Source organism: Notolepis coatsorum, assembly GCF_963971535.1.
Source record: "Notolepis coatsorum genome assembly, chromosome: 12".
NCBI lineage: Eukaryota > Metazoa > Chordata > Actinopteri > Aulopiformes > Paralepididae > Notolepis > Notolepis coatsorum.
Window position 1 is genome coordinate 129,103,672 of NC_140176.1, and position 142,664 is coordinate 129,246,335.

Consider the following 142,664-nt stretch of genomic DNA (forward strand, 5'->3'; position numbering starts at 1 on the left):
GGATGGTGTGGATGATGTTTCAGATTGTGTTTTAGTTGAGCCAATTAGCTGGGTGGTGGTGACTGATTGTGGGGATATTGTTTGAGTAGAGGTCTGTCTGGCTACTGATGTTGAATGAGCATCCCTTGTGCTAGTTGCCATGCTTGTTTTGAGTATAGTCTTTGTTGAAGTAGAAGGTTCGGTGGAAGATGTTGGTGTAGACGTGAGCACTGTAGTAGATGAAACGTTCAACTTTGACTTTGAAGCGGTTGTTGGTACAGTGTCTTCAGTGGTTGTAGTTTCTGAAGTGACAGATGGAGCCACAGTATTTGTGGTTGTTGTAGGAAGAGCTGTACTAGCGATAGTTTCCGAACCCGACACACTACTTGTTGGTGTGATCGAAGGGGCACTCGTGGTAGTAGAATGTGTCTTCACAATGATGCTTTCAGTTGTACTTCTGCTAGACGTGGAATCCTGGGGGAGTGGTATGGATGGTGTGGATGATGTTTCAGATTGTGTTTTAGTTGAGCCAATTAGCTGGGTGGTGGTGACTGATTGTGGGGATATAGTTTGACTAGAGGTCTGTCTGGCTACTGATGTTGAATGAGCATCCCTTGTGCTAGTTGTCATGCTTGTTTTGAGTATAGTCTTTGTTGAAGTAGGAGGTTCGGTGGAAGATGTTGGTGTAGACGTGAGCACTGTAGTAGATGAAACTTTCAACTTTGACTTTGAAGCGGTTGTTGGTAGAGTGTCTTCAGTGGTTGACGTTTCTGAAGTGACAGATGGAGCCACAGTATTTGTGGTTGTTGTAGGAAGAGCTGTACTCGCGATAGTTTCCGAACCCGATGCAATACTTGTTGGTGTGCTCGAAGGGGCACTCGTGGTAGTAGAATGTGTCTTCACAATGATGCTTTCAGTTGTACTTCTGCTAGACGTAGAATCCTGGGGGAGTGGTATGGATGGTGTGGATGATGTTTCAGATTGTGTTTTAGTTGAGCCAATTAGCTGGGTGGTGGTGACTGATTGTGGGGATATTGTTTGAGTAGAGGTCTGTCTGGCTACTGATGTTGAATGAGCATCCCTTGTGCTAGTTGTCATGCTTGTTTTGAGTATAGTCTTTGTTGAAGTAGAAGGTTCAGTGGAAGATGTTGGTGTAGACGTGAGCACTGTAGTAGATGAAACTTTCAACTTTGACTTTGAAGCGGTTGTTGGTACAGTGTCTTCAGTGGTTGAAGTTTCTGAAGTGACAGATGGAGCCACAGTATTTGTGGTTGTTGTAGGAAGAGCTGTACTCGCGATAGTTTCCGAACCCGATGCACTACTTGTTGGTGTGCTCGAAGGGGCACTCGTGGTAGTAGAATGTGTCTTCACAATGATGCTTTCATTTGTACTTCTGCTAGACGTAGAATCCTGTGGGAGTGGTATGGATGGTGTGGATGATGTTTCAGATTGTGTTTTAGTTGAGCCAATTAGCTGGGTGGTGGTGACTGATTGTGGGGATATTGTTTGAGTAGAGGTCTGTCTGGCTACTGATGTTGAATGAGCATCCCTTGTGCTAGTTGTCATGCTTGTTTTGAGTATAGTCTTTGTTGAAGTAGAAGGTTCGGTGGAAGATGTTGGTGTAGACGTGAGCACTGTAGTAGATGAAACGTTCAACTTTGACTTTGAAGCGGTTGTTGGTACAGTGTCTTCAGTGGTTGTAGTTTCTGAAGTGACAGATGGAGCCACAGTATTTGTGGTTGTTGTAGGAAGAGCTGTACTCGCGATAGTTTCCGAACCCGATGCAATACTTGTTGGTGTGCTCGAAGGGGCACTCGTGGTAGTAGAATGTGTCTTCACAATGATGCTTTCAGTTGTACTTCTGCTAGACGTAGAATCCTGGGGGAGTGGTATGGATGGTGTGGATGATGTTTCAGATTGTGTTTTAGTTGAGCCAATTAGCTGGGTGGTGGTGACTGATTGTGGGGATATAGTTTGACTAGAGGTCTGTCTGGCTACTGATGTTGAATGAGCATCCCTTGTGCTAGTTGTCATGCTTGTTTTGAGTATAGTCTTTGTTGAAGTAGAAGGTTCGGTGGAAGATGTTGGTGTAGACGTGAGCACTGTAGTAGATGAAACTTTCAACTTTGACTTTGAAGCGGTTGTTGGTACAGTGTCTTCAGTGGTTGAAGTTTCTGAAGTGACAGATGGAGCCACAGTATTTGTGGTTGTTGTAGGAAGAGCTGTACTCGCGATAGTTTCCGAACCCGATGCACTACTTGTTGGTGTGCTCGAAGGGGCACTCGTGGTAGTAGAATGTGTCTTCACAATGATGCTTTCATTTGTACTTCTGCTAGACGTAGAATCCTGGGGGAGTGGTATGGATGGTGTGGATGATGTTTCAGATTGTGTTTTAGTTGAGCTAATTAGCTGGGTGGTGTTGACTGATTGTGGGGATATTGTTTGAGAGGTCTGTCTGGCTACTGATGTTGAATGAGCATCCCTTGTGCTAGTTGTCATGCTTGTTTTGAGTATAGTCTTTGTTGAAGTAGAAGGTTCAGTGGAAGATGTTGGTGTAGACGTGAGCACTGTAGTAAATGAAACTTTCAACTTTGACTTTGAAGCGGTTGTTGGTACAGTGTCTTCAGTGGTTGAAGTTTCTGAAGTGACAGATGGAGCCACAGTATTTGTGGTTGTTGTAGGAAGAGCTGTACTCATGATAGTTTCTGAACCCGATGCACTACTTGTTGGTGCGATCGAAGGGGCACTCGTGGTAGTAGAATGTGTCTTCACAATGATGCTTTCAGTTGTACTTCTGCTAGACGTAGAATCCTGGGGGAGTGGTATGGATGGTGTGGATGATGTTTCAGATTGTGTTTTAGTTGAGCCAATTAGCTGGGTGGTGGTGACTGATTGTGGGGATATTGTTTGAGTAGAGGTTTGTCTGGCTACTGATGTTGAATGAGCATCCCCTGTGTTAGTTGTCATGCTTGTTTTGAGTATAGTCTTTGTTGAAGTAGAAGGTTCAGTGGAAGATGTTGGTGTAGACGTGAGCACTGTAGTAGATGAAACTTTCAACTTTGACTTTGAAGCGGTTGTTGGTACAGTGTCTTCAGTGGTTGAAGTTTCTGAAGTGACAGATGGAGCCACAGTATTTGTGGTTGTTGTAGGAAGAGCTGTACTCGCGATAGTTTCCGAACCCGATGCACTACTTGTTGGTGTGCTCGAAGGGGCACTCGTGGTAGTAGAATGTGTCTTCACAATGATGCTTTCATTTGTACTTCTGCTAGACGTAGAATCCTGTGGGAGTGGTATGGATGGTGTGGATGATGTTTCAGATTGTGTTTTAGTTGAGCCAATTAGCTGGGTGGTGGTGACTGATTGTGGGGATATTGTTTGAGTAGAGGTCTGTCTGGCTACTGATGTTGAATGAGCATCCCTTGTGCTAGTTGTCATGCTTGTTTTGAGTATAGTCTTTGTTGAAGTAGAAGGTTCGGTGGAAGATGTTGGTGTAGACGTGAGCACTGTAGTAGATGAAACGTTCAACTTTGACTTTGAAGCGGTTGTTGGTACAGTGTCTTCAGTGGTTGTAGTTTCTGAAGTGACAGATGGAGCCACAGTATTTGTGGTTGTTGTAGGAAGAGCTGTACTAGCGATAGTTTCCGAACCCGACACACTACTTGTTGGTGTGATCGAAGGGGCACTCGTGGTAGTAGAATGTGTCTTCACAATGATGCTTTCAGTTGTACTTCTGCTAGACGTGGAATCCTGGGGGAGTGGTATGGATGGTGTGGATGATGTTTCAGATTGTGTTTTAGTTGAGCCAATTAGCTGGGTGGTGGTGACTGATTGTGGGGATATAGTTTGACTAGAGGTCTGTCTGGCTACTGATGTTGAATGAGCATCCCTTGTGCTAGTTGTCATGCTTGTTTTGAGTATAGTCTTTGTTGAAGTAGAAGGTTCGGTGGAAGATGTTGGTGTAGACGTGAGCACTGTAGTAGATGAAACTTTCAACTTTGACTTTGAAGCGGTTGTTGGTAGAGTGTCTTCAGTGGTTGACGTTTCTGAAGTGACAGATGGAGCCACAGTATTTGTGGTTGTTGTAGGAAGAGCTGTACTCGCGATAGTTTCCGAACCCGATGCAATACTTGTTGGTGTGCTCGAAGGGGCACTCGTGGTAGTAGAATGTGTCTTCACAATGATGCTTTCAGTTGTACTTCTGCTAGACGTAGAATCCTGGGGGAGTGGTATGGATGGTGTGGATGATGTTTCAGATTGTGTTTTAGTTGAGCCAATTAGCTGGGTGGTGGTGACTGATTGTGGGGATATTGTTTGAGTAGAGGTCTGTCTGGCTACTGATGTTGAATGAGCATCCCCTGTGTTAGTTGTCATGCTTGTTTTGAGTATAGTCTTTGTTGAAGTAGAAGGTTCGGTGGAAGATGTTGGTGTAGACGTGAGCACTGTAGTAGATGAAACTTTCAACTTTGACTTTGAAGCGGTTGTTGGTACAGTGTCTTCAGTGGTTGAAGTTTCTGAAGTGACAGATGGAGCCACAGTATTTGTGGTTGTTGTAGGAAGAGCTGTACTCGCGATAGTTTCCGAACCCGATGCACTACTTGTTGGTGTGCTCGAAGGGGCACTCGTGGTAGTAGAATGTGTCTTCACAATGATGCTTTCAGTTGTACTTCTGCTAGACGTAGAATCCTGGGGGAGTGGTATGGATGGTGTGGATGATGTTTCAGATTGTGTTTTAGTTGAGCTAATTAGCTGGGTGGTGTTGACTGATTGTGGGGATATTGTTTGAGAGGTCTGTCTGGCTACTGATGTTGAATGAGCATCCCTTGTGCTAGTTGTCATGCTTGTTTTGAGTATAGTCTTTGTTGAAGTAGAAGGTTCAGTGGAAGATGTTGGTGTAGACGTGAGCACTGTAGTAAATGAAACTTTCAACTTTGACTTTGAAGCGGTTGTTGGTACAGTGTCTTCAGTGGTTGAAGTTTCTGAAGTGACAGATGGAGCCACAGTATTTGTGGTTGTTGTAGGAAGAGCTGTACTCGCGATAGTTTCCGAACCCGATGCACTACTTGTTGGTGTGCTCGAAGGGGCACTCGTGGTAGTAGAATGTGTCTTCACAATGATGCTTTCATTTGTACTTCTGCTAGACGTAGAATCCTGTGGGAGTGGTATGGATGGTGTGGATGATGTTTCAGATTGTGTTTTAGTTGAGCCAATTAGCTGGGTGGTGGTGACTGATTGTGGGGATATTGTTTGAGTAGAGGTCTGTCTGGCTACTGATGTTGAATGAGCATCCCTTGTGCTAGTTGTCATGCTTGTTTTGAGTATAGTCTTTGTTGAAGTAGAAGGTTCGGTGGAATATGTTGGTGTAGACGTGAGCACTGTAGTAGATGAAACGTTCAACTTTGACTTTGAAGCGGTTGTTGGTACAGTGTCTTCAGTGGTTGTAGTTTCTGAAGTGACAGATGGAGCCACAGTATTTGTGGTTGTTGTAGGAAGAGCTGTACTAGCGATAGTTTCCGAACCCGACACACTACTTGTTGGTGTGATCGAAGGGGCACTCGTGGTAGTAGAATGTGTCTTCACAATGATGCTTTCAGTTGTACTTCTGCTAGACGTGGAATCCTGGGGGAGTGGTATGGATGGTGTGGATGATGTTTCAGATTGTGTTTTAGTTGAGCCAATTAGCTGGGTGGTGGTGACTGATTGTGGGGATATAGTTTGACTAGAGGTCTGTCTGGCTACTGATGTTGAATGAGCATCCCTTGTGCTAGTTGTCATGTTTGTTTTGAGTATAGTCTTTGTTGAAGTAGAAGGTTCGGTGGAAGATGTTGGTGTAGACGTGAGCACTGTAGTAGATGAAACTTTCAACTTTGACTTTGAAGCGGTTGTTGGTACAGTGTCTTCAGTGGTTGAAGTTTCTGAAGTGACAGATGGAGCCACAGTATTTGTGGTTGTTGTAGGAAGAGCTGTACTCGCGATAGTTTCCGAACCCGATGCACTACTTGTTGGTGTGCTCGAAGGGGCACTCGTGGTAGTAGAATGTGTCTTCACAATGATGCTTTCATTTGTACTTCTGCTAGACGTAGAATCCTGTGGGACTGGTATGGATGGTGTGGATGATGTTTCAGATTGTGTTTTAGTTGAGCCAATTAGCTGGGTGGTGGTGACTGATTGTGGGGATATTGTTTGAGTAGAGGTCTGTCTGGCTACTGATGTTGAATGAGCATCCCTTGTGCTAGTTGTCATGCTTGTTTTGAGTATAGTCTTTGTTGAAGTAGAAGGTTCGGTGGAAGATGTTGGTGTAGACGTGAGCACTGTAGTAGATGAAACGTTCAACTTTGACTTTGAAGCGGTTGTTGGTACAGTGTCTTCAGTGGTTGTAGTTTCTGAAGTGACAGATGGAGCCACAGTATTTGTGGTTGTTGTAGGAAGAGCTGTACTAGCGATAGTTTCCGAACCCGACACACTACTTGTTGGTGTGATCGAAGTTGCACTCGTGGTAGTAGAATGTGTCTTCACAATGATGCTTTCAGTTGTACTTCTGCTAGACGTGGAATCCTGGGGGAGTGGTATGGATGGTGTGGATGATGTTTCAGATTGTGTTTTAGTTGAGCCAATTAGCTGGGTGGTGGTGACTGATTGTGGGGATATAGTTTGACTAGAGGTCTGTCTGGCTACTGATGTTGAATGAGCATCCCTTGTGCTAGTTGTCATGCTTGTTTTGAGTATAGTCTTTGTTGAAGTAGAAGGTTCGGTGGAAGATGTTGGTGTAGACGTGAGCACTGTAGTAGATGAAACTTTCAACTTTGACATTGAAGCGGTTGTTGGTACAGTGTCTTCAGTGGTTGACGTTTCTGAAGTGACAGATGGAGCCACAGTATTTGTGGTTGTTGTAGGAAGAGCTGTACTCGCAATAGTTTCCGAACCCGATGCACTACTTGTTGGTGTGATCGAAGGGGCACACGTGGTAGTAGAATGTGTCTTCACAATGATGCTTTCAGTTGTACTTCTGCTAGACGTAGCATCCTGGGGGACTGGTATGGATGGTGTGGATGATGTTTCAGATTGTGTTTTAGTCGAGCCAATTAGCTGGGTGGTGGTGACTGATTGTGGGGATATTGTTTGAGTAGAGGTCTGTCTGGCTACTGATGTTGAATGAGCATCCCTTGTGCTAGTTGTCATGCTTGTTTTCAGTATAGTCTTTGTTGAAGTAGAAGGTTCGGTGGAAGATGTTGGTGTAGACGTGAGCACTGTAGTAGATGAAACTTTCAACTTTGACTTTGAAGCGGTTGTTGGTACAGTGTCTTCAGTGGTTGAAGTTTCTGAAGTGACAGATGGAGCCACAGTATTTGTGGTTGTTGTAGGAAGAGCTGTACTCGCGATAGTTTCCGAACCCGATGCACTACTTGTTGGTGTGATCGAAGGGGCACTCGTGGTAGTAGAATGTGTCTTCACAATGATGCTTTCAGTTGTACTTCTGCTAGACGTAGAATCCTGGGGGAGTGGTATGGATGGTGTGGATGATGTTGCAGATTGTGTTTTAGTTGAGCCAATTAGCTGGGTGGTGGTGACTGATTGTGGGGATATTGTTTGAGTAGAGGTCTGTCTGGCTACTGATGTTGAATGAGCATCCCTTGTACTAGTTGTCATGCTTGTTTTGAGTATAGTCTTTGTTGAAGTAGAAGGTTCAGTGGAAGATGTTGGTGTAGACGTGAGCACTGTAGTAGATGAAACTTTCAACTTTGACTTTGAAGCGGTTGTTGGTACAGTGTCTTCAGTGGTTGAAGTTTCTGAAGTGACAGATGGAGCCACAGTATTTGTGGTTGTTGTAGGAAGAGCTGTACTCGCGATAGTTTCTGAACCCGATGCACTACTTGTTGGTGTGATCGAAGGGGCACTCGTGGTAGTAGAATGTGTCTTCACAATGATGCTTTCAGTTGTACTTCTGCTAGACGTAGCATCCTGGGGGACTGGTATGTATGGTGTGGATGATGTTTCAGATTGTGTTTTAGTCGAGCCAATTAGCTGGGTGGTGGTGACTGATTGTGGGGATATTGTTTGAGTAGAGGTCTGTCTGGCTACTGATGTTGAATGAGCATCCCTTGTGCTAGTTGTCATGCTTGTTTTGAGTATAGTCTTTGTTGAAGTAGAAGGTTCGGTGGAAGATGTTGGTGTAGACGTGAGCACTGTAGTAGATGAAACTTTCAACTTTGACTTTGAAGCGGTTGTTGGTACAGTGTCTTCAGTGGTTGTAGTTTCTGAAGTGACAGATGGAGCCACAGTATTTGTGGTTGTTGTAGGAAGAGCTGTACTCGCGATAGTTTCCGAACCCGATGCACTACTTGTTGGTGTGATCGAAGGGGCACTCGTGGTAGTAGAATGTGTCTTCACAATGATGCTTTCAGTTGTACTTCTGCTAGACGTAGAATCCTGGGGGAGTGGTATGGATGGTGTGGATGATGTTTCAGATTGTGTTTTAGTTGAGCCAATTAGCTGGGTGGTGGTGACTGATTGTGGGGATATTGTTTGAGTAGAGGTCTGTCTGGCTACTGATGTTGAATGAGCCTCCCCTGTGTTAGTTGTCATGCTTGTTTTGAGTATAGTCTTTGTTGAAGTAGAAGGTTCGGTGGAAGATGTTGGTGTAGACGTGAGCACTGTAGTAGATGAAACGTTCAACTTTGACTTTGAAGCGGTTGTTGGTACAGTGTCTTCAGTGGTTGTAGTTTCTGAAGTGACAGATGGAGCCACAGTATTTGTGGTTGTTGTAGGAAGAGCTGTACTAGCGATAGTTTCCGAACCCGACACACTACTTGTTGGTGTGATCGAAGGGGCACTCGTGGTAGTAGAATGTGTCTTCACAATGATGCTTTCAGTTGTACTTCTGCTAGACGTGGAATCCTGGGGGAGTGGTATGGATGGTGTGGATGATGTTTCAGATTGTGTTTTAGTTGAGCCAATTAGCTGGGTGGTGGTGACTGATTGTGGGGATATAGTTTGACTAGAGGTCTGTCTGGCTACTGATGTTGAATGAGCATCCCTTGTGCTAGTTGTCATGCTTGTTTTGAGTATAGTCTTTGTTGAAGTAGAAGGTTCGGTGGAAGATGTTGGTGTAGACGTGAGCACTGTAGTAGATGAAACTTTCAACTTTGACTTTGAAGCGGTTGTTGGTAGAGTGTCTTCAGTGGTTGACGTTTCTGAAGTGACAGATGGAGCCACAGTATTTGTGGTTGTTGTAGGAAGAGCTGTACTCGCGATAGTTTCCGAACCCGATGCACTACTTGTTGGTGTGCTCGAAGGGGCACTCGTGGTAGAAGAATGTGTCTTCACAATGATGCTTTCAGTTGTACTTCTGCTAGACGTAGAATCCTGGGGGAGTGGTATGGATGGTGTGGATGATGTTTCAGATTGTGTTTTAGTTGAGCCAATTAGCTGGGTGGTGGTGACTGATTGTGGGGATATTGTTTGAGTAGAGGTCTGTCTGGCTACTGATGTTGAATGAGCATCCCCTGTGTTAGTTGTCATGCTTGTTTTGAGTATAGTCTTTGTTGAAGTAGAAGGTTCGGTGGAAGATGTTGGTGTAGACGTGAGCACTGTAGTAGATGAAACTTTCAACTTTGACTTTGAAGCGGTTGTTGGTACAGTGTCTTCAGTGGTTGAAGTTTCTGAAGTGACAGATGGAGCCACATTATTTGTGGTTGTTGTAGGAAGAGCTGTACTCGCGATAGTTTCCGAACCCGATGCACTACTTGTTGGTGTGCTCGAAGGGGCACTCATGGTAGTAGAATGGGTCTTCACAATGATGCTTTCAGTTGTACTTCTGCTAGACGTAGAATCCTGGGGGAGTGGTATGGATGGTGTGGATGATGTTTCAGATTGTGTTTTAGTTAAGCTAATTAGCTGGGTGGTGTTGACTGATTGTGGGGATATTGTTTGAGAGGTCTGTCTGGCTACTGATGTTGAATGAGCATCCCTTGTGCTAGTTGTCATGCTTGTTTTGAGTATAGTCTTTGTTGAAGTAGAAGGTTCAGTGGAAGATGTTGGTGTAGACGTGAGCACTGTAGTAGATGAAACTTTCAACTTTGACTTTGAAGCGGTTGTTGGTACAGTGTCTTCAGTGGTTGTAGTTTCTGAAGTGACAGATGGAGCCACAGTATTTGTGGTTGTTGTAGGAAGAGCTGTACTAGCGATAGTTTCCGAACCCGACACACTACTTGTTGGTGTGATCGAAGGCGCACTCGTGGTAGTAGAATGTGTCTTCACAATGATGCTTTCAGTTGTACTTCTGCTAGACGTGGAATCCTGGGGGAGTGGTATGGATGGTGTGGATGATGTTTCAGATTGTGTTTTAGTTGAGCCAATTAGCTGGGTGGTGGTGACTGATTGTGGGGATATTGTTTGAGTAGAGGTCTGTCTGGCTACTGATGTTGAATGAGCATCCCTTGTACTAGTTGTCATGCTTGTTTTGAGTATAGTCTTTGTTGAAGTAGAAGGTTCAGTGGAAGATGTTGGTGTAGACGTGAGCACTGTAGTAGATGAAACTTTCAACTTTGACTTTGAAGCGGTTGTTGGTACAGTGTCTTCAGTGGTTGAAGTTTCTGAAGTGACAGATGGAGCCACAGTATTTGTGGTTGTTGTAGGAAGAGCTGTACTCGCGATAGTTTCTGAACCCGATGCACTACTTGTTGGTGTGATCGAAGGGGCACTCGTGGTAGTAGAATGTGTCTGCACAATGATGCTTTCAGTTGTACTTCTGCTAGACGTAGAATCCTGGGGGAGTGTTATGGATGGTGTGGATGATGTTTCAGATTGTGTTTTAGTTGAGCCAATTAGCTGGGTGGTGGTGACTGATTGTGGGGATATTGTTTGAGTAGAGGTCTGTCTGGCTACTGATGTTGAATGAGCATCCCCTGTGTTAGTTGTCATGCTTGTTTTGAGTATAGTCTTTGTTGAAGTAGAAGGTTCGGTGGAAGATGTTGGTGTAGACGTGAGCACTGTAGTAGATGAAACTTTCAACTTTGACTTTGAAGCGGTTGTTGGTACAGTGTCTTCAGTGGTTGAAGTTTCTGAAGTGACAGATGGAGCCACAGTATTTGTGGTTGTTGTAGGAAGAGCTGTACTCGCGATAGTTTCCGAACCCGATGCACTACTTGTTGGTGTGCTCGAAGGGGCACTCATGGTAGTAGAATGGGTCTTCACAATGATGCTTTCAGTTGTACTTCTGCTAGACGTAGAATCCTGTGGGAGTGGTATGGATGGTGTGGATGATGTTTCAGATTGTGTTTTAGTTGAGCCAATTAGCTGGGTGGTGGTGACTGATTGTGGGGATATTGTTTGAGTAGAGTTCTGTCTGGCTACTGATGTTGAATGAGCATCCCTTGTGCTAGTTGTCATGCTTGTTTTGAGTATAGTCTTTGTTGAAGTAGAAGGTTCGGTGGAAGATGTTGGTGTAGACGTGAGCACTGTAGTAGATGAAACTTTCAACTTTGACTTTGAAGCGGTTGATGGTACAGTGTCTTCAGTGGTTGTAGTTTCTGAAGTGACAGATGGAGCCACAGTATTTGTGGTTGTTGTAGGAAGAGCTGTACTAGCGATAGTTTCCGAACCCGACACACTACTTCTTGGTGTGATCGAAGGGGCACTCGTGGTAGTAGAATGTGTCTTCACAATGATGCTTTCAGTTGTACTTCTGCTAGACGTGGAATCCTGGGGGAGTGGTATGGATGGTGTGGATGATGTTTCAGATTGTGTTTTAGTTGAGCCAATTAGCTGGGTGGTGGTGACTGATTGTGGGGATATAGTTTGACTAGAGGTCTGTCTGGCTACTGATGTTGAATGAGCATCCCTTGTGCTAGTTGTCATGCTTGTTTTGAGTATAGTCTTTGTTGAAGTAGAAGGTTCTGTGGAAGATGTTGGTGTAGACGTGAGCACTGTAGTAGATGAAACTTTCAACTTTGACTTTGAAGCGGTTGTTGGTACAGTGTCTTCAGTGGTTGACGTTTCTGAAGTGACAGATGGAGCCACAGTATTTGTGGTTGTTGTAGGAAGAGCTGTACTCGCGATAGTTTCCGAAACCGATGCACTACTTGTTGGTGTGCTCGAAGGGGCACTCGTGGTAGTAGAATGTGTCTTCACAATGATGCTTTCAGCTGTACTTCTGCTAGACGTAGAATCCTGGGGGAGTGGTATGGATGGTGTGGATGATGTTTCAGATTGTGTTTTAGTTGAGCCAATTAGCTGGGTGGTGGTGACTGATTGTGGGGATATTGTTTGAGTAGAGGTCTGTCTGGCTACTGATGTTGAAAGAGCATCCCTTGTGCTAGTTGTCATGCTTGTTTTGAGTATAGTCTTTGTTGAAGTAGAAGGTTCGGTGGAAGATGTTGGTGTAGACGTGAGCACTGTAGTAGATGAAACTTTCAACTTTGACATTGAAGCGGTTGTTGGTACAGTGTCTTCAGTAGTTGACGTTTCTGAAGTGACAGATGGAGCCACAGTATTTGTGGTTGTTGTAGGAAGAGCTGTACTCGCGATAGTTTCCGAACCCGATGCACTACTTGTTGGTGTGATCGAAGGGGCACTCGTGGTAGTAGAATGTGTCTTCACAATGATGCTTTCAGTTGTACTTCTGCTAGACGTAGAATCCTGGGGGAGTGGTATGGATGGTGTGGATGATGTTTCAGATTGTGTTTTAGTTGAGCCAATTAGCTGGGTGGTGGTGACTGATTGTGGGGATATTGTTTGAGTAGAGGTCTGTCTGGCTACTGATGTTGTATGAGCATCCCTTGTGCTAGTTGTCATGCTTGTTTTGAGTATAGTCTTTGTTGAAGTAGAAGGTTCGGTGGAAGATGTTGGTGTAGACGTGAGCACTGTAATAGATGAAACTTTCAACTTTGACTTTGAAGCGGTTGTTGGTACAGTGTCTTCAGTGGTTGTAGTTTCTGAAGTGACAGATGGAGCCACAGTATTTGTGGTTGTTGTAGGAAGAGCTGTACTAGCGATAGTTTCCGAACCCGACACACTACTTGTTGGTGTGATCGAAGGGGCACTCGTGGTAGTAGAATGTGTCTTCACAATGATGCTTTCAGTTGTACTTCTGCTAGACGTGGAATCCTGGGGGAGTGGTATGGATGGTGTGGATGATGTTTCAGATTGTGTTTTAGTTGAGCCAATTAGCTGGGTGGTGGTGACTGATTGTGGGGATATAGTTTGACTAGAGGTCTGTCTGGCTACTGATGTTGAATGAGCATCCCTTGTGCTAGTTGTCATGCTTGTTTTGAGTATAGTCTTTGTTGAAGTAGAAGGTTCGGTGGAAGATGTTGGTGTAGACGTGAGCACTGTAGTAGATGAAACTTTCAACTTTGACTTTGAAGCGGTTGTTGGTACAGTGTCTTCAGTGGTTGAAGTTTCTGAAGTGACAGATGGAGCCACAGTATTTGTGGTTGTTGTAGGAAGAGCTGTACTCGCGATAGTTTCCGAATCCAATGCACTACTTGTTGGTGTGATCGAAGGGGCACTCGTGGTAGTAGAATGTGTCTTCACAATGATGCTTTCAGTTGTACTTCTGCTAGACGTAGAATCCTGGGGGAGTGGTATGGATGGTGTGGATGATGTTTCAGATTGTGTTTTAGTTGAGCCAATTAGCTGGGTGGTGGTGACTGATTGTGGGGATATTGTTTGAGTAGAGGTCTGTCTGGCTACTGATGTTGAATGAGCATCCCTTGTGCTAGTTGTCATGCTTCTTTTGAGTATAGTCTTTGTTGAAGTAGAAGGTTCGGTGGAAGATGTTGGTGTAGACGTGAGCACTGTAGTAGATGAAACTTTCAACTTTGACTTTGAAGCAGTTGTTGGTACAGTGTCTTCAGTGGTTGAAGTTTCTGAAGTGACAGATGGAGCCACAGTATTTGTGGTTGTTGTAGGAAGAGCTGTACTCGCAATAGTTTCCGAACCCGATGCACTACTTGTTGGTGTGATCGAAGGGGCACTTGTGGTAGTAGAATGTGTCTTCACAATGATGATTTCAGTTGTACTTCTGCTAGACGTAGAATCCTGGGGGGATGGTATGGATGGTGTGGATGATGTTTCAGATTGTGTTTTAGTTGAGCCAATTAGCTGGGTGGTGGTGACTGATTGTGGGGATATTGTTTGAGTAGAGGTCTGTCTGGCTACTGATGTTGAATGAGCATCCCTTGTGCTAGTTGTCATGCTTGTTTTGAGTATAGTCTTTGTTGAAGTAGAAGGTTCAGTGGAAGATGTTGGTGTAGATGTGAGCACTGTAGTAGATGAAACTTTCAACTTTGACTTTGAAGCGGTTGTTGGTACAGTGTCTTCAGTGGTTGAAGTTTCTGAAGTGACAGATGGAGCCACAATATTTGTGGTTGTTGTAGGAAGAGCTGTACTCGCAATAGTTTCCGAACCCGATGCACTACTTGTTGGTGTGATCGAAGGGGCACTCGTGGTAGTAGAATGTGTCTTCACAATGATGATTTCAGTTGTACTTCTGCTAGACGTAGAATCCTGGGGGGATGGTATGGATGGTGTGGATGATGTTTCAGATTGTGTTTTAGTTGAGCCAATTAGCTGGGTGGTGGTGACTGATTGTGGGGATATTGTTTGAGTAGAGGTCTGTCTGGCTACTGATGTTGAATGAGCATCCCTTGTGCTAGTTGTCATGCTTGTTTTGAGTATAGTCTTTGTTGAAGTAGAAGGTTCAGTGGAAGATGTTGGTGTAGATGTGAGCACTGTAGTAGATGAAACTTTCAACTTTGACTTTGAAGCGGTTGTTGGTACAGTGTCTTCAGTGGTTGAAGTTTCTGAAGTGACAGATGGAGCCACAATATTTGTGGTTGTTGTAGGAAGAGCTGTACTCGCAATAGTTTCCGAACCCGATGCACTACTTGTTGGTGTGATCGAAGGGGCACTCGTGGTAGTAGAATGTGTCTTCCCAATGATTCTTTCAGTTGTACTTCTGCTAGACGTAGAATCCTGGGGGAGTGGTATGGATGGTGTGGATGATGTTTCAGATTGTGTTTTAGTTGAGCCAATTAGCTGGGTGGTGGTGACTGATTGTGGGGATATTGTTTGAGTAGAGGTCTGTCTGGCTACTGATGTTGAATGAGCATCCCTTGTGCTAGTTGTCATGCTTGTTTTGAGTATAGTCTTTGTTGAAGTAGAAGGTTCGTTGGAAGATGTTGGTGTAGACGTGAGCACTGTAGTAGATGAAACTTTCAACTTTGACTTTGAAGCGGTTGTTGGTACAGTGTCTTCAGTGGTTGAAGTTTCTGAAGTGACAGATGGAGCCACAGTGTTTGTGGTTGTTGTAGGAAGAGCTGTACTCGCGATAGTTTCCGAACCCGATGCACTACTTGTTGGTGTGATCGAAGGGGCACTCGTGGTAGTAGAATGTGTCTTCACAATGATGCTTTCAGTTGTACTTCTGCTAGACGTAGAATCCTGGGGGAGTGGTATGGATGGTGTGGATGATGTTTCAGATTGTGTTTTAGTTGTGCCAATTACCTGGGTGGTGGTGACTGATTGTGGGGATATTGCTTGAGTAGAGGTCTGTCTGGCTACTGATGTTGAATGAGCATCCCTTGTGCTAGTTGTCATGCTTGTTTTGAGTACAGTCTTTGTTGAAGTAGAAGGTTCGGTGGAAGATGTTGGTCTAGACGTGAGCACTGTAGTAGATGAAACTTTCAACTTTGACTTTGAAGCGGTTGTTGGTACAGTGTCTTCAGTGGTTGAAGTTTCTGAAGTGACAGATGGAGCCACAGTATTTGTGGTTGTTGTAGGAAGAGCTGTACTCGCGATAGTTTCCGAACCCGATGCACTACTTGTTGGTGTGATCGAAGGGGCACTCGTGGTAGTAGAATGTGTCTTCACAATAATGCTTTCAGTTGTACTTCTGCTAGACGTAGAATCCTGGGGGAGTGGTATGGATGGTGTGGATGATGTTTCAGATTGTGTTTTAGTTGAGCCAATTAGCTGGGTGGTGGTGACTGATTGTGGGGATATTGTTTGAGTAGAGGTCTGTCTGGCTACTGATGTTGAATGAACATCCCTTGTGCTAGTTGTCATGCTTGTTTTGAGTATAGTCTTTGTTGAAGTAGAAGGTTCAGAGGAAGATGTTGGTGTAGACGTGAGCACTGTAGTAGATGAAACTTTCAACTTTGACTTTGAAGCGGTTGTTGGTACAGTGTCTTCAGTGGTTGAAGTTTCTGAAATGACAGATGGAGCCACAGTATTTGTGGTTGTTGTAGGAAGAGCTGTACTTGTGATAGTTTCCGAACCTGATGCACTACTTGTTGGTGTGATCGAAGGGGCACTCGTGGTAGTAGAATGTGTCTTCACAATGATGATTTCAGTTGTACTTCTGCTAGACGTAGAATCCTGGGGGGATGGTATGGATGGTGTGGATGATGTTTCAGATTGTGTTTTAGTTGAGCCAATTAGCTGGGTGGTGGTGACTGATTGTGGGGATATTGTTTGAGTAGAGGTCTGTCTGGCTACTGATGTTGAATGAGCATCCCTTGTGCTAGTTGTCATGCTTGTTTTGAGTATAGTCTTTGTTGAAGTAGAAGGTTCAGTGGAAGATGTTGGTGTAGATGTGAGCACTGTAGTCGATGAAACTTTCAACTTTGACTTTGAAGCGGTTGTTGGTACAGTGTCTTCAGTGGTTGAAGTTTCTGAAGTGACAGATGGAGCCACAATATTTGTGGTTGTTGTAGGAAGAGCTGTACTAGCAATAGTTTCCGAACCCGATGCACTACTTGTTGGTGTGATCGAAGGGGCACTCGTGGTAGTAGAATGTGTCTTCCCAATGATTCTTTCAGTTGTACTTCTGCTAGACGTAGAATCCTGGGGGAGTGGTATGGATGGTGTGGATGATGTTTCAGATTGTGTTTTAGTTGAGCCAATTAGCTGGGTGGTGGTGACTGATTGTGGGGATATTGTTTGAGTAGAGGTCTGTCTGGCTACTGATGTTGAATGAGCATCCCTTGTGCTAGTTGTCATGCTTGTTTTGAGTATAGTCTTTGTTGAAGTAGAAGGTTCGTTGGAAGATGTTGGTGTAGACGTGAGCACTGTAGTAGATGAAACTTTCAACTTTGACTTTGAAGCGGTTGTTGGTACAGTGTCTTCAGTGGTTGAAGTTTCTGAAGTGACAGATGGAGCCACAGTGTTTGTGGTTGTTGTAGGAAGAGCTGTACTCGCGATAGTTTCCGAACCCGATGCACTACTTGTTGGTGTGATCGAAGGGGCACTCGTGGTAGTAGAATGTGTCTTCACAATGATGCTTTCAGTTGTACTTCTGCTAGACGTAGAATCCTGGGGGAGTGGTATGGATGGTGTGGATGATGTTTCAGATTGTGTTTTAGTTGTGCCAATTACCTGGGTGGTGGTGACTGATTGTGGGGATATTGCTTGAGTAGAGGTCTGTCTGGCTACTGATGTTGAATGAGCATCCCTTGTGCTAGTTGTCATGCTTGTTTTGAGTACAGTCTTTGTTGAAGTAGAAGGTTCGGTGGAAGATGTTGGTCTAGACGTGAGCACTGTAGTAGATGAAACTTTCAACTTTGACTTTGAAGCGGTTGTTGGTACAGTGTCTTCAGTGGTTGAAGTTTCTGAAGTGACAGATGGAGCCACAGTATTTGTGGTTGTTGTAGGAAGAGCTGTACTCGCGATAGTTTCCGAACCCGATGCACTACTTGTTGGTGTGATCGAAGGGGCACTCGTGGTAGTAGAATGTGTCTTCACAATGATGCTTTCAGTTGTACTTCTGCTAGACGTAGAATCCTGGGGGAGTGGTATGGATGGTGTGGATGATGTTTCAGATTGTGTTTTAGTTGAGCCAATTAGCTGGGTGGTGGTGACTGATTGTGGGGATATTGTTTGAGTAGAGGTCTGTCTGGCTACTGATGTTGAATGAACATCCCTTGTGCTAGTTGTCATGCTTGTTTTGAGTATAGTCTTTGTTGAAGTAGAAGGTTCAGAGGAAGATGTTGGTGTAGACGTGAGCACTGTAGTAGATGAAACTTTCAACTTTGACTTTGAAGCGGTTGTTGGTACAGTGTCTTCAGTGGTTGAAGTTTCTGAAATGACAGATGGAGCCACAGTATTTGTGGTTGTTGTAGGAAGAGCTGTACTTGTGATAGTTTCCGAACCTGATGCACTACTTGTTGGTGTGATCGAAGGGGCACTCGTGGTAGTAGAATGTGTCTTCACAATGATGCTTTCAGTTGTACTTCTGCTAGACGTAGAATCTTGGGGGAGTGGTATGGATGGTGTGGATGATGTTTCAGATTGTGTTTTAGTTGAGCCAATTAGCTGGGTGGTGGTGACTGATAGTGGGGATATTGTTTGAGTAGAGGTCTGTCTGGCTACTGATGTTGAATGAGCATCCCTTGTGCTAGTTGTCATGCTTGTTTTGAGTATAGTCTTTGTTGAAGTAGAAGGTTCGGTGGAAGATGTTGGTGTAGACGTGAGCACTGTAGTAGATGAAACTTTCAACTTTGACTTTGAAGCGGTTGTTGGTACAGTGTCTTCAGTGGTTGAAGTTTCTGAAGTGACAGATGGAGCCACAGTATTTGTGGTTGTTGTAGGAAGAGCTGTACTCGCGATAGTTTCCGAAGCCGATGCACTACTTGTTGGTGTGATCGAAGGGGCACTCGTGGTAGTAGAATGGGTCTTCACAATGATGCTTTCAGTTGTACTTCTGCTAGACGTAGAATCCTGGGGGAGTGGTATGGATGGTGTGGATGATGTTTCAGATTGTGTTTTAGTTGAGCCAATTAGCTGGGTGGTGGTGACTGATTGTGGGGATATTGTTTGAGTAGAGGTCTGTCTGGCTACTGATGTTGAATGAGCATCCCTTGTGCTAGTTGTCATGCTTGTTTTGAGTATAGTCTTTGTTGAAGTAGAAGGTTCGGTGGAAGATGTTGGTGTAGACGTGAGCACTGTAGAAGATGAAACTTTCAACTTTGACTTTGAAGCGGTTGTTGGTACAGTGTCTTCAGTGGTTGAAGTTTCTGAAGTGACAGATGGAGCCACAGTATTTGTGGTTGTTGTAGGAAGAGCTGTACTCGCGATAGTTTCCGAACCCGATGCACTACTTGTTGGTGTGATCGAACGGGCACTCGTGGTAGTAGAATGTGTATTCACAATGATGCTTTCAGTTGTACTTCTGCTAGACGTAGAATGCTGGGGGAGTGGTATGGATGGTGTGGATGATGTTTCAGATTGTGTTTTAGTTGAGCCAATTAGCTGGGTGGTGGTGACTGATTGTGGGGATATTGTTTGAGAGGTCTGTCTGGCTACTGATGTTGAATGAGCATCCCTTGTGCTAGTTGTCATGCTTGTTTTGAGTATAGTCTTTGTTGAAGTAGAAGGTTCGGTGGAAGATGTTGGTGTAGACGTGAGCACTGTAGTAGATGAAACTTTCAACTTTGACTTTGAAGCGGTTGATGGTACAGTGTCTTCAGTGGTAGACGTTTCTGAAGTGACAGATGGAGCCACAGTATTTGTGGTTGTTGCAGGAAGAGCTGTACTCGCGATAGTTTCCGAACCCGATGCACTACTTGTTGGTGTGATCGAAGGGGCACTCGTGGTAGTAGAATGTGTCTTCACAATGATGCTTTCAGTTGTACTTCTGCTTGACATAGAATCCTGGGGGAGTGGTATGGATGGTGTGGATGATGTTTCAGATTGTGTTTTAGTTGAGCCAATTAGCTGGGTGGTGATGACTGATTGTGGGGATATTGTTTGAGTAGAGGTCTGTCTGGCTACTGATATTGAATGAGCATCCCTTGTGCTAGTTGTCATGCTTGTTTTGAGTATAGTCTTTGTTGAAGTAGAAGGTTCGTTGGAAGATGTTGGTGTAGACGTGAGCACTGTAGTAGATGAAACTTTCAACTTTGACTTTGAAGTGGTTGTTGGTACAGTGTCTTCAGTGGTTGACGTTTCTGAAGTGACAGATGGAGCCACAGTATTTGTGGTTGTTGTAGGAAGAGCTGTACTCACGATAGTTTCAGAACCCGATGCACTACTTGTTGGTGTGATCGAAGGGGCACTCGTGGTAGTAGAATGTGTCTTCACAATGATGCTTTCAGTTGTACTTCTGCTAGACGTAGAATCCTGGGGGAGTGGTATGGATGGTGTTGATGATGTTTCAGATTGTGTTTTAGTTGAGCCAATTAGCTGGGTGGTGGTGACTGATTGTGGGGATATTGTTTGAGTAGAGGTCTGTCTGGCTACTGATGTTGAATGAGCATCCCTTGTGCTAGTTGTCATGCTTGTTTTGAGTATAGTCTTTGTTGAAGTAGAAGGTTCGGTGGAAGATGTTGGTGTAGACGTGAGCACTGTAGTAGATGAAACTTTCAACTTTGACTTTGAAGCGGTTGTTGGTACAGTGTCTTCAGTGGTTGACGTTTCTGAAGTGACAGATGGAGCCACAGTATTTGTGGTTGTTCTAGGAAGAGCTGTACTCGCAATAGTTTCCGAACCCGATGCACTACTTGTTGGTGTGATCGAAGGGGCACTCGTGGTAGTAGAATGTGTCTTCACAATGATGCTTTCAGTTGTACTTCTGCTAGACGTAGAATCCTGGGAGAGTGGTATGGATGGTGTGGATGATGTTTCAGATTGTGTTTTAGTTGAGCCAATTAGCTGGATGGTGGTGACTGATTGTGGGGATATTGTTTGAGTAGAGGTCTGTCTGGCTACTGATGTTGAATGAGCATCCCTTGTGCTAGTTGTCATGCTTGTTTTGAGTATAGTCTTTGTTGAAGTAGAAGGTTCGGTGGAAGATGTTGGTGTAGACGTGAGCACTGTAGTAGATGAAACTTTAAACTTTGACTTTGAAGCGGTTGTTTGTACAGTGTCTTCAGTGGTTGACGTTTCTGAAGTGACAGATGGAGCCACAGTATTTGTGGTTGTTGTAGGAAGAGCTGTACTCGCGATAGTTTCCGAACCCGATGCACTACTTGTTGGTGTGATCGAAGGGGCACTCGTGGTAGTAGAATGTGTCTTCACAATGATGCTTTCAGTTGTACTTCTGCTAGACGTAGAATCCTGGGGGAGTGGTATGGATGGTGTGGATGATGTTTCAGATTGTGTTTTAGTTGAGCCAATTAGCTGGGTGGTGGTGACTGATTGTGGGGATATTGTTTGAGTAGAGGTCTGTCTGGCTACTGATGTTGAATGAGCATCCCTTGTGCTAGTTGTCATGCTTGTTTTGAGTATAGTCTTTGTTGAAGTAGAAGGTTCAGTGGAAGATGTTGGTGTAGACGTGAGCACTGTAGTAGATGAAACTTTCAACTTTGACTTTGAAGCGGTTGTTGGTACAGTGTCTTCAGTGGTTGAAGTTTCTGAAGTGACAGATGGAGCCACAGTATTTGTGGTTGTTGTAGGAAGAGCTGTACTCACGATAGTTTCCGAACCCGATGCACTACTTGTTGGTGTGCTCGAAGGGGCACTCGTGGTAGTAGAATGTGTCTTCACAATGATACTTTCAGTTGTACTTCTGCTAGACGTAGAATGCTGGGGGAGTGGTATGAATGGTGTGGATGATGTTTCAGATTGTGTTTTAGTTGAGCCAATTAGCTGGGTGGTGGTGACTGATTGTGGGGATATTGTTTGAGAGGTCTGTCTGGCTACTGATGTTGAATAAGCATCCCTTGTGCTAGTTGTCATGCTTGTTTTGAGTATAGTCTTTGTTGAAGTAGAAGGTTCGGTGGAAGATGTTGGTGTAGACGTGAGCACTGTAGTAGATGAAACTTTCAACTTTGACTTTGAAGCGGTTGTTGGTACAGTGTCTTCAGTGGTTGAAGTTTCTGAAGTGACAGATGGAGCCACAGTATTTGTGGTTGTTGTAGGAAGAGCTGTACTCGCGATAGTTTCCGAACCCGATGCACTACTTGTTGGTGTGCTCGAAGGGGCACTCGTGGTAGTAGAATGTGTCTTCACAATGATGCTTTCAGTTGTACTTCTGCTAGACGTAGAATGCTGGGGGAGTGGTATGGATGGTGTGGATGATGTTTCAGATTGTGTTTTAGTTGAGCCAATTAGCTGGGTAGTGGTGACTGATTGTGGGGATATTGTTTGAGAGGTCTGTCTGGCTACTGATGTTGAATGAGCATCCCTTGTGCTAGTTGTCATGCTTGTTTTGAGTATAGTCTTTGTTGAAGTAGAAGGTTCGGTGGAAGATGTTGGTGTAGACGTGAGCACTGTAGTAGATGAAACTTTCAACTTTGACTTTGAAGCGGTTGTTGGTACAGTGTCTTCAGTGGTTGAAGTTTCTGAAGTGACAGATGGAGCCACAGTATTTGTGGTTGTTGTAGGAAGAGCTGTACTCGCGATAGTTTCCGAACCCGATGCACTACTTGTTGGTGTGATCGAAGGGGCACTCGTGGTAGTAGAATGTGTCTTCACAATGATGCTTTCAGTTGTACTTCTGCTAGACGTAGAATCCTGGAGGAATGGTATGGGTGGTGTGGATGACGTTTCAGATTGTGTTTTAGTTGAGCCAATTAGCTGGGTGGTGGTGACTGATTGTGGGGATATTGTTTGAGTAGAGGTCTGTCTGGCTACTGATGTTGAATGAGCATCCCTTGTGCTAGTTGTCATGCTTGTTTTGAGTATAGTCTTTGTTGAAGTAGAAGGTTCAGTGGAAGATGTTGGTGTAGATGTGAGCACTGTAGTAGATGAAACTTTCAACTTTGACTTTGAAGCGGTTGTTGGTACAGTGTCTTCAGTGGTTGAAGTTTCTGAAGTGACAGATGGAGCCACAGTATTTGTGGTTGTTGTAGGAAGAGCTGTACTCGCGATAGTTTCCGAACCCGATGCACTACTTGTTGGTGTGCTCGAAGGGGCACTCGTGGTAGTAGAATGTGTCTTCACAATGATGCTTTCATTTGTACTTCTGCTAGACGTAGAATCCTGTGGGAGTGGTATGGATGGTGTGGATGATGTTTCAGATTGTGTTTTAGTTGAGCCAATTAGCTGGGTGGTGGTGACTGATTGTGGGGATATTGTTTGAGTAGAGGTCTGTCTGGCTACTGATGTTGAATGAGCATCCCTTGTGCTAGTTGTCATGCTTGTTTTGAGTATAGTCTTTGTTGAAGTAGAAGGTTCGGTGGAAGATGTTGGTGTAGACGTGAGCACTGTAGTAGATGAAACTTTAAACTTTGACTTTGAAGCGGTTGTTTGTACAGTGTCTTCAGTGGTTGAAGTTTCTGAAGTGACAGATGGAGCCACAGTATTTGTGGTTGTTGTAGGAAGAGCTGTACTCACGATAGTTTCCGAACCCGATGCACTACTTGTTGGTGTGCTCGAAGGGGCACTCGTGGTAGTAGAATGTGTCTTCACAATGATACTTTCAGTTGTACTTCTGCTAGACGTAGAATGCTGGGGGAGTGGTATGGATGGTGTGGATGATGTTTCAGATTGTGTTTTAGTTGAGCCAATTAGCGTGGTGACTGATTGTGGGGATATTGTTTGAGAGGTCTGTCTGGCTACTGATGTTGAATAAGCATCCCTTGTGCTAGTTGTCATGCTTGTTTTGAGTATAGTCTTTGTTGAAGTAGAAGGTTCGGTGGAAGATGTTGGTGTAGACGTGAGCACTGTAGTAGATGAAACTTTCAACTTTGACTTTGAAGCGGTTGTTGGTACAGTGTCTTCAGTGGTTGAAGTTTCTGAAGTGACAGATGGAGCCACAGTATTTGTGGTTGTTGTAGGAAGAGCTGTACTCACGATAGTTTCCGAACCCGATGCACTACTTGTTGGTGTGCTCGAAGGGGCACTCGTGGTAGTAGAATGTGTCTTCACAATGATGCTTTCAGTTGTACTTCTGCTAGACGTAGAATGCTGGGGGAGTGGTATGGATGGTGTGGATGATGTTTCAGATTGTGTTTTAGTTGAGCCAATTAGCTGGGTGGTGGTGACTGATTGTGGGGATATTGTTTGAGAGGTCTGTCTGGCTACTGATGTTGAATGAGCATCCCTTGTGCTAGTTGTCATGCTTGTTTTGAGTATAGTCTTTGTTGAAGTAGAAGGTTCGGTGGAAGATGTTGGTGTAGACGTGAGCACTGTAGTAGATGAAACTTTCAACTTTGACTTTGAAGCGGTTGTTGGTACAGTGTCTTCAGTGGTTGAAGTTTCTGAAGTGACAGATGGAGCCACACTATTTGTGGTTGTTGTAGGAAGAGCTGTACTCGCGATAGTTTCCGAACCCGATGCACTACTTGTTGGTGTGCTCGAAGGGGCACTCGTGGTAGTAGAATGTGTCTTCACAATGATGCTTTCAGTTGTACTTCTGCTAGACGTAGAATCCTGGGGGAGTGGTATGGATGGTGTGGATGATGTTTCAGATTGTGTTTTAGTTGAGCCAATTAGCTGGGTGGTGGTGACTGATTGTGGGGATATTGTTTGAGTAGAGGTCTGTCTGGCTACTGATGTTGAATGAGCATCCCTTGTGCTAGTTGTCATGCTTGTTTTGAGTATAGTCTTTGTTGAAGTAGAAGGTTCGGTGGAAGATGTTGGTGTAGACGTGAGCACTGTAGTAGATGAAACTTTCAACTTTGACTTTGAAGCGGTTGTTGGTACAGTGTCTTCAGTGGTTGAAGTTTCTGAAGTGACAGATGGAGCCACAGTATTTGTGGTTGTTGTAGGAAGAGCTGTACTCGCGATAGTTTCCGAACCCGATGCACTACTTGTTGGTGTGATCGAAGGGGCACTCGTGGTAGTAGAATGTGTCTTCACAATGATGCTTTCAGTTGTACTTCTGCTAGACGTAGAATCCTGGGGGAGTGGTATGGATGGTGTGGATGATGTTTCAGATTGTGTTTTAGTTGAGCCAATTAGCTGGGTGGTGGTGACTGATTGTGGGGATATTGTTTGAGTAGAGGTCTGTCTGGCTACTGATGTTGAATGAGCATCCCTTGTGCTAGTTGTCATGCTTCTTTTGAGTATAGTCTTTGTTGAAGTAGAAGGTTCGGTGGAAGATGTTGGTGTAGACGTGAGCACTGTAGTAGATGAAACTTTCAACTTTGACTTTGAAGCGGTTGTTGGTACAGTGTCTTCAGTGGTTGAAGTTTCTGAAGTGACAGATGGAGCCACAGTATTTGTGGTTGTTGTAGGAAGAGCTGTACTCGCAATAGTTTCCGAACCCGATGCACTACTTGTTGGTGTGATCGAAGGGGCACTCGTGGTAGTAGAATGTGTCTTCACAATGATGCTTTCAGTTGTACTTCTGCTAGACGTAGAATCCTGGAGGAATGGTATGGGTGGTGTGGATGACGTTTCAGATTGTGTTTTAGTTGAGCCAATTAGCTGGGTGGTGGTGACTGATTGTGGGGATATTGTTTGAGTAGAGGTCTGTCTGGCTACTGATGTTGAATGAGCATCCCTTGTGCTAGTTGTCATGCTTGTTTTGAGTATAGTCTTTGTTGAAGTAGAAGGTTCAGTGGAAGATGTTGGTGTAGATGTGAGCACTGTAGTAGATGAAACTTTCAACTTTGACTTTGAAGCGGTTGTTGGTACAGTGTCTTCAGTGGTTGAAGTTTCTGAAGTGACAGATGGAGCCACAGTATTTGTGGTTGTTGTAGGAAGAGCTGTACTCGCGATAGTTTCCGAACCCGATGCACTACTTGTTGGTGTGATCGAAGGGGCACTCATTGTAGTAGAATGTGTCTTCCCAATGATGCTTTCAGTTGTACCTCTGCTAGACGTAGAATCCTGGGGGAGTGGTATGGATGGTGTGGATGATGTTTCAGATTGTGTTTTAGTTGAGCCAATTAGCTGGGTGGTGGTGACTGATTGTGGGGATATTGTTTGAGTAGAGGTCTGTCTGGCTACTGATGTTGAATGAGCATCCCTTGTGCTAGTTGTCATGCTTGTTTTGAGTATTGTCTTTGTTGAAGTAGAAGGTTCGTTGGAAGATGTTGGTGTAGACGTGAGCACTGTAGTAGATGAAACTTTCAACTTTGACTTTGAAGCGGTTGTTGGTACAGTGTCTTCAGTGGTTGAAGTTTCTGAAGTGACAGATGGAGCCACAGTGTTTGTGGTTGTTGTAGGAAGAGCTGTACTCGCGATAGTTTCCGAACCCGATGCACTACTTGTTGGTGTGATCGAAGGGGCACTCGTGGTAGTAGAATGTGTCTTCACAATGATGCTTTCAGTTGTACTTCTGCTAGACGTAGAATCCTGGGGGACTGGTATGGATGGTGTGGATGATGTTTCAGATTGTGTTTTAGTTGTGCCAATTACCTGGGTGGTGGTGACTGATTGTGGGAATATTGTTTGAGTAGAGGTCTGTCTGGCTACTGATGTTGAATGAGCATCCCTTGTGCTAGTTGTCATGCTTGTTTTGAGTACAGTCTTTGTTGAAGTAGAAGGTTCGGTGGAAGATGTTGGTCTAGACGTGAGCACTGTAGTAGATGAAACTTTCAACTTTGACTTTGAAGTGGTTGTTGGTACAGTGTCTTCAGTGGTTGAAGTTTCTGAAGTGACAGATGGAGCCACAGTATTTGTGGTTGTTGTAGGAAGAGCTGCACTCGCGATAGTTTCCGAACCCGATGCACTACTTGTTGGTGTGATCGAAGGGGCACTCGTGGTAGTAGAATGTGTCTTCACAATGATGCTTTCAGTTGTACTTCTGCTAGACGTAGAATCTTGGGGGAGTGGTATGGATGGTGTGGATGATGTTTCAGATTGTGTTTTAGTTGAGCCAATTAGCTGGGTGGTGGTGACTGATTGTGGGGATATTGTTTGAGTAGAGGTCTGTCTGGCTACTGATGTTGAATGAGCATCCCTTGTGCTAGTTGTCATGCTTGTTTTGAGTATAGTCTTTGTTGAAGTAGAAGGTTCGGTGGAAGATGTAGGTGTAGACGTGAGCACTGTAGTAGATGAAACGTTCAACTTTGACTTTGAAGCGGTTGTTGGTACAGTGTCTTCAGTGGTTGAAGTTTTTGAAGTGACAGATGGAGCCACAGTATTTGTGGTTGTTGTAGGAAGAGCTGTACTCGCGATAGTTTCCGAACCCGATGCACTACTTGTTGGTGTGATCGAAGGGGCACTCGTGGTAGTAGAATGTGTCTTCACAATGATGCTTTCAGTTGTACTTCTGTTAGACGTAGAATCCTGGGGGAGTGGTATGGATGGTGTGGATGATGTTTCAGATTGTGTTTTAGTTGAGCCAATTAGCTGGGTGGTGGTGACTGATTGTGGGGATATTGTTTGAGTAGAGGTCTGTCTGGCTACTGATGTTGAATGAGCATCCCTTGTGCTAGTTGTCATGCTTGTTTTGAGTATAGTCTTTGTTGAAGTAGAAGGTTCGTTGGAAGATGTTGGTGTAGACGTGAACAACGTAGTAGATGAAACTTTCAACTTTGACTTTGAAGCGGTTGTTGGTACAGTGTCTTCAGTGGTTGAAGTTTCTGAAGTGACAGATGGAGCCACAGTATTTGTGGTTGTTGTAGGAAGAGCTGTACTCGCGATAGTTTCCGAACCCGATGCACTAATTGTTGGTGTGATCGAAGGGGCACTCGTGGTAGTAGAATGTGTCTTCACAATGATGCTTTCAGTTGTACTTCTGCTAGATGTAGAATCCTGGGGGAGTGGTATGGATGGTGTGGATGATGTTTCAGATTGTGTTTTAGTTGAGCCAATTAGCTGGGTGGTGGTGACTGATTGTGGGGATATTGTTTGAGTAGAGGTCTGTCTGGCTACTGATGTTGAATGAGCATCCCTTGTGCTAGTTGTCATGCTTGTTTTGAGTATAGTCTTTGTTGAAGTAGAAGGTTCGGTGGAAAATGTTGGTGTATACGTGAGCACTGTAGTAGATGAAACTTTCAACTTTGACTTTGAAGCGGTTGTTGGTACAGTGTCTTCAGTGGTTGATGTTTTTGAAGTGACAGATGGAGCCACAGTATTTGTGGTTGTTGTAGGAAGAGCTGTACTCGCGATAGTTTCCGAACCCGATGCACTACTTGTTGGTGTGATCGAAGGGGCACTCGTGGTAGTAGAATGTGTCTTCACAATGATGCTTTCAGTTGTACTTCTGCTAGACGTAGAATCCTGGGGGACTGGTATGGATGGTGTGGATGATGTTTCAGATTGTGTTTTAGTTGAGCCAATTAGCTGGGTGGTGGTGGCTGATTGGTGGTGGCTGGTGACTGTAAATGAGGGAAACCTCAGTGCTTTCACGAGTATAAATAATGGTTTGAAATTAAATGAAAATGATTGTGGGGATATTGTTTGAGAGGTCTGTCTGGCTACTGATGTTGAATGAGCATCCCTTGTGCTAGTTGTCATGCTTGTTTTGAGTATAGTCTTTTTTGAAGTAGAAGGTTCGGTGGAAGATATTGGTGTAGACGTGAGCACTGTAGTAGATGAAACTTTCAACTTTGACTTTGAAGCGGTTGTTGGTACAGTGTCTTCAGTGGTAGACGTTTCTGAAGTGACAGATGGAGCCACAGTATTTGTGGTTGTTGTAGGAAGAGCTGTACTCGCGATAGTTTCCGAACCCGATGCACTACTTGTTGGTGTGATCGAAGGGGCACTCGTGGTAGTAGAATGGGTCTTCACAATGATGCTTTCAGTTGTACTTCTGCTAGACGTAGAATCCTGGGGGAGTGGTATGGATGGTGTGGATGATGTTTCAGATTGTGTTTTAGTTGAGCCAATTAGCTGGGTGGTGGTGACTGATTGTGGGGATATTGTTTGAGTAAAAGTCTGTCTGGCTACTGATGTTGAATGCGTATCCCTTGTGCTAGTTGTCATGCTTGTTTTGAGTATAGTCTTTGTTGAAGTAGAAGGTTCAGTGGAAGATGTTGGTGTAGACGTGAGCACTGTAGTAGATGACACTTTCAACTTTGACTTTGAAGCGGTTGTTGGTACAGTGTCTTCAGTGGTTGAAGTTTCTGAAGTGACAGATGTAGCCACAGTATTTGTGGTTGTTGTAGGAAGAGCTGTACTCGCGATAGTTTCCGAACCCGATGCACTACTTGTTGGTGTGCTCGAAGGGGCACTCGTGGTAGTAGAATGTGTCTTCACAATGATGCTTTCAGTTGTACTTCTGCTAGACGTAGAATCCTGGGGGAGTGGTATGGATGGTGTGGATGATGTTTCAGATTGTGTTTTAGTTGAGCCAATTAGCTGGGTGGTGGTGACTGATTGTGGGGATATTGTTTGAGTAGAGGTCTGTCTGGCTACTGATGTTGAATGAGCATCCCTTGTGCTAGTTGTCATGCTTGTTTTGAGTATAGTCTTTGTTGAAGTAGAAGGTTCGGTGGAAGATGTTGGTGTAGACGTGAGCACTGTAGAAGATGAAACTTTCAACTTTGACTTTGAAGCGGTTGTTGGTACAGTGTCTTCAGTGGTTGAAGTTTCTGAAGTGACAGATGGAGCCACAGTATTTGTGGTTGTTGTAGGAAGAGCTGTACTCGCGATAGTTTCCGAACCCGATGCACTACTTGTTGGTGTGATCGAACGGGCACTCGTGGTAGTAGAATGTGTATTCACAATGATGCTTTCAGTTGTACTTCTGCTAGACGTAGAATGCTGGGGGAGTGGTATGGATGGTGTGGATGATGTTTCAGATTGTGTTTTAGTTGAGCCAATTAGCTGGGTGGTGGTGACTGATTGTGGGGATATTGTTTGAGAGGTCTGTCTGGCTACTGATGTTGAATGAGCATCCCTTGTGCTAGTCGTCATGCTTGTTTTGAGTATAGTCTTTGTTGAAGTAGAAGGTTCGGTGGAAGATGTTGGTGTAGACGTGAGCACTGTAGTAGATGAAACTTTCAACTTTGACTTTGAAGCGGTTGATGGTACAGTGTCTTCAGTGGTAGACGTTTCTGAAGTGACAGATGGAGCCACAGTATTTGTGGTTGTTGCAGGAAGAGCTGTACTCGCGATAGTTTCCGAACCCGATGCACTACTTGTTGGTGTGATCGAAGGGGCACTCGTGGTAGTAGAATGTGTCTTCACAATGATGCTTTCAGTTGTACTTCTGCTTGACGTAGAATCCTGGGGGAGTGGTATGGATGGTGTGGATGATGTTTCAGATTGTGTTTTAGTTGAGCCAATTAGCTGGGTGGTGATGACTGATTGTGGGGATATTGTTTGAGTAGAGGTCTGTCTGGCTACTGATATTGAATGAGCATCCCTTGTGCTAGTTGTCATGCTTGTTTTGAGTATAGTCTTTGTTGAAGTAGAAGGTTCGTTGGAAGATGTTGGTGTAGACGTGAGCACTGTAGTAGATGAAACTTTCAACTTTGACTTTGAAGCGGTTGTTGGTACAGTGTCTTCAGTGGTTGACGTTTCTGAAGTGACAGATGGAGCCACAGTATTTGTGGTTGTTGTAGGAAGAGCTGTACTCACAATAGTTTCCGAACCCGATGCACTACTTGTTGGTGTGATCGAAGGGGCACTCGTGGTAGTAGAATGTGTCTTCACAATGATGCTTTCAGTTGTACTTCTGCTAGACGTAGAATCCTGGGAGAGTGGTATGGATGGTGTGGATGATGTTTCAGATTGTGTTTTAGTTGAGCCAATTAGCTGGATGGTGGTGACTGATTGTGGGGATATTGTTTGAGTAGAGGTCTGTCTGGCTACTGATGTTGAATGAGCATCCCTTGTGCTAGTTGTCATGCTTGTTTTGAGTATAGTCTTTGTTGAAGTAGAAGGTTCGGTGGAAGATGTTGGTGTAGACGTGAGCACTGTAGTAGATGAAACTTTAAACTTTGACTTTGAAGCGGTTGTTTGTACAGTGTCTTCAGTGGTTGACGTTTCTGAAGTGACAGATGGAGCCACAGTATTTGTGGTTGTTGTAGGAAGAGCTGTACTCGCGATAGTTTCCGAACCCGATGCACTACTTGTTGGTGTGATCGAAGGGGCACTCGTGGTAGTAGAATGTGTCTTCACAATGATGCTTTCAGTTGTACTTCTGCTAGACGTAGAATCCTGGGGGAGTGGTATGGATGGTGTGGATGATGTTTCAGATTGTGTTTTAGTTGAGCCAATTAGCTGGGTGGTGGTGACTGATTGTGGGGATATTGTTTGAGTAGAGGTCTGTCTGGCTACTGATGTTGAATGAGCATCCCTTGTGCTAGTTGTCATGCTTGTTTTGAGTATAGTCTTTGTTGAAGTAGAAGGTTCGGTGGAAGATGTTGGTGTAGACGTGAGCACTGTAGTAGATGAAACTTTCAACTTTGACTTTGAAGCGGTTGTTGGTACAGTGTCTTCAGTGGTTGAAGTTTCTGAAGTGACAGATGGAGCCACAGTATTTGTGGTTGTTGTAGGAAGAGCTGTACTCGCGATAGTTTCCGAACCCGATGCACTACTTGTTGGTGTGCTCGAAGGGGCACTCGTGGTAGTAGAATGTGTCTTCACAATGATGCTTTCAGTTGTACTTCTGCTAGACGTAGAATCCTGGGGGAGTGGTATGGATGTTGTGGATGATGTTTCAGATTGTGTTTTAGTTGAGCCAATTAGCTGGGTGGTGGTGACTGATTGTGGGGATATTGTTTGAGTAGAGGTCTGTCTGGCTACTGATGTTGAATGAGCATCCCTTGTGCTAGTTGTCATGCTTGTTTTGAGTATAGTCTTTGTTGAAGTAGAAGGTTCGGTGGAAGATGTTGGTGTAGACGTGAGCACTGTAGTAGATGAAACTTTAAACTTTGACTTTGAAGCGGTTGTTTGTACAGTGTCTTCAGTGGTTGACGTTTCTGAAGTGACAGATGGAGCCACAGTATTTGTGGTTGTTGTAGGAAGAGCTGTACTCGCGATAGTTTCCGAACCCGATGCACTACTTGTTGGTGTGATCGAAGGGGCACTCGTGGTAGTAGAATGTGTCTTCACAATGATGCTTTCAGTTGTACTTCTGCTAGACGTAGAATCCTGGGGGAGTGGTATGGATGGTGTGGATGATGTTTCAGATTGTGTTTTAGTTGAGCCAATTAGCTGGGTGGTGGTGACTGATTGTGGGGATATTGTTTGAGTAGAGGTCTGTCTGGCTACTGATGTTGAATGAGCATCCCTTGTGCTAGTTGTCATGCTTGTTTTGAGTATAGTCTTTGTTGAAGTAGAAGGTTCAGTGGAAGATGTTGGTGTAGACGTGAGCACTGTAGTAGATGAAACTTTCAACTTTGACTTTGAAGCGGTTGTTGGTACAGTGTCTTCAGTGGTTGAAGTTTCTGAAGTGACAGATGGAGCCACAGTATTTGTGGTTGTTGTAGGAAGAGCTGTACTCACGATAGTTTCCGAACCCGATGCACTACTTGTTGGTGTGCTCGAAGGGGCACTCGTGGTAGTAGAATGTGTCTTCACAATGATGCTTTCAGTTGTACTTCTGCTAGACGTAGAATCCGGGGGGAGTGGTATGGATGGTGTGGATGATGTTTCAGATTGTGTTTTAGTTGAGCCAATTAGCTGGGTGGTGGTGACTGATTGTGGGGATATTGTTTGAGAGGTCTGTCTGGCTACTGATGTTGAATAAGCATCCCTTGTGCTAGTTGTCATGCTTGTTTTGAGTATAGTCTTTGTTGAAGTAGAAGGTTCGGTGGAAGATGTTGGTGTAGACGTGAGCACTGTAGTAGATGAAACTTTCAACTTTGACTTTGAAGCGGTTGTTGGTACAGTGTCTTCAGTGGTTGAAGTTTCTGAAGTGACAGATGGAGCCACAGTATTTGTGGTTGTTGTAGGAAGAGCTGTACTCGCGATAGTTTCCGAACCCGATGCACTACTTGTTGGTGTGTTCGAAGGGGCACTCGTGGTAGTAGAATGTGTCTTCACAATGATGCTTTCAGTTGTACTTCTGCTAGACGTAGAATCCTGGGGGAGTGGTATGGATGTTGTGGATGATGTTTCAGATTGTGTTTTAGTTGAGCCAATTAGCTGGGTGGTGGTGACTGATTGTGGGGATATTGTTTGAGTAGAGGTCTGTCTGGCTACTGATGTTGAATGAGCATCCCTTGTGCTAGTTGTCATGCTTGTTTTGAGTATAGTCTTTGTTGAAGTAGAAGGTTCGGTGGAAGATGTTGGTGTAGAAGTGAGCACTGTAGTAGATGAAACTTTCAACTTTGACTTTGAAGCGGTTGTTGGTACAGTGTCTTCAGTGGTTGAAGTTTCTGAAGTGACAGATGGAGCCACAGTATTTGTGGTTGTTGTAGGAAGAGCTGTACTCGCGATAGTTTCCGAACCCGATGCACTACTTGTTGGTGTGATCAAAGGGGCACTTGTGGTAGTAGAATGTGTCTTCACAATGATGCTTTCAGTTGTACTTCTGCTAGACGTAGAATCCTGGGGGAGTGGTATGGATGGTGTGGATGATGTTTCAGATTGTGTTTTAGTTGAGCCAATTAGCTGGGTGGTGGTGACTGATTGTGGGGATATTGTTTGAGTAGAGGTCTGTCTGGCTACTGATGTTGAATGAGCATCCCTTGTGCTAGTTGTCATGCTTGTTTTGAGTACAGTCTTTGTTGAAGTAGAAGGATCGGTGAAAGATGTTGGTGTAGACGTGAGCACTGTAGTAGATGAAACTTTCAACTTTGACTTTGAAGCGGTTGTTGGTACAGTGTCTTCAGTGGTTGAAGTTTCTGAAGTGACAGATGGAGCCACAGTATTTGTGGTTGTTGTATGAAGAGCTGTACTCGCGATAGTTTCCGAACCCGATGCACTACTTGTTGGTGTGATCGAAGGGGCACTTGTGGTAGTAGAATGTGTCTTCACAATGATGCTTTCAGTTGTACTTCTGCTAGATGTAGAATCCTGGGGGAGTGGTATGGATGGTGTGGATGATGTTTCAGATTGTGTTTTAGTTGAGCCAATTAGCTGGGTGGTGGTGACTGATTGTGGGGATATTGTTTGAGTAGAGGTCTGTCTGGCTACTGATGTTGAATGAGCATCCCTTGTGCTAGTTGTCATGCTTGTTTTGAGTATAGTCTTTGTTGAAGTAGAAGGTTCAGTGGAAGATGTTGGTGTAGACGTGAGCACTGTAGTAGATGAAACTTTCAACTTTGACTTTGAAGCGGTTGTTGGTACAGTGTCTTCAGTGGTTGAAGTTTCTGAAGTGACAGATGGAGCCACAGTATTTGTGGTTGTTGTAGGAAGAGCTGTACTCACGATAGTTTCCGAACCCGATGCACTACTTGTTGGTGTGCTCGAAGGGGCACTCGTGGTAGTAGAATGTGTCTTCACAATGATACTTTCAGTTGTACTTCTGATAGACGTAGAATGCTGGGGGAGTGGTATGGATGGTGTGGATGATGTTTCAGATTGTGTTTTAGTTGAGCCAATTAGCTGGGTGGTGGTGACTGATTGTGGGGATATTGTTTGAGAGGTCTGTCTGGCTACTGATGTTGAATGAGCATCCCTTGTGCTAGTTGTCATGCTTGTTTTGAGTATAGTCTTTGTTGAAGTAGAAGGTTCGGTGGAAGATGTTGGTGTAGACGTGAGCACTGTAGTAGATGAAACTTTCAACTTTGACTTTGAAGCGGTTGTTGGTACAGTGTCTTCAGTGGTTGAAGTTTCTGAAGTGACAGATGGAGCCACAGTATTTGTGGTTGTTGTAGGAAGAGCTGTACTCGCGATAGTTTCCGAACCCGATGCACTACTTGTTGGTGTGCTCGAAGGGGCACTCGTGGTAGTAGAATGTGTCTTCACAATGATGCTTTCAGTTGTACTTCTGCTAGACGTAGAATCCTGGGGGAGTGGTATGGATGGTGTGGATGATGTTTCAGATTGTGTTTTAGTTGAGCCAATTAGCTGGGTGGTGGTGACTGATTGTGGGGATATTGTTTGAGTAGAGGTCTGTCTGGCTACTGATGTTGAATGAGCATCCCTTGTGCTAGTTGTCATGCTTGTTTTGAGTATAGTCTTTGTTGAAGTAGAAGGTTCGGTGGAAGATGTTGGTTTAGAAGTGAGCACTGTAGTAGATGAAACTTTCAACTTTGACTTTGAAGCGGTTGTTGGTACAGTGTCTTCAGTGGTTGAAGTTTCTGAAGTGACAGATGGAGCCACAGTATTTGTGGTTGTTGTAGGAAGAGCTGTACTCGCGATAGTTTCCGAACCCGATGCACTACTTGTTGGTGTGCTCGAAGGGGCACTCGTGGTAGTAGAATGTGTCTTCACAATGATGCTTTCAGTTGTACTTCTGCTAGACGTAGAATCCTGGGGGAGTGGTATGGATGGTGTGGATGATGTTTCAGATTGTGTTTTAGTTGAGCCAATTAGCTGGGTGGTGGTGACTGATTGTGGGGATATTGTTTGAGTAAAGGTCTGTCTGGCTACTGATGTTGAATGAGCATCCCTTGTGCTAGTTGTCATGCTTGTTTTGAGTATAGTCTTTGTTGAAGTAGAAGGTTCGGTGGAAGATGTTGGTGTAGAAGTGAGCACTGTAGTAGATGAAACTTTCAACTTTGACTTTGAAGCGGTTGTTGGTACAGTGTCTTCAGTGGTTGAAGTTTCTGAAGTGACAGATGGAGCCACAGTATTTGTGGTTGTTGTAGGAAGAGCTGTACTCGCGATAGTTTCCGAACCCGATGCACTACTTGTTGGTGTGATCGAAGGGGCACTCGTGGTAGTAGAATGTGTCTTCACAATGATGCTTTCAGTTGTACTTCTGATAGACGTAGAATGCTGGGGGAGTGGTATGGATGGTGTGGATGATGTTTCAGATTGTGTTTTAGTTGAGCCAATTAGCTGGGTGGTGGTGACTGATTGTGGGGATATTGTTTGAGAGGTCTGTCTGGCTACTGATGTTGAATGAGCATCCCTTGTGCTAGTTGTCATGCTTGTTTTGAGTATAGTCTTTGTTGAAGTAGAAGGTTCGGTGGAAGATGTTGGTGTAGACGTGAGCACTGTAGTAGATGAAACTTTCAACTTTGACTTTGAAGCGGTTGTTGGTACAGTGTCTTCAGTGGTTGAAGTTTCTGAAGTGACAGATGGAGCCACAGTATTTGTGGTTGTTGTAGGAAGAGCTGTACTCGCGATAGTTTCCGAACCCGATGCACTACTTGTTGGTGTAATCGAAGGGGCACTCGTGGTAGTAGAATGTGTCTTCACAATGATGCTTTCAGTTGTACTTCTGCTAGACGTAGAATCCTGGGGGAGTGGTATGGATGGTGTGGATGATGTTTCAGATTGTGTTTTAGTTGAGCCAATTAGCTGGGTGGTGGTGACTGATTGTGGGGATATTGTTTGAGTAGAGGTCTGTCTGGCTACTGATGTTGAATGAGCATCCCTTGTGCTAGTTGTCATGCTTGTTTTGAGTATAGTCTTTGTTGAAGTAGAAGGTTCGGTGGAAGATGTTGGTGTAGACGTGAGCACTGTAGTAGATGAAACTTTCAACTTTGACTTTGAAGCGGTTGTTGGTACAGTGTCTTCAGTGGTTGAAGTTTCTGAAGTGACAGATGGAGCCACAGTATTTGTGGTTGTTGTATGAAGAGCTGTACTCGCGATAGTTTCCGAACCCGATGCACTACTTGTTGGTGTGATCGAAGGGGCACTCGTGGTAGTAGAATGTGTCTTCCCAATGATGCTTTCAGTTGTACTTCTGCTAGACGTAGAATCCTGGGGGAGTGGTATGGATGGTGTGGATGATGTTTCAGATTGTGTTTTAGTTGAGCCAATTAGCTGGGTGGTGGTGACTGATTGTGGGTATATTGTTTGAGTAGAGGTCTGTCTGGCTACTGATGTTGAATGAGCATCCCTTGTGCTAGTTGTCATGCTTGTTTTGAGTATAGTCTTTGTTGAAGTAGAAGGTTCGGTGGAAGATGTTGGTGTAGACGTGAGCACTGTAGTAGATGAAACTTTCAACTTTGACTTTGAAGCGGTTGTTGGTACAGTGTCTTCAGTGGTTGAAGTTTCTGAAGTGACAGATGGAGCCACAGTATTTGTGGTTGTTGTAGGAAGAGCTGTACTTGCGATAGTTTCCGAACTGGATGCACTACTTGTTGGTGTGATCGAAGGGGAACTCGTGGTAGTAGAATGTGTCTTCACAATGATGCTTTCAGTTGTACTTCTGCTAGACGTAGAATCCGGGGGGAGTGGTATGGATGGTGTGGATGATGTTTCAAATTGTGTTTTAGTTGAGCCAATTAGCTGGGTGGTGGTGACTGATTGTGGGGATATTGCTTGAGTAGAGGTCTGTCTGGCTACTGATGTTGAATGAGCATCCCTTGTGCTAGTTGTCATGCTTGTTTTGAGTATAGTCTTTGTTGAAGTAGAAGGTTCGGTGGAAGATGTTGGTGTAGACGTGAGCACTGTAGTAGATGAAACTTTCAACTTTGACTTTGATGCAGTTGTTGGTACAGTGTCCTCAGTGGTTGAAGTTTCTGAAGTGACAGATGGAGCCACAGTATTTGTGGTTGTTATAGGAAGAGCTGTACTCGCGATAGTTTCCGAACCCGATGCACTACTTGTTGGTGTGATCGAAGGGGCACTTGTGGTAGTAGAATGTGTCTTCACAATGATGCTTTCAGTTGTACTTCTGCTAGATGTAGAATCTTGGGGGAGTGGTATGGATGGTGTGGATGATGTTTCAGATTGTGTTTTAGTTGAGCCAATTAGCTGGGTGGTGGTGACTGATTGTGGGGATATTGTTTGAGTAGAGGTCTGTCTGGCTACTGATGTTGAATGAGCATCCCTTGTGCTAGTTGTCATGCTTGTTTTGAGTATACTCTTTGTTGAAGTAGAAGGTTCGGTGGAAGATGTTGGTCTAGACGTGATCACTGTAGTAGATGAAACTTTCAACTTTGACTTTGAAGCGGTTGTTGGTACAGTGTCTTCAGTGGTTGAAGTTTCTGAAGTGACAGATGGAGCCACAGTATTTGTGGTTGTTGTAGGAAGAGCTGTACTCACGATAGTTTTCGAACCCGATGCACTACTTGTTGGTGTGATCGAAGGGGCACTCGTGGTAGTAGAATGTGTCTTCACAATGATGCTTTCAGTTGTACTTCTGCTAGACGTAGAATCCTGGGGGAGTGGTATGGATGGTGTGGATGATGTTTCAGATTGTGTTTTAGTTGAGCCAATTAGCTGGGTGGTGGTGACTGATTGTGGGGATATTGTTTGAGTAGAGGTCTGTCTGGCTACTGATGTTGAATGAGCATCCCTTGTGCTAGTTGTCATGCTTGTTTTGAGTATAGTCTTTGTTGAAGTAGAAGGTTCAGTGGAAGATGTTGGTGTAGACGTGAGCACTGTAGTAGATGAAACTTTCAACTTTGACTTTGAAGCGGTTGTCGGTACAGTGTCTTCAGTGGTTGAAGTTTCTGAAGTGACAGATGGAGCCACAGTATTTGTGGTTGTTGTAGGAAGAGCTGTACTCGCGATAGTTTCCGAACCCGATGCACTACTTGTTGGTGTGATCGAAGGGGCACTCGTGGTAGTAGAATGTGTCTTCACAATGATGCTTTCAGTTGTACTTCTGCTAGACGTAGAATCCTGGGGGAGTGGTATGGATGGTGTGGATGATGTTTCAGATTGTGTTTTAGTTGAGCCAATTAGCTGGGTGGTGGTGACTGATTGTGGGGATATTGTTTGAGTAGAGGTCTGTCTGGCTACTGATGTTGAATGAGCATCCCTTGTGCTAGTTGTCATGCTTGTTTTGAGTATAGTCTTTGTTGAAGTAGAAGGTTCGGTGGAAGATGTTGGTGTAGACGTGAGCACTGTAGTAGATGAAACTTTCAACTTTGACTTTGAAGCGGTTGTTGGTACAGTGTCTTCAGTGGTTGAAGTTTCTGAAGTGACAGATGGAGCCACAGTATTTGTGGTTGTTGTAGGAAGAGCTGTACTTGCGATAGTTTCCGAACTGGATGCACTACTTGTTGGTGTGATCGAAGGGGCACTCGTGGTAGTAGAATGTGTCTTCACAATGATGCTTTCAGTTGTACTTCTGCTAGACGTAGAATCCGGGGGGAGTGGTATGGATGGTGTGGATGATGTTTCAAATTGTGTTTTAGTTGAGCCAATTAGCTGGGTGGTGGTGACTGATTGTGGGGATATTGCTTGAGTAGAGGTCTGTCTGGCTACTGATGTTGAATGAGCATCCGTTGTGCTAGTTGTCATGCTTGTTTTGAGTATAGTCTTTGTTGAAGTAGAAGGTTCGGTGGAAGATGTTGGTGTAGACGTGAGCACTGTAGTAGATGAAACTTTCAACTTTGACTTTGATGCGGTTGTTGGTACAGTGTCTTCAGTGGTTGAAGTTTCTGAAGTGACAGATGGAGCCACAGTATTTGTGGTTGTTATAGGAAGAGCTGTACTCGCGATAGTTTCCGAACCCGATGCACTACTTGTTGGTGTGATCGAAGGGGCACTCGTGGTAGTAGAATGTGTCTTCACAATGATGCTTTCAGTTGTACTTCTGCTAGATGTAGAATCTTGGGGGAGTGGTATGGATGGTGTGGATGATGTTTCAGATTGTGTTTTAGTTGAGCCAATTAGCTGGGTGGTGGTGACTGATTGTGGGGATATTGTTTGAGTAGAGGTCTGTCTGGCTACTGATGTTGAATGAGCATCCCTTGTGCTAGTTGTCATGCTTGTTTTGAGTATAGTCTTTGTTGAAGTAGAAGGTTCGGTGGAAGATGTTGGTCTAGACGTGAGCACTGTAGTAGATGAAACTTTCAACTTTGAATTTGAAGCGGTTGTTGGTACAGTGTCTTCAGTGGTTGAAGTTTCTGAAGTGACAGATGGAGCCACAGTATTTGTGGTTGTTGTAGGAAGAGCTGTACTCACGATAGTTTTCGAACCCGATGCACTACTTGTTGGTGTGATCGAAGGGGCACTCGTGGTAGTAGAATGTGTCTTCACAATGATGCTTTCAGTTGTACTTCTGCTAGATGTAGAATCCTGGGGGAGTGGTATGGATGGTGTGGATGATGTTTCAGATTGTGTTTTAGTTGAGCCAATTAGCTGGGTGGTGGTGACTGATTGTGGGGATATTGTTTGAGTAGAGGTCTGTCTGGCTACTGATGTTGAATGAGCATCCCTTGTGCTAGTTGTCATGCTTGTTTTGAGTATAGTCTTTGTTGAAGTAGAAGGTTCAGTGGAAGATGTTGGTGTAGACGTGAGCACTGTAGTAGATGAAACTTTCAACTTTGACTTTGAAGCGGTTGTTGGTACAGTGTCTTCAGTGGTTGAAGTTTCTGAAGTGACAGATGGAGCCACAGTATTTGTGGTTGTTGTAGGAAGAGCTGTACTCGCAATAGTTTCCGAACCCGATGCACTACTTGTTGGTGTGATCGAAGGCGCACTCGTGGTAGTAGAATGTGTCTTCACAATGATGCTTTCAGTTGTACTTCTGCTAGATGTAGAATCTTGGGGGAGTGGTATGGATGGTGTGGATGATGTTTCAGATTGTGTTTTAGTTGAGCCAATTAGCTGGGTGGTGGTGACTGATTGTGGGGATATTGTTTGAGTAGAGGTCTGTCTGGCTACTGATGTTGAATGAGCATCACTTGTGCTAGTTGTCATGCTTGTTTTGAGTATAGTCTTTGTTGAAGTAGAAGGTTCGGTGGAAGATGTTGGTGTAGACGTGAGCACTGTAGTAGATGAAACTTTCAACTTTGACTTTGAAGCGGTTGTTGGTACAGTGTCTTCAGTGGTTGAAGTTTCTGAAGTGACAGATGGAGCCACAGTATTTGTGGTTGTTGTAGGAACAGCTGTACTCGCGATAGTTTCCGAACCTGATGCACTACTTTTTGGTGTGATCGAAGGGGCACTCGTGGTAGTAGAATGTGTCTTCACAATGATGCTTTCAGTTGTACTTCTGCTAGACGTAGAATCCTGGCGGAGTGGTATGGATGGTGTGGATGATGTTTCAGATTGTGTTTTAGTTGAGCCAATTAGCTGGGTGGTGGTGACTGATAGTGGGGATATTGTTTGAGTAGAGGTCTGTCTGGCTACTGATGTTGAATGAGCATCCCTTTTGCTAGTTGTCATGCTTGTTTTGAGTATAGTCTTTGTTGAAGTAGAAGGTTCGGTGGAAGATGTTGGTGTAGACGTGAGCACTGTAGTAGATGAAACTTTCAACTTTGACTTTGAAGCGGTTGTTGGTACAGTGTCTTCAGTGGTTGAAGTTTCTGAAGTGACAGATGGAGCCACAGTATTTGTGGTTGTTGTAGGAACAGCTGTACTCGCGATAGTTTCCGAACCTGATGCACTACTTTTTGGTGTGATCGAAGGGGCACTCGTGGTAGTAGAATGTGTCTTCACAATGATGCTTTCAGTTGTACTTCTGCTAGACGTAGAATCCTGGCGGAGTGGTATGGATGGTGTGGATGATGTTTCAGATTGTGTTTTAGTTGAGCCAATTAGCTGGGTGGTGGTGACTGATAGTGGGGATATTGTTTGAGTAGAGGTCTGTCTGGCTACTGATGTTGAATGAGCATCCCTTTTGCTAGTTGTCATGCTTGTTTTGAGTATAGTCTTTGTTGAAGTAGAAGGTTCAGTGGAAGATGTTGGTGTAGACGTGAGCACTGTAGTAGATGAAACTTTCAACTTTGACTTTGATGCGGTTGTTGGTACAGTGTCTTCAGTGGTTGAAGTTTCTGAAGTGACAGATGGAGCCACAGTATTTGTGGTTGTTGTAGGAAGAGCTGTAGTCGCGATAGTTTCCGAACCCGATGCACTACTTGTTGCTGTGATCGAAGGGGCACTCGTGGTAGTAGAATGTGTCTTCACAATGATGCTTTCAGTTGTACTTCTGCTAGACGTAGAATCCTGGGGGAGTGGTATGGATGGTGTGGATGATGTTTCAGATTGTGTTTTAGTTGAGCCAATTAGCTGGGTGGTGGTGACTGATTGTGGGGATATTGTTTGAGTATAGGTCTGTCTGGCTACTGATGTTGAATGAGCATCCCTTGTGCTAGTTGTCATGCTTGTTTTGAGTATAGTCTTTGTTGAAGTAGAAGGTTCGGTGGAAGATGTTGGTGTAGACGTGAGCACTGTAGTAGATGAAACTTTCAACTTTGACTTTGAAGCGGTTGTTGGTACAGTGTCTTCAGTGGTTGAAGTTTCTGAAGTGACAGATGGAGCCACAGTATTTGTGGTTGTTGTAGGAAGAGCTGTACTCGCGTTAGTTTCCGAACCCGATGCACTACTTGTTGGTGTGCTCGAAGGGGCACTCGTGGTAGTAGAATGTGTCTTCACAATGATGCTTTCAGTTGTACTTCTGCTAGACGTAGAATCCTGGGGGAGTGGTATGGATGGTGTGGATGATGTTTCAGATTGTGTTTTAGTTGAGCCAATTAGCTGGGTGGTGGTGACTGATTGTGGGGATATTGTTTGAGTAGAGGTCTGTCTGGCTACTGATGTTGAATGAGCATCCCTTGTGCTAGTTGTCATGCTTGTTTTGAGTATAGTCTTTGTTGAAGTAGAAGGTTCGGTGGAAGATGTTGGTGTAGACGTGAACACTGTAGTAGATGAAACTTTCAACTTTGACTTTGAAGCGGTTGTTGGTATAGTGTCTTCAGTGGTTGAAGTTTCTGAAGTGACAGATGGAGCCACAGTATTTGTGGTTGTTGTAGGAACAGCTGTACTTGCGATAGTTTCCGAACCCGATGCACTACTTGTTGGTGTGATAGAAGGGTCACTCGTGGTAGTAGAATGTGTCTTCACAATGATGCTTTCAGTTGTACTTCTGCTAGATGTAGAATCCTGGGGGAGTGGTGTGGATGGTGTGGATGATGTTTCAGATTGTGTTTTAGTTGAGCCAATTAGCTGGATGGTGGTGACTGATTGTGGGGATATTGTTTGAGTAGAGGTCTGTCTGGCTACTGATGTTGAATGAGCATCCCTTGTGCTAGTTGTCATGCTTGTTTTGAGTATAGTCTTTGTTGAAGTAGAAGGTTCGGTGGAAGATGTTGGTGTAGACGTGAGCACTGTAGTAGATGAAACTTTCAACTTTGACTTTGAAGCGGTTGTTGGTACAGTGTCTTCAGTGGTTGAAGTTTCTGAAGTGACAGATGGAGCCACAGTATTTGTGGTTGTTGTAGGAAGAGCTGTACTAGCGATAGTTTCCGAACCCGATGCACTACTTGTTGCTGTGATCGAAGGGGCACTCGTGGTAGTAGAATGTGTCTTCACAATGATGCTTTCAGTTGTACTTCTGCTAGACGTAGAATCCTGGGGGAGTGGTATGGATGGTGTGGATGATGTTTCAGATTGTGTTTTAGTTGAGCCAATTAGCTGGGTGGTGGTGACTGATTGTGGAGATATTGTTTGAGTAGAGGTCTGTCTGGCTACTGATGTTGAATGAGCATCCCTTGTGCTAGTTGTCATGCTTGTTTTGAGTATAGTCTTTGTTGAAGTAGAAGGTTCGGTGGAAGATGTTGGTGTAGACATGAGCACTGTAGTAGATGAAACTTTCAACTTTGACTTTGAAGCGGTTGTTGGTACAGTGTCTTCAGTGGTTGAAGTTTCTGAAGTGACAGATGGAGCCACAGTATTTGTGGTTGTTGTAGGAACAGCTGTACTTGCGATAGTTTCCGAACCCGATGCACTACTTGTTGGTGTGATAGAAGGGGCACTCGTGGTAGTAGAATGTGTCTTCACAATGATGCTTTCAGTTGTACTTCTGCTAGATGTAGAATCCTGGGGGAGTGGTGTGGATGGTGTGGATGATGTTTCAGATTGTGTTTTAGTTGAGCCAATTAGCTGGATGGTGGTGACTGATTGTGGGGATATTGTTTGAGTAGAGGTCTGTCTGGCTACTGATGTTGAATGAGCATCCCTTGTGCTAGTTGTCATGCTTGTTTTGAGTATAGTCTTTGTTGAAGTAGAAGGTTCGGTGGAAGATGTTGGTGTAGACGTGAGCACTGTAGTAGATGAAACTTTCAACTTTGACTTTGAAGCGGTTGTTGGTACAGTGTCTTCAGTGGTTGAAGTTTCTGAAGTGACAGATGGAGCCACAGTATTTGTGGTTGTTGTAGGAAGAGCTGTACTCGCGATAGTTTCCGAACCCGATGCACTACTTGTTGCTGTGATCGAAGGGGCACTCGTGGTAGTAGAATGTGTCTTCACAATGATGCTTTCAGTTGTACTTCTGCTAGATGTAGAATCCTGGGGGAGTGGTATGGATGGTGTGGATGATGTTTCAGATTGTGTTTTAGTTGAGCCAATTAGCTGGGTGGTGGTGACTGATTGTGGGGATATTGTTTGAGTAGAGGTCTGTCTGGCTACTGATGTTGAATGAGCATCCCTTGTGCTAGTTGTCATGCTTGTTTTGAGTACAGTCTTTGTTGAAGTAGAAGGATCGGTGGAAGATGTTGGTGTAGACGTGAGCACTGTAGTAGATGAAACTTTCAACTTTGACTTTGAAGCGGTTGTTGGTACAGTGTCTTCAGTGGTTGAAGTTTCTGAAGTGACAGATGGAGCCACAGTATTTGTGGTTGTTGTATGAAGAGCTGTACTCGCGATAGTTTCCGAACCCGATGCACTACTTGTTGGTGTGATCGAAGGGGCACTTGTGGTAGTAGAATGTGTCTTCACAATGATGCTTTCAGTTGTACTTCTGCTAGACGTAGAATCCTGGGGGAGTGGTATGGATGGTGTGGATGATGTTTCAGATTGTGTTTTAGTTGAGCCAATTAGCTGGGTGGTGGTGACTGATTGTGGGGATATTGTTTGAGTAGAGGTCTGTCTGGCTACTGATGTTGAATGAGCATCCCTTGTGCTAGTTGTCATGCTTGTTTTGAGTATAGTCTTTGTTGAAGTAGAAGGTTCAGTGGAAGATGTTGGTGTAGACGTGAGCACTGTAGTAGATGAAACTTTCAACTTTGACTTTGAAGCGGTTGTTGGTACAGTGTCTTCGGTGGTTGCAGTTTCTGAAGTGACAGATGGAGCCACAGTATTTGTGGTTGTTGTAGGAAGAGCTGTACTCACGATAGTTTCCGAACCCGATGCACTACTTGTTGGTGTGCTCGAAGGGGCACTCGTGGTAGTAGAATGTGTCTTCACAATGATGCTTTCAGTTGTACTTCTGCTAGACGTAGAATCCTGGGGGAGTGGTATGGATGGTGTGGATGATGTTTCAGATTGTGTTTTAGTTGAGCCAATTAGCTGGGTGGTGGTGACTGATTGTGGGGATATTGTTTGAGTAGAGGTCTGTCTGGCTACTGATGTTGAATGAGCATCCCTTGTGCTAGTTGCCATGCTTGTTTTGAGTACAGTCTTTGTTGAAGTAGAAGGATCGGTGGAAGATGTTGGTCTAGACGTGAGCACTGTAGTAGATGAAACTTTCAACTTTGACTTTGAAGCGGTTGTTGGTACAGTGTCTTCAGTGGTTGAAGTTTCTGAAGTGACAGATGGAGCCACAGTATTTGTGGTTGTTGTAGGAAGAGCTGTACTCGCGATAGTTTCCGAACCCGATGCACTACTTGTTGGTGTGATCGAAGGGGCACTCGTGGTAGTAGAATGTGTCTTCACAATGATGCTTTCAGTTGTACTTCTGCTAGATGTAGAATCCTGGGGGAGTGGTATGGATGGTGTGGATGATGTTTCAGATTGTGTTTTAGTTGAGCCAATTAGCTGGGTGGTGGTGACTGATTGTGGGGATATTGTTTGAGTAGAGGTCTGTCTGGCTACTGATGTTGAATGAGCATCCCTTGTGCTAGTTGCCATGCTTGTTTTGAGTACAGTCTTTGTTGAAGTAGAAGGATCGGTGGAAGATGTTGGTCTAGACGTGAGCACTGTAGTAGATGAAACTTTCAACTTTGACTTTGAAGCGGTTGTTGGTACAGTGTCTTCAGTGGTTGAAGTTTCTGAAGTGACAGATGGAGCCACAGTATTTGTGGTTGTTGTAGGAAGAGCTGTACTCGCGATAGTTTCCGAACCCGATGCACTACTTGTTGGTGTGATCGAAGGGGCACTCGTGGTAGTAGAATGTGTCTTCACAATGATGCTCTCAGTTGTACTTCTGCTAGACGTAGAATCCTGGGGGAGTGGTATGGATGGTGTGGATGATGTTTCAGATTGTGTTTTAGTTGAGCCAATTAGCTGGGTGGTGGTGACTGATTGTGGGGATATTGTTTGAGTAGAGGTCTGTCTGGCTACTGATGTTGAATGAGCATCCCTTGTGCTAGTTGTCATGCTTGTTTTGAGTATAGTCTTTGTTGAAGTAGAAGGTTCGGTGTAAGATGTTGGTGTAGACGTGAGCACTGTAGTAGATGAAACTTTCAACTTTGACTTTGAAGCGGTTGTTGGTACAGTGTCTTCAGTGGTTGAAGTTTCTGAAGTGACAGATGGAGCCACAGTATTTGTGGTTGTTGTATGAAGAGCTGTACTCGCGATAGTTTCCGAACCCGATGCATTACTTGTTGGTGTGATCGAAGGGGCACTCGTGGTAGTAGAATGTGTCTTCCCAATGATGCTTTCAATTGTACTTCTGCTAGACGTAGAATCCTGGGGGAGTGGTATGGATGGTGTGGATGATGTTTCAGATTGTGTTTTAGTTGAGCCAATTAGCTGGGTGGTGGTGACTGATTGTGGGGATATTGTTTGAGTAGAGGTCTGTCTGGCTACTGATGTTGAATGAGCATCCCTTGTGCTAGTTGTCATGCTTGTTTTGAGTATAGTCTTTGTTGAGGTAGAAGGTTCGGTGGAAGATGTTGGTGTAGACGTGAGCACTGTAGTAGATGAAACTTTCAACTTTGACTTTGAAGCGGTTGTTGGTACAGTGTCTTCAGTGGTTGAAGTTTCTGAAGTGACAGATGGAGCCACAGTATTTGTGGTTGTTGTAGGAAGAGCTGTACTTGTGATAGTTTCCGAACTGGATGCACTACTTGTTGGTGTGATCGAAGGGGCACTCGTGGTAGTAGAATGTGTCTTCACAATGATGCTTTCAGTTGTACTTCTGCTAGACGTAGAATCCGGGGGGAGTGGTATGGATGGTGTGGATGATGTTTCAAATTGTGTTTTAGTTGAGCCAATTAGCTGGGTGGTGGTGACTGATTGTGGGGATATTGCTTGAGTAGAGGTCTGTCTGGCTACTGATGTTGAATGAGCATCCCTTGTGCTAGTTGTCATGCTTGTTTTGAGTATAGTCTTTGTTGAAGTAGAAGGTTCGGTGGAAGATGTTGGTGTAGACGTGAGCACTGTAGTAGATGAAACTTTCAACTTTGACTTTGATGCAGTTGTTGGTACAGTGTCTTCAGTGGTTGAAGTTTCTGAAGTGACAGATGGAGCCACAGTATTTGTGGTTGTTATAGGAAGAGCTGTACTCGCGATAGTTTCCGAACCCGATGCACTACTTGTTGGTGTGATCGAAGGGGCACTCGTGGTAGTAGAATGTGTCTTCACAATGATGCTTTCAGTTGTACTTCTGCTAGACGTAGAATCCTGGGGGAGTGGTATGGATGGTGTGGATGATGTTTCAGATTGTGTTTTAGTTGAGCCAATTAGCTGGGTGGTGGTGACTGATTGTGGGGATATTGTTTGAGTAGAGGTCTGTCTGGCTACTGATGTTGAATGAGCATCCCTTGTGCTAGTTGTCATGCTTGTTTTGAGTATAGTCTTTGTTGAAGTAGAAGGTTCGGTGTAAGATGTTGGTGTAGACGTGAGCACTGTAGTAGATGAAACTTTCAACTTTGACTTTGAAGCGGTTGTTGGTACAGTGTCTTCAGTGGTTGAAGTTTCTGAAGTGACAGATGGAGCCACAGTATTTGTGGTTGTTGTATGAAGAGCTGTACTCGCGATAGTTTCCGAACCCGATGCATTACTTGTTGGTGTGATCGAAGGGGCACTCGTGGTAGTAGAATGTGTCTTCCCAATGATGCTTTCAATTGTACTTCTGCTAGACGTAGAATCCTGGGGGAGTGGTATGGATGGTGTGGATGATGTTTCAGATTGTGTTTTAGTTGAGCCAATTAGCTGGGTGGTGGTGACTGATTGTGGGGATATTGTTTGAGTAGAGGTCTGTCTGGCTACTGATGTTGAATGAGCATCCCTTGTGCTAGTTGTCATGCTTGTTTTGAGTATAGTCTTTGTTGAAGTAGAAGGTTCGGTGGAAGATGTTGGTGTAGACGTGAGCACTGTAGTAGATGAAACTTTCAACTTTGACTTTGAAGCGGTTGTTGGTACAGTGTCTTCAGTGGTTGAAGTTTCTGAAGTGACAGATGGAGCCACAGTATTTGTGGTTGTTGTAGGAAGAGCTGTACTTGCGATAGTTTCCGAACTGGATGCACTACTTGTTGGTGTGATCGAAGGGGCACTCGTGGTAGTAGAATGTGTCTTCACAATGATGCTTTCAGTTGTACTTCTGCTAGACGTAGAATCCGGGGGGAGTGGTATGGATGGTGTGGATGATGTTTCAAATTGTGTTTTAGTTGAGCCAATTAGCTGGGTGGTGGTGACTGATTGTGGGGATATTGCTTGAGTAGAGGTCTGTCTGGCTACTGATGTTGAATGAGCATCCCTTGTGCTAGTTGTCATGCTTGTTTTGAGTATAGTCTTTGTTGAAGTAGAAGGTTCGGTGGAAGATGTTGGTGTAGACGTGAGCACTGTAGTAGATGAAACTTTCAACTTTGACTTTGATGCAGTTGTTGGTACAGTGTCTTCAGTGGTTGAAGTTTCTGAAGTGACAGATGGAGCCACAGTATTTGTGGTTGTTATAGGAAGAGCTGTACTCGCGATAGTTTCCGAACCCGATGCACTACTTGTTGGTGTGATCGAAGGGGCACTCGTGGTAGTAGAATGTGTCTTCACAATGATGCTTTCAGTTGTACTTCTGCTAGATGTAGAATCTTGGGGGAGTGGTATGGATGGTGTGGATGATGTTTCAGATTGTGTTTTAGTTGAGCCAATTAGCTGGGTGGTGGTGACTGATTGTGGGGATATTGTTTGAGTAGAGGTCTGTCTGGCTACTGATGTTGAATGAGCATCCCTTGTGCTAGTTGTCATGCTTGTTTTGAGTATACTCTTTGTTGAAGTAGAAGGTTCGGTGGAAGATGTTGGTCTAGACGTGAGCACTGTAGTAGATGAAACTTTCAACTTTGACTTTGAAGCGGTTGTTGGTACAGTGTCTTCAGTGGTTGAAGTTTCTGAAGTGACAGATGGAGCCACAGTATTTGTGGTTGTTGTAGGAAGAGCTGTACTCACGATAGTTTTCGAACCCGATGCACTACTTGTTGGTGTGATTGAAGGGGCACTCGTGGTAGTAGAATGTGTCTTCACAATGATGCTTTCAGTTGTACTTCTGCTAGACGTAGAATCCTGGGGGAGTGGTATGGATGGTGTGGATGATGTTTCAGATTGTGTTTTAGTTGAGCCAATTAGCTGGGTGGTGGTGACTGATTGTGGGGATATTGTTTGAGTAGAGGTCTGTCTGGCTACTGATGTTGAATGAGCATCCCTTGTGCTAGTAGTCATGCTTGTTTTGAGTATAGTCTTTGTTGAAGTAGAAGGTTCAGTGGAAGATGTTGGTGTAGACGTGAGCACTGTAGTAGATGAAACTTTCAACTTTGACTTTGAAGCGGTTGTTGGTACAGTGTCTTCAGTGGTTGAAGTTTCTGAAGTGACAGATGGAGCCACAGTATTTGTGGTTGTTGTAGGAAGAGCTGTACTCGCGATAGTTTCCGAACCCGATGCACTACTTGTTGGTGTGATCGAAGGGGCACTCGTGGTAGTAGAATGTGTCTTCACAATGATGCTTTCAGTTGTACTTCTGCTAGACCTAGAATCCTGGGGGAGTGGTATGGATGATGTGGATGATGTTTCAGATTGTGTTTTAGTTGAGCCAATTAGCTGGGTGGTGGTGACTGATTGTGGGGATATTGTTTGAGTAGAGGTCTGTCTGGCTACTAATGTTGAATGAGCATCCCTTGTGCTAGTTGTCATGCTTGTTTTGAGTATAGTCTTTGTTGAAGTAGAAGGTTCGGTGGAAGATGTTGGTGTAGACGTGAGCACTGTAGTAGATGAAACTTTCAACTTTGACTTTGAAGTGGTTGTTGGTACAGTGTCTTCAGTGGTTGAAGTTTCTGAAGTGACAGATGGAGCCACAGTATTTGTGGTTGTTGTATGAAGAGCTGTACTCGCGATAGTTTCCGAACCCGATGCACTACTTGTTGGTGTGATCGAAGGGGCACTCGTGGTAGTAGAATGTGTCTTCCCAATGATGCTTTCAGTTGTACTTCTGCTAGACGTAGAATCCTGGGGGAGTGGTATGGATGGTGTGGATGATGTTTCAGATTGTGTTTTAGTTGAGCCAATTAGCTGGGTGGTGGTGACTGATTGTGGGGATATTGTTTGAGTAGAGGTCTGTCTGGCTACTGATGTTGAATGAGCATCCCTTGTGCTAGTTGTCATGCTTGTTTTGAGTATAGTCTTTGTTGAAGTAGAAGGTTCGGTGGAAGATGTTGGTGTAGACGTGAGCACTGTAGTAGATGAAACTTTCAACTTTGACTTTGAAGCGGTTGTTGGTACAGTGTCTTCAGTGGTTGAAGTTTCTGAAGTGACAGATGGAGCCACAGTATTTGTGGTTGTTGTAGGAAGAGCTGTACTTGCGATAGTTTCCGAACTGGATGCACTACTTGTTGGTGTGATCGAAGGGGCACTCGTGGTAGTAGAATGTGTCTTCACAATGATGCTTTCAGTTGTACTTCTGCTAGACGTAGAATCCGGGGGGAGTGGTATGGATGGTGTGGATGATGTTTCAAATTGTGTTTTAGTTGAGCCAATTAGCTGGGTGGTGGTGACTGATTGTGGGGATATTGCTTGAGTAGAGGTCTGTCTGGCTACTGATGTTGAATGAGCATCCCTTGTGCTAGTTGTCATGCTTGTTTTGAGTATAGTCTTTGTTGAAGTAGAAGGTTCGGTGGAAGATGTTGGTGTAGACGTGAGCACTGTAGTAGATGAAACGTTCAACTTTGACTTTGATGCGGTTGTTGGTACAGTGTCTTCAGTGGTTGAAGTTTCTGAAGTGACAGATGGAGCCACAGTATTTGTGGTTGTTGTAGGAAGAGCTGTACTTGCGATAGTTTCCGAACTGGATGCACTACTTGTTGGTGTGATCGAAGGGGCACTTGTGGTAGTAGAATGTGTCTTCACAATGATGCTTTCAGTTGTACTTCTGCTAGACGTAGAATCCGGGGGGAGTGGTATGGATGGTGTGGATGATGTTTCAAATTGTGTTTTAGTTGAGCCAATTAGCTGGATGGTGGTGACTGATTGTGGGGATATTGCTTGAGTAGAGGTCTGTCTGGCTACTGATGTTGAATGAGCATCCCTTGTGCTAGTTGTCATGCTTGTTTTGAGTATAGTCTTTGTTGAAGTAGAAGGTTCGGTGGAAGATGTTGGTGTAGACGTGAGCACTGTAGTAGATGAAACTTTCAACTTTGACTTTGATGCAGTTGTTGGTACAGTGTCTTCAGTGGTTGAAGTTTCTGAAGTGACAGATGGAGCCACAGTATTTGTGGTTGTTATAGGAAGAGCTGTACTCGCGATAGTTTCCGAACCCGATGCACTACTTGTTGGTGTGATCGAAGGGGCACTCGTGGTAGTAGAATGTGTCTTCACAATGATGCTTTCAGTTGTACTTCTGCTAGATGTAGAATCTTGGGGGAGTGGTATGGATGGTGTGGATGATGTTTCAGATTGTGTTTTAGTTGAGCCAATTAGCTGGGTGGTGGTGACTGATTGTGGGGATATTGTTTGAGTAGAGGTCTGTCTGGCTACTGATGTTGAATGAGCATCCCTTGTGCTAGTTGTCATGCTTGTTTTGAGTATACTCTTTGTTGAAGTAGAAGGTTCGGTGGAAGATGTTGGTCTAGACGTGAGCACTGTAGTAGATGAAACTTTCAACTTTGACTTTGAAGCGGTTGTTGGTACAGTGTCTTCAGTGGTTGAAGTTTCTGAAGTGACAGATGGAGCCACAGTATTTGTGGTTGTTGTAGGAAGAGCTGTACTCGCGATAGTTTCCGAACCCGATGCACTACTTGTTGGTGTGATCGAAGGGGCACTCGTGGTAGTAGAATGTGTCTTCACAATGATGCTTTCAGTTGTACTTCTGCTAGACCTAGAATCCTGGGGGAGTGGTATGGATGGTGTGGATGATGTTTCAGATTGTGTTTTAGTTGAGCCAATTAGCTGGGTGGTGGTGACTGATTGTGGGGATATTGTTTGAGTAGAGGTCTGTCTGGCTACTGATGTTGAATGAGCATCCCTTGTGCTAGTTGTCATGCTTGTTTTGAGTATAGTCTTTGTTGAAGTAGAAGGTTCGGTGGAAGATGTTGGTGTAGACGTGAGCACTGTAGTAGATGAAACTTTCAACTTTGACTTTGAAGCGGTTGTTGGTACAGTGTCTTCAGTGGTTGACGTTTCTGAAGTGACAGATGGAGCCACAGTATTTGTGGTTGTTGTAGGAAGAGCTGTACTCGCAATAGTTTCCGAACCCGATGCACTACTTGTTGGTGTGATCGAAGGGGCACTCGTGGTAGTAGAATGTGTCTTCACAATGATGCTTTCAGTTGTACTTCTGCTAGACGTAGAATCCTGGGGGAGTGGTATGGATGGTGTGGATGATGTTTCAGATTGTGTTTTAGTTGAGCCAATTAGCTGGGTGGTGGTAACTGATTGTGGGGATATTGTTTGAGTAGAGGTCTCTCTGGCTACTGATGTTGAATGAGCATCCCTTGTGCTAGATGTCATGCTTGTTTTGAGTATAGTCTTTGTTGAAGTAGAAGGTTCAGTGGAAGATGTTGGTGTAGACGTGAGCACTGTAGTAGATGAAACTTTCAACTTTGACTTTGAAGCGGTTGTTGGTACAGTGACTTCGGTGGTTGCAGTTTCTGAAGTGACAGATGGAGCCACAGTATTTGTGGTTGTTGTAGGAAGAGCTGTACTCGCGATAGTTTCCGAACCCGATGCACTACTTGTTGGTGTGATCGAAGGGGCACTTGTGGTAGTAGAATGTGTCTTCACAATGATGCTTTCAGTTGTACTTCTGCTAGATGTAGAATCCTGGGGGAGTGGTATGGATGGTGTGGATGATGTTTCAGATTGTGTTTTAGTTGAGCCAATTAGCTGGGTGGTGGTGACTGATTGTGGGGATATTGTTTGAGTAGAGGTCTGTCTGGCTACTGATGTTGAATGAGCATCCCTTGTGCTAGTTGCCATGCTTGTTTTGAGTACAGTCTTTGTTGAAGTAGAAGGATCGGTGGAAGATGTTGGTCTAGACGTGAGCACTGTAGTAGATGAAACTTTCAACTTTGACTTTGAAGCGGTTGTTGGTACAGTGTCTTCAGTGGTTGAAGTTTCTGAAGTGACAGATGGAGCCACAGTATTTGTGGTTGTTGTAGGAAGAGCTGTACTCGCGATAGTTTCCGAACCCGATGCACTACTTGTTGGTGTGATCGAAGGGGCACTCGTGGTAGTAGAATGTGTCTTCACAATGATGCTCTCAGTTGTACTTCTGCTAGACGTAGAATCCTGGGGGAGTGGTATGGATGGTGTGGATGATGTTTCAGATTGTGTTTTAGTTGAGCCAATTAGCTGGGTGGTGGTGACTGATTGTGGGGATATTGTTTGAGTAGAGGTCTGTCTGGCTACTGATGTTGAATGAGCATCCCTTGTGCTAGTTGTCATGCTTGTTTTGAGTATAGTCTTTGTTGAAGTAGAAGGTTCGGTGTAAGATGTTGGTGTAGACGTGAGCACTGTAGTAGATGAAACTTTCAACTTTGACTTTGAAGCGGTTGTTGGTACAGTGTCTTCAGTGGTTGAAGTTTCTGAAGTGACAGATGGAGCCACAGTATTTGTGGTTGTTGTATGAAGAGCTGTACTCGCGATAGTTTCCGAACCCGATGCATTACTTGTTGGTGTGATCGAAGGGGCACTCGTGGTAGTAGAATGTGTCTTCCCAATGATGCTTTCAGTTGTACTTCTGCTAGACGTAGAATCCTGGGGGAGTGGTATGGATGGTGTGGATGATGTTTCAGATTGTGTTTTAGTTGAGCCAATTAGCTGGGTGGTGGTGACTGATTGTGGGGATATTGTTTGAGTAGAGGTCTGTCTGGCTACTGATGTTGAATGAGCATCCCTTGTGCTAGTTGTCATGCTTGTTTTGAGTATAGTCTTTGTTGAAGTAGAAGGTTCGGTGGAAGATGTTGGTGTAGACGTGAGCACTGTAGTAGATGAAACTTTCAACTTTGACTTTGAAGCGGTTGTTGGTACAGTGTCTTCAGTGGTTGAAGTTTCTGAAGTGACAGATGGAGCCACAGTATTTGTGGTTGTTGTAGGAAGAGCTGTACTTGCGATAGTTTCCGAACTGGATGCACTACTTGTTGGTGTGATCGAAGGGGCACTCGTGGTAGTAGAATGTGTCTTCACAATGATGCTTTCAGTTGTACTTCTGCTAGACGTAGAATCCGGGGGGAGTGGTATGGATGGTGTGGATGATGTTTCAAATTGTGTTTTAGTTGAGCCAATTAGCTGGGTGGTGGTGACTGATTGTGGGGATATTGCTTGAGTAGAGGTCTGTCTGGCTACTGATGTTGAATGAGCATCCCTTGTGCTAGTTGTCATGCTTGTTTTGAGTATAGTCTTTGTTGAAGTAGAAGGTTCGGTGGAAGATGTTGGTGTAGACGTGAGCACTGTAGTAGATGAAACTTTCAACTTTGACTTTGATGCAGTTGTTGGTACAGTGTCTTCAGTGGTTGAAGTTTCTGAAGTGACAGATGGAGCCACAGTATTTGTGGTTGTTGTAGGAAGAGCTGTACTAGCGATAGTTTCCGAACCCGATGCACTACTTGTTGCTGTGATCGAAGGGGCACTCGTGGTAGTAGAATGTGTCTTCACAATGATGCTTTCAGTTGTACTTCTGCTAGACGTAGAATCCTGGGGGAGTGGTATGGATGGTGTGGATGATGTTTCAGATTGTGTTTTAGTTGAGCCAATTAGCTGGGTGGTGGTGACTGATTGTGGAGATATTGTTTGAGTAGAGGTCTGTCTGGCTACTGATGTTGAATGAGCATCCCTTGTGCTAGTTGTCATGCTTGTTTTGAGTATAGTCTTTGTTGAAGTAGAAGGTTCGGTGGAAGATGTTGGTGTAGACGTGAGCACTGTAGTAGATGAAACTTTCAACTTTGACTTTGAAGCGGTTGTTGGTACAGTGTCTTCAGTGGTTGAAGTTTCTGAAGTGACAGATGGAGCCACAGTATTTGTGGTTGTTGTAGGAACAGCTGTACTTGCGATAGTTTCCGAACCCGATGCACTACTTGTTGGTGTGATCGAAGGGGCACTCGTGGTAGTAGAATGTGTCTTCACAATGATGCTTTCAGTTGTACTTCTGCTAGACGTAGAATCCTGGGGGAGTGGTATGGATGGTGTGGATGATGTTTCAGATTGTGTTTTAGTTGAGCCAATTAGCTGGGTGGTGGTGACTGATTGTGGGGATATTGTTTGAGTAGAGGTCTGTCTGGCTACTGATGTTGAATGAGCATCCCTTGTGCTAGTTGTCATGCTTGTTTTGAGTATAGTCTTTGTTGAAGTAGAAGGTTCGGTGGAAGATGTTGGTGTAGACGTGAGCACTGTAGTAGATGAAACTTTCAACTTTGACTTTGAAGCGGTTGTTGGTACAGTGTCTTCAGTGGTTGAAGTTTCTGAAGTGACAGATGGAGCCACAGTATTTGTGGTTGTTGTAGGAAGAGCTGTACTTGCGATAGTTTCCGAACTGGATGCACTACTTGTTGGTGTGATCGAAGGGGCACTCGTGGTAGTAGAATGTGTCTTCACAATGATGCTTTCAGTTGTACTTCTGCTAGACGTAGAATCCGGGGGGAGTGGTATGGATGGTGTGGATGATGTTTCAAATTGTGTTTTAGTTGAGCCAATTAGCTGGGTGGTGGTGACTGATTGTGGGGATATTGCTTGAGTAGAGGTCTGTCTGGCTACTGATGTTGAATGAGCATCCCTTGTGCTAGTTGTCATGCTTGTTTTGAGTATAGTCTTTGTTGAAGTAGAAGGTTCGGTGGAAGATGTTGGTGTAGACGTGAGCACTGTAGTAGATGAAACTTTCAACTTTGACTTTGATGCAGTTGTTGGTACAGTGTCTTCAGTGGTTGAAGTTTCTGAAGTGACAGATGGAGCCACAGTATTTGTGGTTGTTATAGGAAGAGCTGTACTCGCGATAGTTTCCGAACCCGATGCACTACTTGTTGGTGTGATCGAAGGGGCACTCGTGGTAGTAGAATGTGTCTTCACAATGATGCTTTCAGTTGTACTTCTGCTAGATGTAGAATCTTGGGGGAGTGGTATGGATGGTGTGGATGATGTTTCAGATTGTGTTTTAGTTGAGCCAATTAGCTGGGTGGTGGTGACTGATTGTGGGGATATTGTTTGAGTAGAGGTCTGTCTGGCTACTGATGTTGAATGAGCATCCCTTGTGCTAGTTGTCATGCTTGTTTTGAGTATACTCTTTGTTGAAGTAGAAGGTTCGGTGGAAGATGTTGGTCTAGACGTGAGCACTGTAGTAGATGAAACTTTCAACTTTGACTTTGAAGCGGTTGTTGGTACAGTGTCTTCAGTGGTTGAAGTTTCTGAAGTGACAGATGGAGCCACAGTATTTGTGGTTGTTGTAGGAAGAGCTGTACTCGCGATAGTTTCCGAACCCGATGCACTACTTGTTGGTGTGATCGAAGGGGCACTCGTGGTAGTAGAATGTGTCTTCACAATGATGCTTTCAGTTGTACTTCTGCTAGACGTAGAATCCGGGGGGAGTGGTATGGATGGTGTGGATGATGTTTCAAATTGTGTTTTAGTTGAGCCAATTAGCTGGGTGGTGGTGACTGATTGTGGGGATATTGCTTGAGTAGAGGTCTGTCTGGCTACTGATGTTGAATGAGCATCCCTTGTGCTAGTTGTCATGCTTGTTTTGAGTATAGTCTTTGTTGAAGTAGAAGGTTCGGTGGAAGATGTTGGTGTAGACGTGAGCACTGTAGTAGATGAAACTTTCAACTTTGACTTTGATGCAGTTGTTGGTACAGTGTCTTCAGTGGTTGAAGTTTCTGAAGTGACAGATGGAGCCACAGTATTTGTGGTTGTTATAGGAAGAGCTGTACTCGCGATAGTTTCCGAACCCGATGCACTACTTGTTGGTGTGATCGAAGGGGCACTCGTGGTAGTAGAATGTGTCTTCACAATGATGCTTTCAGTTGTACTTCTGCTAGATGTAGAATCTTGGGGGAGTGGTATGGATGGTGTGGATGATGTTTCAGATTGTGTTTTAGTTGAGCCAATTAGCTGGGTGGTGGTGACTGATTGTGGGGATATTGTTTGAGTAGAGGTCTGTCTGGCTACTGATGTTGAATGAGCATCCCTTGTGCTAGTTGTCATGCTTGTTTTGAGTATACTCTTTGTTGAAGTAGAAGGTTCGGTGGAAGATGTTGGTCTAGACGTGAGCACTGTAGTAGATGAAACTTTCAACTTTGACTTTGAAGCGGTTGTTGGTACAGTGTCTTCAGTGGTTGAAGTTTCTGAAGTGACAGATGGAGCCACAGTATTTGTGGTTGTTGTAGGAAGAGCTGTACTCGCGATAGTTTCCGAACCCGATGCACTACTTGTTGGTGTGATCGAAGGGGCACTCGTGGTAGTAGAATGTGTCTTCACAATGATGCTTTCAGTTGTACTTCTGCTAGATGTAGAATCTTGGGGGAGTGGTATGGATGGTGTGGATGATGTTTCAGATTGTGTTTTAGTTGAGCCAATTAGCTGGGTGGTGGTGACTGATTGTGGGGATATTGTTTGAGTAGAGGTCTGTCTGGCTACTGATGTTGAATGAGCATCCCTTGTGCTAGTTGTCATGCTTGTTTTGAGTATACTCTTTGTTGAAGTAGAAGGTTCGGTGGAAGATGTTGGTGTAGACGTGAGCACTGTAGTAGATGAAACTTTCAACTTTGACTTTGAAGTGGTTGTTGGTACAGTGTCTTCAGTGGTTGAAGTTTCTGAAGTGACAGATGGAGCCACAGTATTTGTGGTTGTTGTATGAAGAGCTGTACTCGCGATAGTTTCCGAACCCGATGCACTACTTGTTGGTGTGATCGAAGGGGCACTCGTGGTAGTAGAATGTGTCTTCCCAATGATGCTTTCAGTTGTACTTCTGCTAGACGTAGAATCCTGGGGGAGTGGTATGGATGGTGTGGATGATGTTTCAGATTGTGTTTTAGTTGAGCCAATTAGCTGGGTGGTGGTGACTGATTGTGGGGATATTGTTTGAGTAGAGGTCTGTCTGGCTACTGATGTTGAATGAGCATCCCTTGTGCTAGTTGTCATGCTTGTTTTGAGTATAGTCTTTGTTGAAGTAGAAGGTTCGGTGGAAGATGTTGGTGTAGACGTGAGCACTGTAGTAGATGAAACTTTCAACTTTGACTTTGAAGCGGTTGTTGGTACAGTGTCTTCAGTGGTTGAAGTTTCTGAAGTGACAGATGGAGCCACAGTATTTGTGGTTGTTGTAGGAAGAGCTGTACTTGCGATAGTTTCCGAACTGGATGCACTACTTGTTGGTGTGATCGAAGGGGCACTCGTGGTAGTAGAATGTGTCTTCACAATGATGCTTTCAGTTGTACTTCTGCTAGACGTAGAATCCGGGGGGAGTGGTATGGATGGTGTGGATGATGTTTCAAATTGTGTTTTAGTTGAGCCAATTAGCTGGGTGGTGGTGACTGATTGTGGGGATATTGCTTGAGTAGAGGTCTGTCTGGCTACTGATGTTGAATGAGCATCCCTTGTGCTAGTTGTCATGCTTGTTTTGAGTATAGTCTTTGTTGAAGTAGAAGGTTCGGTGGAAGATGTTGGTCTAGACGTGAGCACTGTAGTAGATGAAACTTTCAACTTTGAATTTGAAGCGGTTGTTGGTACAGTGTCTTCAGTGGTTGAAGTTTCTGAAGTGACAGATGGAGCCACAGTATTTGTGGTTGTTGTAGGAAGAGCTGTACTCACGATAGTTTTCGAACCCGATGCACTACTTGTTGGTGTGATCGAAGGGGCACTCGTGGTAGTAGAATGTGTCTTCACAATGATGCTTTCAGTTGTACTTCTGCTAGACGTAGAATCCTGGGGGAGTGGTATGGATGGTGTGGATGATGTTTCAGATTGTGTTTTAGTTGAGCCAATTAGCTGGGTGGTGGTGACTGATTGTGGGGATATTGTTTGAGTAGAGGTCTGTCTGGCTACTGATGTTGAATGAGCATCCCTTGTGCTAGTTGTCATGCTTGTTTTGAGTATAGTCTTTGTTGAAGTAGAAGGTTCAGTGGAAGATGTTGGTGTAGACGTGAGCACTGTAGTAGATGAAACTTTCAACTTTGACTTTGAAGCGGTTGTTGGTACAGTGTCTTCAGTGGTTGAAGTTTCTGAAGTGACAGATGGAGCCACAGTATTTGTGGTTGTTGTAGGAAGAGCTGTACTCGCAATAGTTTCCGAACCCGATGCACTACTTGTTGGTGTGATCGAAGGCGCACTCGTGGTAGTAGAATGTGTCTTCACAATGATGCTTTCAGTTGTACTTCTGCTAGATGTAGAATCTTGGGGGAGTGGTATGGATGGTGTGGATGATGTTTCAGATTGTGTTTTAGTTGAGCCAATTAGCTGGGTGGTGGTGACTGATTGTGGGGATATTGTTTGAGTAGAGGTCTGTCTGGCTACTGATGTTGAATGAGCATCCCTTGTGCTAGTTGTCATGCTTGTTTTGAGTATAGTCTTTGTTGAAGTAGAAGGTTCGGTGGAAGATGTTGGTGTAGACGTGAGCACTGTAGTAGATGAAACTTTCAACTTTGACTTTGAAGCGGTTGTTGGTACAGTGTCTTCAGTGGTTGAAGTTTCTGAAGTGACAGATGGAGCCACAGTATTTGTGGTTGTTGTAGGAACAGCTGTACTCGCGATAGTTTCCAAACCCGATGCACTACTTGTTGGTGTGATAGAAGGGGCACTCGTGGTAGTAGAATGTGTCTTCACAATGATGCTTTCAGTTGTACTTCTGCTAGACGTAGAATCTTGGGGGAGTGGTATGGATGGTGTGGATGATGTTTCAGATTGTGTTTTAGTTGAGCCAATTAGCTGGGTGGTGGTGACTGATTGTGGGGATATTGTTTGAGTAGAGGTATGTCTGGCTACTGATGTTGAATGTGCATCCCTTGTGCTAGTTGTCATGCTTGTTTTGAGTATAGTATTTATTGAAGTAGAAGGTTCGGTGGAAGATGTTGGTGTAGACATGAGCACTGTAGTAGATGAAACTTTCAACTTTGACTTTGAAGCGGTTGTTGGTACAGTGTCTTCAGTGGTTGAAGTTTCTGAAGTGACAGATGGAGCCACAGTATTTGTGGTTGTTGTAGGAAGAGCTGTACTCGCGATAGTTTCCAAACCTGATGCACTACTTGTTGGTGTGATCGACGGGGCACTCGTGGTAGTAGAATGTGTCTTCACAATGATGCTTTCAGTTGTACTTCTGCTAGACGTAGAATCCTGGGGGAGTGGTATGGATGGTGTGGATGATGTTTCAGATTGTGTTTTAGTTGAGCCAATTAGCTGGGTGGTGGTGACTGATAGTGGGGATATTGTTTGAGTAGAGGTCTGTCTGGCTACTGATGTTGAATGAGCATCCCTTTTGCTAGTTGCCATGCTTGTTTTGAGTATAGTCTTTGTTGAAGTAGAAGGTTCAGTGGAAGATGTTGGTGTAGACGTGAGCACTGTAGTAGATGAAACTTTCAACTTTGACTTTGATGCGGTTGTTGGTACAGTGTCTTCAGTGGTTGAAGTTTCTGAAGTGACAGATGGAGCCACAGTATTTGTGGTTGTTGTAGGAAGAGCTGTAGTCGCGATAGTTTCCGAACCCGATGCACTACTTGTTGCTGTGATCGAAGGGGCACTCGTGGTAGTAGAATGTGTCTTCACAATGATGCTTTCAGTTGTACTTCTGCTAGACGTAGAATCCTGGGGGAGTGGTATGGATGGTGTGGATGATGTTTCAGATTGTGTTTTAGTTGAGCCAATTAGCTGGGTGGTGGTGACTGATTGTGGGGATATTGTTTGAGTATAGGTCTGTCTGGCTACTGATGTTGAATGAGCATCCCTTGTGCTAGTTGTCATGCTTGTTTTGAGTATAGTCTTTGTTGAAGTAGAAGGTTCGGTGGAAGATGTTGGTGTAGACGTGAGCACTGTAGTAGATGAAACTTTCAACTTTGACTTTGAAGCGGTTGTTGGTACAGTGTCTTCAGTGGTTGAAGTTTCTGAAGTGACAGATGGAGCCACAGTATTTGTGGTTGTTGTAGGAACAGCTGTACTTGCGATAGTTTCCGAACCCGATGCACTACTTGTTGGTGTGATCGAAGGGGCACTCGTGGTAGTAGAATGTGTCTTCACAATGATGCTTTCAGTTGTACTTCTGCTAGACGTAGAATCCTGGGGGAGTGGTATGGATGGTGTGGATGATGTTTCAGATTGTGTTTTAGTCGAGCCAATTAGCTGGGTGGTGGTGACTGATTGTGGGGATATTGTTTGAGTAGAGGTCTGTCTGGCTACTGATGTTGAATGAGCATCCCTTGTGCTAGTTGTCATGCTTGTTTTGAGTATAGTCTTTGTTGAAGTAGAAGGTTCGGTGGAAGATGTTGGTGTAGACGTGAGCACTATAGTAGATGAAACTTTCAACTTTGACTTTGAAGCGGTTGTTGGTACAGTGTCTTCAGTGGTTGAAGTTTCTGAAGTGACAGATGGAGCCACAGTATTTGTGGTTGTTGTAGGAAGAGCTGTACTCGCGATAGTTTCCGCACCCGATGCACTACTTGTTGGTGTGATCGAAGGGGCACTCGTGGTAGTAGAATGTGTCTTCACAATGATGCTTTCAGTTGTACTTCTGCTAGACATAGAATCCTGGGGGAGTGGTATGGATGGTGTGGATGATGTTTCAGATTGTGTTTTAGTTGAGCCAATTAGCTGGGTGGTGGTGACTGATTGTGGGGATATTGTTTGAGTAGAGGTCTGTCTGGCTACTGATGTTGAATGAGCATCCCTTGTGCTAGTTGTCATGCTTGTTTTGAGTATAGTCTTTGTTGAAGTAGAAGGTTCGGTGGAAGATGTTGGTGTAGACGTGAGCACTGTAGTAGATGAAACTTTCAACTTTGACTTTGAAGCGGTTGTTGGTACAGTGTCTTCAGTGGTTGAAGTTTCTGAAGTGACAGATGGAGCCACAGTATTTGTGGTTGTTGTAGGAAGAGCTGTACTCGCGATAGTTTCCGAACCCGATGCACTACTTGTTGGTGTGCTCGAAGGGGCACTCGTGGTAGTAGAATGTGTCTTCACAATGATGCTTTCAGTTGTACTTCTGCTAGACGTAGAATCCTGGGGGAGTGGTATGGATGGTGTGGATGATGTTTCAGATTGTGTTTTAGTTGAGCCAATTAGCTGGGTGGTGGTGACTGATTGTGGGGATATTGTTTGAGTAGAGGTCTGTCTGGCTACTGATGTTGAATGAGCATCCCTTGTGCTAGTTGTCATGCTTGTTTTGAGTATAGTCTTTGTTGAAGTAGAAGGTTCGGTGGAAGATGTTGGTGTAGACATGAACACTGTAGTAGATGAAACTTTCAACTTTGACTTTGAAGCGGTTGTTGGTACAGTGTCTTCAGTGGTTGAAGTTTCTGAAGTGACAGATGGAGCCACAGTATTTGTGGTTGTTGTAGGAACAGCTGTACTTGCGATAGTTTCCGAACCCGATGCACTACTTGTTGGTGTGATAGAAGGGGCACTCGTGGTAGTAGAATGTGTCTTCACAATGATGCTTTCAGTTGTACTTCTGCTAGATGTAGAATCCTGGGGGAGTGGTGTGGATGGTGTGGATGATGTTTCAGATTGTGTTTTAGTTGAGCCAATTAGCTGGATGGTGGTGACTGATTGTGGGGATATTGTTTGAGTAGAGGTCTGTCTGGCTACGGATGTTGAATGAGCATCCCTTGTGCTAGTTGTCATGCTTGTTTTGAGTATAGTCTTTGTTGAAGTAGAAGGTTCGGTGGAAGATGTTGGTGTAGACGTGAGCACTGTAGTAGATGAAACTTTCAACTTTGACATTGAAGCGGTTGTTGGTACAGTGTCTTCAGTGGTTGAAGTTTCTGAAGTGACAGATGGAGCCACAGTATTTGTGGTTGTTGTAGGAAGAGCTGTACTAGCGATAGTTTCCGAACCCGATGCACTACTTGTTGCTGTGATCGAAGGGGCACTCGTGGTAGTAGAATGTGTCTTCACAATGATGCTTTCAGTTGTACTTCTGCTAGACGTAGAATCCTGGGGGAGTGGTATGGATGGTGTGGATGATGTTTCAGATTGTGTTTTAGTTGAGCCAATTAGCTGGGTGGTGGTGACTGATTGTGGAGATATTGTTTGAGTAGAGGTCTGTCTGGCTACTGATGTTGAATGAGCATCCCTTGTGCTAGTTGTCATGCTTGTTTTGAGTATAGTCTTTGTTGAAGTAGAAGGTTCGGTGGAAGATGTTGGTGTAGACGTGAACACTGTAGTAGATGAAACTTTCAACTTTGACTTTGAAGCGGTTGTTGGTACAGTGTCTTCAGTGGTTGAAGTTTCTGAAGTGACAGATGGAGCCACAGTATTTGTGGTTGTTGTAGGAACAGCTGTACTTGCGATAGTTTCCGAACCCGATGCACTACTTGTTGGTGTGATAGAAGGGGCACTCGTGGTAGTAGAATGTGTCTTCACAATGATGCTTTCAGTTGTACTTCTGCTAGATGTAGAATCCTGGGGGAGTGGTGTGGATGGTGTGGATGATGTTTCAGATTGTGTTTTAGTTGAGCCAATTAGCTGGATGGTGGTGACTGATTGTGGGGATATTGTTTGAGTAGAGGTCTGTCTGGCGACGGATGTTGAATGAGCATCCCTTGTGCTAGTTGTCATGCTTGTTTTGAGTATAGTCTTTGTTGAAGTAGAAGGTTCGGTGGAAGATGTTGGTGTAGACGTGAGCACTGTAGTAGATGAAACTTTCAACTTTGACTTTGAAGCGGTTGTTGGTACAGTGTCTTCAGTGGTTGAAGTTTCTGAAGTGACAGATGGAGCCACAGTATTTGTGGTTGTTGTAGGAAGAGCTGTACTAGCGATAGTTTCCGAACCCGATGCACTACTTGTTGCTGTGATCGAAGGGGCACTCGTGGTAGTAGAATGTGTCTTCACAATGATGCTTTCAGTTGTACTTCTGCTAGACGTAGAATCCTGGGGGAGTGGTATGGATGGTGTGGATGATGTTTCAGATTGTGTTTTAGTTGAGCCAATTAGCTGGGTGGTGGTGACTGATTGTGGGGATATTGTTTGAGTAGAGGTCTGTCTGGCTACTGATGTTGAATGAGCATCCCTTGTGCTAGTTGTCATGCTTGTTTTGAGTATAGTCTTTGTTGAAGTAGAAGGTTCGGTGGAAGATGTTGGTGTAGACGTGAGCACTGTAGTAGATGAAACTTTCAACTTTGACTTTGAAGCGGTTGTTGGTACAGTGTCTTCAGTGGTTGAAGTTTCTGAAGTGACAGATGGAGCCACAGTATTTGTGGTTGTTGTAGGAAGAGCTGTACTCGCGATAGTTTCCGCACCCGATGCACTACTTGTTGGTGTGATCGAAGGGGCACTCGTGGTAGTAGAATGTGTCTTCACAATGATGCTTTCAGTTGTACTTCTGCTAGACGTAGAATCCGGGGGGAGTGGTATGGATGGTGTGGATGATGTTTCAGATTGTGTTTTAGTTGAGCCAATTAGCTGGGTGGTGGTGACTGATTGTGGAGATATTGTTTGAGTAGAGGTCTGTCTGGCTACTGATGTTGAATGAGCATCCCTTGTGCTAGTTGTCATGCTTGTTTTGAGTATAGTCTTTGTTGAAGTAGAAGGTTCGGTGGAAGATGTTGGTGTAGACGTGAACACTGTAGTAGATGAAACTTTCAACTTTGACTTTGAAGCGGTTGTTGGTACAGTGTCTTCAGTGGTTGAAGTTTCTGAAGTGACAGATGGAGCCACAGTATTTGTGGTTGTTGTAGGAACAGCTGTACTTGCGATAGTTTCCGAACCCGATGCACTACTTGTTGGTGTGATAGAAGGGGCACTCGTGGTAGTAGAATGTGTCTTCACAATGATGCTTTCAGTTGTACTTCTGCTAGATGTAGAATCCTGGGGGAGTGGTGTGGATGGTGTGGATGATGTTTCAGATTGTGTTTTAGTTGAGCCAATTAGCTGGATGGTGGTGACTGATTGTGGGGATATTGTTTGAGTAGAGGTCTGTCTGGCGACGGATGTTGAATGAGCATCCCTTGTGCTAGTTGTCATGCTTGTTTTGAGTATAGTCTTTGTTGAAGTAGAAGGTTCGGTGGAAGATGTTGGTGTAGACGTGAGCACTGTAGTAGATGAAACTTTCAACTTTGACTTTGAAGCGGTTGTTGGTACAGTGTCTTCAGTGGTTGAAGTTTCTGAAGTGACAGATGGAGCCACAGTATTTGTGGTTGTTGTAGGAAGAGCTGTACTAGCGATAGTTTCCGAACCCGATGCACTACTTGTTGCTGTGATCGAAGGGGCACTCGTGGTAGTAGAATGTGTCTTCACAATGATGCTTTCAGTTGTACTTCTGCTAGACGTAGAATCCTGGGGGAGTGGTATGGATGGTGTGGATGATGTTTCAGATTGTGTTTTAGTTGAGCCAATTAGCTGGGTGGTGGTGACTGATTGTGGAGATATTGTTTGAGTAGAGGTCTGTCTGGCTACTGATGTTGAATGAGCATCCCTTGTGCTAGTTGTCATGCTTGTTTTGAGTATAGTCTTTGTTGAAGTAGAAGGTTCGGTGGAAGATGTTGGTGTAGACGTGAGCACTGTAGTAGATGAAACTTTCAACTTTGACTTTGAAGCGGTTGTTGGTACAGTGTCTTCAGTGGTTGAAGTTTCTGAAGTGACAGATGGAGCCACAGTATTTGTGGTTGTTGTAGGAACAGCTGTACTTGCGATAGTTTCCGAACCCGATGCACTACTTGTTGGTGTGATCGAAGGGGCACTCGTGGTAGTAGAATGTGTCTTCACAATGATGCTTTCAGTTGTACTTCTGCTAGACGTAGAATCCTGGGGGAGTGGTATGGATGGTGTGGATGATGTTTCAGATTGTGTTTTAGTTGAGCCAATTAGCTGGGTGGTGGTGACTGATTGTGGGGATATTGTTTGAGTAGAGGTCTGTCTGGCTACTGATGTTGAATGAGCATCCCTTGTGCTAGTTGTCATGCTTGTTTTGAGTATAGTCTTTGTTGAAGTAGAAGGTTCGGTGGAAGATGTTGGTGTAGACGTGAGCACTGTAGTAGATGAAACTTTCAACGTTGACTTTGAAGCGGTTGTTGGTACAGTGTCTTCAGTGGTTGAAGTTTCTGAAGTGACAGATGGAGCCACACTATTTGTGGTTGTTGTAGGAAGAGCTGTACTCGCGATAGTTTCCGCACCCGATGCACTACTTGTTGGTGTGATCGAAGGGGCACTCGTGGTGGTAGAATGTGTCTTCACAATGATGCTTTCAGTTGTACTTCTGCTACACATAGAATCCTGGGGGAGTGGTATGGATGGTGTGGATGATGTTTCAGATTGTGTTTTAGTTGAGCCAATTAGCTGGGTGGTGGTGACTGATTGTGGGGATATTGTTTGAGTAGAGGTCTGTCTGGCTACTGATGTTGAATGAGCATCCCTTGTGCTAGTTGTCATGCTTGTTTTGAGTATAGTCTTTGTTGAAGTAGAAGGTTCGGTGGAAGATGTTGGTGTAGACGTGAGCACTGTAGTAGATGAAACTTTCAACTTTGACTTTGAAGCGGTTGTTGGTACAGTGTCTTCAGTGGTTGAAGTTTCTGAAGTGACAGATGGAGCCACAGTATTTGTGGTTGTTGTAGGAAGAGCTGTACTCGCGATAGTTTCCGAACCCGATGCACTACTTGTTGGTGTGCTCGAAGGGGCACTCGTGGTAGTAGAATGTGTCTTCACAATGATGCTTTCAGTTGTACTTCTGCTAGACGTAGAATCCTGGGGGAGTGGTATGGATGGTGTGGATGATGTTTCAGATTGTGTTTTAGTTGAGCCAATTAGCTGGGTGGTGGTGACTGATTGTGGGGATATTGTTTGAGTAGAGGTCTGTCTGGCTACTGATGTTGAATGAGCATCCCTTGTGCTAGTTGTCATGCTTGTTTTGAGTATAGTCTTTGTTGAAGTAGAAGGTTCGGTGGAAGATGTTGGTGTAGACGTGAACACTGTAGTAGATGAAACTTTCAACTTTGACTTTGAAGCGGTTGTTGGTACAGTGTCTTCAGTGGTTGAAGTTTCTGAAGTGACAGATGGAGCCACAGTATTTGTGGTTGTTGTAGGAACAGCTGTACTTGCGATAGTTTCCGAACCCGATGCACTACTTGTTGGTGTGATAGAAGGGGCACTCGTGGTAGTAGAATGTGTCTTCACAATGATGCTTTCAGTTGTACTTCTGCTAGATGTAGAATCCTGGGGGAGTGGTGTGGATGGTGTGGATGATGTTTCAGATTGTGTTTTAGTTGAGCCAATTAGCTGGATGGTGGTGACTGATTGTGGGGATATTGTTTGAGTAGAGGTCTGTCTGGCTACGGATGTTGAATGAGCATCCCTTGTGCTAGTTCTCATGCTTGTTTTGAGTATAGTCTTTGTTGAAGTAGAAGGTTCGGTGGAAGATGTTGGTGTAGACGTGAGCACTGTAGTAGATGAAACTTTCAACTTTGACTTTGAAGCGGTTGTTGGTACAGTGTCTTCAGTGGTTGAAGTTTCTGAAGTGACAGATGGAGCCACAGTATTTGTGGTTGTTGTAGGAACAGCTGTACTTGCGATAGTTTCCGAACCCGATGCACTACTTGTTGGTGTGATCGAAGGGGCACTCGTGGTAGTAGAATGTGTCTTCACAATGATGCTTTCAGTTGTACTTCTGCTAGACGTAGAATCCTGGGGGAGTGGTATGGATGGTGTGGATGATGTTTCAGATTGTGTTTTAGTTGAGCCAATTAGCTGGGTGGTGGTGACTGATTGTGGGGATATTGTTTGAGTAGAGGTCTGTCTGGCTACTGATGTTGAATGAGCATCCCTTGTGCTAGTTGTCATGCTTGTTTTGAGTATAGTCTTTGTTGAAGTAGAAGGTTCGGTGGAAGATGTTGGTGTAGACGTGAGCACTGTAGTAGATGAAACTTTCAACTTTGACTTTGAAGCGGTTATTGGTACAGTGTCTTCAGTGGTTGAAGTTTCTGAAGTGACAGATGGAGCCACAGTATTTGTGGTTGTTGTAGGAAGAGCTGTACTCGCGATAGTTTCCGAACCCGATGCACTACTTGTTGGTGTGCTCGAAGGGGCACTTGTGGTAGTAGAATGTGTCTTCACAATGATGCTTTCAGTTGTACTTCTGCTAGACGTAGAATCCTGGGGGAGTGGTATGGATGGTGTGGATGATGTTTCAGATTGTGTTTTAGTTGAGCCAATTAGCTGGGTGGTGGTGACTGATTGTGGGGATATTGTTTGAGTAGAGGTCTGTCTGGCTACTGATGTTGAATGAGCATCCCTTGTGCTATTTGTCATGCTTGTTTTGAGTATAGTCTTTGTTGAAGTAGAAGGTTCGGTGGAAGATGTTGGTGTAGACGTGAACACTGTAGTAGATGAAACTTTCAACTTTGACTTTGAAGCGGTTGTTGGTACAGTGTCTTCAGTGGTTGAAGTTTCTGAAGTGACAGATGGAGCCACAGTATTTGTGGTTGTTGTAGGAACAGCTGTACTTGCGATAGTTTCCGAACCCGATGCACTACTTGTTGGTGTGATAGAAGGGGCACTCGTGGTAGTAGAATGTGTCTTCACAATGATGCTTTCAGTTGTACTTCTGCTAGATGTAGAATCCTGGGGGAGTGGTGTGGATGGTGTGGATGATGTTTCAGATTGTGTTTTAGTTGAGCCAATTAGCTGGATGGTGGTGACTGATTGTGGGGATATTGTTTGAGTAGAGGTCTGTCTGGCTACGGATGTTGAATGAGCATCCCTTGTGCTAGTTCTCATGCTTGTTTTGAGTATAGTCTTTGTTGAAGTAGAAGGTTCGGTGGAAGATGTTGGTGTAGACGTGAGCACTGTAGTAGATGAAACTTTCAACTTTGACTTTGAAGCGGTTGTTGGTACAGTGTCTTCAGTGGTTGAAGTTTCTGAAGTGACAGATGGAGCCACAGTATTTGTGGTTGTTGTAGGAAGAGCTGTACTAGCGATAGTTTCCGAACCCGATGCACTACTTGTTGCTGTGATCGAAGGGGCACTCGTGGTAGTAGAATGTGTCTTCACAATGATGCTTTCAGTTGTACTTCTGCTAGACGTAGAATCCTGGGGGAGTGGTATGGATGGTGTGGATGATGTTTCAGATTGTGTTTTAGTTGAGCCAATTAGCTGGGTGGTGGTGACTGATTGTGGAGATATTGTTTGAGTAGAGGTCTGTCTGGCTACTGATGTTGAATGAGCATCCCTTGTGCTAGTTGTCATGCTTGTTTTGAGTATAGTCTTTGTTGAAGTAGAAGGTTCGGTGGAAGATGTTGGTGTAGACGTGAGCACTGTAGTAGATGAAACTTTCAACTTTGACTTTGAAGCGGTTGTTGGTACAGTGTCTTCAGTGGTTGAAGTTTCTGAAGTGACAGATGGAGCCACAGTATTTGTGGTTGTTGTAGGAAGAGCTGTACTCGCGATAGTTTCCGCACCCGATGCACTACTTGTTGGTGTGATCGAAGGGGCACTCGTGGTAGTAGAATGTGTCTTCACAATGATGCTTTCAGTTGTACTTCTGCTAGACGTAGAATCCGGGGGGAGTGGTATGGATGGTGTGGATGATGTTTCAGATTGTGTTTTAGTTGAGCCAATTAGCTGGGTGGTGGTGACTGATTGTGGAGATATTGTTTGAGTAGAGGTCTGTCTGGCTACTGATGTTGAATGAGCATCCCTTGTGCTAGTTGTCATGCTTGTTTTGAGTATAGTCTTTGTTGAAGTAGAAGGTTCGGTGGAAGATGTTGGTGTAGACGTGAACACTGTAGTAGATGAAACTTTCAACTTTGACTTTGAAGCGGTTGTTGGTACAGTGTCTTCAGTGGTTGAAGTTTCTGAAGTGACAGATGGAGCCACAGTATTTGTGGTTGTTGTAGGAACAGCTGTACTTGCGATAGTTTCCGAACCCGATGCACTACTTGTTGGTGTGATAGAAGGGGCACTCGTGGTAGTAGAATGTGTCTTCACAATGATGCTTTCAGTTGTACTTCTGCTAGATGTAGAATCCTGGGGGAGTGGTGTGGATGGTGTGGATGATGTTTCAGATTGTGTTTTAGTTGAGCCAATTAGCTGGATGGTGGTGACTGATTGTGGGGATATTGTTTGAGTAGAGGTCTGTCTGGCGACGGATGTTGAATGAGCATCCCTTGTGCTAGTTGTCATGCTTGTTTTGAGTATAGTCTTTGTTGAAGTAGAAGGTTCGGTGGAAGATGTTGGTGTAGACGTGAGCACTGTAGTAGATGAAACTTTCAACTTTGACTTTGAAGCGGTTGTTGGTACAGTGTCTTCAGTGGTTGAAGTTTCTGAAGTGACAGATGGAGCCACAGTATTTGTGGTTGTTGTAGGAAGAGCTGTACTAGCGATAGTTTCCGAACCCGATGCACTACTTGTTGCTGTGATCGAAGGGGCACTCGTGGTAGTAGAATGTGTCTTCACAATGATGCTTTCAGTTGTACTTCTGCTAGACGTAGAATCCTGGGGGAGTGGTATGGATGGTGTGGATGATGTTTCAGATTGTGTTTTAGTTGAGCCAATTAGCTGGGTGGTGGTGACTGATTGTGGAGATATTGTTTGAGTAGAGGTCTGTCTGGCTACTGATGTTGAATGAGCATCCCTTGTGCTAGTTGTCATGCTTGTTTTGAGTATAGTCTTTGTTGAAGTAGAAGGTTCGGTGGAAGATGTTGGTGTAGACGTGAGCACTGTAGTAGATGAAACTTTCAACTTTGACTTTGAAGCGGTTGTTGGTACAGTGTCTTCAGTGGTTGAAGTTTCTGAAGTGACAGATGGAGCCACAGTATTTGTGGTTGTTGTAGGAACAGCTGTACTTGCGATAGTTTCCGAACCCGATGCACTACTTGTTGGTGTGATCGAAGGGGCACTCGTGGTAGTAGAATGTGTCTTCACAATGATGCTTTCAGTTGTACTTCTGCTAGACGTAGAATCCTGGGGGAGTGGTATGGATGGTGTGGATGATGTTTCAGATTGTGTTTTAGTTGAGCCAATTAGCTGGGTGGTGGTGACTGATTGTGGGGATATTGTTTGAGTAGAGGTCTGTCTGGCTACTGATGTTGAATGAGCATCCCTTGTGCTAGTTGTCATGCTTGTTTTGAGTATAGTCTTTGTTGAAGTAGAAGGTTCGGTGGAAGATGTTGGTGTAGACGTGAGCACTGTAGTAGATGAAACTTTCAACGTTGACTTTGAAGCGGTTGTTGGTACAGTGTCTTCAGTGGTTGAAGTTTCTGAAGTGACAGATGGAGCCACAGTATTTGTGGTTGTTGTAGGAAGAGCTGTACTCGCGATAGTTTCCGCACCCGATGCACTACTTGTTGGTGTGATCGAAGGGGCACTCGTGGTGGTAGAATGTGTCTTCACAATGATGCTTTCAGTTGTACTTCTGCTACACATAGAATCCTGGGGGAGTGGTATGGATGGTGTGGATGATGTTTCAGATTGTGTTTTAGTTGAGCCAATTAGCTGGGTGGTGGTGACTGATTGTGGGGATATTGTTTGAGTAGAGGTCTGTCTGGCTACTGATGTTGAATGAGCATCCCTTGTGCTAGTTGTCATGCTTGTTTTGAGTATAGTCTTTGTTGAAGTAGAAGGTTCGGTGGAAGATGTTGGTGTAGACGTGAGCACTGTAGTAGATGAAACTTTCAACTTTGACTTTGAAGCGGTTGTTGGTACAGTGTCTTCAGTGGTTGAAGTTTCTGAAGTGACAATTGGAGCCACAGTATTTGTGGTTGTTGTAGGAAGAGCTGTACTCGCGATAGTTTCCGAACCCGATGCACTACTTGTTGGTGTGCTCGAAGGGGCACTCGTGGTAGTAGAATGTGTCTTCACAATGATGCTTTCAGTTGTACTTCTGCTAGACGTAGAATCCTGGGGGAGTGGTATGGATGGTGTGGATGATGTTTCAGATTGTGTTTTAGTTGAGCCAATTAGCTGGGTGGTGGTGACTGATTGTGGGGATATTGTTTGAGTAGAGGTCTGTCTGGCTACTGATGTTGAATGAGCATCCCTTGTGCTAGTTGTCATGCTTGTTTTGAGTATAGTCTTTGTTGAAGTAGAAGGTTCGGTGGAAGATGTTGGTGTAGACGTGAACACTGTAGTAGATGAAACTTTCAACTTTGACTTTGAAGCGGTTGTTGGTACAGTGTCTTCAGTGGTTGAAGTTTCTGAAGTGACAGATGGAGCCACAGTATTTGTGGTTGTTGTAGGAACAGCTGTACTTGCGATAGTTTCCGAACCCGATGCACTACTTGTTGGTGTGATAGAAGGGGCACTCGTGGTAGTAGAATGTGTCTTCACAATGATGCTTTCAGTTGTACTTCTGCTAGATGTAGAATCCTGGGGGAGTGGTGTGGATGGTGTGGATGATGTTTCAGATTGTGTTTTAGTTGAGCCAATTAGCTGGATGGTGGTGACTGATTGTGGGGATATTGTTTGAGTAGAGGTCTGTCTGGCTACGGATGTTGAATGAGCATCCCTTGTGCTAGTTCTCATGCTTGTTTTGAGTATAGTCTTTGTTGAAGTAGAAGGTTCGGTGGAAGATGTTGGTGTAGACGTGAGCACTGTAGTAGATGAAACTTTCAACTTTGACTTTGAAGCGGTTGTTGGTACAGTGTCTTCAGTGGTTGAAGTTTCTGAAGTGACAGATGGAGCCACAGTATTTGTGGTTGTTGTAGGAAGAGCTGTACTAGCGATAGTTTCCGAACCCGATGCACTACTTGTTGCTGTGATCGAAGGGGCACTCGTGGTAGTAGAATGTGTCTTCACAATGATGCTTTCAGTTGTACTTCTGCTAGACGTAGAATCCTGGGGGAGTGGTATGGATGGTGTGGATGATGTTTCAGATTGTGTTTTAGTTGAGCCAATTAGCTGGGTGGTGGTGACTGATTGTGGAGATATTGTTTGAGTAGAGGTCTGTCTGGCTACTGATGTTGAATGAGCATCCCTTGTGCTAGTTGTCATGCTTGTTTTGAGTATAGTCTTTGTTGAAGTAGAAGGTTCGGTGGAAGATGTTGGTGTAGACGTGAGCACTGTAGTAGATGAAACTTTCAACTTTGACTTTGAAGCGGTTGTTGGTACAGTGTCTTCAGTGGTTGAAGTTTCTGAAGTGACAGATGGAGCCACAGTATTTGTGGTTGTTGTAGGAACAGCTGTACTTGCGATAGTTTCCGAACCCGATGCACTACTTGTTGGTGTGATCGAAGGGGCACTCGTGGTAGTAGAATGTGTCTTCACAATGATGCTTTCAGTTGTACTTCTGCTAGACGTAGAATCCTGGGGGAGTGGTATGGATGGTGTGGATGATGTTTCAGATTGTGTTTTAGTTGAGCCAATTAGCTGGGTGGTGGTGACTGATTGTGGGGATATTGTTTGAGTAGAGGTCTGTCTGGCTACTGATGTTGAATGAGCATCCCTTGTGCTAGTTGTCATGCTTGTTTTGAGTATAGTCTTTGTTGAAGTAGAAGGTTCGGTGGAAGATGTTGGTGTAGACGTGAGCACTGTAGTAGATGAAACTTTCAACTTTGACTTTGAAGCGGTTATTGGTACAGTGTCTTCAGTGGTTGAAGTTTCTGAAGTGACAGATGGAGCCACAGTATTTGTGGTTATTGTAGGAAGAGCTGTACTCGCGATAGTTTCCGAACCCGATGCACTACTTGTTGGTGTGCTCGAAGGGGCACTCGTGGTAGTAGAATGTGTCTTCACAATGATGCTTTCAGTTGTACTTCTGCTAGACGTAGAATCCTGGGGGAGTGGTATGGATGGTGTGGATGATGTTTCAGATTGTGTTTTAGTTGAGCCAATTAGCTGGGTGGTGGTGACTGATTGTGGGGATATTGTTTGAGTAGAGGTCTGTCTGGCTACTGATGTTGAATGAGCATCCCTTGTGCTATTTGTCATGCTTGTTTTGAGTATAGTCTTTGTTGAAGTAGAAGGTTCGGTGGAAGATGTTGGTGTAGACGTGAACACTGTAGTAGATGAAACTTTCAACTTTGACTTTGAAGCGGTTGTTGGTACAGTGTCTTCAGTGGTTGAAGTTTCTGAAGTGACAGATGGAGCCACAGTATTTGTGGTTGTTGTAGGAACAGCTGTACTTGCGATAGTTTCCGAACCCGATGCACTACTTGTTGGTGTGATAGAAGGGGCACTCGTGGTAGTAGAATGTGTCTTCACAATGATGCTTTCAGTTGTACTTCTGCTAGATGTAGAATCCTGGGGGAGTGGTGTGGATGGTGTGGATGATGTTTCAGATTGTGTTTTAGTTGAGCCAATTAGCTGGATGGTGGTGACTGATTGTGGGGATATTGTTTGAGTAGAGGTCTGTCTGGCTACGGATGTTGAATGAGCATCCCTTGTGCTAGTTCTCATGCTTGTTTTGAGTATAGTCTTTGTTGAAGTAGAAGGTTCGGTGGAAGATGTTGGTGTAGACGTGAGCACTGTAGTAGATGAAACTTTCAACTTTGACTTTGAAGCGGTTGTTGGTACAGTGTCTTCAGTGGTTGAAGTTTCTGAAGTGACAGATGGAGCCACAGTATTTGTGGTTGTTGTAGGAAGAGCTGTACTAGCGATAGTTTCCGAACCCGATGCACTACTTGTTGCTGTGATCGAAGGGGCACTCGTGGTAGTAGAATGTGTCTTCACAATGATGCTTTCAGTTGTACTTCTGCTAGACGTAGAATCCTGGGGGAGTGGTATGGATGGTGTGGATGATGTTTCAGATTGTGTTTTAGTTGAGCCAATTAGCTGGGTGGTGGTGACTGATTGTGGAGATATTGTTTGAGTAGAGGTCTGTCTGGCTACTGATGTTGAATGAGCATCCCTTGTGCTAGTTGTCATGCTTGTTTTGAGTATAGTCTTTGTTGAAGTAGAAGGTTCGGTGGAAGATGTTGGTGTAGACGTGAGCACTGTAGTAGATGAAACTTTCAACTTTGACTTTGAAGCGGTTGTTGGTACAGTGTCTTCAGTGGTTGAAGTTTCTGAAGTGACAGATGGAGCCACAGTATTTGTGGTTGTTTTAGGAACAGCTGTACTTGCGATAGTTTCCGAACCCGATGCACTACTTGTTGGTGTGATCGAAGGGGCACTCGTGGTAGTAGAATGTGTCTTCACAATGATGCTTTCAGTTGTACTTCTGCTAGACGTAGAATCCTGGGGGAGTGGTATGGATGGTGTGGATGATGTTTCAGATTGTGTTTTAGTTGAGCCAATTAGCTGGGTGGTGGTGACTGATTGTGGGGATATTGTTTGAGTAGAGGTCTGTCTGGCTACTGATGTTGAATGAGCATCCCTTGTGCTAGTTGTCATGCTTGTTTTGAGTATAGTCTTTGTTGAAGTAGAAGGTTCGGTGGAAGATGTTGGTGTAGACGTGAGCACTGTAGTAGATGAAACTTTCAACTTTGACTTTGAAGCGGTTATTGGTACAGTGTCTTCAGTGGTTGAAGTTTCTGAAGTGACAGATGGAGCCACAGTATTTGTGGTTGTTGTAGGAAGAGCTGTACTCGCGATAGTTTCCGAACCCGATGCACTACTTGTTGGTGTGCTCGAAGGGGCACTCGTGGTAGTAGAATGTGTCTTCACAATGATGCTTTCAGTTGTACTTCTGCTAGACGTAGAATCCTGGGGGAGTGGTATGGATGGTGTGGATGATGTTTCAGATTGTGTTTTAGTTGAGCCAATTAGCTGGGTGGTGGTGACTGATTGTGGGGATATTGTTTGAGTAGAGGTCTGTCTGGCTACTGATGTTGAATGAGCATCCCTTGTGCTATTTGTCATGCTTGTTTTGAGTATAGTCTTTGTTGAAGTAGAAGGTTCGGTGGAAGATGTTGGTGTAGACGTGAACACTGTAGTAGATGAAACTTTCAACTTTGACTTTGAAGCGGTTGTTGGTACAGTGTCTTCAGTGGTTGAAGTTTCTGAAGTGACAGATGGAGCCACAGTATTTGTGGTTGTTGTAGGAACAGCTGTACTTGCGATAGTTTCCGAACCCGATGCACTACTTGTTGGTGTGATAGAAGGGGCACTCGTGGTAGTAGAATGTGTCTTCACAATGATGCTTTCAGTTGTACTTCTGCTAGATGTAGAATCCTGGGGGAGTGGTATGGATGGTGTGGATGATGTTTCAGATTGTGTTTTAGTTGAGCCAATTAGCTGGATGGTGGTGACTGATTGTGGGGATATTGTTTGAGTAGAGGTCTGTCTGGCTACTGATGTTGAATGAGCATCCCTTGTGCTATTTGTCATGCTTGTTTTGAGTATAGTCTTTGTTGAAGTAGAAGGTTCGGTGGAAGATGTTGGTGTAGACGTGAACACTGTAGTAGATGAAACTTTCAACTTTGACTTTGAAGCGGTTGTTGGTACAGTGTCTTCAGTGGTTGAAGTTTCTGAAGTGACAGATGGAGCCACAGTATTTGTGGTTGTTGTAGGAACAGCTGTACTTGCGATAGTTTCCGAACCCGATGCACTACTTGTTGGTGTGATAGAAGGGGCACTCGTGGTAGTAGAATGTGTCTTCACAATGATGCTTTCAGTTGTACTTCTGCTAGATGTAGAATCCTGGGGGAGTGGTGTGGATGGTGTGGATGATGTTTCAGATTGTGTTTTAGTTGAGCCAATTAGCTGGATGGTGGTGACTGATTGTGGGGATATTGTTTGAGTAGAGGTCTGTCTGGCTACGGATGTTGAATGAGCATCCCTTGTGCTAGTTGTCATGCTTGTTTTGAGTATAGTCTTTGTTGAAGTAGAAGGTTCGGTGGAAGATGTTGGTGTAGACGTGAGCACTGTAGTAGATGAAACTTTCAACTTTGACTTTGAAGCGGTTGTTGGTACAGTGTCTTCAGTGGTTGAAGTTTCTGAAGTGACAGATGGAGCCACAGTATTTGTGGTTGTTGTAGGAAGAGCTGTACTAGCGATAGTTTCCGAACCCGATGCACTACTTGTTGCTGTGATCGAAGGGGCACTCGTGGTAGTAGAATGTGTCTTCACAATGATGCTTTCAGTTGTACTTCTGCTAGACGTAGAATCCTGGGGGAGTGGTATGGATGGTGTGGATGATGTTTCAGATTGTGTTTTAGTTGAGCCAATTAGCTGGGTGGTGGTGACTGATTGTGGAGATATTGTTTGAGTAGAGGTCTGTCTGGCTACTGATGTTGAATGAGCATCCCTTGTGCTAGTTGTCATGCTTGTTTTGAGTATAGTCTTTGTTGAAGTAGAAGGTTCGGTGAAAGATGTTGGTGTAGACGTGAGCACTGTAGTAGATGAAACTTTCAACTTTGACTTTGAAGCGGTTGTTGGTACAGTGTCTTCAGTGGTTGAAGTTTCTGAAGTGACAGATGGAGCCACAGTATTTGTGGTTGTTGTAGGAACAGCTGTACTTGCGATAGTTTCCGAACCCGATGCACTACTTGTTGGTGTGATAGAAGGGGCACTCGTGGTAGTAGAATGTGTCTTCACAATGATGCTTTCAGTTGTACTTCTGCTAGATGTAGAATCCTGGGGGAGTGGTGTGGATGGTGTGGATGATGTTTCAGATTGTGTTTTAGTTGAGCCAATTAGCTGGATGGTGGTGACTGATTGTGGGGATATTGTTTGAGTAGAGGTCTGTCTGGCTACGGATGTTGAATGAGCATCCCTTGTGCTAGTTCTCATGCTTGTTTTGAGTATAGTCTTTGTTGAAGTAGAAGGTTCGGTGGAAGATGTTGGTGTAGACGTGAGCACTGTAGTAGATGAAACTTTCAACTTTGACTTTGAAGCGGTTGTTGGTACAGTGTCTTCAGTGGTTGAAGTTTCTGAAGTGACAGATGGAGCCACAGTATTTGTGGTTGTTGTAGGAAGAGCTGTACTAGCGATAGTTTCCGAACCCGATGCACTACTTGTTGCTGTGATCGAAGGGGCACTCGTGGTAGTAGAATGTGTCTTCACAATGATGCTTTCAGTTGTACTTCTGCTAGACGTAGAATCCTGGGGGAGTGGTATGGATGGTGTGGATGATGTTTCAGATTGTGTTTTAGTTGAGCCAATTAGCTGGGTGGTGGTGACTGATTGTGGAGATATTGTTTGAGTAGAGGTCTGTCTGGCTACTGATGTTGAATGAGCATCCCTTGTGCTAGTTGTCATGCTTGTTTTGAGTATAGTCTTTGTTGAAGTAGAAGGTTCGGTGGAAGATGTTGGTGTAGACGTGAGCACTGTAGTAGATGAAACTTTCAACTTTGACTTTGAAGCGGTTGTTGGTACAGTGTCTTCAGTGGTTGAAGTTTCTGAAGTGACAGATGGAGCCACAGTATTTGTGGTTGTTGTAGGAACAGCTGTACTTGCGATAGTTTCCGAACCCGATGCACTACTTGTTGGTGTGATCGAAGGGGCACTCGTGGTAGTAGAATGTGTCTTCACAATGATGCTTTCAGTTGTACTTCTGCTAGACGTAGAATCCTGGGGGAGTGGTATGGATGGTGTGGATGATGTTTCAGATTGTGTTTTAGTTGAGCCAATTAGCTGGGTGGTGGTGACTGATTGTGGGGATATTGTTTGAGTAGAGGTCTGTCTGGCTACTGATGTTGAATGAGCATCCCTTGTGCTAGTTGTCATGCTTGTTTTGAGTATAGTCTTTGTTGAAGTAGAAGGTTCGGTGGAAGATGTTGGTGTAGACGTGAGCACTGTAGTAGATGAAACTTTCAACTTTGACTTTGAAGCGGTTATTGGTACAGTGTCTTCAGTGGTTGAAGTTTCTGAAGTGACAGATGGAGCCACAGTATTTGTGGTTGTTGTAGGAAGAGCTGTACTCGCGATAGTTTCCGAACCCGATGCACTACTTGTTGGTGTGCTCGAAGGGGCACTCGTGGTAGTAGAATGTGTCTTCACAATGATGCTTTCAGTTGTACTTCTGCTAGACGTAGAATCCTGGGGGAGTGGTATGGATGGTGTGGATGATGTTTCAGATTGTGTTTTAGTTGAGCCAATTAGCTGGGTGGTGGTGACTGATTGTGGGGATATTGTTTGAGTAGAGGTCTGTCTGGCTACTGATGTTGAATGAGCATCCCTTGTGCTATTTGTCATGCTTGTTTTGAGTATAGTCTTTGTTGAAGTAGAAGGTTCGGTGGAAGATGTTGGTGTAGACGTGAACACTGTAGTAGATGAAACTTTCAACTTTGACTTTGAAGCGGTTGTTGGTACAGTGTCTTCAGTGGTTGAAGTTTCTGAAGTGACAGATGGAGCCACAGTATTTGTGGTTGTTGTAGGAACAGCTGTACTTGCGATAGTTTCCGAACCCGATGCACTACTTGTTGGTGTGATAGAAGGGGCACTCGTGGTAGTAGAATGTGTCTTCACAATGATGCTTTCAGTTGTACTTCTGCTAGATGTAGAATCCTGGGGGAGTGGTGTGGATGGTGTGGATGATGTTTCAGATTGTGTTTTAGTTGAGCCAATTAGCTGGATGGTGGTGACTGATTGTGGGGATATTGTTTGAGTAGAGGTCTGTCTGGCTACGGATGTTGAATGAGCATCCCTTGTGCTAGTTCTCATGCTTGTTTTGAGTATAGTCTTTGTTGAAGTAGAAGGTTCGGTGGAAGATGTTGGTGTAGACGTGAGCACTGTAGTAGATGAAACTTTCAACTTTGACTTTGAAGCGGTTGTTGGTACAGTGTCTTCAGTGGTTGAAGTTTCTGAAGTGACAGATGGAGCCACAGTATTTGTGGTTGTTGTAGGAAGAGCTGTACTAGCGATAGTTTCCGAACCCGATGCACTACTTGTTGCTGTGATCGAAGGGGCACTCGTGGTAGTAGAATGTGTCTTCACAATGATGCTTTCAGTTGTACTTCTGCTAGACGTAGAATCCTGGGGGAGTGGTATGGATGGTGTGGATGATGTTTCAGATTGTGTTTTAGTTGAGCCAATTAGCTGGGTGGTGGTGACTGATTGTGGAGATATTGTTTGAGTAGAGGTCTGTCTGGCTACTGATGTTGAATGAGCATCCCTTGTGCTAGTTGTCATGCTTGTTTTGAGTATAGTCTTTGTTGAAGTAGAAGGTTCGGTGGAAGATGTTGGTGTAGACGTGAGCACTGTAGTAGATGAAACTTTCAACTTTGACTTTGAAGCGGTTGTTGGTACAGTGTCTTCAGTGGTTGAAGTTTCTGAAGTGACAGATGGAGCCACAGTATTTGTGGTTGTTTTAGGAACAGCTGTACTTGCGATAGTTTCCGAACCCGATGCACTACTTGTTGGTGTGATCGAAGGGGCACTCGTGGTAGTAGAATGTGTCTTCACAATGATGCTTTCAGTTGTACTTCTGCTAGACGTAGAATCCTGGGGGAGTGGTATGGATGGTGTGGATGATGTTTCAGATTGTGTTTTAGTTGAGCCAATTAGCTGGGTGGTGGTGACTGATTGTGGGGATATTGTTTGAGTAGAGGTCTGTCTGGCTACTGATGTTGAATGAGCATCCCTTGTGCTAGTTGTCATGCTTGTTTTGAGTATAGTCTTTGTTGAAGTAGAAGGTTCGGTGGAAGATGTTGGTGTAGACGTGAGCACTGTAGTAGATGAAACTTTCAACTTTGACTTTGAAGCGGTTATTGGTACAGTGTCTTCAGTGGTTGAAGTTTCTGAAGTGACAGATGGAGCCACAGTATTTGTGGTTGTTGTAGGAAGAGCTGTACTCGCGATAGTTTCCGAACCCGATGCACTACTTGTTGGTGTGCTCGAAGGGGCACTCGTGGTAGTAGAATGTGTCTTCACAATGATGCTTTCAGTTGTACTTCTGCTAGACGTAGAATCCTGGGGGAGTGGTATGGATGGTGTGGATGATGTTTCAGATTGTGTTTTAGTTGAGCCAATTAGCTGGGTGGTGGTGACTGATTGTGGGGATATTGTTTGAGTAGAGGTCTGTCTGGCTACTGATGTTGAATGAGCATCCCTTGTGCTATTTGTCATGCTTGTTTTGAGTATAGTCTTTGTTGAAGTAGAAGGTTCGGTGGAAGATGTTGGTGTAGACGTGAACACTGTAGTAGATGAAACTTTCAACTTTGACTTTGAAGCGGTTGTTGGTACAGTGTCTTCAGTGGTTGAAGTTTCTGAAGTGACAGATGGAGCCACAGTATTTGTGGTTGTTGTAGGAACAGCTGTACTTGCGATAGTTTCCGAACCCGATGCACTACTTGTTGGTGTGATAGAAGGGGCACTCGTGGTAGTAGAATGTGTCTTCACAATGATGCTTTCAGTTGTACTTCTGCTAGATGTAGAATCCTGGGGGAGTGGTGTGGATGGTGTGGATGATGTTTCAGATTGTGTTTTAGTTGAGCCAATTAGCTGGATGGTGGTGACTGATTGTGGGGATATTGTTTGAGTAGAGGTCTGTCTGGCTACGGATGTTGAATGAGCATCCCTTGTGCTAGTTGTCATGCTTGTTTTGAGTATAGTCTTTGTTGAAGTAGAAGGTTCGGTGGAAGATGTTGGTGTAGACGTGAGCACTGTAGTAGATGAAACTTTCAACTTTGACTTTGAAGCGGTTGTTGGTACAGTGTCTTCAGTGGTTGAAGTTTCTGAAGTGACAGATGGAGCCACAGTATTTGTGGTTGTTGTAGGAAGAGCTGTACTAGCGATAGTTTCCGAACCCGATGCACTACTTGTTGCTGTGATCGAAGGGGCACTCGTGGTAGTAGAATGTGTCTTCACAATGATGCTTTCAGTTGTACTTCTGCTAGACGTAGAATCCTGGGGGAGTGGTATGGATGGTGTGGATGATGTTTCAGATTGTGTTTTAGTTGAGCCAATTAGCTGGGTGGTGGTGACTGATTGTGGAGATATTGTTTGAGTAGAGGTCTGTCTGGCTACTGATGTTGAATGAGCATCCCTTGTGCTAGTTGTCATGCTTGTTTTGAGTATAGTCTTTGTTGAAGTAGAAGGTTCGGTGAAAGATGTTGGTGTAGACGTGAGCACTGTAGTAGATGAAACTTTCAACTTTGACTTTGAAGCGGTTGTTGGTACAGTGTCTTCAGTGGTTGAAGTTTCTGAAGTGACAGATGGAGCCACAGTATTTGTGGTTGTTGTAGGAACAGCTGTACTCGCGATAGTTTCCGAACCCGATGCACTACTTGTTGGTGTGCTCGAAGGGGCACTCGTGGTAGTAGAATGTGTCTTCACAATGATGCTTTCAGTTGTACTTCTGCTAGACGTAGAATCCTGGGGGAGTGGTATGGATGGTGTGGATGATGTTTCAGATTGTGTTTTAGTTGAGCCAATTAGCTGGGTGGTGGTGACTGATTGTGGGGATATTGTTTGAGTAGAGGTCTGTCTGGCTACTGATGTTGAATGAGCATCCCTTGTGCTAGTTGTCATGCTTGTTTTGAGTATAGTCTTTGTTGAAGTAGAAGGTTCGGTGGAAGATGTTGGTGTAGACGTGAGCACTGTAGTAGATGAAACTTTCAACTTTGACTTTGAAGCGGTTGTTGGTACAGTGTCTTCAGTGGTTGAAGTTTCTGAAGTGACAGATGGAGCCACAGTATTTGTGGTTGTTGTAGGAACAGCTGTACTCGCGATAGTTTCCGAACCCGATGCACTACTTGTTGGTGTGCTCGAAGGGGCACTCGTGGTAGTAGAATGTGTCTTCACAATGATGCTTTCAGTTGTACTTCTGCTAGACGTAGAATCCTGGGGGAGTGGTATGGATGGTGTGGATGATGTTTCAGATTGTGTTTTAGTTGAGCCAATTAGCTGGGTGGTGGTGACTGATTGTGGGGATATTGTTTGAGTAGAGGTCTGTCTGGCTACTGATGTTGAATGAGCATCCCTTGTGCTAGTTGTCATGCTTGTTTTGAGTATAGTCTTTGTTGAAGTAGAAGGTTCGGTGGAAGATGTTGGTGTAGACGTGAGCACTGTAGTAGATGAAACTTTCAACTTTGACTTTGAAGCGGTTATTGGTACAGTGTCTTCAGTGGTTGAAGTTTTTGAAGTGACAGATGGAGCCACAGTATTTGTGGTTGTTGTAGGAAGAGCTGTACTCGCGATAGTTTCCGAACCCGATGCACTACTTGTTGGTGTGCTCGAAGGGGCACTCGTGGTAGTAGAATGTGTCTTCACAATGATGCTTTCAGTTGTACTTCTGCTAGACGTAGAATCCTGGGGGAGTGGTATGGATGGTGTGGATGATGTTTCAGATTGTGTTTTAGTTGAGCCAATTAGCTGGGTGGTGGTGACTGATTGTGGGGATATTGTTTGAGTAGAGGTCTGTCTGGCTACTGATGTTGAATGAGCATCCCTTGTGCTATTTGTCATGCTTGTTTTGAGTATAGTCTTTGTTGAAGTAGAAGGTTCGGTGGAGGATGTTGGTGTAGACGTGAACACTGTAGTAGATGAAACTTTCAACTTTGACTTTGAAGCGGTTGTTGGTACAGTGTCTTCAGTGGTTGAAGTTTCTGAAGTGACAGATGGAGCCACAGTATTTGTGGTTGTTGTAGGAACAGCTGTACTTGCGATAGTTTCCGAACCCGATGCACTACTTGTTGGTGTGATAGAAGGGGCACTCGTGGTAGTAGAATGTGTCTTCACAATGATGCTTTCAGTTGTACTTCTGCTAGATGTAGAATCCTGGGGGAGTGGTGTGGATGGTGTGGATGATGTTTCAGATTGTGTTTTAGTTGAGCCAATTAGCTGGATGGTGGTGACTGATTGTGGGGATATTGTTTGAGTAGAGGTCTGTCTGGCTACGGATGTTGAATGAGCATCCCTTGTGCTAGTTGTCATGCTTGTTTTGAGTATAGTCTTTGTTGAAGTAGAAGGTTCGGTGGAAGATGTTGGTGTAGACGTGAGCACTGTAGTAGATGAAACTTTCAACTTTGACTTTGAAGCGGTTGTTGGTACAGTGTCTTCAGTGGTTGAAGTTTCTGAAGTGACAGATGGAGCCACAGTATTTGTGGTTGTTGTAGGAAGAGCTGTACTAGCAATAGTTTCCGAACCCGATGCACTACTTGTTGCTGTGATCGAAGGGGCACTCGTGGTAGTAGAATGTGTCTTCACAATGATGCTTTCAGTTGTACTTCTGCTAGACGTAGAATCCTGGGGGAGTGGTATGGATGGTGTGGATGATGTTTCAGATTGTGTTTTAGTTGAGCCAATTAGCTGGGTGGTGGTGACTGATTGTGGAGATATTGTTTGAGTAGAGGTCTGTCTGGCTACTGATGTTGAATGAGCATCCCTTGTGCTAGTTGTCATGCTTGTTTTGAGTATAGTCTTTGTTGAAGTAGAAGGTTCGGTGAAAGATGTTGGTGTAGACGTGAGCACTGTAGTAGATGAAACTTTCAACTTTGACTTTGAAGCGGTTGTTGGTACAGTGTCTTCAGTGGTTGAAGTTTCTGAAGTGACAGATGGAGCCACAGTATTTGTGGTTGTTGTAGGAACAGCTGTACTCGCGATAGTTTCCGAACCCGATGCACTACTTGTTGGTGTGCTCGAAGGGGCACTCGTGGTAGTAGAATGTGTCTTCACAATGATGCTTTCAGTTGTACTTCTGCTAGACGTAGAATCCTGGGGGAGTGGTATGGATGGTGTGGATGATGTTTCAGATTGTGTTTTAGTTGAGCCAATTAGCTGGGTGGTGGTGACTGATTGTGGGGATATTGTTTGAGTAGAGGTCTGTCTGGCTACTGATGTTGAATGAGCATCCCTTGTGCTAGTTGTCATGCTTGTTTTGAGTATAGTCTTTGTTGAAGTAGAAGGTTCGGTGGAAGATGTTGGTGTAGACGTGAGCACTGTAGTAGATGAAACTTTCAACTTTGACTTTGAAGCGGTTGTTGGGACAGTGTCTTCAGTGGTTGAAGTTTCTGAAGTGACAGATGGAGCCACAGTATTTGTGGTTGTTGTAGGAACAGCTGTACTCGCGATAGTTTCCGAACCCGATGCACTACTTGTTGGTGTGCTCGAAGGGGCACTCGTGGTAGTAGAATGTGTCTTCACAATGATGCTTTCAGTTGTACTTCTGCTAGACGTAGAATCCTGGGGGAGTGGTATGGATGGTGTGGATGATGTTTCAGATTGTGTTTTAGTTGAGCCAATTAGCTGGGTGGTGGTGACTGATTGTGGGGATATTGTTTGAGTAGAGGTCTGTCTGGCTACTGATGTTGAATGAGCATCCCTTGTGCTAGTTGTCATGCTTGTTTTGAGTATAGTCTTTGTTGAAGTAGAAGGTTCGGTGGAAGATGTTGGTGTAGACGTGAGCACTGTAGTAGATGAAACTTTCAACTTTGACTTTGAAGCGGTTGTTGGTACAGTGTCTTCAGTGGTTGAAGTTTCTGAAGTGACAGATGGAGCCACAGTATTTGTGGTTGTTGTAGGAACAGCTGTACTCGCGATAGTTTCCGAACCCGATGCACTACTTGTTGGTGTGATAGAAGGGGCACTCGTGGTAGTAGAATGTGTCTTCACAATGATGCTTTCAGTTGTACTTCTGCTAGATGTAGAATCCTGGGGGAGTGGTATGGATGGTGTGGATGATGTTTCAGATTGTGTTTTAGTTGAGCCAATTAGCTGGATGGTGGTGACTGATTGTGGGGATATTGTTTGAGTAGAGGTCTGTCTGGCTACTGATGTTGAATGAGCATCCCTTGTGCTAGTTGTCATGCTTGTTTTGAGTATAGTCTTTGTTGAAGTAGAAGGTTCGGTGGAAGATGTTGGTGTAGACGTGAGCACTGTAGTAGATGAAACTTTCAACTTTGACTTTGAAGCGGTTGTTGGTACAGTGTCTTCAGCGGTTGAAGTTTCTGAAGTGACAGATGGAGCCAAAGTATTTGTGGTTGTTGTAGGAAGAGCTGTACTCGCGATAGTTTCCGAACCCGATGCACTACTTGTTGCTGTGATCGAAGGGGCACTCGTGGTAGTAGAATGTGTCTTCACAATGATGCTTTCAGTTGTACTTCTGCTAGACGTAGAATCCTGGGGGAGTGGTATGGATGGTGTGGATGATGTTTCAGATTGTGTTTTAGTTGAGCCAATTAGCTGGGTGGTTGTGACTGATTGTGGGGATATTGTTTGAGTAGAGGTCTGTCTGGCTACTGATGTTGAATGAGCATCCCTTGTGCTAGTTGTCATGCTTGTTTTGAGTATAGTCTTTGTTGAAGTAGAAGGTTCGGTGGAAGATGTTGGTGTAGACGTGAGCACTGTAGTAGATGAAACTTTCAACTTTGACTTTGAAGCGGTTGTTGGTACAGTGTCTTCAGTGGTTGAAGTTTCTGAAGTGACAGATGGAGCCACAGTATTTGTGGTTGTTGTAGGAAGAGCTGTACTCGCGATAGTTTCCGAACCCGATGCACTACTTGTTGGTGTGCTCGAAGGGGCACTTGTGGTAGTAGAATGTGTCTTCACAATGATGCTTTCAGTTGTACTTCTGCTAGACGTAGAATCCTGGGGGAGTGGTATGGATGGTGTGGATGATGTTTCAGATTGTGTTTTAGTTGAGCCAATTAGCTGGGTGGTGGTGACTGATTGTGGGGATATTGTTTGAGTAGAGGTCTGTCTGGCTACTGATGTTGAATGAGCATCCCTTGTGCTAGTTGTCATGCTTGTTTTGAGTATAGTCTTTGTTGAAGTAGAAGGTTCGGTGGAAGATGTTGGTGTAGACGTGAGCACTGTAGTAGATGAAACTTTCAACTTTGACTTTGAAGCGGTTGTTGGTACAGTGTCTTCAGTGGTTGAAGTTTCTGAAGTGACAGATGGAACCACAGTATTTGTGGTTGTTGTAGGAAGAGCTGTACTCGCGATAGTTTCCGAACCCGATGCACTACTTGTTGCTCTGCTCGAAGGGGCACTCGTGGTAGTAGAATGTGTCTTCACAATGATGCTTTCAGTTGTACTTCTGCTAGACGTAGAATCCTGGGGGAGTGGTATGGATGGTGTGGATGATGTTTCAGATTGTGTTTTAGTTGAGCCAATTAGCTGGGTGGTGGTGACTGATTGTGGGGATATTGTTTGAGTAGAGGTCTGTCTGGCTACTGATGTTGAATGAGCATCCCTTGTGCTAGTTGTCATGCTTGTTTTGAGTATAGTCTTTGTTGAAGTAGAAGGTTCGGTGGAAGATGTTGGTGTAGACGTGAGCACTGTAGTAGATGAAACTTTCAACTTTGACTTTGAAGCGGTTGTTGGTACAGTGTCTTCAGTGGTTGAAGTTTCTGAAGTGACAGATGGAGCCACAGTATTTGTGGTTGTTGTAGGAACAGCTGTACTCGCGATAGTTTCCGAACCCGATGCACTACTTGTTGGTGTGATAGAAGGGGCACTCGTGGTAGTAGAATGTGTCTTCACAATGATGCTTTCAGTTGTACTTCTGCTAGATGTAGAATCCTGGGTGAGTGGTATGGATGGTGTGGATGATGTTTCAGATTGTGTTTTAGTTGAGCCAATTAGCTGGATGGTGGTGACTGATTGTGGGGATATTGTTTGAGTAGAGGTCTGTCTGGCTACTGATGTTGAATGAGCATCCCTTGTGCTAGTTGTCATGCTTGTTTTGAGTATAGTCTTTGTTGAAGTAGAAGGTTCGGTGGAAGATGTTGGTGTAGACGTGAGCACTGTAGTAGATGAAACTTTCAACTTTGACTTTGAAGCGGTTGTTGGTACAGTGTCTTCAGTGGTTGAAGTTTCTGAAGTGACAGATGGAGCCAAAGTATTTGTGGTTGTTGTAGGAAGAGCTGTACTCGCGATAGTTTCCGAACCCGATGCACTACTTGTTGCTGTGATCGAAGGGGCACTCGTCGTAGTAGAATGTGTCTTCACAATGATGCTTTCAGTTGTACTTCTGCTAGACGTAGAATCCTGGGGGAGTGGTATGGATGGTGTGGATGATGTTTCAGATTGTGTTTTAGTTGAGCCAATTAGCTGGGTGGTTGTGACTGATTGTGGGGATATTGTTTGAGTAGAGGTCTGTCTGGCTACTGATGTTGAATGAGCATCCCTTGTGCTAGTTGTCATGCTTGTTTTGAGTATAGTCTTTGTTGAAGTAGAAGGTTCTATGGAAGATGTTGGTGTAGACGTGAGCACTGTAGTAGATGAAACTTTCAACTTTGACTTTGAAGCGGTTGTTGGTACAGTGTCTTCAGTGGTTGAAGTTTCTGAAGTGACAGATGGAGCCACAGTATTTGTGGTTGTTGTAGGAAGAGCTGTACTCGCGATAGTTTCCGAACCCGATGCACTACTTGTTGGTGTGCTCGAAGGGGCACTTGTGGTAGTAGAATGTGTCTTCACAATGATGCTTTCAGTTGTACTTCTGCTAGACGTAGAATCCTGGGGGAGTGGTATGGATGGTGTGGATGATGTTTCAGATTGTGTTTTAGTTGAGCCAATTAGCTGGGTGGTGGTGACTGATTGTGGGGATATTGTTTGAGTAGAGGTCTGTCTGGCTACTGATGTTGAATGAGCATCCCTTGTGCTAGTTGTCATGCTTGTTTTGAGTATAGTCTTTGTTGAAGTAGAAGGTTCGTTGGAAGATGTTGGTGTAGACGTGAGCACTGTAGTAGATGAAACTTTCAACTTTGACTTTGAAGCGGTTGTTGGTACAGTGTCTTCAGTGGTTGAAGTTTCTGGAGTGACAGATGGAGCCACAGTATTTGTGGTTGTTGTAGGAAGAGCTGTACTCACGATAGTTTCCGAACCGGATACACTACTTGTTGGTGTGATCGAAGGGGCACTCGTGGTAGTAGAATGTGTCTTCACAATGATGCTTTCAGTTGTACTTCTGCTAGACGTAGAATCCTGGGGGAGTGGTATGGATGGTGTGGATGATGTTTCAGATTGTGTTTTAGTTGAGCCAATTAGCTGGGTGGTGGTGACTGATTGTGGGGATATTGTTTGAGTAGAGGTCTGTCTGGCTACTGATGTTGAATGAGCATCCCTTGTGCTAGTTGTCATGCTTGTTTTGAGTATAGTCTTTGTTGAAGTAGAAGGTTCGGTGGAAGATGTTGGTGTAGACGTGAGCACTGTAGTAGATGAAACTTTCAACTTTGACTTTGAAGCGGTTGTTGGTACAGTGTCTTCAGTGGTTGAAGTTTCTGAAGTGACAGATGGAGCCACAGTATTTGTGGTTGTTGTAGGAAGAGCTGTACTCGCGATAGTTTCCGAACCCGATGCACTACTTGTTGGTGTGCTCGAAGGGGCACTCGTGGTAGTAGAATGTGTCTTCACAATGATGCTTTCAGTTGTACTTCTGCTAGACGTAGAATCCTGGGGGAGTGGTATGGATGGTGTGGATGATGTTTCAGATTGTGTTTTAGTTGAGCCAATTAGCTGGGTGGTGGTGACTGATTGTGGGGATATTGTTTGAGTAGAGGTCTGTCTGGCTACTGATGTTGAATGAGCATCCCTTGTGCTAGTTGTCATGCTTGTTTTGAGTATAGTCTTTGTTGAAGTAGAAGGTTCGGTGGAAGATGTTGGTGTAGACGTGAGCACTGTAGTAGATGAAACTTTCAACTTTGACTTTGAAGCGGTTGTTGGTACAGTGTCTTCAGTGGTTGAAGTTTCTGAAGTGACAGATGGAGCCACAGTATTTGTGGTTGTTGTAGGAAGAGCTGTGCTCGCGATAGTTTCCGAACCCGATGCACTACTTGTTGGTGTGATCGAAGGGGCACTCGTGGTAGTAGAATGTGTCTTCACAATGATGCTTTCAGTTGTACTTCTGCTAGACGTAGAATCCTGGGGGAGTGGTATGGATGGTGTGGATGATGTTTCAGATTGTGTTTTAGTCGAGCCAATTAGCTGGGTGGTGGTGACTGATTGTGGGGATATTGTTTGAGTAGAGGTCTGTCTGGCTACTGATGTTGAATGAGCATCCCTTGTGCTAGTTGTCATGCTTGTTTTGAGTATAGTCTTTGTTGAAGTAGAAGGTTTGGTGGAAGATGTTGGTGTAGACGTGAGCACTGTAGTAGATGAAACTTTCAACTTTGACTTTGAAGCGGTTGTTGGTACAGTGTCTTCAGTGGTTGAAGTTTCTGAAGTGACAGATGGAGCCACAGTATTTGTGGTTGTTGTAGGAAGAGCTGTGCTCGCGATAGTTTCCGAACCCGATGCACTACTTGTTGGTGTGATCGAAGGGGCACTCGTGGTAGTAGAATGTGTCTTCACAATGATGCTTTCAGTTGTACTTCTGCTAGACGTAGAATCCTGGGGGAGTGGTATGGATGGTGTGGATGATGTTTCAGATTGTGTTTTAGTTGAGCCAATTAGCTGGGTGGTGGTGACTGATTGTGGGGATATCATTTGAGTAGAGGTCTGTCTGGCTACTGATGTTGAATGAGCATCCCTTGTGCTAGTTGTCATGCTTGTTTTGAGTATAGTCTTTGTTGAAGTAGAAGGTTCAGTGGAAGATGTTGGTGTAGACGTGAGCACTGTAGTAGATGAAACGTTCAACTTTGACTTTAAAGCGGTTGTTGGTACAGTGTCTTCAGTGGTTGACGTTTCTGAAGTGACAGATGGAGCCACAGTATTTGTGGTTGTTGTAGGAAGAGCTGTACTCGCGATAGTTTCCGAACCCGATGCACTACTTGTTGGTGTAATCGAAGGGGCACTCGTGGTAGTAGAATGTGTCTTCACAATGATGCTTTCAGTTGTACTTCTGCTAGACGTAGAATCTTGGGCGAGTGATATGCATGGTGTGGATGATGTTTCAGATTGTGTTTTAGTTGAGCCAATTAGCTGGGTGGTGGTGACTGATTGTGGGGATATTGTTTGAGTAGAGGTCTGTCTGGCTACTGATGTTGAATGAGCATCCCTTGTGCTAGTTGTCATGCTTGTTTTGAGTATAGTCTTTGTTGAAGTAGAAGGTTCGGTGGAAGATGTTGGTGTAGACGTGAGCACTGTAGTAGATGAAACTTTCAACTTTGACTTTGAAGCGGTTGTTGGTACAGTGGCTTCAGTGGTTGAAGTTTCTGAAGTGACAGATGGAGCCACAGTATTTGTGGTTGTTGTAGGAAGAGCTGTACTCGCGATAGTTTCCGAACCCGATGCACTACTTGTTGCTGTGATCGAAGGGGCACTCGTGGTAGTAGAATGTGTCTTCACAATGATGCTTTCAGTTGTACTTCTGCTAGACGTAGAATCCTGGGGGAGTGGTATGGATGGTGTGGATGATGTTTCAGATTGTGTTTTAGTTGAGCCAATTAGCTGGGTGGTGGTGACTGATTGTGGGGATATTGTTTGAGTAGAGGTCTGTCTGGCTACTGATGTTGAATGAGCATCCCTTGTGCTAGTTGTCATGCTTGTTTTGAGTATAGTCTTTGTTGAAGTAGAAGGTTCGTTGGAAGATGTTGGTGTAGACGTGAGCACTGTAGTAGATGAAACTTTCAACTTTGACTTTGAAGCGGTTGTTGGTACAGTGTCTTCAGTGGTTGAAGTTTCTGAAGTGACAGATGGAGCCACAGTATTTGTGGTTGTTGTAGGAAGAGCTGTACTCGCGATAGTTTCCGAACCCAATGCACTACTTGTTGGTGTGCTCGAAGGGGCACTTGTGGTAGTAGAATGTGTCTTCACAATGATGCTTTCAGTTGTACTTCTGCTAGACGTAGAATCCTGGGGGAGTGGTATGGATGGTGTGGATGATGTTTCAGATTGTGTTTTAGTTGAGCCAATTAGCTGGGTGGTGGTGACTGATTGTGGGGATATTGTTTGAGTAGAGGTCTGTCTGGCTACTGATGTTGAATGAGCATCCCTTGTGCTAGTTGTCATGCTTGTTTTGAGTATAGTCTTTGTTGAAGTAGAAGGTTCGGTGGAAGATGTTGGTGTAGACGTGAGCACTGTAGTAGATGAAACTTTCAACTTTGACTTTGAAGCGGTTGTTGGTACAGTGTCTTCAGTGGTTGAAGTTTCTGAAGTGACAGATGGAGCCACAGTATTTGTGGTTGTTGTAGGAAGAGCTGTACTCGCGATAGTTTCCGAACCCGATGCACTACTTGTTGGTGTGATCGAAGGGGCACTCGTGGTAGTAGAATGTGTCTTCACAATGATGCTTTCAGTTGTACTTTTGCTAGACGTAGAATCCTGGGGGAGTGGTATGGATGGTGTGGATGATGTTTCAGATTGTGTTTTAGTTGAGCCAATTAGCTGGGTGGTGGTGACTGATTGTGGGGATATTGTTTGAGTAGAGGTCTGTCTGGCTACTGATGTTGAATGAGCATCCCTTGTGCTAGTTGTCATGCTTGTTTTGAGTATAGTCTTTGTTGAAGTAGAAGGTTCGTTGGAAGATGTTGGTGTAGACGTGAGCACTGTAGTAGATGAAACTTTCAACTTTGACTTTGAAGCGGTTGTTGGTACAGTGTCTTCAGTGGTTGAAGTTTCTGAAGTGACAGATGGAGCCACAGTATTTGTGGTTGTTGTAGGAAGAGCTGTACTCACGATAGTTTCCGAACCGGATACACTACTTGTTGGTGTGATCGAAGGGGCACTCGTGGTAGTAGAATGTGTCTTCACAATGATGCTTTCAGTTGTACTTCTGCTAGACGTAGAATCCTGGGGGAGTGGTATGGATGGTGTGGATGATGTTTCAGATTGTGTTTTAGTTGAGCCAATTAGCTGGGTGGTGGTGACTGATTGTGGGGATATTGTTTGAGTAGAGGTCTGTCTGGCTACTGATGTTGAATGAGCATCCCTTGTGCTAGTTGTCATGCTTGTTTTGAGTATAGTCTTTGTTGAAGTAGAAGGTTCGGTGGAAGATGTTGGTGTAGACGTGAGCACTGTAGTAGATGAAACTTTCAACTTTGACTTTGAAGCGGTTGTTGGTACAGTGTCTTCAGTGGTTGAAGTTTCTGAAGTGACAGATGGAGCCACAGTATTTGTGGTTGTTGTAGGAAGAGCTGTACTCGCGATAGTTTCCGCACCCGATGCACTACTTGTTGGTGTGATCGAAGGGGCACTCGTGGTAGTAGAATGTGTCTTCACAATGATGCTTTCAGTTGTACTTCTGCTAGACGTAGAATCCTGGGGGAGTGGTATGGATGGTGTGGATGATGTTTCAGATTGTGTTTTAGTTGAGCCAATTAGCTGGGTGGTGGTGACTGATTGTGGGGATATTGTTTGAGTAGAGGTCTGTCTGGCTACTGATGTTGAATGAGCATCCCTTGTGCTAGTTGTCATGCTTGTTTTGAGTATAGTCTTTGTTGAAGTAGAAGGTTCGGTGGAAGATGTTGGTGTAGACGTGAGCACTGTAGTAGATGAAACTTTCAACTTTGACTTTGAAGCGGTTGTTGGTACAGTGTCTTCAGTGGTTGAAGTTTCTGAAGTGACAGATGGAGCCACAGTATTTGTGGTTGTTGTAGGAAGAGCTGTACTCGCGATAGTTTCCGAACCCGATGCACTACTTGTTGGTGTGCTCGAAGGGGCACTCGTGGTAGTAGAATGTGTCTTCAGAATGATGCTTTCAGTTGTACTTCTGCTAGACGTAGAATCCTGGGGGAGTGGTATGGATGGTGTGGATGATGTTTCAGATTGTGTTTTAGTTGAGCCAATTAGCTGGGTGGTGGTGACTGATTGTGGGGATATTGTTTGAGTAGATGTCTGTCTGGCTACTGATGTTGAATGAGCATCCCTTGTGCTAGTTGTCATGCTTGTTTTGAGTATAGTCTTTGTTGAAGTAGAAGGTTCGGTGGAAGATGTTGGTGTAGACGTGAGCACTGTAGTAGATGAAACGTTCAACTTTGACTTTGAAGCGGTTGTTGGTACAGTGTCTTCAGTGGTTGAAGTTTCTGAAGTGACAGATGGAGCCACAGTATTTGTGGTTGTTGTAGGAAGAGCTGTGCTCGCGATAGTTTCCGAACCCGATGCACTACTTGTTGGTGTGATCGAAGGGGCACTCGTGGTAGTAGAATGTGTCTTCACAATGATGCTTTCAGTTGTACTTCTGCTAGACGTAGAATCCTGGGGGAGTGGTATGGATGGTGTGGATGATGTTTCAGATTGTGTTTTAGTCGAGCCAATTAGCTGGGTGGTGGTGACTGATTGTGGGGATATTGTTTGAGTAGAGGTCTGTCTGGCTACTGATGTTGAATGAGCATCCCTTGTGCTAGTTGTCATGCTTGTTTTGAGTATAGTCTTTGTTGAAGTAGAAGGTTTGGTGGAAGATGTTGGTGTAGACGTGAGCACTGTAGTAGATGAAACTTTCAACTTTGACTTTGAAGCGGTTGTTGGTACAGTGTCTTCAGTGGTTGAAGTTTCTGAAGTGACAGATGGAGCCACAGTATTTGTGGTTGTTGTAGGAAGAGCTGTGCTCGCGATAGTTTCCGAACCCGATGCACTACTTGTTGGTGTGATCGAAGGGGCACTCGTGGTAGTAGAATGTGTCTTCACAATGATGCTTTCAGTTGTACTTCTGCTAGACGTAGAATCCTGGGGGAGTGGTATGGATGGTGTGGATGATGTTTCAGATTGTGTTTTAGTTGAGCCAATTAGCTGGGTGGTGGTGACTGATTGTGGGGATATCGTTTGAGTAGAGGTCTGTCTGGCTACTGATGTTGAATGAGCATCCCTTGTGCTAGTTGTCATGCTTGTTTTGAGTATAGTCTTTGTTGAAGTAGAAGGTTCAGTGGAAGATGTTGGTGTAGACGTGAGCACTGTAGTAGATGAAACTTTCAACTTTGACTTTAAAGCGGTTGTTGGTACAGTGTCTTCAGTGGTTGACGTTTCTGAAGTGACAGATGGAGCCACAGTATTTGTGGTTGTTGTAGGAAGAGCTGTACTCGCGATAGTTTCCGAACCCGATGCACTACTTGTTGGTGTAATCGAAGGGGCACTCGTGGTAGTAGAATGTGTCTTCACAATGATGCTTTCAGTTGTACTTCTGCTAGACGTAGAATCTTGGGCGAGTGATATGGATGGTGTGGATGATGTTTCAGATTGTGTTTTAGTTGAGCCAATTAGCTGGGTGGTGGTGACTGATTGTGGGGATATTGTTTGAGTAGAGGTCTGTCTGGCTACTGATGTTGAATGAGCATCCCTTGTGCTAGTTGTCATGCTTGTTTTGAGTATAGTCTTTGTTGAAGTAGAAGGTTCGGTGGAAGATGTTGGTGTAGACGTGAGCACTGTAGTAGATGAAACTTTCAACTTTGACTTTGAAGCGGTTGTTGGTACAGTGTCTTCAGTGGTTGAAGTTTCTGAAGTGACAGATGGAGCCACAGTATTTGTGGTTGTTGTAGGAAGAGCTGTACTCGCGATAGTTTCCGAACCCGATGCACTACTTGTTGCTGTGATCGAAGGGGCACTCGTGGTAGTAGAATGTGTCTTCACAATGATGCTTTCAGTTGTACTTCTGCTAGACGTAGAATCCTGGGGGAGTGGTATGGATGGTGTGGATGATGTTTCAGATTGTGTTTTAGTTGAGCCAATTAGCTGGGTGGTGGTGACTGATTGTGGGGATATTGTTTGAGTAGAGGTCTGTCTGGCTACTGATGTTGAATGAGCATCCCTTGTGCTAGTTGTCATGCTTGTTTTGAGTATAGTCTTTGTTGAAGTAGAAGGTTCGTTGGAAGATGTTGGTGTAGACGTGAGCACTGTAGTAGATGAAACTTTCAACTTTGACTTTGAAGCGGTTGTTGGTACAGTGTCTTCAGTGGTTGAAGTTTCTGAAGTGACAGATGGAGCCACAGTATTTGTGGTTGTTGTAGGAAGAGCTGTACTCACGATAGTTTCCGAACCAGATACACTACTTGTTGGTGTGATCGAAGGGGCACTCGTGGTAGTAGAATGTGTCTTCACAATGATGCTTTCAGTTGTACTTCTGCTAGATGTAGAATCCGGGGGGAGTGGTATGGATGGTGTGGATGATGTTTCAGATTGTGTTTTAGTTGAGCCAATTAGCTGGGTGGTGGTGACTGATTGTGGGGATATTGTTTGAGTAGAGGTCTGTCTGGCTACTGATGTTGAATGAGCATCCCTTGTGCTAGTTGTCATGCTTGTTTTGAGTATAGTCTTTGTTGAAGTAGAAGGTTCGGTGGAAGATGTTGGTGTAGACGTGAGCACTGTAGTAGATGAAACTTTCAACTTTGACTTTGAAGCGGTTGTTGGTACAGTGTCTTCAGTGGTTGAAGTTTCTGAAGTGACAGATGGAGCCACAGTATTTGTGGTTGTTGTAGGAAAAGCTGTACTCGCGATAGTTTCCGAACCCGATGCACTACTTGTTGGTGTGATCGAAGGGGCACTCGTGGTAGTAGAATGTGTCTTCACAATGATGCTTTCAGTTGTACTTCTGCTAGACGTAGAATCCTGGGGGAGTGGTATGGATGGTGTGGATGATGTTTCTGATTGTGTTTTAGTAGAGCCAATTAGCTGGGTGGTGGTGACTGATTGTGGGGATATCGTTTGAGTAGAGGTCTGTCTGGCTACTGATGTTGAATGAGCATCCCTTGTGCTAGTTGTCATGCTTGTTTTGAGTATAGTCTTTGTTGAAGTAGAAGGTTCGGTGGAAGATGTTGGTGTAGACGTGAGCACTGTAGTAGATGAAACTTTTAACTTTGACTTTGAAGCGGTTGTTGGTACAGTGTCTTCAGTGGTTGACGTTTCTGAAGTGACAGATGGAGCCACAGTATTTGTGGTTGTTGTAGGAAGAGCTGTACTTGTGATAGTTTCCGAACCCGATGCACTACTTGTTGGTGTGATCGAAGGGGCACTCGTGGTAGTAGAATGTGTCTTCACAATGATGCTTTCAGTTGTACTTCTGCTAGACGTAGAATCTTGGGGGAGTGGTATGGATGGTGTGGATGATGTTTCAGATTTTGTTTTAGTTGAGCCAATTAGCTGGGTGGTGGTGACTGATTGTGGGGATATTTTTTGAGTAGAGGTCTGTCTGGCTACTGATGTTGAATGAGCATCCCTTGTGCTAGTTGTCATGCTTGTTTTGAGTATAGTCTTTGTTGAAGTAGAAGGTTCAGTGGAAGATGTTGGTGTAGACGTGAGCACTGTAGTAGATGAAACTTTCAACTTTGACTTTGAAGCGGTTGTTGGTACAGTGTCTTCAGTGGTTGAAGTTTCTGAAGTGACAGATGGAGCCACAGTATTTGTGGTTGTTGTAGGAAGAGCTGTGGTCGCAATAGTTTCCGCACCCGATGCACTACTTGTTGGTGTGATCGAAGGGGCACTCGTGGTAGTAGAATGTGTCTTCACAATGATGCTTTCAGTTGTACTTCTGCTAGACGTAGAATCCTGGGGGAGTGGTATAGATGGTGTGGATGATGTTTCAGATTTTGTTTTAGTTGAGCCAATTAGCTGGGTGGTGGTGACTGATTGTGGGGATATTTTTTGAGTAAAGGTCTGTCTGGCTACTGATGTTGAATGAGCATCCCTTGTGCTAGTTGTCATGCTTGTTTTGAGTATAGTCTTTGTTGAAGTAGAAGGTTCAGTGGAAGATGTTGGTGTAGATGTGAGCACTGTAGTAGATGAAACTTTCAACTTTGACTTTGAAGCGGTTGTTGGTACAGTGTCTTCAGTGGTTGAAGTTTCTGAAGTGACAGATGGAGCCACAGTATTTGTGGTTGTTGTAGGAAGAGCTGTACTCGCGATACTTTCCGAACCTGATGCACTACTTGTTGGTGTAATCGAAGGGGCACTCTTGGTAGTAGAATGTGTCTTCGCAATGATGCTTTCAGTTGTACTTCTGCTAGACGTAGAATCTTGGGGGAGTGGTATGGATGGTGTGGATGATGTTTCAGATTGTGTTTTAGTTGAGCCAATTAGCTGGGTGGTGGTGACTGATTGTGGGGATATTGTTTGAGTAGAGGTCTGTCTGGCTACTGATGTTGAATGAGCATCCCTTGTGCTAGTTGTCATGCTTGTTTTGAGTATAGTATTTGTTGAAGTAGAAGGTTCAGTGGAAGATGTTGGTGTAGACGTGAGCACTGTAGTAGATGAAACTTTCAACTTTGACTTTGAAGCGGTTGTTGGTACAGTGTCTTCAGTGGTTGAAGTTTCTGAAGTGACAGATGGAGCCACAGTATTTGTGGTTGTTGTAGGAAGAGCTGTACTCGCGATAGTTTCCGAACCCGATGCACTACTTGTTGGTGTGATTGAAGGGGAACTCGTGGTAGTAGAATGTGTCTTCACAATGATGCTTTCAGTTGTACTTCTGCTAGACGTAGAATCTTGGGGGAGTGGTATGGATGGTGTGGATGATGTTGCAGATTGTGTTTTAGTTGAGCCAATTAGCTGGGTGGTGGTGACTGATTGTGGGGATATTGTTTGAGTAGAGGTCTGTCTGGCTACTGATGTTGAATGAGCATCCCTTGTGCTAGTTGTCATGCTTGTTTTGAGTATAGTCTTTGTTGAAGTAGAAGGTTCGGTGGAAGATGTTGGTGTAGACGTGAGCACTGTAGTAGATGAAACTTTCAACTTTGACTTTGAAGCGGTTGTTGGTACAGTGTCTTCAGTGGTTGAAGTTTCTGAAGTGACAGATGGAGCCACAGTATTTGTGGTTGTTGTAGGAAGAGCTGTACTCACGATAGTTTCCGAACCCGATGCACTACTTGTTGGTGTGATCGAAGGGGCACTCGTGGTAGTAGAATGTGTCTTCACAATGATGCTTTCAGTTGTACTTCTGCTAGACGTAGAATCCTGGGGGAGTGGTATGGATGGTGTGGATGATGTTTCAGATTTTGTTTTAGTTGAGCCAATTAGCTGGGTGGTGGTGACTGATTGTGGGGATATTTCTTGAGTAGAGGTCTGTCTGGCTACTGATGTTGAATGAGCATCCCTTGTGCTAGTTGTCATGCTTGTTTTGAGTATAGTCTTTGTTGAAGTAGAAGGTTCAGTGGAAGATGTTGGTGTAGATGTGAGCACTGTAGTAGATGAAACTTTCAACTTTGACTTTGAAGCGGTTGTTGGTACAGTGTCTTCAGTGGTTGAAGTTTCTGAAGTGACAGATGGAGCCACAGTATTTGTGGTTGTTGTAGGAAGAGCTGTACTCGCGATACTTTCCGAACCTGATGCACTACTTGTTGGTGTAATCGAAGGGGCACTCGTGGTAGTAGAATGTGTCTTCGCAATGATGCTTTCAGTTGTACTTCTGCTAGACGTAGAATCTTGGGGGAGTGGTATGGATGGTGTGGATGATGTTTCAGATTGTGTTTTAGTTGAGCCAATTAGCTGGGTGGTGGTGACTGATTGTGGGGATATTGTTTGAGTAGAGGTCTGTCTGGCTACTGATGTTGAATGAGCATCCCTTGTGCTAGTTGTCATGCTTGTTTTGAGTATAGTATTTGTTGAAGTAGAAGGTTCAGTGGAAGATGTTGGTGTAGACGTGAGCACTGTAGTAGATGAAACTTTCAACTTTGACTTTAAAGCGGTTGTTGGTACAGTGTCTTCAGTGGTTGACGTTTCTGAAGTGACAGATGGAGCCACAGTATTTGTGGTTGTTGTAGGAAGAGCTGTACTTGTGATAGTTTCCGAACCCGATGCACTACTTGTTGGTGTGATCGAAGGGGCACTCGTGGTAGTAGAATGTGTCTTCACAATGATGCTTTCAGTTGTACTTCTGCTAGACGTAGAATCTTGGGGGAGTGGTATGGATGGTGTGGATGATGTTTCAGATTTTGTTTTAGTTGAGCCAATTAGCTGGGTGGTGGTGACTGATTGTGGGGATATTTTTTGAGTAGAGGTCTGTCTGGCTACTGATGTTGAATGAGCATCCCTTGTGCTAGTTGTCATGCTTGTTTTGAGTATAGTCTCTGTTGAAGTAGAAGGTTCGGTGGAAGATGTTGGTGTAGACGTGAGCACTGTAGTAGATGAAACTTTCAACTTTGACTTTGAAGCGGTTGTTGGTACAGTGTCTTCAGTGGTTGACGTTTCTGAAGTGACAGATGGAGCCACAGTATTTGTGGTTGTTGTAGGAAGAGCTGTACTTGTGATAGTTTCCGAACCCGATGCACTACTTGTTGGTGTGATCGAAGGGGCACTCGTGGTAGTAGAATGTGTCTTCACAATGATGCTTTCAGTTGTACTTCTGCTAGACGTAGAATCTTGGGGGAGTGGTATGGATGGTGTGGATGATGTTTCAGATTTTGTTTTAGTTGAGCCAATTAGCTGGGTGGTGGTGACTGATTGTGGGGATATTTTTTGAGTAGAGGTCTGTCTGGCTACTGATGTTGAATGAGCATCCCTTGTGCTAGTTGTCATGCTTGTTTTGAGTATAGTCTCTGTTGAAGTAGAAGGTTCGGTGGAAGATGTTGGTGTAGACGTGAGCACTGTAGTAGATGAAACTTTCAACTTTGACTTTGAAGCGGTTGTTGGTACAGTGTCTTCAGTGGTTGAAGTTTCTGAAGTGACAGATGGAGCCACAGTATTTGTGGTTGTTGTAGGAAGAGCTGTGGTCGCAATAGTTTCCGCACCCGATGCACTACTTGTTGGTGTGATCGAAGGGGCACTCGTGGTAGTAGAATGTGTCTTCACAATGATGCTTTCAGTTGTACTTCTGCTAGACGTAGAATCTTGGGGGAGTGGTATGGATGGTGTGGATGATGTTGCAGATTGTGTTTTAGTTGAGCCAATTAGCTGGGTGGTGGTGACTGATTGTGGGGATATTGTTTGAGTAGAGGTCTGTCTGGCTACTGATGTTGAATGAGCATCCCTTGTGCTAGTTGTCATGCTTGTTTTGAGTATAGTCTTTGTTGAAGTAGAAGGTTCAGTGGAAGATGTTGGTGTAGATGTGAGCACTGTAGTAGATGAAACTTTCAACTTTGACTTTGAAGCGGTTGTTGGTACAGTGTCTTCAGTGGTTGAAGTTTCTGAAGTGACAGATGGAGCCACAGTATTTGTGGTTGTTGTAGGAAGAGCTGTACTCGTGATAGTTTCCGAACCCGATGCACTACTTGTTGGTGTGATCGAAGGGGCACTCGTGGTAGTAGAATGTGTCTCCATAATGATGCTTTCAGTTGTACTTCTGCTAGACGTAGAATCTTGGGGGAGTGGTATGGATGGTGTGGATGATGTTTCAGATTGTGTTTTAGTTGAGCCAATTAGCTGGGTGGTGGTGACTGATTGTGGGGATATTGTTTGAGTAGAGGTCTGTCTGGCTACTGTTGTTGAATGAGCATCCCTTGTGCTAGTTGTTATGCTTGTTTTGAGTATAGTCTTTGTTGAAGTAGAAGGTTCGGTGGAAGATGTTGGTGTAGACGTGAGCACTGTAGTAGATGAAACTTTCAACTTTGACTTTGAAGCGGTTGTTGGTACAGTGTCTTCAGTGGTTGAAGTTTCTGAAGTGACAGATGGAGCCACAGTATTTGTGGTTGTTGTAGGAAGAGCTGTACTCGCGATAGTTTCCGAACCCGATGCACTACGTGTTGGTGTGATCGAAGGGGCACTCGTGGTAGTAGAATGTGTCTTCACAATGATGCTTTCAGTTGTACTTCTGCTAGACGTAGAATCCTGGGGGAGTGGTATGGATGGTGTGGATGATGTTTCAGATTGTGTTTTAGTCGAGCCAATTAGCTGGGTGGTGGTGACTGATTGTGGGGATATTGTTTGAGTAGAGGTCTGTCTGGCTACTGATGTTGAATGAGCATCCCTTGTGCTAGTTGTCATGCTTGTTTTGAGTATAGTCTTTGTTGAAGTAGAAGGTTTGGTGGAAGATGTTGGTGTAGACGTGAGCACTGTAGTAGATGAAACTTTCAACTTTGACTTTGAAGCGGTTGTTGGTACAGTGTCTTCAGTGGTTGAAGTTTCTGAAGTGACAGATGGAGCCACAGTATTTGTGGTTGTTGTAGGAAGAGCTGTGCTCGCGATAGTTTCCGAACCCGATGCACTACTTGTTGGTGTGATCGAAGGGGCACTCGTGGTAGTAGAATGTGTCTTCACAATGATGCTTTCAGTTGTACTTCTGCTAGACGTAGAATCCTGGGGGAGTGGTATGGATGGTGTGGATGATGTTTCAGATTGTGTTTTAGTTGAGCCAATTAGCTGGGTGGTGGTGACTGATTGTGGGGATATCGTTTGAGTAGAGGTCTGTCTGGCTACTGATGTTGAATGAGCATCCCTTGTGCTAGTTGTCATGCTTGTTTTGAGTATAGTCTTTGTTGAAGTAGAAGGTTCAGTGGAAGATGTTGGTGTAGACGTGAGCACTGTAGTAGATGAAACTTTCAACTTTGACTTTAAAGCGGTTGTTGGTACAGTGTCTTCAGTGGTTGACGTTTCTGAAGTGACAGATGGAGCCACAGTATTTGTGGTTGTTGTAGGAAGAGCTGTACTCGCGATAGTTTCCGAACCCGATGCACTACTTGTTGGTGTAATCGAAGGGGCACTCGTGGTAGTAGAATGTGTCTTCACAATGATGCTTTCAGTTGTACTTCTGCTAGACGTAGAATCTTGGGCGAGTGATATGGATGGTGTGGATGATGTTTCAGATTGTGTTTTAGTTGAGCCAATTAGCTGGGTGGTGGTGACTGATTGTGGGGATATTGTTTGAGTAGAGGTCTGTCTGGCTACTGATGTTGAATGAGCATCCCTTGTGCTAGTTGTCATGCTTGTTTTGAGTATAGTCTTTGTTGAAGTAGAAGGTTCGGTGGAAGATGTTGGTGTAGACGTGAGCACTGTAGTAGATGAAACTTTCAACTTTGACTTTGAAGCGGTTGTTGGTACAGTGTCTTCAGTGGTTGAAGTTTCTGAAGTGACAGATGGAGCCACAGTATTTGTGGTTGTTGTAGGAAGAGCTGTACTCGCGATAGTTTCCGAACCCGATGCACTACTTGTTGCTGTGATCGAAGGGGCACTCGTGGTAGTAGAATGTGTCTTCACAATGATGCTTTCAGTTGTACTTCTGCTAGACGTAGAATCCTGGGGGAGTGGTATGGATGGTGTGGATGATGTTTCAGATTGTGTTTTAGTTGAGCCAATTAGCTGGGTGGTGGTGACTGATTGTGGGGATATTGTTTGAGTAGAGGTCTGTCTGGCTACTGATGTTGAATGAGCATCCCTTGTGCTAGTTGTCATGCTTGTTTTGAGTATAGTCTTTGTTGAAGTAGAAGGTTCGTTGGAAGATGTTGGTGTAGACGTGAGCACTGTAGTAGATGAAACTTTCAACTTTGACTTTGAAGCGGTTGTTGGTACAGTGTCTTCAGTGGTTGAAGTTTCTGAAGTGACAGATGGAGCCACAGTATTTGTGGTTGTTGTAGGAAGAGCTGTACTCACGATAGTTTCCGAACCAGATACACTACTTGTTGGTGTGATCGAAGGGGCACTCGTGGTAGTAGAATGTGTCTTCACAATGATGCTTTCAGTTGTACTTCTGCTAGATGTAGAATCCGGGGGGAGTGGTATGGATGGTGTGGATGATGTTTCAGATTGTGTTTTAGTTGAGCCAATTAGCTGGGTGGTGGTGACTGATTGTGGGGATATTGTTTGAGTAGAGGTCTGTCTGGCTACTGATGTTGAATGAGCATCCCTTGTGCTAGTTGTCATGCTTGTTTTGAGTATAGTCTTTGTTGAAGTAGAAGGTTCGGTGGAAGATGTTGGTGTAGACGTGAGCACTGTAGTAGATGAAACTTTCAACTTTGACTTTGAAGCGGTTGTTGGTACAGTGTCTTCAGTGGTTGAAGTTTCTGAAGTGACAGATGGAGCCACAGTATTTGTGGTTGTTGTAGGAAAAGCTGTACTCGCGATAGTTTCCGAACCCGATGCACTACTTGTTGGTGTGATCGAAGGGGCACTCGTGGTAGTAGAATGTGTCTTCACAATGATGCTTTCAGTTGTACTTCTGCTAGACGTAGAATCCTGGGGGAGTGGTATGGATGGTGTGGATGATGTTTCTGATTGTGTTTTAGTAGAGCCAATTAGCTGGGTGGTGGTGACTGATTGTGGGGATATCGTTTGAGTAGAGGTCTGTCTGGCTACTGATGTTGAATGAGCATCCCTTGTGCTAGTTGTCATGCTTGTTTTGAGTATAGTCTTTGTTGAAGTAGAAGGTTCGGTGGAAGATGTTGGTGTAGACGTGAGCACTGTAGTAGATGAAACTTTTAACTTTGACTTTGAAGCGGTTGTTGGTACAGTGTCTTCAGTGGTTGACGTTTCTGAAGTGACAGATGGAGCCACAGTATTTGTGGTTGTTGTAGGAAGAGCTGTACTTGTGATAGTTTCCGAACCCGATGCACTACTTGTTGGTGTGATCGAAGGGGCACTCGTGGTAGTAGAATGTGTCTTCACAATGATGCTTTCAGTTGTACTTCTGCTAGACGTAGAATCTTGGGGGAGTGGTATGGATGGTGTGGATGATGTTTCAGATTTTGTTTTAGTTGAGCCAATTAGCTGGGTGGTGGTGACTGATTGTGGGGATATTTTTTGAGTAGAGGTCTGTCTGGCTACTGATGTTGAATGAGCATCCCTTGTGCTAGTTGTCATGCTTGTTTTGAGTATAGTCTTTGTTGAAGTAGAAGGTTCAGTGGAAGATGTTGGTGTAGACGTGAGCACTGTAGTAGATGAAACTTTCAACTTTGACTTTGAAGCGGTTGTTGGTACAGTGTCTTCAGTGGTTGAAGTTTCTGAAGTGACAGATGGAGCCACAGTATTTGTGGTTGTTGTAGGAAGAGCTGTGGTCGCAATAGTTTCCGCACCCGATGCACTACTTGTTGGTGTGATCGAAGGGGCACTCGTGGTAGTAGAATGTGTCTTCACAATGATGCTTTCAGTTGTACTTCTGCTAGACGTAGAATCCTGGGGGAGTGGTATAGATGGTGTGGATGATGTTTCAGATTTTGTTTTAGTTGAGCCAATTAGCTGGGTGGTGGTGACTGATTGTGGGGATATTTTTTGAGTAGAGGTCTGTCTGGCTACTGATGTTGAATGAGCATCCCTTGTGCTAGTTGTCATGCTTGTTTTGAGTATAGTCTTTGTTGAAGTAGAAGGTTCAGTGGAAGATGTTGGTGTAGATGTGAGCACTGTAGTAGATGAAACTTTCAACTTTGACTTTGAAGCGGTTGTTGGTACAGTGTCTTCAGTGGTTGAAGTTTCTGAAGTGACAGATGGAGCCACAGTATTTGTGGTTGTTGTAGGAAGAGCTGTACTCGCGATACTTTCCGAACCTGATGCACTACTTGTTGGTGTAATCGAAGGGGCACTCTTGGTAGTAGAATGTGTCTTCGCAATGATGCTTTCAGTTGTACTTCTGCTAGACGTAGAATCTTGGGGGAGTGGTATGGATGGTGTGGATGATGTTTCAGATTGTGTTTTAGTTGAGCCAATTAGCTGGGTGGTGGTGACTGATTGTGGGGATATTGTTTGAGTAGAGGTCTGTCTGGCTACTGATGTTGAATGAGCATCCCTTGTGCTAGTTGTCATGCTTGTTTTGAGTATAGTATTTGTTGAAGTAGAAGGTTCAGTGGAAGATGTTGGTGTAGACGTGAGCACTGTAGTAGATGAAACTTTCAACTTTGACTTTGAAGCGGTTGTTGGTACAGTGTCTTCAGTGGTTGAAGTTTCTGAAGTGACAGATGGAGCCACAGTATTTGTGGTTGTTGTAGGAAGAGCTGTACTCGCGATAGTTTCCGAACCCGATGCACTACTTGTTGGTGTGATTGAAGGGGAACTCGTGGTAGTAGAATGTGTCTTCACAATGATGCTTTCAGTTGTACTTCTGCTAGACGTAGAATCTTGGGGGAGTGGTATGGATGGTGTGGATGATGTTGCAGATTGTGTTTTAGTTGAGCCAATTAGCTGGGTGGTGGTGACTGATTGTGGGGATATTGTTTGAGTAGAGGTCTGTCTGGCTACTGATGTTGAATGAGCATCCCTTGTGCTAGTTGTCATGCTTGTTTTGAGTATAGTCTTTGTTGAAGTAGAAGGTTCGGTGGAAGATGTTGGTGTAGACGTGAGCACTGTAGTAGATGAAACTTTCAACTTTGACTTTGAAGCGGTTGTTGGTACAGTGTCTTCAGTGGTTGAAGTTTCTGAAGTGACAGATGGAGCCACAGTATTTGTGGTTGTTGTAGGAAGAGCTGTACTCACGATAGTTTCCGAACCCGATGCACTACTTGTTGGTGTGATCGAAGGGGCACTCGTGGTAGTAGAATGTGTCTTCACAATGATGCTTTCAGTTGTACTTCTGCTAGACGTAGAATCCTGGGGGAGTGGTATGGATGGTGTGGATGATGTTTCAGATTTTGTTTTAGTTGAGCCAATTAGCTGGGTGGTGGTGACTGATTGTGGGGATATTTCTTGAGTAGAGGTCTGTCTGGCTACTGATGTTGAATGAGCATCCCTTGTGCTAGTTGTCATGCTTGTTTTGAGTATAGTCTTTGTTGAAGTAGAAGGTTCAGTGGAAGATGTTGGTGTAGATGTGAGCACTGTAGTAGATGAAACTTTCAACTTTGACTTTGAAGCGGTTGTTGGTACAGTGTCTTCAGTGGTTGAAGTTTCTGAAGTGACAGATGGAGCCACAGTATTTGTGGTTGTTGTAGGAAGAGCTGTACTCGCGATACTTTCCGAACCTGATGCACTACTTGTTGGTGTAATCGAAGGGGCACTCGTGGTAGTAGAATGTGTCTTCGCAATGATGCTTTCAGTTGTACTTCTGCTAGACGTAGAATCTTGGGGGAGTGGTATGGATGGTGTGGATGATGTTTCAGATTGTGTTTTAGTTGAGCCAATTAGCTGGGTGGTGGTGACTGATTGTGGGGATATTGTTTGAGTAGAGGTCTGTCTGGCTACTGATGTTGAATGAGCATCCCTTGTGCTAGTTGTCATGCTTGTTTTGAGTATAGTATTTGTTGAAGTAGAAGGTTCAGTGGAAGATGTTGGTGTAGACGTGAGCACTGTAGTAGATGAAACTTTCAACTTTGACTTTAAAGCGGTTGTTGGTACAGTGTCTTCAGTGGTTGACGTTTCTGAAGTGACAGATGGAGCCACAGTATTTGTGGTTGTTGTAGGAAGAGCTGTACTTGTGATAGTTTCCGAACCCGATGCACTACTTGTTGGTGTGATCGAAGGGGCACTCGTGGTAGTAGAATGTGTCTTCACAATGATGCTTTCAGTTGTACTTCTGCTAGACGTAGAATCTTGGGGGAGTGGTATGGATGGTGTGGATGATGTTTCAGATTTTGTTTTAGTTGAGCCAATTAGCTGGGTGGTGGTGACTGATTGTGGGGATATTTTTTGAGTAGAGGTCTGTCTGGCTACTGATGTTGAATGAGCATCCCTTGTGCTAGTTGTCATGCTTGTTTTGAGTATAGTCTCTGTTGAAGTAGAAGGTTCGGTGGAAGATGTTGGTGTAGACGTGAGCACTGTAGTAGATGAAACTTTCAACTTTGACTTTGAAGCGGTTGTTGGTACAGTGTCTTCAGTGGTTGACGTTTCTGAAGTGACAGATGGAGCCACAGTATTTGTGGTTGTTGTAGGAAGAGCTGTACTTGTGATAGTTTCCGAACCCGATGCACTACTTGTTGGTGTGATCGAAGGGGCACTCGTGGTAGTAGAATGTGTCTTCACAATGATGCTTTCAGTTGTACTTCTGCTAGACGTAGAATCTTGGGGGAGTGGTATGGATGGTGTGGATGATGTTTCAGATTTTGTTTTAGTTGAGCCAATTAGCTGGGTGGTGGTGACTGATTGTGGGGATATTTTTTGAGTAGAGGTCTGTCTGGCTACTGATGTTGAATGAGCATCCCTTGTGCTAGTTGTCATGCTTGTTTTGAGTATAGTCTCTGTTGAAGTAGAAGGTTCGGTGGAAGATGTTGGTGTAGACGTGAGCACTGTAGTAGATGAAACTTTCAACTTTGACTTTGAAGCGGTTGTTGGTACAGTGTCTTCAGTGGTTGAAGTTTCTGAAGTGACAGATGGAGCCACAGTATTTGTGGTTGTTGTAGGAAGAGCTGTGGTCGCAATAGTTTCCGCACCCGATGCACTACTTGTTGGTGTGATCGAAGGGGCACTCGTGGTAGTAGAATGTGTCTTCACAATGATGCTTTCAGTTGTACTTCTGCTAGACGTAGAATCTTGGGGGAGTGGTATGGATGGTGTGGATGATGTTGCAGATTGTGTTTTAGTTGAGCCAATTAGCTGGGTGGTGGTGACTGATTGTGGGGATATTGTTTGAGTAGAGGTCTGTCTGGCTACTGATGTTGAATGAGCATCCCTTGTGCTAGTTGTCATGCTTGTTTTGAGTATAGTCTTTGTTGAAGTAGAAGGTTCAGTGGAAGATGTTGGTGTAGATGTGAGCACTGTAGTAGATGAAACTTTCAACTTTGACTTTGAAGCGGTTGTTGGTACAGTGTCTTCAGTGGTTGAAGTTTCTGAAGTGACAGATGGAGCCACAGTATTTGTGGTTGTTGTAGGAAGAGCTGTACTCGTGATAGTTTCCGAACCCGATGCACTACTTGTTGGTGTGATCGAAGGGGCACTCGTGGTAGTAGAATGTGTCTCCATAATGATGCTTTCAGTTGTACTTCTGCTAGACGTAGAATCTTGGGGGAGTGGTATGGATGGTGTGGATGATGTTTCAGATTGTGTTTTAGTTGAGCCAATTAGCTGGGTGGTGGTGACTGATTGTGGGGATATTGTTTGAGTAGAGGTCTGTCTGGCTACTGTTGTTGAATGAGCATCCCTTGTGCTAGTTGTTATGCTTGTTTTGAGTATAGTCTTTGTTGAAGTAGAAGGTTCGGTGGAAGATGTTGGTGTAGACGTGAGCACTGTAGTAGATGAAACTTTCAACTTTGACTTTGAAGCGGTTGTTGGTACAGTGTCTTCAGTGGTTGAAGTTTCTGAAGTGACAGATGGAGCCACAGTATTTGTGGTTGTTGTAGGAAGAGCTGTACTCGCGATAGTTTCCGAACCCGATGCACTACGTGTTGGTGTGATCGAAGGGGCACTCGTGGTAGTAGAATGTGTCTTCACAATGATGCTTTCATTTGTACTTCTGCTAGACGTAGAATCCTGGGGGAGTGGTATGGATGGTGTGGATGATGTTTCAGATTGTGTTTTAGTTGAGCCAATTACCTGGGTGGTGGTGACTGATTGTGGGGATATCGTTTGAGTAGAGGTCTGTCTGGCTACTGATGTTGAATGAGCATCCCTTGTGCTAGTTGTCATGCTTGTTTTGAGTATAGTCTTTGTTGAAGTAGAAGGTTCAGTGGAAGATGTTGGTGTAGACGTGAGCACTGTAGTAGATGAAACTTTCAACTTTGACTTTAACGCGGTTGTTGGTACAGTGTCTTCAGTGGTTGACGTTTCTGAAGTGACAGATGGAGCCACAGTATTTGTGGTTGTTGTAGGAAGAGCTGTACTTGTGATAGTTTCCGAACCCGATGCACTACTTGTTGGTGTGATCGAAGGGGCACTCGTGGTAGTAGAATGTGTCTTCACAATGATGCTTTCAGTTGTACTTCTGCTAGACGTAAAATCCTGGGGGAGTGGTATGGATGGTGTGGATGATGTTTCAGATTGTGTTTTAGTTGAGCCAATTAGCTGGGTGGTGGTGACTGATTGTGGGGATATCGTTTGAGTAGAGGTCTGTCTGGCTACTGATGTTGAATGAGCATATCTTGTGCCTGTTGTCATGCTTGTTTTGAGTATAGTCTTTGTTGAAGTAGAAGGTTCAGTGGAAGATGTTGGTGTAGACGTGAGCACTGTAGTAGATGAAACTTTCAACTTTGACTTTAAAGCGGTTGTTGGTACAGTGTCTTCAGTGGTTGACGTTTCTGAAGTGACAGATGGAGCCACAGTATTTGTGGTTGTTGTAGGAAGAGCTGTACTTGTGATAGTTTCCGAACCCGATGCACTACTTGTTGGTGTGATCGAAGGGGCACTCGTGGTAGTAGAATGTGTCTTCACAATGATGCTTTCAGTTGTACTTCTGCTAGACGTAGAATCCTGGGGGAGTGGTATGGATGGTGTGGATGATGTTTCAGATTGTGTTTTAGTTGAGCCAATTAGCTGGGTGGTGGTGACTGATTGTGGGGATATCGTTTGAGTAGAGGTCTGTCTGGCTACTGATGTTGAATGAGCATATCTTGTGCTAGTTGTCATGCTTGTTTTGAGTATAGTCTTTGTTGAAGTAGAAGGTTCAGTGGAAGATGTTGGTGTAGACGTGAGCACTGTAGTAGATGAAACTTTCAACTTTGACTTTAAAGCAGTTGTTGGTACAGTGTCTTCAGTGGTTGACGTTTCTGAAGTGACAGATGGAGCCACAGTATTTGTGGTTGTTGTAGGAAGAGCTGTACTCGCGATAGTTTCCGAACCCGATGCACTACTTGTTGGTGTAATCGAAGGGGCACTCGTGGTAGTAGAATGTGTCTTCACAATGATGCTTTCAGTTGTACTTCTGCTAGACGTATAATCTTGGGGGAGTGGTATGGATGGTGTGGATGATGTTTCAGATTGTGTTTTAGTTGAGCCAATTAGCTGGGTGGTGGTGACTGATTGTGGGGATATTGTTTGAGTAGAGGTCTGTCTGGCTACTGATGTTGAATGAGCATCCCTTGTGCTAGTTGTCATGCTTGTTTTGAGTATAGTCTTTGTTGAAGTAGAAGGTTCGGTGGAAGATGTTGGTGTAGACGTGAGCACTGTAGTAGATGAAACTTTCAACTTCGACTTTGAAGCGGTTGTTGGTACAGTGTCTTCAGTGGTTGAAGTTTCTGAAGTGACAGATGGAGCCACAGTATTTGTGGTTGTTGTAGGAAGAGCTGTACTCGCAATAGTTTCCGAACCCGATGCACTACTTGTTGGTGTGATCGAAGGGGCACTCGTGGTAGTAGAATGTGTCTTCACAATGATGCTTTCAGTTGTACTTCTGCTAGACGTAGAATCTTGGGGGAGTGGTATGGATGGTGTGGATGATGTTTCAGATTGTGTTTTAGTTGAGCCAATTACCTGGGTGGTGGTGACTGATTGTGGGGATATCGTTTGAGTAGAGGTCTGTCTGGCTACTGATGTTGAATGAGCATCCCTTGTGCTAGTTGTCATGCTTGTTTTGAGTATAGTCTTTGTTGAAGTAGAAGGTTCGGTGGAAGATGTTGGTGTAGACGTGAGCACTGTAGTAGATGAAACTTTCAACTTCGACTTTGAAGCGGTTGTTGGTACAGTGTCTTCAGTGGTTGAAGTTTCTGAAGTGACAGATGGAGCCACAGTATTTGTGGTTGTTGTAGGAAGAGCTGTACTCGCGATAGTTTCCGAACCCGATGCACTACTTGTTGGTGTGATCGAAGGGGCACTCGTGGTAGTAGAATGTGTCTTCACAATGATGCTTTCAGTTGTACTTCTGCTAGACGTAGAATCTTGGGGGAGTGGTATGGATGGTGTGGATGATGTTTCAGATTGTGTTTTAGTTGAGCCAATTAGCTGGGTGGTGGTGACTGATTGTGGGGATATTGTTTGAGTAGAGGTCTGTCTGGCTACTGATGTTGAATGAGCATCCCTTGTGCTAGTTGTTATGCTTGTTTTGAGTATAGTCTTTGTTGAAGTAGAAGGTTCGGTGGAAGATGTTGGTGTAGACGTGAGCACTGTAGTAGATGAAACTTTCAACTTTGACTTTGAAGCGGTTGTTGGTACAGTGTCTTCAGTGGTTGAAGTTTCTGAAGTGACAGATGGAGCCACAGTATTTGTGGTTGTTGTAGGAAGAGCTGTACTCGCGATAGTTTCCGAACCCGATGCACTACGTGTTGGTGTGATCGAAGGGGCACTCGTGGTAGTAGAATGTGTCTTCACAATGATGCTTTCATTTGTACTTCTGCTAGACGTAGAATCCTGGGGGAGTGGTATGGATGGTGTGGATGATGTTTCAGATTGTGTTTTAGTTGAGCCAATTACCTGGGTGGTGGTGACTGATTGTGGGGATATCGTTTGAGTAGAGGTCTGTCTGGCTACTGATGTTGAATGAGCATCCCTTGTGCTAGTTGTCATGCTTGTTTTGAGTATAGTCTTTGTTGAAGTAGAAGGTTCAGTGGAAGATGTTGGTGTAGACGTGAGCACTGTAGTAGATGAAACTTTCAACTTTGACTTTAAAGCGGTTGTTGGTACAGTGTCTTCAGTGGTTGACGTTTCTGAAGTGACAGATGGAGCCACAGTATTTGTGGTTGTTGTAGGAAGAGCTGTACTTGTGATAGTTTCCGAACCCGATGCACTACTTGTTGGTGTGATCGAAGGGGCACTCGTGGTAGTAGAATGTGTCTTCACAATGATGCTTTCAGTTGTACTTCTGCTAGACGTAAAATCCTGGGGGAGTGGTATGGATGGTGTGGATGATGTTTCAGATTGTGTTTTAGTTGAGCCAATTAGCTGGGTGGTGGTGACTGATTGTGGGGATATCGTTTGAGTAGAGGTCTGTCTGGCTACTGATGTTGAATGAGCATCCCTTGTGCTAGTTGTCATGCTTGTTTTGAGTATAGTCTTTGTTGAAGTAGAAGGTTCAGTGGAAGATGTTGGTGTAGACGTGAGCACTGTAGTAGATGAAACTTTCAACTTTGACTTTAAAGCAGTTGTTGGTACAGTGTCTTCAGTGGTTGACGTTTCTGAAGTGACAGATGGAGCCACAGTATTTGTGGTTGTTGTAGGAAGAGCTGTACTCGCGATAGTTTCCGAACCCGATGCACTACTTGTTGGTGTAATCGAAGGGGCACTCGTGGTAGTAGAATGTGTCTTCACAATGATGCTTTCAGTTGTTCTTCTGCTAGACGTAGAATCTTGGGGGAGTGGTATGGATGGTGTGGATGATGTTTCAGATTGTGTTTTAGTTGAGCCAATTAGCTGGGTGGTGGTGACTGATTGTGGGGATATTGTTTGAGTAGAGGTCTGTCTGGCTACTGATGTTGAATGAGCATCCCTTGTGCTAGTTGTCATGCTTGTTTTGAGTATAGTCTTTGTTGAAGTAGAAGGTTCGGTGGAAGATGTTGGTGTAGACGTGAGCACTGTAGTAGATGAAACTTTCAACTTCGACTTTGAAGCGGTTGTTGGTACAGTGTCTTCAGTGGTTGAAGTTTCTGAAGTGACAGATGGAGCCACAGTATTTGTGGTTGTTGTAGGAAGAGCTGTACTCGCAATAGTTTCCGAACCCGATGCACTACTTGTTGGTGTGATCGAAGGGGCACTCGTGGTAGTAGAATGTGTCTTCACAATGATGCTTTCAGTTGTACTTCTGCTAGACGTAGAATCTTGGGGGAGTGGTATGGATGGTGTGGATGATGTTTCAGATTGTGTTTTAGTTGAGCCAATTAGCTGGGTGGTGGTGACTGATTGTGGGGATATTGTTTGAGTAGAGGTCTGTCTGGCTACTGATGTTGAATGAGCATCCCTTGTGCTAGTTGTCATGCTTGTTTTGAGTATAGTCTTTGTTGAAGTAGAAGGTTCGGTCGAAGATGTTGGTGTAGACGTGAGCACTGTAGTAGATGAAACTTTCAACTTCGACTTTGAAGCGGTTGTTGGTACAGTGTCTTCAGTGGTTGAAGTTTCTGAAGTGACAGATGGAGCCACAGTATTTGTGGTTGTTGTAGGAAGAGCTGTACTCGCAATAGTTTCCGAACCCGATGCACTACTTGTTGGTGTGATCGAAGGGGCACTCGTGGTAGTAGAATGTGTCTTCACAATGATGCTTTCAGTTGTACTTCTGCTAGACGTAGAATCCTGGGGGAGTGGTATGGATGGTGTGGATGATGTTTCAGATTGTGTTTTAGTTGAGCCAATTAGCTGGGTGGTGGTGACTGATTGTGGGGATATCGTTTGAGTAGAGGTCTGTCTGGCTACTGATGTTGAATGAGCATCCCTTGTGCTAGTTGTCATGCTTGTTTTGAGTATAGTCTTTGTTGAAGTAGAAGGTTCAGTGGAAGATGTTGGTGTAGACGTGAGCACTGTAGTAGATGAAACTTTCAACTTTGACTTTAAAGCGGTTGTTGGTACAGTGTCTTCAGTGGTTGAAGTTTCTGAAGTGACAGATGGAGCCACAGTATTTGTGGTTGTTGTAGGAAGAGCTGTACTCGCGATAGTTTCCGAACCCGATGCACTACTTGTTGGTGTAATCGAAGGGGCACTCGTGGTAGTAGAATGTGTCTTCACAATGATGCTTTCAGTTGTACTTCTGCTAGACGTAGAATCTTGGGGGAGTGTTATGGATGGTGTGGATGATGTTTCAGATTGTGTTTTAGTTGAGCCAATTAGCTGGGTGTTGGTGACTGATTGTGGGGATATCGTTTGAGTAGAGGTCTGTCTGGCTACTGATGTTGAATGAGCATCCCTTGTGCTAGTTGTCATGCTTGTTTTGAGTATAGTCTTTGTTGAAGTAGAAGGTTCAGTGGAAGATGTTGGTGTAGACGTGAGCACTGTAGTAGATGAAACTTTCAACTTTGACTTTAAAGCGGTTGTTGGTACAGTGTCTTCAGTGGTTGAAGTTTCTGAAGTGACAGATGGAGCCACAGTATTTGTGGTTGTTGTAGGAAGAGCTGTACTCGCGATAGTTTCCGAACCCGATGCACTACTTGTTGGTGTAATCGAAGGGGCACTCGTGGTAGTAGAATGTGTCTTCACAATGATGCTTTCAGTTGTACTTCTGCTAGACGTAGAATCTTGGGGGAGTGTTATGGATGGTGTGGATGATGTTTCAGATTGTGTTTTAGTTGAGCCAATTAGCTGGGTGGTGGTGACTGATTGTGGGGATATTGTTTGAGTAGAGGTCTGTCTGGCTACTGATGTTGAATGAGCATCTCTTGTGCTAGTTGTCATGCTTGTTTTGAGTATAGTCTTTGTTGAAGTAGAAGGTTCGGTGGAAGATGTTGGTGTAGACGTGAGCACTGTAGTAGATGAAACTTTCAACTTCGACTTTGAAGCGGTTGTTGGTACAGTGTCTTCAGTGGTTGAAGTTTCTGAAGTGACAGATGGAGCCACAGTATTTGTGGTTGTTGTAGGAAGAGCTGTACTCACGATAGTTTCCGAACCCGATGCACTACTTGTTGGTGTAATCGAAGGGGCACTCGTGGTAGTAGAATGTGTCTTCACAATGATGCTTTCAGTTGTACTTCTGCTAGACGTAGAATCTTGGGGGAGTGTTATGGATGGTGTGGATGATGTTTCAGATTGTGTTTTAGTTGAGCCAATTAGCTGGGTGGTGGTGACTGATTGTGGGGATATTGTTTGAGTAGAGGTCTGTCTGGCTACTGATGTTGAATGAGCATCTCTTGTGCTAGTTGTCATGCTTGTTTTGAGTATAGTCTTTGTTGAAGTAGAAGGTTCGGTGGAAGATGTTGGTGTAGACGTGAGCACTGTAGTAGATGAAACTTTCAACTTCGACTTTGAAGCGGTTGTTGGTACAGTGTCTTCAGTGGTTGAAGTTTCTGAAGTGACAGATGGAGCCACAGTATTTGTGGTTGTTGTAGGAAGAGCTGTACTCGCGATAGTTTCCGAACCCGATGCACTACTTGTTGGTGTGATCGTAGGGGAACTCGTGGTAGTAGAATGTGTCTTCACAATGATGCTTTCAGTTGTACTTCTGCTAGACGTAGAATCTTGGGGGAGTGGTATGGATGGTGTGGATGATGTTGCAGATTGTGTTTTAGTTGAGCCAATTAGCTGGGTGGTGGTGACTGATTGTGGGGATATTGCTTGAGTAGAGGTCTGTCTGGCTACTGATGTTGAATGAGCATCCCTTGTGCTAGTTGTCATGCTTGTTTTGAGTATAGTCTTTGTTGAAGTAGAAGGTTCGGTGGAAGATGTTGGTGTAGACGTGAGCACTGTAGTAGATGAAACTTTCAACTTTGACTTTGAAGCGGTTGTTGGTACAGTGTCTTCAGTGGTTGAAGTTTCTGAAGTGACAGATGGAGCCACAGTATTTGTGGTTGTTGTAGGAAGAGCTGTGCTCGAGATAGTTTCCGAACCCGATGCACTACTTGTTGGTGTGATCGAAGGGGCACTCGTGGTAGTAGAATGTGTCTTCACAATGATGCTTTCAGTTGTACTTCTGCTAGACGTAGAATCCTGGGGGAGTGGTATGGATGGTGTGGATGATGTTTCAGATTGTGTTTTAGTTGAGCCAATTAGCTGGGTGGTGGTGACTGATTGTGGGGATATTGTTTGAGTAGAGGTCTGTCTGGCTACTGATGTTGAATGAGCATCCCTTGTGCTAGTTGTCATGCTTGTTTTGAGTATAGTCTTTGTTGAAGTAGAAGGTTCAGTGGAAGATGTTGGTGTAGACGTGAGCACTGTAGTAGATGAAACTTTCAACTTTGACTTTGAAGCGGTTGTTGGTACAGTGTCTTCAGTGGTTGAAGTTTCTGAAGTGACAGATGGAGCCACAGTATTTGTGGTTGTTGTAGGAAGAGCTGTGCTCGCAATAGTTTCCGCACCCGATGCACTACTTGTTGGTGTGATCGAAGGGGCACTCGTGGTAGTAGAATGTGTCTTCACAATGATGCTTTCAGTTGTACTTCTGCTAGACGTAGAATCCTGGGGGAGTGGTATGGATGGTGTGGATGATGTTGCAGATTGTGTTTTAGTTGAGCCAATTAGCTGGGTGGTGGTGACTGATTGTGGGGATATTGTTTGAGTAGAGGTCTGTCTGGCTACTGATGTTGAATGAGCATCCCTTGTGCTAGTTGTCATGCTTGTTTTGAGTATAGTCTTTGTTGAAGTAGAAGGTTCGGTGGAAGATGTTGGTATAGACGTGAGCACTGTAGTAGATGAAACTTTCAACTTTGACTTTGAAGCGGTTGTTGGTACAGTGTCTTCAGTGGTTGAAGTTTCTGAAGTGACAGATGGAGCCACAGTATTTGTGGTTGTTGTAGGAAGAGCTGTACTCGCGATAGTTTCCGAACCCGATGCACTACTTGTTGATGTGATCGAAGGGGCACTCGTGGTAGTAGAATGTGTCTTCACAATGATGCGTTCAGTTGTACTTCTGCTAGACGTAGAATCTTGGGGGAGTGGTATGGATGGTGTGGATGATGTTTCAGATTGTGTTTTAGTTGAGCCAATTAGCTGGGTGGTGGTGACTGATTGTGGGGATATTGTTTGAGTAGAGGTCTGTCTGGCTACTGATGTTGAATGAGCATCCCTTGTGCTAGTTGTCATGCTTGTTTTGAGTATAGTCTTTGTTGAAGTAGAAGGTTCGGTGGAAGATGTTGGTGTAGTAGATGAAACTTTCAACTTTGACTTTGAAGCGGTTGTTGGTACAGTGTCTTCAGTGGTTGAAGTTTCTGAAGTGACAGATGGAGCCACAGTATTTGTGGTTGTTGTAGGAAGAGCTGTGCTCGCGATAGTTTCCGAACCCGATGCACTACTTGTTGGTGTGATCGAAGGGGCACTCGTGGTAGTAGAATGTGTCTTCACAATGATGCTTTCAGTTGTACTTCTGCTAGACGTAGAATCCTGGGGGAGTGGTATGGATGGTGTGGATGATGTTTCAGATTGTGTTTTAGTCGAGCCAATTAGCTGGGTGGTGGTGACTGATTGTGGGGATATTGTTTGAGTAGAGGTCTGTCTGGCTACTGATGTTGAATGAGCATCCCTTGTGCTAGTTGTCATGCTTGTTTTGAGTATAGTCTTTGTTGAAGTAGAAGGTTCGGTGGAAGATGTTGGTGTAGACGTGAGCACTGTAGTAGATGAAACTTTCAACTTTGACTTTGAAGCGGTTGTTGGTACAGTGTCTTCAGTGGTTGAAGTTTCTGAAGTGACAGATGGAGCCACAGTATTTGTGGTTGTTGTAGGAAGAGCTGTGCTCGCGATAGTTTCCGAACCCGATGCACTACGTGTTGGTGTGATCGAAGGGGCACTCGTGGTAGTAGAGTGTGTCTTCACAATGATGCTTTCAGTTGTACTTCTGCTAGACGTAGAATCCTGGGGGAGTGGTATGGATGGTGTGGATGATGTGTCAGATTGTGTTTTAGTTGAGCCAATTAGCTGGGTGGTGGTGACTGATTGTGGGGATATCGTTTGAGTAGAGGTCTGTCTGGCTACTGATGTTGAATGAGCATCCCTTGTGCTAGTTGTCATGCTTGTTTTGAGTATAGTCTTTGTTGAAGTAGAAGGTTCAGTGGAAGATGTTGGTGTAGACGTGAGCACTGTAGTAGATGAAACTTTCAACTTTAACTTTAAAGCGGTTGTTGGTACAGTGTCTTCAGTGGTTGACGTTTCTGAAGTGACAGATGGAGCCACAGTATTTGTGGTTGTTGTAGGAAGAGCTGTACTCGCGATAGTTTCCGAACCAGATGCACTACTTGTTGGTGTGATCGAAGGGGCACTCGTGGTAGTAGAATGTGTCTTCACAATGATGCTTTCAGTTGTACTTCTGCTAGACGTAGAATCTTGGGGGAGTGGTATGGATGGTGTGGATGATGTTTCAGATTTTGTTTTAGTTGAGCCAATTAGCTGGGTGGTGGTGACTGATTGTGGGGATATTTTTTGAGTAGAGGTCTGTCTGGCTACTGATGTTGAATGAGCATCCCTTGTCCTAGTTGTCATGCTTGTTTTGAGTATAGTCTTTGTTGAAGTAGAAGGTTCGGTGGAAGATGTTGGTGTAGACGTGAGCACTGTAGTAGATGAAACTTTCAACTTTGACTTTGAAGCGGTTGTTGGTACAGTGTCTTCAGTGGTTGAAGTTTCTGAAGTGACAGATGGAGCCACAGTATTTGTGGTTGTTGTAGGAAGAGCTGTACTCGCGATAGTTTCCGAACCCGATGCACTACTTGTTGGTGTGATCGAAGGGGCACTCGTGGTAGTAGAATGTGTCTTCACAATGATGCTTTCAGTTGTACTTCTGCTAGACGTAGAATCTTGGGGGAGTGGTATGGATGGTGTGGATGATGTTTCAGATTGTGTTTTAGTTGAGCCAATTAGCTGGGTGGTGGTGACTGATTGTGGGGATATTGTTTGAGTAGAGGTCTGTCTGGCTACTGATGTTGAATGAGCATCCCTTGTGCTAGTTGTCATGCTTGTTTTGAGTATAGTCTTTGTTGAAGTAGAAGGTTCAGTGGAAGATGTTGGTGTAGACGTGAGCACTGTAGTAGATGAAACTTTCAACTTTGACTTTGAAGCGGTTGTTGGTACAGTGTCTTCAGTGGTTGAAGTTTCTGAAGTGACAGATGGAGCCACAGTATTTGTGGTTGTTGTAGGAAGAGCTGTACTCGCGATAGTTTCCGAACCCGATGCACTACTTGTTGGTGTGATCGAAGGGGCACTCGTGGTAGTAGAATGTGTCTTCACAATGATGCTTTCAGTTGTACTTCTGCTAGACGTAGAATCTTGGGGGAGTGGTATGGATGGTGTGGATGATGTTTCAGATTGTGTTTTAGTTGAGCCAATTAGCTGGGTGGTGGTGACTGATTGTGGGGATATTGTTTGAGTAGAGGTCTGTCTGGCTACTGATGTTGAATGAGCATCCCTTGTGCTAGTTGTCATGCTTGTTTTGAGTATAGTCTTTGTTGAAGTAGAAGGTTCAGTGGAAGATGTTGGTGTAGACGTGAGCACTGTAGTAGATGAAACTTTCAACTTTGACTTTGAAGCGGTTGTTGGTACAGTGTATTCAGTGGTTGAAGTTTCTGAAGTGACAGATGGAGCCACAGTATTTGTGGTTGTTGTAGGAAGAGCTGTACTCGCGATAGTTTCCGAACCCGATGCACTACTTGTTGGTGTGATCGAAGGGGCACTCGTGGTAGTAGAATGTGTCTTCACAATGATGCTTTCAGTTGTACTTCTGCTAGACGTAGAATCCTGGGGGAGTGGTATGGATGGTGTGGATGATGTTTCAGATTGTGTTTTAGTCGAGCCAATTAGCTGGGTGGTGGTGACTGATTGTGGGGATATTGTTTGAGTAGAGGTCTGTCTGGCTACTGATGTTGAATGAGCATCCCTTGTGCTAGTTGTCATGCTTGTTTTGAGTATAGTCTTTGTTGAAGTAGAAGGTTCGGTGGAAGATGTTGGTGTAGACGTGAGCACTGTAGTAGATGAAACTTTCAACTTTGACTTTGAAGCGGTTGTTGGTACAGTGTCTTCAGTGGTTGACGTTTCTGAAGTGACAGATGGAGCCACAGTATTTGTGGTTGTTGTAGGAAGAGCTGTACTCGCGATAGTTTCCGAACCAGATGCACTACTTGTTGGTGTGATCGAAGGGGCACTCGTGGTAGTAGAATGTGTCTTCACAATGATGCTTTCAGTTGTACTTCTGCTAGACGTAGAATCTTGGGGGAGTGGTATGGATGGTGTGGATGATGTTTCAGATTTTGTTTTAGTTGAGCCAATTAGCTGGGTGGTGGTGACTGATTGTGGGGATATTTTTTGAGTAGAGGTCTGTCTGGCTACTGATGTTGAATGAGCATCCCTTGTCCTAGTTGTCATGCTTGTTTTGAGTATAGTCTTTGTTGAAGTAGAAGGTTCGGTGGAAGATGTTGGTGTAGACGTGAGCACTGTAGTAGATGAAACTTTCAACTTTGACTTTGAAGCGGTTGTTGGTACAGTGTCTTCAGTGGTTGAAGTTTCTGAAGTGACAGATGGAGCCACAGTATTTGTGGTTGTTGTAGGAAGAGCTGTACTCGCGATAGTTTCCGAACCCGATGCACTACTTGTTGGTGTGATCGAAGGGGCACTCGTGGTAGTAGAATGTGTCTTCACAATGATGCTTTCAGTTGTACTTCTGCTAGACGTAGAATCTTGGGGGAGTGGTATGGATGGTGTGGATGATGTTTCAGATTGTGTTTTAGTTGAGCCAATTAGCTGGGTGGTGGTGACTGATTGTGGGGATATTGTTTGAGTAGAGGTCTGTCTGGCTACTGATGTTGAATGAGCATCCCTTGTGCTAGTTGTCATGCTTGTTTTGAGTATAGTCTTTGTTGAAGTAGAAGGTTCAGTGGAAGATGTTGGTGTAGACGTGAGCACTGTAGTAGATGAAACTTTCAACTTTGACTTTGAAGCGGTTGTTGGTACAGTGTCTTCAGTGGTTGAAGTTTCTGAAGTGACAGATGGAGCCACAGTATTTGTGGTTGTTGTAGGAAGAGCTGTACTCGCGATAGTTTCCGAACCCGATGCACTACTTGTTGGTGTGATCGAAGGGGCACTCGTGGTAGTAGAATGTGTCTTCACAATGATGCTTTCAGTTGTACTTCTGCTAGACGTAGAATCTTGGGGGAGTGGTATGGATGGTGTGGATGATGTTTCAGATTGTGTTTTAGTTGAGCCAATTAGCTGGGTGGTGGTGACTGATTGTGGGGATATTGTTTGAGTAGAGGTCTGTCTGGCTACTGATGTTGAATGAGCATCCCTTGTGCTAGTTGTCATGCTTGTTTTGAGTATAGTCTTTGTTGAAGTAGAAGGTTCAGTGGAAGATGTTGGTGTAGACGTGAGCACTGTAGTAGATGAAACTTTCAACTTTGACTTTGAAGCGGTTGTTGGTACAGTGTATTCAGTGGTTGAAGTTTCTGAAGTGACAGATGGAGCCACAGTATTTGTGGTTGTTGTAGGAAGAGCTGTACTCGCGATAGTTTCCGAACCCGATGCACTACTTGTTGGTGTGATCGAAGGGGCACTCGTGGTAGTAGAATGTGTCTTCACAATGATGCTTTCAGTTGTACTTCTGCTAGACGTAGAATCCTGGGGGAGTGGTATGGATGGTGTGGATGATGTTTCAGATTGTGTTTTAGTCGAGCCAATTAGCTGGGTGGTGGTGACTGATTGTGGGGATATCGTTTGAGTAGAGGTCTGTCTGGCTACTGATGTTGAATGAGCATCCCTTGTGCTAGTTGTCATGCTTGTTTTGAGTATAGTCTTTGTTGAAGTAGAAGGTTCGGTGGAAGATGTTGGTGTAGACGTGAGCACTGTAGTAGATGAAACTTTCAACTTTGACTTTGAAGCGGTTGTTGGTACAGTGTCTTCAGTGGTTGAAGTTTCTGAAGTGACAGATGGAGCCACAGTATTTGTGGTTGTTGTAGGAAGAGCTGTGCTCGCGATAGTTTCCGAACCCGATGCACTACTTGTTGGTGTGATCGAAGGGGCACTCGTGGTAGTAGAGTGTGTCTTCACAATGATGCTTTCAGTTGTACTTCTGCTAGACGTAGGATCCTGGGGGAGTGGTATGGATGGTGTGGATGATGTTTCAGATTGTGTTTTAGTTGAGCCAATTAGCTGGGTGGTGGTGACTGATTGTGGGGATATCGTTTGAGTAGAGGTCTGTCTGGCTACTGATGTTGAATGAGCATCCCTTGTGCTAGTTGTCATGCTTGTTTTGAGTATAGTCTTTGTTGAAGTAGAAGGTTCAGTGGAAGATGTTGGTGTAGACGTGAGCACTGTAGTAGATGAAACTTTCAACTTCGACTTTAAAGCGGTTGTTGGTACAGTGTCTTCAGTGGTTGACGTTTCTGAAGTGACAGATGGAGCCACAGTATTTGTGGTTGTTGTAGGAAGAGCTGTACTCGCGATAGTTTCCGAACCCGATGCACTACTTGTTGGTGTGATCGAAGGGGCACTCGTGGTAGTAGAATGTGTCTTCACAATGATGCTTTCAGTTGTACTTCTGCTAGACGTAGAATCTTGGGGGAGTGGTATGGATGGTGTGGATGATGTTTCAGATTTTGTTTTAGTTGAGCCAATTAGCTGGGTGGTGGTGACTGATTGTGGGGATATTTTTTGAGTAGAGGTCTGTCTGGCTACTGATGTTGAATGAGCATCCCTTGTGCTAGTTGTCATGCTTGTTTTGAGTATAGTCTTTGTTGAAGTAGAAGGTTCGGTGGAAGATGTTGGTGTAGACGTGAGCACTGTAGTAGATGAAACTTTCAACTTTGACTTTGAAGCGGTTGTTGGTACAGTGTCTTCAGTGGTTGAAGTTTCTGAAGTGACAGATGGAGCCACAGTATTTGTGGTTGTTGTAGGAAGAGCTGTACTCGCGATAGTTTCCGAACCCGATGCACTACTTGTTAGTGTGATCGAAGGGGCACTCGTGGTAGTAGAATGTGTCTTCACAATGATGCTTTCAGTTGTACTTCTGCTAGACGTAGAATCTTGGGGGAGTGGTATGGATGGTGTGGATGATGTTTCAGATTGTGTTTTAGTTGAGCCAATTAGCTGGGTGGTGGTGACTGATTGTGGGGATATTGTTTGAGTAGAGGTCTGTCTGGCTACTGATGTTGAATGAGCATCCCTTGTGCTAGTTGTCATGCTTGTTTTGATTATAGTCTTTGTTGAAGTAGAAGGTTCAGTGGAAGATGTTGGTGTAGACGTGAGCACTGTAGTAGATGAAACTTTCAACTTTGACTTTGAAGCGGTTGTTGGTACAGTGTCTTCAGTGGTTGAAGTTTCTGAAGTGACAGATGGAGCCACAGTATTTGTGGTTGTTGTAGGAAGAGCTGTGCTCGCGATAGTTTCCGAACCCGATGCACTACGTGTTGGTGTGATCGAAGGGGCACTCGTGGTAGTAGAGTGTGTCTTCACAATGATGCTTTCAGTTGTACTTCTGCTAGACGTAGAATCCTGGGGGAGTGGTATGGATGGTGTGGATGATGTGTCAGATTGTGTTTTAGTTGAGCCAATTAGCTGGGTGGTGGTGACTGATTGTGGGGATATCGTTTGAGTAGAGGTCTGTCTGGCTACTGATGTTGAATGAGCATCCCTTGTGCTAGTTGTCATGCTTGTTTTGAGTATAGTCTTTGTTGAAGTAGAAGGTTCAGTGGAAGATGTTGGTGTAGACGTGAGCACTGTAGTAGATGAAACTTTCAACTTTAACTTTAAAGCGGTTGTTGGTACAGTGTCTTCAGTGGTTGACGTTTCTGAAGTGACAGATGGAGCCACAGTATTTGTGGTTGTTGTAGGAAGAGCTGTACTCGCGATAGTTTCCGAACCAGATGCACTACTTGTTGGTGTGATCGAAGGGGCACTCGTGGTAGTAGAATGTGTCTTCACAATGATGCTTTCAGTTGTACTTCTGCTAGACGTAGAATCTTGGGGGAGTGGTATGGATGGTGTGGATGATGTTTCAGATTTTGTTTTAGTTGAGCCAATTAGCTGGGTGGTGGTGACTGATTGTGGGGATATTTTTTGAGTAGAGGTCTGTCTGGCTACTGATGTTGAATGAGCATCCCTTGTCCTAGTTGTCATGCTTGTTTTGAGTATAGTCTTTGTTGAAGTAGAAGGTTCGGTGGAAGATGTTGGTGTAGACGTGAGCACTGTAGTAGATGAAACTTTCAACTTTGACTTTGAAGCGGTTGTTGGTACAGTGTCTTCAGTGGTTGAAGTTTCTGAAGTGACAGATGGAGCCACAGTATTTGTGGTTGTTGTAGGAAGAGCTGTACTCGCGATAGTTTCCGAACCCGATGCACTACTTGTTGGTGTGATCGAAGGGGCACTCGTGGTAGTAGAATGTGTCTTCACAATGATGCTTTCAGTTGTACTTCTGCTAGACGTAGAATCTTGGGGGAGTGGTATGGATGGTGTGGATGATGTTTCAGATTGTGTTTTAGTTGAGCCAATTAGCTGGGTGGTGGTGACTGATTGTGGGGATATTGTTTGAGTAGAGGTCTGTCTGGCTACTGATGTTGAATGAGCATCCCTTGTGCTAGTTGTCATGCTTGTTTTGAGTATAGTCTTTGTTGAAGTAGAAGGTTCAGTGGAAGATGTTGGTGTAGACGTGAGCACTGTAGTAGATGAAACTTTCAACTTTGACTTTGAAGCGGTTGTTGGTACAGTGTCTTCAGTGGTTGAAGTTTCTGAAGTGACAGATGGAGCCACAGTATTTGTGGTTGTTGTAGGAAGAGCTGTACTCGCGATAGTTTCCGAACCCGATGCACTACTTGTTGGTGTGATCGAAGGGGCACTCGTGGTAGTAGAATGTGTCTTCACAATGATGCTTTCAGTTGTACTTCTGCTAGACGTAGAATCTTGGGGGAGTGGTATGGATGGTGTGGATGATGTTTCAGATTGTGTTTTAGTTGAGCCAATTAGCTGGGTGGTGGTGACTGATTGTGGGGATATTGTTTGAGTAGAGGTCTGTCTGGCTACTGATGTTGAATGAGCATCCCTTGTGCTAGTTGTCATGCTTGTTTTGAGTATAGTCTTTGTTGAAGTAGAAGGTTCAGTGGAAGATGTTGGTGTAGACGTGAGCACTGTAGTAGATGAAACTTTCAACTTTGACTTTGAAGCGGTTGTTGGTACAGTGTATTCAGTGGTTGAAGTTTCTGAAGTGACAGATGGAGCCACAGTATTTGTGGTTGTTGTAGGAAGAGCTGTACTCGCGATAGTTTCCGAACCCGATGCACTACTTGTTGGTGTGATCGAAGGGGCACTCGTGGTAGTAGAATGTGTCTTCACAATGATGCTTTCAGTTGTACTTCTGCTAGACGTAGAATCCTGGGGGAGTGGTATGGATGGTGTGGATGATGTTTCAGATTGTGTTTTAGTCGAGCCAATTAGCTGGGTGGTGGTGACTGATTGTGGGGATATTGTTTGAGTAGAGGTCTGTCTGGCTACTGATGTTGAATGAGCATCCCTTGTGCTAGTTGTCATGCTTGTTTTGAGTATAGTCTTTGTTGAAGTAGAAGGTTCGGTGGAAGATGTTGGTGTAGACGTGAGCACTGTAGTAGATGAAACTTTCAACTTTGACTTTGAAGCGGTTGTTGGTACAGTGTCTTCAGTGGTTGAAGTTTCTGAAGTGACAGATGGAGCCACAGTATTTGTGGTTGTTGTAGGAAGAGCTGTGCTCGCGATAGTTTCCGAACCCGATGCACTACTTGTTGGTGTGATCGAAGGGGCACTCGTGGTAGTAGAGTGTGTCTTCACAATGATGCTTTCAGTTGTACTTCTGCTAGACGTAGGATCCTGGGGGAGTGGTATGGATGGTGTGGATGATGTTTCAGATTGTGTTTTAGTTGAGCCAATTAGCTGGGTGGTGGTGACTGATTGTGGGGATATCGTTTGAGTAGAGGTCTGTCTGGCTACTGATGTTGAATGAGCATCCCTTGTGCTAGTTGTCATGCTTGTTTTGAGTATAGTCTTTGTTGAAGTAGAAGGTTCAGTGGAAGATGTTGGTGTAGACGTGAGCACTGTAGTAGATGAAACTTTCAACTTCGACTTTAAAGCGGTTGTTGGTACAGTGTCTTCAGTGGTTGACGTTTCTGAAGTGACAGATGGAGCCACAGTATTTGTGGTTGTTGTAGGAAGAGCTGTACTCGCGATAGTTTCCGAACCCGATGCACTACTTGTTGGTGTGATCGAAGGGGCACTCGTGGTAGTAGAATGTGTCTTCACAATGATGCTTTCAGTTGTACTTCTGCTAGACGTAGAATCTTGGGGGAGTGGTATGGATGGTGTGGATGATGTTTCAGATTTTGTTTTAGTTGAGCCAATTAGCTGGGTGGTGGTGACTGATTGTGGGGATATTTTTTGAGTAGAGGTCTGTCTGGCTACTGATGTTGAATGAGCATCCCTTGTGCTAGTTGTCATGCTTGTTTTGAGTATAGTCTTTGTTGAAGTAGAAGGTTCGGTGGAAGATGTTGGTGTAGACGTGAGCACTGTAGTAGATGAAACTTTCAACTTTGACTTTGAAGCGGTTGTTGGTACAGTGTCTTCAGTGGTTGAAGTTTCTGAAGTGACAGATGGAGCCACAGTATTTGTGGTTGTTGTAGGAAGAGCTGTACTCGCGATAGTTTCCGAACCCGATGCACTACTTGTTAGTGTGATCGAAGGGGCACTCGTGGTAGTAGAATGTGTCTTCACAATGATGCTTTCAGTTGTACTTCTGCTAGACGTAGAATCTTGGGGGAGTGGTATGGATGGTGTGGATGATGTTTCAGATTGTGTTTTAGTTGAGCCAATTAGCTGGGTGGTGGTGACTGATTGTGGGGATATTGTTTGAGTAGAGGTCTGTCTGGCTACTGATGTTGAATGAGCATCCCTTGTGCTAGTTGTCATGCTTGTTTTGATTATAGTCTTTGTTGAAGTAGAAGGTTCAGTGGAAGATGTTGGTGTAGACGTGAGCACTGTAGTAGATGAAACTTTCAACTTTGACTTTGAAGCGGTTGTTGGTACAGTGTCTTCAGTGGTTGAAGTTTCTGAAGTGACAGATGGAGCCACAGTATTTGTGGTTGTTGTAGGAAGAGCTGTGCTCGCAATAGTTTCCGCACCCGATGCACTACTTGTTGGTGTGATCGAAGGGGCACTCGTGGTAGTAGAATGTGTCTTCACAATGATGCTTTCAGTTGTACTTCTGCTAGACGTAGAATCCTGGGGGAGTGGTATGGATGGTGTGGATGATGTTTCAGATTGTGTTTTAGTTGAGCCAATTAGCTGGGTGGTGGTGACTGATTGTGGGGATATTGTTTGAGTAGAGGTCTGTCTGGCTACTGATGTTGAATGAGCATCCCTTGTGCTAGTTGTCATGCTTGTTTTGAGTATAGTCTTTGTTGAAGTAGAAGGTTCGGTGGAAGATGTTGGTGTAGACGTCAGCACTGTAGTAGATGAAACTTTCAACTTTGACTTTGAAGCGGTTGTTGGTACAGTGTCTTCAGTTGTTGAAGTTTCTGAAGTGACAGATGGAGCCACAGTATTTGTGGTTGTTGTAGGAAGAGCTGTACTCGCGATAGTTTCCGAACCCGATGCACTACGTGTTGGTGTGATCGAAGGGGCACTCGTGGTAGTAGAATGTGTCTTCACAATGATGCTTTCAGTTGTACTTCTGCTAGACGTAGAATCCTGGGGGAGTGGTATGGATGGTGTGGATGATGTTTCAGATTGTGTTTTAGTTGAGCCAATTAGCTGGGTGGTGGTGACTGATTGTGGGGATATCGTTTGAGTAGAGGTCTGTCTGGCTACTGATGTTGAATGAGCATCCCTTGTGCTAGTTGTCATGCTTGTTTTGAGTATAGTCTTTGTTGAAGTAGAAGGTTCAGTGGAAGATGTTGGTGTAGACGTGAGCACTGTAGTAGATGAAACTTTCAACTTTGACTTTGAAGCGGTTGTTGGTACAGTGTCTTCAGTGGTTGAAGTTTCTGAAGTGACAGATGGAGCCACAGTATTTGTGGTTGTTGTAGGAAGAGCTGTGCTCGCAATAGTTTCCGCACCCGATGCACTACTTGTTGGTGTGATCGAAGGGGCACTCGTGGTAGTAGAATGTGTCTTCACAATGATGCTTTCAGTTGTACTTCTGCTAGACGTAGAATCCTGGGGGAGTGGTATGGATGGTGTGGATGATGTTTCAGATTGTGTTTTAGTTGAGCCAATTAGCTGGGTGGTGGTGACTGATTGTGGGGATATTGTTTGAGTAGAGGTCTGTCTGGCTACTGATGTTGAATGAGCATCCCTTGTGCTAGTTGTCATGCTTGTTTTGAGTATAGTCTTTGTTGAAGTAGAAGGTTCGGTGGAAGATGTTGGTGTAGACGTCAGCACTGTAGTAGATGAAACTTTCAACTTTGACTTTGAAGCGGTTGTTGGTACAGTGTCTTCAGTTGTTGAAGTTTCTGAAGTGACAGATGGAGCCACAGTATTTGTGGTTGTTGTAGGAAGAGCTGTACTCGCGATAGTTTCCGAACCCGATGCACTACGTGTTGGTGTGATCGAAGGGGCACTCGTGGTAGTAGAATGTGTCTTCACAATTATGCTTTCAGTTGTACTTCTGCTAGACGTAGAATCCTGGGGGAGTGGTATGGATGGTGTGGATGATGTTTCAGATTGTGTTTTAGTTGAGCCAATTAGCTGGGTGGTGGTGACTGATTGTGGGGATATCGTTTGAGTAGAGGTCTGTCTGGCTACTGATGTTGAATGAACATCCCTTGTGCTAGTTGTCATGCTTGTTTTGAGTATAGTCTTTGTTGAAGTAGAAGGTTCAGTGGAAGATGTTGGTGTAGACGTGAGCACTGTAGTAGATGAAACTTTCAACTTTGACTTTGAAGCGGTTGTTGGTACAGTGTCTTCAGTGGTTGAAGTTTCTGAAGTGACAGATGGAGCCACAGTATTTGTGGTTGTTGTAGGAAGAGCTGTACTCACGATAGTTTCCGAACCCGATGCACTACGTGTTGGTGTGATCGAAGGGGCACTCGTGGTAGTAGAATGTGTCTTCACAATGATGCTTTCAGTTGTACTTCTGCTAGACGTAGAATCCTGGGGGAGTGGTATGGATGGTGTGGATGATGTTTCAGATTGTGTTTTAGTCGAGCCAATTAGCTGGGTGGTGGTGACTGATTGTGGGGATATTGTTTGAGTAGAGGTCTGTCTGGCTACTGATGTTGAATGAGCATCCCTTGTGCTAGTTGTCATGCTTGTTTTGAGTATAGTCTTTATTGAAGTAGAAGGTTCGGTGGAAGATGTTGGTGTAGATGTGAGCACTGTAGTAGATGAAACTTTAAACTTTGACTTTGAAGCGGTTATTGGTACAGTGTCTTCAGTGGTTGAAGTTTCTGAAGTGACAGATGGAGCCACAGTATTTGTGGTTGTTGTAGGAAGAGCTGTACTCGCGATAGTTTCCGAACCCGATGCACTACTTGTTGGTGTGATCGAAGGGGCACTCGTGGTAGTAGAATGTGTCTTCACAATGATGCTTTCAGTTGTACTTCTGCTAGACGTAGAATCTTGGGGGAGTGGTATGGATGGTGTGGATGATGTTGCAGATTGTGTTTTAGTTGAGCCAATTAGCTGGGTGGTGGTGATTGATTGTGGGGATATTGCTTGAGTAGAGGTCTGTCTGGCTACTGATGTTGAATGAGCATCCCTTGTGCTAGTTGTCATGCTTGTTTTGAGTATAGTCTTTGTTGAAGTAGAAGGTTCGGTGGAAGATGTTGGTGTAGACGTGAGCACTGTAGTAGATGAAACTTTCAACTTTGACTTTGAAGCGGTTGTTGGTACAGTGTCTTCAGTGGTTGAAGTTTCTGAAGTGACAGATGGAGCCACAGTATTTGTGGTTGTTGTAGGAAGAGCTGTGCTCGCGATAGTTTCCGAACCCGATGCACTACTTGTTGGTGTGATCGAAAGGGCACTCGTGGTAGTAGAATGTGTCTTCACAATGATGCTTTCAGTTGTACTTCTGCAAGACGTAGAATCCTGGGGGAGTGGTATGGATGGTGTGGATGATGTTTCAGATTGTGTTTTAGTCGAGCCAATTAGCTGGGTGGTGGTGACTGATTGTGGGGATATTGTTTGAGTAGAGGTCTGTCTGGCTACTGATGTTGAATGAGCATCCCTTGTGCTAGTTGTCATGCTTGTTTTGAGTATAGTCTTTGTTGAAGTAGAAGGTTCGGTGGAAGATGTTGGTGTAGACGTGAGCACTGTAGTAGATGAAACTTTAAACTTTGACTTTGAAGCGGTTGTTGGTACAGTGTCTTCAGTGGTTGAAGTTTCTGAAGTGACAGATGGAGCCACAGTATTTGTGGTTGTTGTAGGAAGAGCTGTACTCGCGATAGTTTCCGAACCCGATGCACTACGTGTTGGTGTGATCGAAGGGGCACTCGTGGTAGTAGAATGTGTCTTCACAATGATGCTTTCAGTTGTACTTCTGCTAGACGTAGAATCTTGGGGGAGTGGTATGGATGGTGTGGATGATGTTTCAGATTGTGTTTTATTTGAGCCAATTAGCTGGGTGGTGGTGACTGATTGTGGGGATATTGTTTGAGTAGAGGTCTGTCTGGCTACTGATGTTGAATGAGCATCCCTTGTGCTAGTTGTCATGCTTGTTTTGAGTATAGTCTTTGTTGAAGTAGAAGGTTCAGTAGAAGATGTTGGTGTAGACGTGAGCACTGTAGTAGATGAAACTTTCAACTTTGACTTTGAAGCGGTTGTTGGTACAGCGTCTTCAGTTGTTGAAGTTTCTGAAGTGACAGATGGAGCCACAGTATTTGTGGTTGTTGTAGGAAGAGCTGTACTCGCGATAGTTTCCGAACCCGATGCACTACGTGTTGGTGTGATCGAAGGGGCACTCGTGGTAGTAGAATGTGTCTTCACAATGATGCTTTCAGTTGTACTTCTGCTAGACGTAGAATCTTGGGGGAGTGGTATGGATGGTGTGGATGATGTTTCAGATTGTGTTTTAGTTGAGCCAATTAGCTGGGTGGTGGTGACTGATTGTGGGGATATTGTTTGAGTAGAGGTCTGTCTGGCTACTGATGTTGAATGAGCATCCCTTGTGCTAGTTGTCATGCTTGTTTTGAGTATAGTCTTTGTTGAAGTAGAAGGTTCGGTCGAAGATGTTGGTGTAGACGTGAGCACTGTAGTAGATGAAACTTTCAACTTTGACTTTGAAGCGGTTGTTGGTACAGTGTCTTCAGTGGTTGAAGTTTCTGAAGTGACAGATGGAGCCACAGTATTTGTGGTTGTTGTAGGAAGAGCTGTACTCGCGATAGTTTCCGAACCCGATGCACTACTTGTTGGTGTGATCGAAGGGGAACTCGTGGTAGTAGAATGTGTCTTCACAATGATGCTTTCAGTTGTACTTCTGCTAGACGTAGAATCTTGGGGGAGTGGTATGGATGGTGTGGATGATGTTGCAGATTGTGTTTTAGTTGAGCCAATTAGCTGGGTGGTGGTGACTGATTGTGGGGATATTGCTTGAGCAGAGGTCTGTCTGGCTACTGATGTTGAATGAGCATCCCTTGTGCTAGTTGTCATGCTTGTTTTGAGTATAGTCGTTGTTGAAGTAGAATGTTCGGTGGAAGATGTTGGTGTAGACGTGAGCACTGTAGTAGATGAAACTTTCAACTTTGACTTTGAAGCGGTTGTTGGTACAGTGTCTTCAGTGGTTGAAGTTTCTGAAGTGACAGATGGAGCCACAGTATTTGTGGTTGTTGTAGGAAGAGCTGTACTCGCGATAGTTTCCGAACCCGATGCACTACTTGTTGGTGTGATCGAAGGGGCACTCATGGTAGTAGAATGTGTCTTCACAATGATGCTTTCAGTTGTACTTCTGCTAGATGTAGAATCCTGGGGGAGTGGTATGGATGGTGTGGATGATGTTTCAGATTGTGTTTTAGTTGAGCCAATTAGCTGGGTGGTGGTGACTGATTGTGGGGATATTGTTTGAGTAGAGGTCTGTCTGGCTACTGATGTTGAATGTGCATCCCTTGTGCTAGTTGTCATGCTTGTTTTGAGTATAGTCTTTGTTGAAGTAGAAGGTTCGGTGGAAGATGTTGGTGTAGACGTGAGCACTGTAGTAGATGAAACTTTCAACTTTGACTTTGAAGCGGTTGTTGGTACAGTGTCTTCAGTGGTTGAAGTTTCTGAAGTGACAGATGGAGCCACAGTATTTGTGGTTGTTGTAGGAAGAGCTGTACTCGCGATAGTTTCCGAACCCGATGCACTACTTGTTGGTGTGATCGAAGGGGCACTCACGGTAGTAGAATGTGTCTTCACAATGATGCTTTCAGTTGTACTTCTGCTAGACGTAGAATCCTGGGGGAGTGGTATGGATGGTGTGGATGATGTTTCAGATTGTGTTTTAGTTGAGCCAATTAGCTGGGTGGTGGTGACTGATTGTGGGGATATTGCTTGAGTAGAGGTCTGTCTGGCTACTGATGTTGAATGAGCATCCCTTGTGCTAGTTGTCATGCTTGTTTTGAGTATAGTCTTTGTTGAAGTAGAAGGTTCGGTGGAAGATGTTGGTGTAGACGTGAGCACTGTAGTAGATGAAACTTTAAACTTTGACTTTGAAGCGGTTGTTGGTACAGTGTCTTCAGTGGTTGAAGTTTCTGAAGTGACAGATGGAGCCACAGTATTTGTGGTTATTGTAGGAAGAGCTGTACTCGCGATAGTTTCCGAACCCAATGCACTACTTGTTGGTGTGATCGAAGGGGCACTCGTGGTAGTAGAATGTGTCTTCACAATGATGCTTTCAGTTGTACTTCTGCTAGACGTAGAATCCTGGGGGAGTGGTATGGATGGTGTGGATGATGTTTCAGATTGTGTTTTAGTTGAGCCAATTAGCTGGGTGGTGGTGACTGATTGTGGGGATATTGTTTGAGTAGAGGTCTGTCTGGCTACTGATGTTGAATGAGCATCCCTTGTGCTAGTTGTCATGCTTGTTTTGAGTATAGTCTTTGTTGAAGTAGAAGGTTCGGTGGAAGATGTTGGTGTAGACGTGAGCACTGTAGTAGATGAAACTTTAAACTTTGACTTTGAAGCGGTTGTTGGTACAGTGTCTTCAGTGGTTGAAGTTTCTGAAGTAACAGATGGAGCCACAGTATTTGTGGTTATTGTAGGAAGAGCTGTACTCGCGATAGTTTCCGAACCCAATGCACTACTTGTTGGTGTGATCGAAGGGGCACTCGTGGTAGTAGAATGTGTCCTCACAATGATGCTTTCAGTTGTACTTCTGCTAGACGTAGAATCCTGGGGGAGTGGTATGGATGGTGTGGATGATGTTTCAGATTGTGTTTTAGTTGAGCCAATTAGCTGGGTGGTGGTGACTGATTGTGGGGATATTGTTTGAGTAGAGGTCTGTCTGGCTACTGATGTTGAATGAGCATCCCTTGTGCTAGTTGTCATGCTTGTTTTGAGTATAGTCTTTGTTGAAGTAGAAGGTTCGGTGGAAGATGTTGGTGTAGACGTGAGCACTGTAGTAGATGAAACTTTAAACTTTGACTTTGAAGCGGTTGTTGGTACAGTGTCTTCAGTGGTTGAAGTTTCTGAAGTGACAGATGGAGCCACAGTATTTGTGGTTGTTGTAGGACGAGCTGTACTCGCGATAGTTTCCGAACCCGATGCACTACTTGTAGGTGTGATCGAAGGGGCACTCGTGGTAGTAGAATGTGTCTTCACAATGATGCTTTCAGTTGTACTTCTGCTAGACGTAGAATCCTGGGGGAGTGGTATGGATGGTGTGGATGATGTTTCAGATTGTGTTTTAGTTGAGCCAATTAGCTGGGTGGTGGTGACTGATTGTGGGGATATTGTTTGAGTAGAGGTCTGTCTGGCTACTGATGTTGAATGAGCATCCCTTGTGCTAGTTGTCATGCTTGTTTTGAGTATAGTCTTTGTTGAAGTAGAAGGTTCGGTGGAAGATGTTGGTGTAGACGTGAGCACTGTAGTAGATGAAACTTTCAACTTTGACTTTGAAGCGGTTGTTGGTACAGTGTCTTCAGTGGTTGAAGTTTCTGAAGTGACAGATGGAGCCACAGTATTTGTGGTTGTTGTAGGACGAGCTGTACTCATGATAGTTTCTAAACCCGATGCACTACTTGTAGGTGTGATTGAAGGGGCACTCGTGGTAGTAGAATGTGTCTTCACAATGATGCTTTCAGTTGTACTTCTGCTAGATGTAGAATCTTGGGGGAGTGGTATGGATGGTGTGGATGATGTTTCAGATTGTGTTTTAGTTGAGCCAATTAGCTGGGTCGTGGTGACTGATTGTGGGGATATTGTTTGAGTAGAGGTCTGTCTGGCTACTGATGTTGAATGTGCATCCCTTGTGCTAGTTGTCATGCTTGTTTTGAGTATAGTCTTTGTTGAAGTAGAAGGTTCGGTGGAAGATGTTGGTGTAGACGTGAGCACTGTAGTAGATGAAACTTTCAACTTTGACTTTGAAGCGGTTGTTGGTACAGTGTCTTCAGTGGTTGAAGTTTCTGAAGTGACAGATGGAGCCACAGTATTTGTGGTTGTTGTAGGAAGAGCTGTACTCGCGATAGTTTCCGAACCCGATGCACTACTTGTTGGTGTGATCGAAGGGGCACTCATGGTAGTAGAATGTGTCTTCACAATGATGCTTTCAGTTGTACTTCTGCTAGACGTAGAATCCTGGGGGAGTGGTATGGATGGTGTGGATGATGTTTCAGATTGTGTTTTAGTTGAGCCAATTAGCTGGGTGGTGGTGACTGATTGTGGGGATATTGCTTGAGTAGAGGTCTGTCTGGCTACTGATGTTGAATGAGCATCCCTTGTGCTAGTTGTCATGCTTGTTTTGAGTATAGTCTTTGTTGAAGTAGAAGGTTCGGTGGAAGATGTTGGTGTAGACGTGAGCACTGTAGTAGATGAAACTTTAAACTTTGACTTTGAAGCGGTTGTTGGTACAGTGTCTTCAGTGGTTGAAGTTTCTGAAGTGACAGATGGAGCCACAGTATTTGTGGTTATTGTAGGAAGAGCTGTACTCGCGATAGTTTCCGAACCCAATGCACTACTTGTTGGTGTGATCGAAGGGGCACTCGTGGTAGTAGAATGTGTCTTCACAATGATGCTTTCAGTTGTACTTCTGCTAGACGTAGAATCCTGGGGGAGTGGTATGGATGGTGTGGATGATGTTTCAGATTGTGTTTTAGTTGAGCCAATTAGCTGGGTGGTGGTGACTGATTGTGGGGATATTGTTTGAGTAGAGGTCTGTCTGGCTACTGATGTTGAATGAGCATCCCTTGTGCTAGTTGTCATGCTTGTTTTGAGTATAGTCTTTGTTGAAGTAGAAGGTTCGGTGGAAGATGTTGGTGTAGACGTGAGCACTGTAGTAGATGAAACTTTCAACTTTGACTTTGAAGCGGTTGTTGGTACAGTGTCTTCAGTGGTTGAAGTTTCTGAAGTGACAGATGGAGCCACAGTATTTGTGGTTGTTGTAGGACGAGCTGTACTCGTGATCGTTTCTGAACCCGATGCACTACTTGTAGGTGTGATTGAAGGGGCACTCGTGGTAGTAGAATGTGTCTTCACAATGATGCTTTCAGTTGTACTTCTGCTAGATGTAGAATCTTGGGGGAGTGGTATGGATGGTGTGGATGATGTTTCAGATTGTGTTTTAGTTGAGCCAATTAGCTGGGTGGTGGTGACTGATTGTGGGGATATTGTTTGAGTAGAGGTCTGTCTGGCTACTGATGTTGAATGAGCATCCCTTGTACTAGTTGTCATGCTTGTTTTGAGTATAGTCTTTGTCGAAGTAGAAGGTTCAGTGGAAGATGTTGGTGTAGACGTGAGCACTGTAGTAGATGAAACTTTCAACTTTGACTTTGAAGCGGTTGTTGGTACAGTGTCTTCAGTGGTTGAAGTTTCTGAAGTGACAGATGGAGCCACAGTATTTGTGGTTGTTGTAGGAAGAGCTGTACTCGCAATAGTTTCCGAACCCGATGCACTACTTGTTGGTGTGATCGAAGGGGCACTCGTGGTAGTAGAATGTGTCTTCACAATGATGCTTTCAGTTGTACTTCTGCTAGACGTAGAATCTTGGGGGAGTGGTATGGATGGTGTGGATGATGTTTCAGATTGTGTTTTAGTTGAGCCAATTAGCTGGGTGGTGGTGACTGATTGTGGGGATATTGTTTGAGTAGAGGTCTGTCTGGCTACTGATGTTGAATGTGCATCCCTTGTGCTAGTTGTCATGCTTGTTTTGAGTATAGTCTTTATTGAAGTAGAAGGTTCGGTGGAAGATGTTGGTGTAGACGTGAGCACTGTAGTAGATGAAACTTTAAACTTTGACTTTGAAGCGGTTGTTGGTACAGAGTCTTCAGTGGTTGAAGTTTCTGAAGTGACAGATGGAGCCACAGTATTTGTGGTTATTGTAGGAAGAGCTGTACTCGCGATAGTTTCCGAACCCAATGCACTACTTGTTGGTGTGATCGAAGGGGCACTCGTGGTAGTAGAATGTGTCTTCACAATGATGCTTTCAGTTGTACTTCTGCTAGACGTAGAATCCTGGGGGAGTGGTATGGATGGTGTGGATGATGTTTCAGATTGTGTTTTAGTTGAGCCAATTAGCTGGGTGGTGGTGACTGATAGTGGGGATATTGTTTGAGAAGAGGTCTGTCTGGCTACTGATGTTGAATGAGCATCCCGTTTGCTAGTTGTCATGCTTGTTTTGAGTATAGTCTTTGTTGAAGTAGAAGGTTCAGTGGAAGATGTTGGTGTAGACGTGAGCACTGTAGCAGATGAAACTTTCAACTTTGACTTTGAAGCGGTTGTTGGTACAGTGTCTTCAGTGGTTGAAGTTTCTGAAGTGACAGATGGAGCCACAGTATTTGTGGTTGTTGTAGGAAGAGCTGTACTCGCAATAGTTTCCGAACCCGATGCACTACTTGTTGGTGTGATCGAAGGGGCACTCGTGGTAGTAGAATGTGTCTTCACAATGATGCTTTCAGTTGTACTTCTGCTAGACGTAGAATCTTGGGGGAGTGGTATTGATGGTGTGGATGATGTTTCAGATTGTGTTTTAGTTGAGCCAATTAGCTGGGTGGTGGTGACTGATTGTGGGGATATCGTTTGAGTAGAGGTCTGTCTGGCTACTGATGTTGAATGTGCATCCCTTGTGCTAGTTGTCATGCTTGTTTTGAGTATAGTCTTTGTTGAAGTAGAAGGTTCGGTGGAAGATGTTGGTGTAGACGTGAGCACTGTAGTAGATGAAACTTTCAACTTTGACTTTGAAGCGGTTGTTGGTACAGTGTCTTCAGTGGTTGAAGTTTCTGAAGTGACAGATGGAGCCACAGTATTTGTGGTTGTTGTAGGAAGAGCTGTTCTCGCGATAGTTTCCGAACCCGATGCACTACTTGTTGGTGTGATCGAAGGGGCACTCATGGTAGTAGAATGTGTCTTCACAATGATGCGTTCAGTTGTACTTCTGCTAGACGTAGAATCCTGGGGGAGTGGTATGGATGGTGTGGATGATGTTTCAGATTGTGTTTTAGTTGAGCCAATTAGCTGGGTGGTGGTGACTGATTGTGGGGATATTGTTTGAGTAGAGGTCTGTCTGGCTACTGATGTTGAATGTGCATCCCTTGTGCTAGTTGTCATGCTTGTTTTGAGTATAGTCTTTATTGAAGTAGAAGGTTCGGTGGAAGATGTTGGTGTAGACGTGAGCACTGTAGTAGATGAAACTTTAAACTTTGACTTTGAAGCGGTTGTTGGTACAGTGTCTTCAGTGGTTGAAATTTCTGAAGTGACAGATGGAGCCACAGTATTTGTGGTTATTGTAGGAAGAGCTGTACTCGCGATAGTTTCCGAACCCAATGCACTACTTGTTGGTGTGATCGAAGGGGCACTCGTGGTAGTAGAATGTGTCTTCACAATGATGCTTTCAGTTGTACTTCTGCTAGACGTAGAATCCTGGGGGAGTGGTATGGATGGTGTGGATGATGTTTCAGATTGTGTTTTAGTTGAGCCAATTAGCTGGGTGGTGGTGACTGATTGTGGGGATATTGTTTGAGTAGAGGTCTGTCTGGCTACTGATGTTGAATGAGCATCCCTTGTGCTAGTTGTCATGCTTGTTTTGAGTATAGTCTTTGTTGAAGTAGAAGGTTCGGTGGAAGATGTTGGTGTAGACGTGAGCACTGTAGTAGATGAAACTTTCAACTTTGACTTTGAAGCGGTTGTTGGTACAGTGGTTGAAGTTTCTGAAGTGACAGATGGAGCCACAGTATTTGTGGTTGTTGTAGGAAGAGCTGTACTCGCGATAGTTTCTGAACCCGATGCACTACTTGTTGGTGTGATCGAAGGGGCACTCATGGTAGTAGAATGTGTCTTCACAATGATGCGTTCAGTTGTACTTCTGCTAGACGTAGAATCCTGGGGGAGTGGTATGGATGGTGTGGATGATGTTTCAGATTGTGTTTTAGTTGAGCCAATTAGCTGGGTGGTGGTGACTGATTGTGGGGATATTGTTTGAGTAGAGGTCTGTCTGGCTACTGATGTTGAATGTGCATCCCTTGTGCTAGTTGTCATGCTTGTTTTGAGTATAGTCTTTGTTGAAGTAGAAGGTTCGGTGGAAGATGTTGGTGTAGACGTGAGCACTGTAGTAGATGAAACTTTCAACTTTGACTTTGAAGCGGTTGTTGGTACAGTGTCTTCAGTGGTTGAAATTTCTGAAGTGACAGATGGAGCCACAGTATTTGTGGTTATTGTAGGAAGAGCTGTACTCGCGATAGTTTCCGAACCCAATGCACTACTTGTTGGTGTGATCGAAGGGGCACTCGTGGTAGTAGAATGTGTCTTCACAATGATGCTTTCAGTTGTACTTCTGCTAGACGTAGAATCCTGGGGGAGTGGTATGGATGGTGTGGATGATGTTTCAGATTGTGTTTTAGTTGAGCTAATTAGCTGGGTGGTGGTCACTGATTGTGGGGATATTGTTTGAGTAGAGGTCTGTCTGGCTACTGATGTTGAATGAGCATCCCTTGTGCTAGTTGTCATGCTTGTTTTGAGTATAGTCTTTGTTGAAGTAGAAGGTTCGGTGGAAGATGTTGGTGTAGACGTGAGCACTGTAGTAGATGAAACTTTCAACTTTGACTTTGAAGCGGTTGTTGGTACAGTGTCTTCAGTGGTTGAAGTTTCTGAAGTGACAGATGGAGCCACAGTATTTGTGGCTGTTGTAGGACGAGCTGTACTCGTGATAGTTTCTGAACCCGATGCACTACTTGTAGGTGTGATTGAAGGGGCACTCGTGGTAGTAGAATGTGTCTTCACAATGATGCTTTCAGTTGTACTTCTGCTAGATGTAGAATCTTGGGGGAGTGGTATGGATGGTGTGGATGATGTTTCAGATTGTGTTTTAGTTGAGCCAATTAGCTGGGTGGTGGTGACTGATTGTGGGGATATTGTTTGAGTAGAGGTCTGTCTGGCTACTGATGTTGAATGTGCATCCCTTGTGCTAGTTGTCATGCTTGTTTTGAGTATAGTCTTTATTGAAGTAGAAGGTTCGGTGGAAGATGTTGGTGTAGACATGAGCACTGTAGTAGATGAAACTTTCAACTTTGACTTTGAAGCGGTTGTTGGTACAGTGTCTTCAGTGGTTGAAGTTTCTGAAGTGACAGATGGAGCTACAGTATTTGTGGTTGTTGTAGGAAGAGCTGTACTCGCGATAGTTTCCGAACCTGATGCACTACTTGTTGGTGTGATCGAAGGGGCACTCGTGGTAGTAGAATGTGTCTTCACAATGATGCTTTCAGTTGTACTTCTGCTAGACGTAGAATCCTGGGGGAGTGGTATGGATGGTGTTGATGATGTTTCAGATTGTGTTTTAGTTGAGCCAATTAGCTGGGTGGTGGTGACTGATAGTGGGGATATTGTTTGAGAAGAGGTCTGTCTGGCTACTGATGTTGAATGAGCATCCCTTTTGCTAGTTGTCATGCTTGTTTTGAGTATAGTCTTTGTTGAAGTAGAAGGTTCAGTGGAAGATGTTGGTGTAGACGTGAGCACTGTAGTAGATGAAACTTTCAACTTTGACTTTGAAGCGGTTGTTGGTACAGTGTCTTCAGTGGTTGAAGTTTCTGAAGTGACAGATGGAGCCACAGTATTTGTGGTTGTTGTAGGAAGAGCTGTACTCGCAATAGTTTCCGAACCCGATGCACTACTTGTTGGTGTGATCGAAGGGGCACTCGTGGTAGTAGAATGTGTCTTCACAATGATGCTTTCAGTTGTACTTCTGCTAGACGTAGAATCTTGGGGGAGTGGTATTGATGGTGTGGATGATGTTTCAGATTGTGTTTTAGTTGAGCCAATTAGCTGGGTGGTGGTGACTGATTGTGGGGATATCGTTTGAGTAGAGGTCTGTCTGGCTACTGATGTTGAATGTGCATCCCTTGTGCTAGTTGTCATGCTTGTTTTGAGTATAGTCTTTGTTGAAGTAGAAGGTTCGGTGGAAGATGTTGGTGTAGACGTGAGCACTGTAGTAGATGAAACTTTCAACTTTGACTTTGAAGCGGTTGTTGGTACAGTGTCTTCAGTGGTTGAAGTTTCTGAAGTGACAGATGGAGCCACATTATTTGTGGTTGTTGTAGGAAGAGCTGTACTCGCGATAGTTTCCGAACCCGATGCACTACTTGTTGGTGTGATCGAAGGGGCACTCATGGTAGTAGAATGTGTCTTCACAATGATGCTTTCAGTTGTACTTCTGCTAGACGTAGAATCCTGGGGGAGTGGTATGGATGGTGTGGATGATGTTTCAGATTGTGTTTTAGTTGAGCCAATTAGCTGTGTGGTGGTGACTGATTGTGGGGATATTGCTTGAGTAGAGGTCTGTCTGGCTACTGATGTTGAATGAACATCCCTTGTGCTAGTTGTCATGCTTGTTTTGAGTATAGTCTTTGTTGAAGTAGAAGGTTCGGTGGAAGATGTTGGTGTAGACGTGAGCACTGTAGTAGATGAAACTTTAAACTTTGACTTTGAAGCGGTTGTTGGTACAGTGTCTTCAGTGGTTGAAGTTTCTGAAGTGACAGATGGAGCCACAGTATTTGTGGTTATTGTAGGAAGAGCTGTACTCGCGATAGTTTCCGAACCCAATGCACTACTTGTTGGTGTGATCGAAGGGGCACTCGTGGTAGTAGAATGTGTCTTCACAATGATGCTTTCAGTTGTACTTCTGCTAGACGTAGAATCCTGGGGGAGTGGTATGGATGGTGTGGATGATGTTTCAGATTGTGTTTTAGTTGAGCCAATTAGCTGGGTGGTGGTGACTGATTGTGGGGATATTGTTTGAGTAGAGGTCTGTCTGGCTACTGATGTTGAATGAGCATCCCTTGTGCTAGTTGTCATGCTTGTTTTGAGTATAGTCTTTGTTGAAGTAGAAGGTTCGGTGGAAGATGTTGGTGTAGACGTGAGCACTGTAGTAGATGAAACTTTCAACTTTGACTTTGAAGCGGTTGTTGGTACAGTGTCTTCAGTGGTTGAAGTTTCTGAAGTGACAGATGGAGCCACAGTATTTGTGGTTGTTGTAGGACGAGCTGTACTCGTGATAGTTTCCGAACCCGATGCACTACTTGTAGGTGTGATCGAAGGGGCACTCGTGGTAGTAGAATGTGTCTTCACAATGATGCTTTCAGTTGTACTTCTGCTAGACGTAGAATCCTGGGGGAGTGGTATGGATGGTGTGGATGATGTTTCAGATTGTGTTTTAGTTGAGCCAATTAGCTGGGTGGTGGTGACTGATTGTGGGGATATTGTTTGAGTAGAGGTCTGTCTGGCTACTGATGTTGAATGAGCATCCCTTGTGCTAGTTGTCATGCTTGTTTTGAGTATAGTCTTTGTTGAAGTAGAAGGTTCGGTGGAAGATGTTGGTGTAGACGTGAGCACTGTAGTAGATGAAACTTTCAACTTTGACTTTGAAGCGGTTGTTGGTACAGTGTCTTCAGTGGTTGAAGTTTCTGAAGTGACAGATGGAGCCACAGTATTTGTGGTTGTTGTAGGACGAGCTGTACTCGTGATAGTTTCTGAACCCGATGCACTACTTGTAGGTGTGATTGAAGGGGCACTCGTGGTAGTAGAATGTGTCTTCACAATGATGCTTTCAGTTGTACTTCTGCTAGATGTAGAATCTTGGGGGAGTGGTATGGATGGTGTGGATGATGTTTCAGATTGTGTTTTAGTTGAGCCAATTAGCTGGGTGGTGGTGACTGATTGTGGGGATATTGTTTGAGTAGAGGTCTGTCTGGCTACTGATGTTGAATGAGCATCCCTTGTACTAGTTGTCATGCTTGTTTTGAGTATAGTCTTTGTCGAAGTAGAAGGTTCAGTGGAATATGTTGGTGTAGACGTGAGCACTGTAGTAGATGAAACTTTCAACTTTGACTTTGAAGCGGTTGTTGGTACAGTGTCTTCAGTGGTTGAAGTTTCTGAAGTGACAGATGGAGCCACAGTATTTGTGGTTGTTGTAGGAAGAGCTGTACTCGCGATAGTTTCCGAACCCGATGCACTACTTGTTGGTGTGA